Here is a 144,179-nt window from a genome sequence, read left to right as displayed (position 1 = left end):
TTTGTCAGGGTTTCATGTATTTCAGGATGACTTCAAACTTGCTATTTAGCTGAAGATGATGTAGAGTTCTGATACTCCTGCAATCAACCTACCAGTTTTGGGCTAGCAGGCATTTACCACTATGCCTGATTTATGCAGTACTAGGATTCAAACTAAGGGCTTCATGAATGTTAGACAAACACTAAAAATGCAGCTACATTCTCCATCTCATAAGATTTACTGATTGATTGACATATAATTCACACATTAATTTATATAACATGTCTGGCATATCTGGTGCTTTGTTTTACCCAAGGTAGGTAGAGACAAGCAACAAAAGTGTTGGGCTCCTTGGTGACCCAGGCAAACAGGAGATAGATCCAGGACATCTGAAATTGGTTGGCACTTTCAGCTCTGGAAATTCAGAACCTTCAGACCACCTACTGGTGACCCACTGGCAAGGCCTGCCTCACACAGATGTTTTAGTTGTCCTGTGAAATATTTATAACACTCTGATTTGCGATTTCATGCCCATCAGTTTGTTATTATTCTATACCTGGCATTGTTCACTCTCCTACAGTGGTGGTCTAGGGTATTTGCCTTTTCAATTTCTGTTCAAGAAGATGCCTTAGCCACATTGCTAGAGCTTCAGCAGTTATTAAACAGGAGAGCACTTTCTCCCCCAAAGCAAAGAGTCACTTGTTTGTACCACAAAAAAAAAGAAGCTGAATACTTGTTCAGCATACTCAGGAAACATTAAGTCCATTTGATTTGTACCTATTGAGTCAGTACAGAGTGAGACAAGTCTTGTAGGCACAGACAAACCGGTACTTAGCCAACAAAATTATGTTGAGCAAGGCATAGAGAACTCAGAACCAAACATGGCAGGGTAAGGGTGAAGAGTACAGGCAGATCCTGGTTGTCTGAGTTTGCTTTCTGTTGCTGTGAATAAATAAAATGACCAAAAGGTGGTTGGGGAAGAAAGGGTTATCTGGCTTACATTTCTGTGTTATAGTCCAGCCTTGAGGGAAGTCAAAGGAGGATGCAGAAGGCAGGAACTGAACCAGAGACCACAGAAGAACACTGCTTACTGTTCCACACTTCAGCTGAGGTTCAATCACCTTTCTTATACAGTTCCAAGTTTCCTAGCCTGAGGAACATGCCAAAGGCTCACAGTGGACTATGCCATCCTACATCAACTAGAAATCAAGAAAAATGCCCCATAGACATGCCCACAGGCCAACCTGATGACAATTCCTCAGTTGAGATTCCCTCTTCTTAGGTGTGTGAATTTGAGAGCCAAGATGAGCCATCACACATAGTTATGGACTGGGGTCCTTTTTAAATATGGATTTTAAAAGCTGGTTCCCAGATAAAAACGTGAACATATTTAAAAAAGGTTTTCAGCAGGAGGCAGGTATCCCTTTGAAGGTCTTGGTGCTCTGAGCAGTGACCACCTGAGGGCTTCTGGGAGTGCTGGTTGCCAGTGGTTCCTTAGCCACCCATGAAGAATTTTGTTCCACTGTGGGGGTGATATGGCTTGCAGCTAACAAGTAAGTAGTACAGGTTATAAGGGTTTGGGCTCTTACTCAGGGGGAAGGGACAATTATGTGATGTGTATGTGCCTATGATCTCCCTAGGGGAGGCTGGAGGCAGACTTCCCGAGTGTTCATCAAGGCCTAGCAACACTCCTCCCCACACCTCACTCTCTGCTTCCTTTCCCTTCAGATGAATTTGGGAGACCGCCCTCAACCTCGTCTATCAGACACCCTGTGGCAGACTCTGGTGTCCTAGAAAGCTGGCCTGGAACACCTGGGAGCACAAGATGAGATCCTGATGATATTGGGTTTGTAAGTGGGTAGATGTGACAGGAGGCATCTAATGGTTCAGATGTAACAGCATTAGCTTCAGCAGCCACCGTGACCTTCTAATTGCATCTAGAAAGATCATTTATGGCTTTTAGGCTTCTGTTGTTAGGACATCCCAGCTCAAAGCTCAATCCGAAAATTAATGTTGCCACTAACACAGATATTTATATACCTTTGTCTTTACTGAAATGTGGCAGAGCTTAAAGAGAGTGAAGAATGGAGGGAGAGAGAGAGAGAGAAGAAGAAGAAGAAAGAATATGAAGACAAGTAAGAAAACTAGATTTGCCTTATCAAGCTTTAGAATTTATGTAGCACACTGTGCTCCGTGTCTTTAAAAAATACATTTAAATTAAAACCATTACATTACACTTCTTTTCTTTTTTTAAGTTGGGGTTTCTCTGTGTAGCTCTGGCTGTCCTGAAACTCACTCTGTAGACTAGATCCAGATGCCCCTGCCTCCTGAATGCTGGGATTAAAGGTGAGTGCCACCATTGCTGGGCTAAAAGCATTACAATTCTGATATTGAAAATATGCCTACTATTTATCTTTTCCTTTCACAACACATAGTATACTTAATGTTCTCACAACTTTGTGCACCCTCTCCCTGAACCTACACATGTGGTGTACTTGTCTGTATACTGTTTTTTATGCCCGAATTAATAGATTACTGTAATAGAAGCCTTCACTACCATAGTAAAAAAGGCTGAACTTTCAATCAAGATGTCACAGAGTTATACTCACTCCAGCTCCAAAGACAGAAACTATTCTTTGCCTCCTCTGGGTTGGGTGGCTAGAGCATTTATTAGCTATGGTCAGGTCTCTGTCTGCATCACCTTGCTATGACCTTTTTTTTCTCTGTGTAAATCGTGGTTTGAATGAGACTGGCCCCCACAGGCTCATGTATTTGAATGCTTGTTCTGAAATTCGTGGAACTGTTTTGGGAAGTATTAGGAGTTGTGGCCTTGCTGGAGAAGGTGTTTCACTGGCAGGGGTCAGGGAGTTGGGGGGGGGATTTAGGGCTTCAAAAGCTAATGTCATTCTCAGTTAGCCCTCTGTGTTTCCTGATTATGGATTAGATGTAAACCCTCAACTACTGCTTCAGGGTCATGTGTGCCTGCTTGCTGCCATGGTCCCTACCATGATGGTCTAATCCTCTGGAACTGTGAACTCACATTAAATGCTTTCTTTTACAGGTTGCCTGGTCATGGAGTTTTGCTGCAGCAAGAAAACAGTGACTAGGACAACGTATATCTTCTATTTTCTGTCTCAGATTTCCTTCTGCCTCAGTTACAACAACACCTGCCATGGGATTTAGAGTCCCCAGGACAATCCAGTATTATCCTTTTCCTTCCTTCCTTCCTTCCTTCCTTCCTTCCTTCCTTCCTTCCTCCCTCCCTCCCTCCCTCCCTCCCTCCCTCCCTCCCTCCCTCCCTTCCTTCCTTCCTTCCTTCCTTCCTACCTTCCTTCCGTTTTTTCTTGAGACAAAGTTTTTATGTGTAGCCTTGGCTGTCCTGAACTTAATTTGTAGACCAGGCTGGCCTCAAACTCAGAGATCCACCTGCCTCTGCCTTCCCCAGTGATTGTCCTCTTTCAAGATCTGTAACATGAGCACATCCACCAGGCTCTTTGACGTAGGTTCTCAGCATTGGCTATGAACATCTTTTGGGGAGACACTTCAAAGGGTGTGTGTGTGTGTGTGTGTGTGTGTGTGTGTGTGTGTGTGTGTGTATGATGATGACACTAAGAGAAAAAGGGATTTACATAATTGAAGAATAAAATAGAGGTGGGGTGGAGAGGTGACTCAGTATAAGCTTGAAGAACATTGTTTGCATTCCTAGAACCCACATAAAAGCTGGGCAGGCTTGGTGTTGACGTTTAATCCCACTACTCAGGAAGCAGAGGTATGGGATGCGCTGAGCAAGCTTTTTAGTAGACAATTTGGAATAGCTGCTCTTCATGGTCAGTGAGCAACCTTGCCTCAATTAAAGGTGATGAGGCTCACCTTCAGACTGTCACATGCAAGCACATACAGATTCTCACACGTGTATACACACATACTCACATGATCCCATACACACAATTAGAGAAAGAGAGAGATGAGGAAAGTTGCCACTCCTGTAAGTCCAGCACTTGAGAGTTGAAGGCAGGAGGAAACCAAAGTTTCAATCCAGGCTACACCGGAAGGGTGGTTCAAACAAAAGCATATAACACAACATTTTTCCCCTCTTCCGGAAAAAAAAAAAACCCAAACAAACAAAACAAGACAAAAAAGACTAGCCAGGGGGTAGTGGTGCATGCCTTTAATGCCAGCACTCAGAAGGGAGAGGCAGGAGTACACAGAGAAACTCTGTCTAGACAAAGGAAACAAAAAACAAGCCAAAAACTACAAAACCCCAAAATCTGATCAGGGCAGTACTTGCACACATGTACTCATATGATAGGGTGAATACAGGGACTCACACTAGGAACACCTATATTCACACTAACTTCGGGATGTTCTTGACATAATTTTGCCAAGCACTAAGGATCCCATGAGTACAGAGGATGGGACAGTACCTGGAAGCATGTCCTTGGCTGTTGAGGCATCTAGCCAGCCATTTGACACCCAATGCCAGTGTGACTTTGTGCCAGACTGCACCCTTCACATTGAGTGAATGTTGTATGGTGGCATAGGACTCAGTGGGACCTGGGTTTCTCATGAACCTCAAAGCCCTGTGTGGAGCAAATTTACCTATAGTTACTATCACCTATAATTTTACCTAGGTAAAATATATTACCTATAGTGAGTTTCCATTTATACTATGGTAAAGGGTGTATGTGAGGAACTATTGGCAGCCAGTAACAGCAAGTGCTGTGGACCTTTAAATAGTTGATGTCTGTTTCTAAGTTAGATACTTGTAGCTGAAGAAGGAAAATGACTGAAGTTTTTGAAAGAGCTTTATTATTTGAAAGGTACAGATATTTTAACATTTTTGAAATACTAAGGTTTAGCAAGTCCCACAGATTGGTGGACTTACTTCTCCTTGTGGTTTTTTGAAGGTGCTTAAAGGAAACAAACCAAAAATATTGAAAGCTTACCAAGCATAATTAGCCATAATTAAATAAATTATTTCAAAAACAGGATCACTAAATCACTTCAAATAGTGCTACTTCAAGCACAGATTATCCCCCTGGAGTCTATGATTGTAGCCCAGTGGTAGAACATATACCAGGCCATGGGTCCAATTTTTAGTGGACCAATCTGTGTGCAACCTAGCATTGTGTGTTTCATTCAATTGTTTCTGAAGAGTTGATGAGAAACATGCAGGCCACTTTTGGGGCCAATCCACAGTGTGTAGGCAAGTTACAGCCCCATGATATTTGACAGTTAAGAGAGCTATTTATCATTGTCCTAAAGGACTATCATTTTCTCCTCTGTTTCCCTACAGTGTCTATTTTTGGCTCCTATGGTCCCTTTCCTGAGTCATCATTCCTAACTATGCCTTTGGCTCCTTGCACAAGGGAGCATCCACTTAACTATAGCACCTTCAGGTCTGGCAGGTGTCCTTCAATGAGTCTCAGAGATTTTCTGGTTCAGCTTTCCAGAATCTAGAATTTCACCCTGAACTTGACCTTTGATCCAGAAGCACTAAGGGAGAAGATGAGTTTTTCCTGAACATTGTCTGTTGTTGTTCCATTATAATTCATTGTGCATGTCGGCAGCTATCAACAAGATGGACATAGAAATCAGTGTGTAAAAGATCATGATACTTTTGACAATTAAGAGAAAGGCCATATTATTTTGGAAGGAAAAAATATTAATGGGAACTCAGAAGAAAGTTGAGACTGTATTAACTGATCAAATAATTATTAATGAAGACTATCCCATCCAAAATTGTGATTTTTTTTGTCCAAAATCATCAAGAACAGATGAATGAAACATACAGTTTCCTCTTAAATAACTGGTTTTCCACATGGGTTTTGTTTCATGAACACTGCATTGTAATCGTTTCTTAAAAAAAAAAATCATGATATAAAGTACTACGTTTGTATTGTCCCATGTGACTCAGTAGGCCATTTTTCCCTGACTTATAAACTTCAGGAACACTCTAATTTGGTGTGTGGCAATCATCAGCAGTGCCACCTTTGTATTCTGTCCAAGACAACATGCTGATTCAGATGCAGAACCCGTCCTTTTCAGACCTTGGTCTATCTGCCCCTGAAATAGAAGCATGTGTTTCTAAAGAGCAGCAGCGGGCTCCCAGTGCTTCTTTACCACAAACTGCTGCCCTGAGTGACTTCAATATTGCCTGTAATTCCTCTTCCTTCCTTAGTCCCTCAACCAACAGGTTGAAGATTCGCAAGCCAAGAATGAATTTTCCTGATCCATTGCTGATATTTCAGCTGTAATGGTTGATGTTTGACCTGGGATAGTTGACATTTTTTCCTGCAAAGTTTGAAATTACACCTTCCATATTGACTTTCCCTTGAGGGAGCTGAAACTTCACCTGCGGTGGTTGAAGTTTGCATTGTGATAGTAGACGATTCTCCAGCAAATGTTGAAATTTCACCTTGTAGTTTCTGCTGTGATGGCGGAACTTTTCTTTGAGGTGACTATATCTTGCCTGTTATTTTTGCAGTCTCTCTTTCGATGGTTAAAATGTCAACTACAATGGTTGACCTTTTTCCTATGAAGGTTGAAGTTTTGCCTGAGATGGTGGAATTTTCACCTGCAAAGACTGAACTTTCCTGTGCAATCACTAAAATTTCCCATGTAATATATGAAGTTTTACCTAGCATTGTTGACTGTTTTCTCAGAAATTTAAAATATGCACCCTTGATAGTTGAAATTTCTTTGAGGTGGCTGAAATTTTACACTCGGTTGTTGAAGTTTCCATTTTGATGGCTGAAGGTTTTCCTCAAAAGTTTGAAATTTCACCTATGTAGGCTGGATTATCGCCTGGGATGGTTGAACTTTCCTGGGAGTTGCCTGAAATGTTGCTTGAGATATTTGAAATCTCTCTTGTGATGGTTGATATGTCACCTACGATGGTTGACATTTTTTTGTGTAAAGGTTGAAATTTAACCTGAGATTGTTGAATTTTCGCCTGTAAAGACTGAACTTTCCTGAGCCATTGCTGAAATTCTGCTAGTAATGGTTGATGTTTCACCTGTTATGGTTGATTTTTCATCCTCCAAAGTTTAAAATTACACCTTCCATAGTTGTTCTCCTTTTGAGGTGCCTGAAACTTCACCTGCGATGGTTCAAGTTTCCATTGTGATGTTTGAAGTTTTTTCTACAATGTTTGACATGTCACCTGACTTGGGTCGCTTATTACCTGTAATGTTTGGATTTTCCTGTGATGTGACTGAAATGTCGCATGTGATGTTTGAAGTCTCCCTTGCAATGTTCTCATGTCAGTGGCAGTGGTTTCAGGTTTTCCTGTGAAGGTTGAAGTTTCTCCTGAAAGTGGTGAATTTTCACCTGCAAAAACTGAACTTTCCTGGGACATCGCTTTGAAATTTCCCCGGTAATGGTTGAGGTTTCACGTAGGTTTGTTGACGTTTTTCTTGTAATGGTAAAAATTGCACCCTCGATAGTTGAGGTTTCCTTTAGTTGGCTCAAATTGCACTTGGTTGATGGTTGATGTTTCCATTGTGATGGATGCAGTTTTACCAGCAATTGTGGAAACTTCCCTGGGTAGGCTGAATGATCTCCTGGGATGGTTGAACTTTCCTGTGAGGTGGGTGACTAATTGTCACCTGTGATGTTTGAAGTCTCTCTTGCAATGGTGAAAATGTCACCTGCCATGGTTGACCATTTTCCTGTGAAGGTTGAAGATTCGCCGGCCAAGAATGAATTTTCCTGATCCATTGCTGAAATTTCACCTGTAATGGTTGATGTTTGACCTGGGATGGTTGACGTTTTCCTGCAAAGTTCGAAATTACACCTTCCATAGTTGTCCTTCCTTTGAGGTGGCTGAAACTTCACCTGCGGTGGTTGAAGTTTCCATTGTCATGGCTGACGATTCTCCAGCAAATGTTGAAATTTCACCTGATAGTTTCTGCTGTGATGGCGGAACTTTCCTTTGAGGTGACTATATCTTGCCTTTTATTTTTGAAGTCTCTTTCAATGGTTAAAATGTCAACTACAATGGTTGACCTTTTCCCTATGAAGGTTGAAGTTTTGCCTGAGATGGTTGAATTTTCACCTGCAAAGACTGAATTTTCCTGTGCCATCACTGAATTTTCCCATGTAATTTTGAAGTTTTACCTAGCATTGTTGACTGTTTTCTCAGAAATTTAAAATATGCACACTTGATAGTTAAAATTTCTTTGAGGTGGCTGAAATTTCTCACTCGGTGGTTGAAATTTCCATTTTGATGGCTGAAGGTTTTCTGCAAAAGTTTGAAATTTCACCTATGTAGCCTGGATTATCGCCTGGGATGGTTGAACATTCCAGGGAGTTGCCTGAAATGTTGCTTGAGATATTTGAAATCTTTCTTGTGATGGTTGAAATGTCACCACGATGGTTGACTTTTTTTGTGTAAAGGTTGAAATTTAACCTGTGGTTGTTGAATTTTCGCCTGTAAAGACTGAACTTTCCTGAGCCATTGCTGAAATTCTGCCAGTAATGGTTGAAGTTTTACCCCTTATGGTTGATTTTTTTCCTCCAAAGTTTAAAATTACACCTTCCATAGTTGTCCTTCTTTTGAGGTACCTGAAACTTCACCTGCGATGGTTCAAGTTTCCATTGTGATGTTTGAAGTTTTTCCTACAATGTTTGACATGTCACCTGGCTTGGCTCGCTTATTACCTGTGATGTTTGGATTTTCCTGTGATGTGACTGAAATGTCGCATGTGATGTTTGAAGTCACCCTTGCAATGTTCTCATGTCAGAAGCAGTGGTTTCAGGTTTTCCTGTGAAGGTTGAAGTTTCTCCTGAAAGTGGTGAATTTTCACCTGCAAAGACTGAACTTTCCTGTCCCATCGCTGAAACTTCCCTGGTAATGGTTGAGTTTGAATGAAGGATGGTTGGAATATTTCCTCGAAAGTTTAAATATTCACCCTCGATAGTTGAAGTTTCCTTTGAGGTGGATGAAATTTCACATGCAGTGGTTGAAGTTTCCATTGTGATGGTTGAAATTTTTCCTCGAAGATTGAAATTTCATCTATGCAGGCTGAGTTATCGCCTGTGATGTTTGACTTTCTTGCGAGTTGACTGAAATGTAGCCTGAGATGTTTGAAATGTCACATGCGATGGTTGTCCTTTGTTGTGTAAAGGTTGAAATTTGATCTGAGATTGTTGAATTTTCAGCTGCATACACAGAACTTTCCTGTGCCATCGCTCTGAAAATTCCCCGGTAATGGTTGAAGTTTCCCCTAGGTTTGTTGACATTTTTCTTGTAATGGTAAAAATTGCACCCTCGATAGTTGAAGTTTCCTTTGAGGTGGCACAAATTGCACTTGGTTGATGGTGGATGTTTCCATTGTGATGGATGAAGTTTTATCAGCAATTGTGGAAACTTCACCTGGGTAGGCTGAATGATCTCCAGGGATGGTTGAACTTTCCTGTGCGGTGGGTGACTGATTGTCACCTGTGATGTTTGAAGTCTCTGTTGAGATGGTGAAAATGTTACCTGCCATGGTTGACTGTTTTCCTGTGAAGGTTGAAGATTTGCCGGGCAAGAATGAATTTTCCAGATCCATTGCTGAAATTTCCCCTGTAATGGTTGATGATTGACCTGGGACGGTTGACTTTTTTCCTGAAAAGTTTGAAATTAAACCTTCCATAGGTGTCCTTCCTTTGAGGTGGCTGAAACTTCACCTGCAGTGGTTGAAGTTTCCATTGTGATGGCTGACGATTCTCCAGCAAATGTTGAAATTTCACCTGGTAGTTTCTGCTGTGATAGTGGAACTTTCCTTTGAGGTGACTATATCTTGCCTGTTATTTTTGAATTCTCTCTATCGATAGTTAAAATGTCAACTACAATGGTTGACCTTTTCCCTATGAAGGTTGAAGTTTTGCCTGAGATGGTTGAATTTTCACCTGCAAAGACTGAACTTTCCTGTGCCATCACTGAATTTTCCCATGTAATGTTTGAAGTTTTACCTAGCATTGTTGACTGTTTTCTCAGAAATTTAAAATATGCACCCTTGATAGTTGAAATTTCTTTGAGGTGGCTGAAATTTCACACTCGGTGGTTGAAGTTTCCATTTTGATGGCAGAAGGTTTGCAGCAAAAGTTTGAAATTAACCTATGTAGGCTGGATTATCGCCTGGGATGGTTGAACTTTCCTGGGAGTTGCCTGAAATGTCGCCTGAGATATTTGAAATCTCTCTTGTGATGGTTGAAATGTCACATACGATGGTTGACATTTTTTGTGTAAAGGTTGAAATTTAACCTGAGATTGTTGAATTTTCGCCTGTAAAGACTGAACTTTCCTGAGCCATTGCTGAAATTCTGCCAGTAATGGTTGATGTTTCACCTGTTATGGTTGATTTTTCTCCCTCCAAAGTTTAAAATTACACTTTCCATAGTTGTCCTTCTTTTGAGGTGCCTGAAACTTCACCTGCAATGGTTCAAGTTTCCATTGTGATGTTTGAAGTTTTTCCTACAATGTTTGAAATGTCACCTGGCTTGGCTCGCTATTTACCTGTGATGTTTGGATTTTCCTGTGATGTGACTGAAATGTCCCATGTGATGTTTGAAGTCTCCCTTGCAATGTTCTCATGTCAGAAGCAGTGGTTTCAGGTTTTCCTGTGAAGGTTGAAGTTTCTCCTGAAAGTGGTGAATTTAAACCTGCAAAGACTGAACTTTCCTGTGCCATCGCTGAAACTTCCCTGGTAATGATTGAGTTTGAATGAAGGATGGTTGGCGTATTTCCTAGAAAGTTTAAATATTCACGCTCAATAGTTGAAGTTTCCTTTGAGGTGGATGAAATTTCACCTGCAGTGGTTGAACGTTCCATTGTGATGGCTGACGATTCTCCAGCAAATGTTGAAATTTCAACTGGTAGTTTCTGCTGTGATGGCGGAACTTTCCTTTGAGGTGACTATATCTTGCTTGTTATTTTTGCAGTAACAAAATGGATGGATAAAATTTCAACTACAATGGTTGACCTTTTTCCTATAAAGGTTGAAATTTTGCCTGAGATGGTTGAATTTTCACCTGCAAAGACTGAACTTTCCTGTGCCATCACTGAAATTTCCCTTGTAATATTTGAAGTTTTACCTAGCATTGTTAACTGTTTTCACAGAAATTTAAAATTTGCACCCTTGATAGTTGAAATTTCTTTGAGGTGCCTGAAATTTCACACTCGATGGTTGAAGTTTCCATTTTGATGGCTGAAGGTTTTCCTCAAAAGTTTGAAATTTCACCTATGTAGCCTGGATTATCTCCCGGGATGGTTGAACTTTCCTGGGAGTTGCCTGAAATGTTGCTTGAGATATTTGAAATCTCTCTTGTGATGGTTGAAATGTCACCTACGATGGTTGAAATTTTTCTGCAAAGGTTGAAATTTAACCTGAGATTGTTGAATTTTGCCTGTAAAGACTGAACTTTCCTGAGCCATTACTGAAATTCTGCCAGTAATGGTTGATGTTTTACATGTTATGGTTGATTTTTTTCCTCCCAAGTTTAAAATTACACCTTCCATAGTTGTCCTTCTTTTGAGGTGCCTGAAATTTCACCTGCGATGGTTCAAGTTTCCATTGTGATGTTTGAAATTTTTCCTACAATGTTTGAAATGTCACCTGGCTTGGCTCGCTATTTACCTGTGATGTTTGGATTTTCCTGTGATGTGACTGAAATATCCCATGTGATGTTTGAAGTCTCCCTTGCAATGTTCTCATGTCTGAAGCAGTGGTTTCAGGTTTTCCTGTGAAGGCTGAAGTTTCTCCTGAAAGTGGTGAATTTTCACCTGCAAAGACTGAACTTTCCTGTGCCATCGCTGAAACTTCCCTGGTAATGGTTGAGTTTGAATGAAGGATGGTTGGCCTATTTCCTAGAAAGTTTAAATATTCACCCTCAATAGTTGAAGTTTCCTTTGAGGTGGATGAAATTTCACCTGCAGTGGTTGAAGTTTCCATTGTGATGGCTGACGATTCTCCAGCAAATGTTGAAATTTCACCTGGTAGTTTCTGCTGTGATGGCGGAACTTTCCTTTGAGGTGACTATATCTTGCCTGTTATTTTTGCAGTCTCTCTTTCGTTGGTTAAAATGTCAACTACAATGGTTGACCTTTTTCCTATGAAGGTTGAAGTTTTGCCTGAGATGGTTGAATTTTCACCTGCAAAGACTGAACTTTCCTGTGCCATCACTGAAATTTCCCTTGTAATATTTGAAGTTTTACCTAGCATTGTTAACTGTTTTCTCAGAAATTTAAAATTTGCACCCTTGATAGTTGAAATTTTTTGAGGTGGCTGAAATTTCACACTCGGTGGTTGAAGTTTCCATTTTGATGGCTGAAGGTTTTCCTCAAAAGTTTGAAATTTCACCTATGTAGGCTGGATTATCTCCCGGGTTGGTTGAACTTTCCTGGGAGTTGCCTGAAATGTCGCTTGAGATATTTGAAATCTCTCTTGTGATGGTTGAAATGTCACCTACGATGGTTGAAATTTTTCTGTAAAGGTTGAAATTTAACCTGAGATTGATGAATTTTTGCCTGTAAAGACTGAACTTTCCTGAGCCATTGCTGAAATTCTGCCAGTAATGGTTGATGTTTTACCTGTTATGGTTGATTTTTTTTCCTCCAAGGTTTAAAATTACACCTTCCATAGTTGTCCTTCTTTTGAGGTGCCTGAAATTTCACCTGCGATGGTTCAAGTTTCCATTGTCATGTTTGAAATTTTTCCTACAATGTTTGAAATGTCACCTGGCTTGGCTCGCTATTTACCTGTGATGTTTGGATTTTCCTGTGATGTGACTGAAATATCTCATGTGATGTTTGAAGTCTCCCTTGCAATGTTCTCATGTCAGAAGCAGTGGTTTCAGGTTTTCCTGTGAAGGCTGAAGTTTCTCCTGAAAGTGGTGAATTTTCACCTGCAAAGACTGAACTTTCCTGTGCCATCGCTGAAACTTCCCTGGTAATGGTTGAGTTTGAATGAAGGATGGTTGGCGTATTTCCTAGAAAGTTTATATATTCACCCTCAATAGTTGAAGTTTCCTTTGAGGTGGATGAAATTTCACCTGCAGTGGTTGAAGTTTCCATTGTGATGGCTGACGATTCTCCAGCAAATGTTGAAATTTCACCTGGTAGTTTCAGCTGTGATGGCGGAACTTTCCTTTGAGGTGACTGTATCTTGCCTGTTATTTTTGCAGTCTCTCTTTCGATGGTTAAAATGTCAACTACAATGGTTGACCTTTTTCCTATGAAGGTTGAAGTTTTGCCAGAGATGGTTGAATTTTCACCTGCAAAGACTGAACTTTCCTGTGCCATCACTGAAATTTCCCTTGTAATATTTGAAGTTTTACCTAGCATTGTTAACTGTTTTCTCAGAAATTTAAAATTTGAACCCTTGATAGTTGAAATTTCTTTGAGGTGCGTGAAATTTCACACTCAATGGTTGAAGTTTCCATTATGATGGCTGAAGGTTTTCCTCAAAAGTTTGAAATTTCACCTATGTAGGCTGGATTATCTCCTGGGATGGTTGAACTTTCCTGGGAGTTGCCTGAAATGTCGCTTGAGATATTTGAAATCTCTCTTGTGATGGTTGAAATGTCACCTACGATGGTTGAAATTTTTCTGTAAAGGTTGAAATTTAACCTGAGATTGTTGAATTTTGCCTGTAAAGACTGAACTTTCCTGAGCCATTACTGAAATTCTGCCAGTAATGGTTGATGTTTTACCTGTTATGGTTGATTTTTTTTCCTCCAAGGTTTAAAATTACACCTTCCATAGTTGTCCTTCTTTTGAGGTGCCTGAAATTTCACCTGCGATGGTTCAAGTTTCCATTGTGATGTTTGAAATTTTTCCTACAATGTTTGAAATGTCACCTGGCTTGGCTCGCTATTTACCTGTGATGTTTGGATTTTCCTGTGATGTGACTGAAATGTCCCATGTGATGTTTGAAGTCTCCCTTGCAATGTTCTCATGTCTGAAGCAGTGGTTTCAGGTTTTCCTGTGAAGGCTGAAGTTTCTCCTGAAAGTGGTGAATTTTCACCTGCAAAGACTGAACTTTCCTGTGCCATTGCTGAAACTTCCCTGGTAATGGTTGAGTTTGAATGAAGGATGGTTGGCCTATTTCCTAGAAAGTTTAAATATTCACCCTCAATAGTTGAAGTTTCCTTTGAGGTGGATGAAATTTCACCTGCAGTGGTTGAAGTTTCCATTGTGATGGCTGACGATTCTCCAGCAAATGTTGAAATTTCACCTGGTAGTTTCTGCTGTGATGGCAGAACTTTCCTTTGAGGTGACTATATCTTGCCTGTTATTTTTGCAGTCTCTCTTTGGATGGTTAAAATGTGAACTACAATGGTTGACCTTTTTCCTATGAAGGTTGACGTTTTGCCTGAGATGGTTGAATTTTCACCTGCAAAGACTCAACTTTCCTGTGCCATCACTGAAATTTCCCTTGTAATATTTGAAGTTTTACCTAGCATTGTTAACTGTTTTCTCAGAAATTACAATTTGCACCCTTGATAGTTGAAATTTCTTTGAGGTGGCTGAAATTTCACACTCGGTGGTTGAAGTTTCCTTTTTGATGGCTGAAGGTTTTCCTCAAAAGTTTGAAATTTCACCTATGTAGGCTGGATTATCTCCTGGGATGATTGAACTTTCCTGGGAGTTGCCTGAAATGTCGCTTGAGATATATGAAATCTCTCTTGTGATGGTTGAAATGTCACCTACGATGGTTGAATTTTTTTCTTTAAAGGTTGAAATTTAACCTGAGATTGTTGTATTTTTGCCTGTAAAGACGGAACTTTCCTGAGCCATTGCTGAAATTCTGCCAGTAATGGTTGATGTTTTACCTGTTATGTTTGATTTTTTTTCCTCCAAAGTTTAAAATTACACTTTCCATAGTTGTCCTTCTTTTGAGGTGCCTGAAACTTCACCTGCAATGGTTCAAGTTTCCATTGTGATGTTTGAAGTTTTTCCTACAATGTTTGAAATGTCACCTGGCTTGGCTCGCTTTTTACCTGTGATGTTTGGATTTTCCTGTGATGTGACTGAAATGTCCCATGTGATGTTTGAAGTCTCCCTTGCAATGTTCTCATGTCAGAAGCAGTGGTTTCAGGTTTTCCTGTGAAGGTTGAAGTTTCTCCTGAAAGTGGTGAATTTTCACCTGCAAGGTCTGAACTTTCCTGTGCCATCGCTGAAACTTCCCTGGTAATGGTTGTGTTTGAATGAAGGATGGTTGGCGTATTTCCTAGAACGTTTAAATATTCACCCTCAATATTTGAAGTTTCCTTTGAGGTAGATGAAATTTCACCTGCAGTGGTTGAAGTTTCCATTGTGATGGCTGACGATTCTCCAGCAAATGTTGAAATTTCACCTGGTAGTTTCTGCTGTGATGGCGGAACTTTCCTTTGAGGTGACTATATCTTGCCTGTTATTTTTGCAGTCTCTCTTTCCAAGGTTAAAATGTCAAATACAATGGTTGACCTTTTTCCTATGAAGGTTGACGTTTTGCCTGAGATGGTTGAATTTTCACCTGCAAAGACTGAACTTTCCTGTGCCATCACTGAAATTTCCCTTGTAATATTTCAAGTTTTACCTAGCATTGTTAACTGTTTTCTCAGAAATTTAAAATTTGCACCCTTGATAATTGAAATTTCTTTGAGGTGGCTGAAATTTCACACTCGGTGGTTGAAGTTTCCATTTTGATGGCTGAAGGTTTTCCTCAAAAGTTTGAAATTTCACCTATGTAGGCTGGATTATCTCCCGGGATGGTTGAACTTTCCTGGGAGTTGCCTGAAATGTCGCTTGAGATATTTGAAATCTCTCTTGTGATGGTTGAAATGTCACCTACGATGGTTGAATTTTTTTCTGTAAAGGTTGAAATTTAACCTGAGATTGTTGAATTTTTGCCTGTAAAGACTGAACTTTCCTGAGCCATTGCTGAAATTCTGCCAGTAATGCTTGATGTTTTACCTGTTATGGTTGATTTTTTTTCCTCCAAAGTTTAAAATTACACCTTCCATAGTTGTCCTTCTTTTGAGGTGCCTGAAACTTCACCTGCGATGGTTCACGTTTCCATTGTGATGTTTGAAGTTTTTCCTACAATGTTTGAAATGTCATCAGGCTTGGCTCGCTTTTTACCTGTGATGTTTGGATTTTCCTGTGATGTGACTGAAATGTCCCATGTGATGTTTGAAGTCTCCCTTGCAATGTTCTCATGTCAGAAGCAGTGGTTTCAGGTTTTCCTGTGAAGGTTGAAGTTTCTCCTGAAAGTGGTGAATTTTCACCTGCAAAGACTGAACTTTCCTATGCCATCGCTGAAACTTCCCTGGTAATGGTTGAGTTTGAATGAAGGATGGTTGGCCTATTTCCTAGAAAGTTTAAATATTCACCCTCCGTAGTTGAAGTTTCCTTTGAGATGGATGAAATTTCGCCTGCAGTGGTTGAAGTTTCCATTGTGTTGGCTGACGATTCTCCAGCAAATGTTGAAATTTCACCTGGTAGTTTCTGCTGTGATGGCGGAACTTTCCTTTGAGGTGACTATATCTTGCCTGTTATTTTTGCAGTCTCTCTAACGATGGTTAAAATGTCAACTACAATTGTTGACCTTTTTCCTATGAAGGTTGACGTTTTGCCTGAGATGGTTGAATTTTCACCTGCAAAGACTGAACTTTCCTGTGCCATCACTGAAATTTCCCTTGTAATATTTGAAGTTTTACCTAGCATTGTTAACTGTTTTCTCAGAAATTTAAAGTTTTCACCCTTGATAGTTGAAATTTCTTCGAGGTGGCTGAAATTTCACACTCGGTTATTGAAGTTTCCATTTTGATGGCTGAAGATTTTCCTCAAAAGTTTGAAATTTCACCTATGTAGGCTGGATTATCTCCTGGGATGGTTGAACTTTCCTGGGAGTTGCCTGAAATGTCGCTTGAGATATTTGAAATCTCTCTTGTGATGGTTGAAATGTCACCTACAATGGTTGAATTTTTCTCTGTAAAGGTTGAAATTTAACCTGAGATTGTTGAATTTTTGCCTGTAAAGACTGAACTTTCCTGAGCCATTGCTGAAATTCTGCCAGTAATGGTTGATGTTTTACCTGTTATGGTTGATTTTTTTCCTCCCAAGTTTAAAATTACACCTTCCATAGTTGTCCTTCTTTTGAGGTGCCTGAAACTTCACCTGCGATGGTTCAAGTTTCCATTGTGATGTTTGAAGTTTTTCCTACAATGTTTGAAATGTCACCTGGCTTGGCTCGCTATTTACCTGTGATGTTTTTAATTTCCTGTGATTTGACTGAAATGTCCCATGTGATGTTTGAAGTCTCCCTTGCAATGTTCTCATGTCAGAAGCAGTGGTTTCAGGTTTTCCTGTGAAGGTTGAAGTTTCTCCTGAAAGTGGTGAATTTTCACCTGCAAAGACTGAACTTTCCTGTGCCATTGCTGAAACTTCCCTGGTAATGGTTGAGTTTGAATGAAGGATGGTTGGCGTATTTCCTAGAACGTTTAAATATTCACCCTCAAAAGTTGAAGTTTCCTTTGAGGTGGATGAAATTTCACCTGCAGTGGTTGAAGTTTCCATTGTGATGGCTGACGATTCTCCAGCAAATGTTGAAATTTCACCTGGTAGTTTCTGCTGTGATGGCGGAACTTTCCTTTCAGGTGACTATATCTTGCCTGTTATTTTTGCAGTCTCTCTTTCGTTGATTAAAATGTCAACTACAATGGTTGACCTTTTTCCTATGAAGGTTGAAGTTTTGCCTGAGATGGTTGAATTTTCACCTGCAAAGACTGAACTTTCCTGTGCCATCACTGAAATTTCCCATGTAATATTTGAAGTTTTACCTAGCATTGTTAACTGTTTTCTCAGAAATTTAAAATATGCACCCTTGAGAGTTTAAATTTCTTCAAGGTGGCTGAAATTACTTCGAGGTGGCTGAAATTTCACCTCGGTGGTTGAAGTTTCCATTTTGATGGCTGAAGGTTTTCCTCAAAAGTTTGAAATTTCACCTATGTAGGCTGGATTATCTCCTGGGATGGTTGAACTTTTCTGGGAGTTGCCTGAAATGTCGCTTGAGATATTTGAAATCTCTCTTTTGATGGTTAAATGTCACCTACGATGGTTGAATATTTTTCTGTAAAGGTTGAAATTTAACCTGAGATTGTTGAATTTTTGCCTGTAAAGACTGAACTTTCCTGAGCCATTGCTGAAATTCTGCCAGTAATGGTTGATGTTTTACCCGTTATGGTTGATTTTTTTCCTCCAAAGTTTAAAATTACACCTTCCATAGTTGTCCTTCTTTTGAGGTGCCTGAAACTTCACCTGCGATGGTTCAAGTTTCCATTGTGATGTTTGAAGTTTTTCCTACAATGTTTGAAATGTCACCTGGTTTGGCTCGCTATTTACCTGTGATGTTTGGATTTTCCTGTGATGTGACTGAAATGTCCCATGTGATGTTTGAAGTCTCCCTTGCAATGTTCTCATGTCAGAAGCAGTGGTATCAGGTTTTCCTGTGAAGGTGGAAGTTTCTCCTGAACGTGGTGAATTTTCACCTGCAAAGACTGAACTTTCCTGTGCCATCGCTGAAACTTCCCTGGTAATGGTTGAGTTTGAATTAAGGATGGTTGGCCTATTTCCTAGAAAGTTTACATATTCACCCTCAATAGTTGAAGTTTCCTTTGAGGTGGATGAAATTTCACCTGCAGTGGTTGAAGTTTCCATTGTGTTGGCTGACGATTCTCCAGCAAATGTTGAAATTTCACTTGGTAGTTTCTGCTCTTTTCATTGTGATGGTTGAAGGTTTTCCTCGAAGTTTGAAATTTCATCTATGTAGGTTGAATTATCGCCTGTGATGTTTGAACTTTCCTGTGAGGTGACTAAATGTTGCCTGTGATGTTTGAAGTCTCTGTTGTAATTATCGAAATGTCCCCTACAATCGTTGACATTTTCTGTGAAGGTTTAAGTATTGACTGAAATGGTTGAATTTTCACTTTTGAAGACTGAAATTTCTTTAGCCATTGTTGAAATTTTGCCTGTAATTTTGATGTTTCATCTTGGTTAGTTCAATTTTTTACAAAAGAGTATCATACCAACAGGCTAGTGAGTGGTTAATGGTTCTTGATAGGCCTAATGACTGTGCTCAACCCGTAGGTCCTATTGTAAAGGAAGAGAGTCTGCCCCTGTAGGCTGTCTTATGGTCTCTATACATATCAAGTGGTAGATGTGTGCCCACATAGATGAACACACATATATTCCTATAAATAAATTTGATATTTTATAAGATAAAGGTTTTACAGTGAAAAGGGCTGAATGGCCAATTTAAAGTGTGGACTACCAAAGCACTGGCCACAAAACTGACTATATATATTCAATCTCTAGGACCCATGTGATGGAAAGAACAAACTCCCTCAAGATCTAGGACTTCCTCCACACAGAGGACATGGTAAAAATGCACGTGCATGCACACACCCTACAGACTAAATTCAACAAAAAATTTTATTAATTTAAAATAATTTCATATTTTTTCATATATATTTCCCTCCCCAAACTCACCCCAGATTCTTTCCTGTACCCACCCAACTTCATATTCTCTCTCTTTGCCATAAGCCAAAGCCAACTAGTGAAGCCAAAGCCATTTAGTGGAGCCAAAGCCAATTAGTGGAAAGTTACCAACAGCTGCACTATGACATAAGGTCATGGGTGATAGATTTACATGAGAACATCTGCTCATTAGCTTGGAGCATCCTTGAGATATCTTTAGGAAACATACTTACAGTATCTTACAGGTGCAGTATCTCAAACCATAAACTACTTTTGCTATCTTCTGCAGTAATAAACTATCCTTCTCCCTATAAAACTCTGTAAAATTTTCAAATAAATGAGGCCTTGATCAGACAAACTGTCTTGGTCTCCATTCTTCCAGTTTCTTGTTCCCACCCCATTCATTTCACCCTTCATTAGAAACCTGTTTTAACCCCTGCTGGCCGGGGCATCTCTAAAAATAAAACAAAACACCATAGAGTACTTTTCATGCTACCCATGTACACTTAAGGATGCAACCTGCCTTGGAGTGTGACTGATTTAAACTGATTTTCACTCTACTGATGAAAACTGTTTTTCCCCATTTCCCAGGAGGCATCAATTGAAAACATTTTCTTAGTTTGGAGTTGAATTGTGTATCCAAATCTACTTCTGTGGGCTTGAATTTTTCAAACACTAACTTTTGCAGGTTTTGTGCATGCTGTAACAGTCTCTGTGAGTTCATAAATGGAAGAAAAAAATCTTTTTTAAAAACAGGCTGTGAAGTACCCAAAGCCTGTAGCTTACAATTTACTCATCCAAATTCTGTAGTGCTCACAGTTCTAGCAGTAGACTGAAGAAAAGTTTACTCTTGTCAATGTGAGCTCAGGTAATGTATTTGCCAAGGATATTTTTTTATTTTTGTACACACGAGATATATAGTTCACACACACAAATCCTCCCAGGAAGTTTTGCTTCTCTTCAGTCATCTTTCATCATGTCATTTACCCTTTGCAACTTTAGAAAATCCACTTGAAACCTCCCCACACACACCACTTCTTAAACCTTACTAAAACTAACAATACACAAATCTCTCATTTGGCCTGAGTCTTTCATCTTATAGATCTTATTCCTTCCTTGCACAGCCAGAACTCAAACAATCCATTCCTTCACCAGTAATCTCAACTGAGTCTGTTCTTCCAATTTACTGAAATTTCATTCTGTATCAAGCACATAAGACAGCCTTCTCACCTTGCCAACTGAGTGCAGACAAGCACCAAGTATATATAAACTGCTAAAACAACAAATACATGGTTTTACTTTTTTTTGAGGCAGAGTTTTACAATAGTATTCTGGCTAGCTGGCAGTGACACTATGTAGAGGAAGTCTAGCCTTGAACTCCTTCAGTCTCTGCCTCTCTTCAAGGCAAAGGTATCACCACCACACATATTTCAAATTCATGAGTACCTTATCTATAGCTGTGTGTGAATGAGGCTGAAGGACAGGGAAGTCAGAGCCCAATGTTTACCTGTTTCCTATTTTGCACTGTTAAATGTTAGCTATTCTGCCCTGATCACCACAGCCTTCCAACAGATGGTCACCACCTCTTCTTTGCACTTCAGTTTGTTCATTTGCATTACTACTATTTTATACTAGATTATTTATTATATTTATCTCTTCTCTTTCCTATAAGTTTCTAAATAGTAGAGATCCTATTTCAGCAAAGTCTACAGCCTTGTGTTCCTCCTTGTCAAGCCTTAATTCTTCTCTAGTTTGTGATGCATAACAGGCCATCAGCACATGAATACTATCACAATCTTCTCCTAAGCCACACTCTTCTAGTTCCTTGCACAATGCCATTACACACACATGCTACTCTTTCCCTATCACCAGCTGGAATTGCTGAATATGGATGGCCTCTCACTTTCTTTTTAAAAATAACAAGAGTTTGCTGTTTGTTACCTATAGAGTTTACAACTACCATCAAGGTTCTCTCAGATCTAAGTCCACTCTTATTTCTGGCAGTTTCCATGTCAGTCCCCAGTAACACTAAGCCATAATGCCTCTGCCAAAGAGCACAGGGGTTCATTCTCTTCCTGAGAATGTCTTAGTCATTTACCATCTTCTGGAGTATTTTTCTCCAACAAAGTGTCTCAAATTCTTACTAATCTTAAAGGACTAGCACATAGTATTCTGTTGATACATCTGCTTCCTTGAGCCAGAACTACTCTTCAGTACCCCCATATATGATCTCAATACTCATTCAATAAAGATTGTTTTAATTTAGAGTTATTTTTTTGCATAATGAATGGTCTCTGTCCTACCCCACTCCACTTTTTGAATACTAACCTGGATACGTTTCCAGAGTTTCTACTGCTTGTTAGAAAGCCCACTGGGATGTGTAGATAAGACAACCATGAAAAATGTAATGCTGCTTAGACTCACCAAACTTCTAACCCTACAATGTATCCATCAAACACATTAAGTTGATAGCCATGCTATTTAGCTATATTACTATCTTTGCACATATGACCTTCTGTGGGCCTTCATTATTTGATGACAACCAACTGAAACTTGAAGGTGCCCTTCCAATTTTGTTTCTGAAATCAGTGTATATGAATGCTTGAATGTGAGTTTGTTTACTTGAGTCAATGCCTGAGAAGGCCAGAAGAGGGTGCTGAAACCCATGGACTTGGAGTTACAAGGCAGTTGTGAGATGTCTGACATGGGTGCTGGGATTTTAATAGGGTCCTCTACAAGGACAGTATACACTCTTATCTGCTGAGACATCTCTCCAGTCCTTCTATATTTTTGAATCTTCTCAAAGCTAGCTCTAAATTTTATTTTCTACTCTTCATTAAAAAAATTGTTTTTAAAGCCAAGCACATGCCTTTAATCCCAGCATATGAGGCAGATCTCTGAGTTTGAGGCTGACCTGGTCTGCAGAGTGAGTTCCAGGGATACACAGAGAAACCCTGACTTGAAAAAACATCAAATAGAAAAAAAAGGCTTTAAAGTCAATAAGCAAAAAAGGAACACTTTGATGGTATATTAGTACCAACCAGCAGAAAAATTGTAGAATAGAATACAAACAGAAAAATTTGCAAATTTTTCCATAACCACTTCAAACAGTGGTATAAATATTTTCTTTGGAGAGTTAAAAACATCATATGCATAAATTATAACTAAAATTTTTCAAATAAAATGTTATTATCTGTCACATTTTCAATTAACATTTTCTGTACTACCTCTGTATCTCTTAGCATGCATGACTGAAAACTTAAGTGAAATAAGTGTAATGAAATTACATTCATAAGATAAAGTCATGTTCAGAAATTTCTCACCAGTCACTGATCAATCATAAAAACACAAAGACCTACCCCTTAATATATCTCCTAAAAATATAGTCATTACAGAATACAACTTAGTTTTTTGTTAAGCAATGTGTACAACTTATTTTTAAACTAAAAAATGATATCTAACTAGTCCTTACAAATTTTGCTCTTTTATGAATATACATAAAAATTATGCTCAGTTTAAAAGAAAAAGTAACTCAGAAAATTAAACATATTCTTTCATGTAGTAAAACAAATTCCCTTTAAGCCTTATTTTCTACACAGAAAAAAAAATAGCCACCATTAGTCATTTTCCTAATTTTCCTCAGCAGAACTAGAGCATACACAGGGCAGAATAAGGGCAGCATTTTTACATGCAACACTTTTAACACAAGATCCTTCCACTCTTTTTTACTGTCCAAAGAGGTAACCACACTAAACTTTTGTCAGTTTATGTGGAAATTAGGATCCTCAAACCAAATTTTACCTGTCCCATTCTTAAATAAACATTATCTAAAGAAAAGTCTATTTAAAGTGAAATAACAGATGGGCACAGATGGGCACACATCTCTCCATGAAAACTGCAGAGAAGTAACTTAAGTAGTTTGCTCATTCATGCCATCACCAAAAAAGGGATCTGCTCTCCTGTATGCTGCTGCAAGTTTGCATCTAAAATGCATTAAGCTTAGTTGAAAATGCTACAATTAAGAGGCTACTTAGAAGGTAATATAATTCTGTTTATGTCCCATTTTAGAAATGGCAGAAGTAGACACAGAAAACCATTCTTCTCTTCACTCACTTGAATACTAGCTTAGAAATATTCCCTACCTTAAAGTCAGTAGTTTGCAGGCAATTACAACGATATATGCACCAATTACAAGGGTATACGCCTGATCAAAATGTAAAGGAGACATGTTATATTGAGGAAGAGGCAGTGACATAAATATACCCCATATCTAAGACTTAAAATCTGATTAGTTTGACTGACAAAGAGGAAGTGAGGACTGGAAGCTAACTCTAGGGGAAAAGGAAAGAGCAACCATGTACAAAGAACCAGAAACTTAAGCCCACATGTGCAATCGGGGAGAGAAAAAAAATACCTTATAGATGAAGGGAAGATGAGAATTAATAATAAGCCATTTAGAAAACCCAGAAATCATTAAAACAATTAAAAAAATGAAAACAACAAAACAACATGAGAGCAGGAAGAATAAAGACAAAGTAATAATGGTATTATGCATAAAAATATCACAGAAGTTTGTGTATTTCACCAAAATACTTTTTAAGGAGGTGAAAAAAATAGAAATAAAAAAGCAAAAACCCTGACAATGCCACAAAGAGGCAGATCAAGAGGAACAGTAACAAAATATGGGCACAAAGGCAAATCACTCTAGCTGCTTTGCAAAAAACGATCTCACAGTTCCTTTTAGAGTTAAAAGTACTTTTACCTACAATTTGGCAGTCTTGTTCCTTGACATTTACCCAAAGGAAATGAAACCTTACATTTATAAAAAAATGTACTTATAGATGTTGCTAATGATTACATTTGTAATTGTGGAACCCTAATTTTCATTTCAGGAGTGGGCCATCATACCGGTTTGATCATTCATACCCACAGCAATAGAAACGAATCTATTCTCTAAAATATTGAGTCACAAGGACGAATCTTTAATTCATTTTGGATTATGCAGAGCAGATTCTGGCAGAATTATGAGGCTACATATTGTGATTTCATGTATATGCCATTCTACAAAAAGCGAAGTTATAGGCAGATTAACTTACCTGAAGAATGCAATATTTTGGTAGCTGTACATATAATCCTTTGTGTTTTTTTATGACTCTAAAATTCCAATGAAGTATCAGAAAACAATATGACTTTAGAGAATTAATTCTTAACTAGGGATATGCACCAAAATTCTTCATGGGTCTTTCTCAAGATACCTACACTATTACAAAAGCTTTACCACAGAAAATTCTGACTGAGAATATTTTGGTTGAGGTCCTAAACTAACTTTAATAGGCCCATAAGTGATTCTGATGCACATACATATCACAATACATCAATTCTAAGACTAAGTAATAAATGAAATGTGGTTCCACAGTCAACCAGAGTTTTCATTCTGAAGCTTCCGTACCACACACTAACCTCCTAGGAAGCTCTGACTCAAGAACTTAGAAGCAATCCACCTTCCAAGTAATACCTCAGATTGTGAACCCTAAGCCCTTTCAGATACTTATAAGCCACGCACCAGCTTGGCTTGGCAAGTTTTAGAAGATCCAGCTTCTCAGCAGAATTCAGAAAAAAAAAAATGAGCCACTCTATTGCTTAAACCTCAGCTCTCAGTTTTACTAATGACCCTGCCAGAAAGACTATTACAACCATGACTTAACAGAACCAGTCTGTTGTACTGTAATAATTACCTTCGATTTTTACAAAACCAAGATTTCAAGATTACACCTTTCAAATTATATCATACATATTGATGAAACATTTCAAATATAATTATCCAGGAATAAAAAATGGTTATGGCAACCAAAATTTACAATTACCCATTTCTTTCCTTACTGACAATTTCTACTTCAAAATAATAAATCCCACAGGCTACTAGTATTGGATGTGTGGCTCTAACAGATGCTGCATCTAACGGAGTTCTATGATGACCTACATGAGAAACTAGAAAATCATAGGATAGATGAGGTTTTCACTTGAAAGTCTTAAACAATTAAAAAAAATAGGGCACTTAGATGAAATTTAAATTCTGTTCTCATTATTTCAGGTAACTGAAGAAGTAACAAATCATTTACGATTACAATTAATTCAATATGCAAAATATCTGCAGCTAGCCAAAAGACTATTCACACTACTACTTGGTTGTATTAAAAGTTCAGAATCAGGGGCGGGGTGTGTGTGAGGGGGAGGCAAGATGGCAGCGCCGGGAGAGCACTGTGTCTGAGAAGCAGGACAGCACTCTCCGTGCAGCGACCAGGAGACTGAACTCTGGGCCCTAAAACTAAAGTTTCCCAGGTGAGGGGAGGCTCCCAGGGCGTGGGAATCAGTTGGGTCCACTCTCAGGCCTCCCAGCCAGAATCCTGAATAGATCCCTGGGACCTCGGGCATTGGGTCTCTGGGCGGGTGCCACAGGCCTGCATGTCCTGATCACTTTCCCAGGCTGATCGGTGAGCACAAGGTTGCCAGAGACTGGAAGTCCCAGTCAAAAGAAAATGCCCATGGGGAAGGAAAGTTGTGAGACTGATCACAGATCACCCAGTCTTTCCCTGGAAGGAGTCTTGCAGACCACAGGTACCCGCCCTGATCATAACTGAGCTCCTGCCACTGCTTGGAGAGTGGCTGTGCACCTAGCTCACCAGGACAGATGAGCTGCACACCCCAGTGATAAAACTTAAACCACACATAGATCCCCACACACTAATAGTGGGAGATTTCAACACCCCACTCTCAACAAAGGACAGGACAACTAAACAGAAATTAAACAAAGAAACAATATCTCTAACAAAGGTCATGAATCAAATGGACCTAATAGACATTTACAGAACCTTACACCCAAACATACCCTCATGGAACCTTCTCCAAAATAGACCATATAGTGGGTCACAAAGCAAACCTCAACAGATACAAGAAGATTGAAATAATCCCTTGTATCCTCTCTGATCAACATGGAAAAAAGCTGGACCTCAACAACAACAGAAATAACAGAAAGCCTACACACACATGGAAACTGAACAATTTGCTACTAAATGACAGCTGTGTCAGGGACGAAATAAAGAAATAAATTAAAGTCATCCTAGAACTCAATGTAAACAAAGACACAACATACCTAAACCTGTGGGACACAATGAAAGCACTGCTAAGAGGAAAGTTCATAGCACTAAGTGCCTTCAAGAAGAAATTCGAGACAGCTCATTGAAACAACTTAGTGACTCACTTAAAAACCCTAGAAAAAGAAGAAGCAGACACACCAAAAAGGAGTACATGGCTAGGAATAATCAAACTCAGGGCTGAAATAAATCAATTAGAAACAAATAAAACAATTCAAAAAATCAATGAAACCAAATGCTGGTTCTTTGAGAAGATCAACAAGATAGACAATCCCTTAGCCAAGCTAACTAAAAGGCAGAGAGACACCACCCAAATAAACAAAATCAGAAATGAAACTGGGGACATAACCACAGACAATGAGGAAATCCAAACAATCATTATGACTTATTTCAAAAGTCTATATGCCACAAAATTTGAAAATCTAAATGAAATGGACAATTTTCTTGATCGATTCCACTTACCCAAGCTGAATCAGGACCAGGTTAATCAATTAAATAGTCCTATATACCCCAAGGAAATAGAAGCAGTCATTGAATGTCTCCCATCCAAAAAAAGCCCAGGAACAGATGGTTTCGGTGAAGAATTCTACCAAAGCTTCAAAGAAGAGCTAACTCCAGTTCTCTTCAAACTATTCCACAAAATAGAAAGAGAAGGAACATTACCAAACTCATTTAATGAAGCCACAGTCACCTTGGTACCTAAACCTCACGAAGACCCAACAAAAAAGGAGAATTTCAGGCCAATCTCCCTTATGAACATTGACACAAACACACTCAACAAAATACTCGCAAACCAAATACGAGTAGAAATGCAAGATATCATCCAACGTGACCAAGTAGGCTTCACCCCAGGTATGCAGGGGTGGTTCAATATACGGAAATCCATCAATGTGATACACCATATTAACGAACAGAAAGAAAAAAACCACATGATAATCTCCCTAGATGCTGAAAAAGCCTTTGACAAAATCCGACATCCATTCATGTTTAAAGTATTGGAGAGATCAGGGATACAAGGCACATATCTAAACATAGTAAAGGCAATATACAGCAAGCCTATAGCCAACATCAAACTGAACGGAGAGAAACTTAAATCAATCCCACTGAAATCAGGGACAAGACAAGGCTGCCCACTCTCTCCATATCTCTTCAACATAGTTCTGGAAGTCCTTGCTAGAGCAATAAGACAGTTGAAGGAGATCAAGGGGATACAAATTGGAAAGGAAGAAGTCAAATTATCACTATTTTTAGATGATATGACAGTAGACGTGAGTGACCCCAAAAACTCTACCAGGGAACTACTACATGTGATAAACACCTTCAGCAAAGTGGTTGGATACAAAATCAACTCAACAAAAAATCAGTAGTCCTCCTGTATACAAAAGACAAAAGGGCTGAGATAGAAATTAGGGAAACAATACCCTTCACAATAGCCACAAATGACATAAAGTACCTTGGAGTAACCCTAATCAAGGAAGTCAAAGACTTGTATGAAAAAAAATTTCAACTCTCTGAAGAAAGAAATAAAAGAAGATATCAGAAGATAGAAAGATCTCCTATGCTCATGGCTTGGTAGGATTAGCAAAGTAAAAATGGCCATCTTACCAAAAGCAATCTACAGATTCAATGCAATTCCCATCAAATTATGAACACAATTTGTTACAGACCTGGAAAGAAAAATTCTCAACTTCATATGGAATAACAAGAAACCCAGAATTGCTAAAACAATCCTCTACAATAAAAGATCTTCTGGAAGTATCGCCATCCCTGATCTTAAGTTGTACTATAGAGCAACAGTTTTAAAAACTTCATGGTACTGGCATAGAAATAGAATGGTGGATCAATGAAACCAAACAGAGGGCCCAGAATTAAACCGACACACTTATGGACACCTGATCTTTGACTTAGACGCCAAAACCATACAATGCAAAAAAGATAGCATCTTCAACAAATGGTACTGGTCCAAATGGATGTGTACATGTAGAACAGTGAAAATAGATCCATACTTATCACCCTGCACAAAACTGAAGTCCAAGTGGATCAAAGACCTCAACATAAAACCAGACGCATTTAATCGGGTAGAAAAAAAAAGTGGGGAATATCCTAGAACACCTTGGTACAGGAGAAAACTTCCTGAACAGAACACCAACAGCACAGGCTCTAAGAGCAACAACCAATAAGTGGGACCTCATGAAACTGAAAACCTTCTGTAAAGCAAAGGACACCGTCATCAAAACAAAGCGACTGCCTACAGAATGGGAAAGAATCTTCACCAACTCTTTATCTGACAGAGGTCTCATATCCAGTATATATAAAGAACTAAAGAGGCTGAAAAGCAGCAAACCAAGTAATCCACTTAAAGAATGGAGAACAGAGCTAAACAGAGAACTCACTGTAGAGGAATATCTAATGGCAGAGAAGCACTCAAAGAAATGCTCAACCTCATTAGGCATTAGGGAAATGCAAATCAAAACAACCCTGAGATTTCACCTTACACCCATCAGAATGGCCAAGATCAAAAACTCAAGAGACAACACACGCTGAAGAGGTTGTGGAGAAAGGGAAACCCTCCTCCACTGCTGGTGGGAATGTAAACTTGTACAACCACTCTGGAAATCAATCTGGCGCTTTCTCAGACAACTAGGATTAGCGCTTCCTCAAGATCCATCCATACCACTCCTAGGCATATATCTAAAAGAGGCTTAAGTACACAAAAAAGACATTTGTTCAACCATGTTTATAGCAGCTTTATTTGTAATAGCCAGAAGCTGGAAACAGCCCAGATGCCCCTCAACTGAAGAATGGATGCAGAAATTGTGGTACATCTATACAATGGAGTATTACTCAGCAATGAAAAATAAGGAAATCATGAAATTTGCAGGTAAATGGTGGGACCTGGAAAGGATCATCCTGAGTGAGCTGTCCTAGAAGCAAAGGACATACACAGTATATACTCACTCATATAGATATGCAACATAGGACAAACCCACTAAAATTTGTACATCTAAAGAAACTAAGCAAAAGAGAGGACCCAAACTCAAACGCTAAATCCCCATCCTGAAAGGCAAAGAGGATGGACATCAGAAGAAGAAGAAAACAGGAAACAACCTAGTAACCTGCTACAGAGGGCTTCTGAAATCCAGAAGAATAAAACAGGAAACAACCCAGGAACCTGCCACAGAGGGCCTCTGAAAGCCTCTGCCATGCAGACTGTGAAAGCAGTTGCTGAGCCTGATGGCCAACACTCAGGCAGAGTAAATGGAATTTTATGTAAGAAGTGGGAAATATTAAGAGCTGGAGAGGACAGAACTCCAAAAGGAGAGCAACAGAACAAGAAAATTTGAACACAGAGAACTTCCCAGAGACTCATACTTCAACCAAGGACTATTCATGGAGATAACCTAGAACCCCTGCACAGATGTAGCCTGTGGCAGTTCAGTGTCCAAGTGGGTTACATAATATTGGAAAAAGGGACTTCCTCTGACATGAACTGACTGGCCTGCTCTTTGATCACCTCCCCCTGAGGGAGGAGCAGTCTTACCAGGCCACAAAAGATGACAATGCAGGCACTTCCGATGAGAACTGATAGACTAAGATCAGAGAGAAGAAGAGGAGGACCTCCCCTATCAGTGGACTTGGGAAGGGGCATGCATGCAGAAAGGGGAGAGAGGATGGGGTCGGAATGGGAGGAGGGAGGGGCTTATGGGGGATAAAAAATGAATAAAGTGTAATTAATAAAAGTTAAATAAAAAAATTAAAAAAATAAGAGTTCAGAATCTAGCCAGGCAGTGGTGGCACAAGCTTTTATTACCAGCACTGGGGAGGCAGAGGCAGGCAGATCTCTGTGAGTTAGAGGACAACTGTTCTACAGAGTAAGTTTCAGAAAAACCAGGGCTACACAGAAATTTCTTGTCTAAAAAAACCCCAAAAGTTTTCAAGAAAAAAAAGAATTAAAAATCTGAGCAATCTGAGTATGGACAATGGCCCTGTTTTTTCTTTCAAGATTTTATAAAGATTTTCTTTGTATGTGAGTGAATGAGTGTCAGTGTGTATGTATAACACCTGTGTACCTGCTGCCCAAAGGGCAGAAGAACTTGTTGGATCCCTTGGAATTGCAGTTATTATAGGCTATGTAAGGTTGCCCTGTGGATGCTGAAAATCAAATCCAAATCCTCTGCAAGAACTACTGCCTCATCTCTCTGGTTCCCAAACTAGAGAAACTTAAGGCCATAGTTTTCAGTTCCTCTGGATTTGAAGCACATGAGAAAAATGATCATAATTTTATCAGATCTAAATCTGCATTTAATTTTTAACATTTCTTGTTGGAATAATCTTCTTTTGGAATGTATACAAGTTCCCCTTGTTTATTCAAATGCTGGTTTCTCTACCCCAGTATCTGATTTCAATCCAGACAATGTATAGTGATACTTAGCATCACCTGTCTCAAGTTTGTGTAAACATGCCACCATTTCTTCTCTATGTTGTCAATAAAACAACGAGCTATTGCTGCGCAAGGGTAGAATAGGGTGGAACATCCTGATCCAGAGGGGAGAGGAAAGAAGACAAAGTTTAGGAGCAGTGGTCAGTAGGAGAGAACTTGGAACCACATGGAGAGATGAACAGAACTTAACATATGACTAAAAGAAAGTATAATGAGTAAAATCTGAATGGTAGGAAACTATGTGGGTTTGGAGGTTTAGAATGGAGTAATCATTGCCTAGCATTGTGCTCTAGGTTAATTAAATAAATCCTAGACTCTGTGTGGTGATATGTTTTGGTGTTCCTGATTTAGGAATAACCACTGGCTAACTAAAACATAAATCAATAATAAATATTAATATTCAACAATTCCTATACATACTTTTGCAAAATGGACTTTTTAAACTGAAGATATTTGTATGATGGCAAAATTTAAAATAAACTACATTAATAGGCAAAGCTCACTAAGAATTTATGAATCTGTTATTTGATATATTCTTATCATTTCTGAATTAAGGCTACTCCACAGTTGTTTTTGTTTGATTGATCTTGTTTTTGTATTGTTTTGTTTTGATTTGATTTTTTTTGAGGCAGGGTTTCATTGTATGTCCTTGGATACTCTTCAGTGTGGGTTACACAAGAAATGGCATCTCAAAGAACCATTAGTGCTGAAGTTTACAAATGAATTATACAAAGAAAAGACAAAAGACCTACTGTTTTAATAATGCTCTTTGTGATGTAGCAATTAAAATACCCAGCAAAACTGAAGTAACTATTGAATCAAGCATCATACCCTATTCATAAATATTCATGAGCTAGCAAAAGCATTAAACATGGATAATGAATTTCTCTTGCTTTCAGAATTTCCTGGGACAGCTGTCCTAACATAGGGTTAGATCAAGGAGAGACTCCCTAAGATTGTATGTGTTAGTCAATGCTGACATTTTGATTAATCTATATCACTAACAGATTCAATACCCAAAATGAGGTGAGAGTACTTACTTTAGCAGATACAGCAAAATCTGAAGCCAGTGGATGATTTAATTTCCAAACAAGAAAAGAAGAAAAGCAATGGGAACTTGACCTAGAACAATTTTGAGACACTAATCTATTATTATCTCGTCCTTTAAAAACTCCCAAAAAACTTTATTTCATCAAGGCTAAAATTGTCTTCATCATTAAAAAAAATTGGCCCTATGGAAAGGCAATGAAAAAATAACACTACTACTCAATTTCTCTCTCCTCACAAGTGTAGTACTGGCAAAGAGCAACAACCTGCTGCCCCCTCGGACTTCATTCAGCCCCAGCTTCTCAAAGGTATCTGTCTCCAGAGCAGGGTGTGAGTTTCCCTCAAAATTAAACATTCACAGGCAACAGGATCCTAACAGAAATGAAGAGTACTGCCTTGGTCGACCTCCTTAATCTCTCTTGCAGGTTTCATATGGCAACCGAAAACAAGACACCTGTGGGGAGAAGCTAAGGGCCCCTGGGGAAAACTATGGTTTAGAGCAGCCAGGACCCTTTCTGGAGCTGCATCCTGTTTGGGGGATTTCCAGCCCCACCTGCAACATAAGAAACAGGGCTGACAGGTTGTTTTCTCCAAGAAGCAACAGCTGTTAGCACCGCTTTTCTTTCAAGACAGGGTCTTGCTGGGTAGCTCTGGCTGGACTGGCAACCCATGGCAATCCTCCTGCCTCAGTAGAGTGCATGAGCTCCCATACCCAGGTGCAGTTCTGATAAAATTTAATGGGATAGTTCAATACTATTCACAATAAAAAGGGTTTTTTAATAGTCCTAACATACTCCTGCATCTATCTCTTAACAGACTGTCGCATTAGGGGACAAAATTAATCATCAGCACCCTTATCCTCCTAAACCACACTCTCCAGAAGAAGTCGTGGTCGAACACCAAAGAACTTACACCCCCCCCCCAAAAAAAAAAAAGACTGAAAAAAAAGAAAAGAAAAAAAAAACACTATAACAATAAACAAAACAGCAGCCATAGTGGACATTTGACAAGGTTTTACGAGAAGCAGTAAACAGAGAGTCCATAAGAGCAAAGAAGGATCAGAGGGGTCTCCGTGGAAAGAGACGGGAGGAGCATCATAGCTCTATCAAGAACACAGGGTCCTGAATACCACCTTGCTTGGCTCAGAAAGCACTGTAGGCCTGTTTTGTCAAACCTTAGTCTCAGGCTTCCAGCAAAAATGACTCACAACGCTGTGGTGTGTGAGAGCGACTTAGGCCTATGACTGATTTGGAGGAAGGTTTGAGCTGGGAGAACAAGCAGGTGGTGAGCACAACTCAGCACTCTGCATCTGAGGCACCCAGGGATATGCACTGAAATGCCGGTTCACCTCTATCCCACTGGCCAGTCCCAGGGCACAGGGCTCTCGGAGGTCCACCCGAGATGGATGCTCAGCCAGAGTCCTGACCCTGCCCTATGGAAACCTGCTACAACCCTGCTCCTGCAGCCCCACCCAACCCCCCACCATGGGTGTCGGGCAGGTCTCTCTGCCTGAATCTTGTCACTAACTGGCCCGCCCCATGCAGTGGATTCCCAAGGCCCCCCACCAAGGGAACTGGGGCCCCCGACCCTCCAGGTTTCAGCCCACCACCCTGGCAGGCAGCACAGGTGGCTGAACCCCACAGCAGTAGCAGCCCTACACTGACTTCTTGGTCCAGGTCCTGGCGCTTCCCACTGGGTATGGATCAAAAGAGGGCTGCCATCTGAGAGAGCAGTTGCCTGGCACCATCATAGAAAGCACCGAGCAGAATGCCTGGGACACGTGATTGTGATGAAAGAATTGACGCATGCGCACCATTCTCAGGTTTCGCTGTGGTGGAGCTTCTGCTCCCAGCAACGTGGCAGGCAAGGGCGCCCGACGACCTCAGTTTCCTCACCTGAGCAACCCTTTCTGTTGAGCTGGCAGCACTTATCCCTTCACACACACTTAGGGAAGGTCAAAGGCATGGTATTTGTTTCCTTGCCTGCCTCTTTGCTTCAAGTCTCAGCACATAGTGGCCCATTTTTGCCCCAGAGCCCCCGAGCATCCCTTAAATTTCTAAGACAGTATCTTTTGCCCTAAGCTATCATGACTTGTCTCCAAGGCAAACTAGAGTTCCCTGAATATGGCCATCCCTTGTTCTCCATAGCAGGCGCCTAACCTTGGTCTTGGCCTCAAGATTAGGATACCAAGGGCACCATAGCACCTGGTCCAACAACAAAATATCCCGACTAGCTCTGAGAACTTTTAGCTTTAGCTTCTCAGAGATTTGGTTGCTCTGTCTATAAGATGAAGATGAACAAGAGGCAGATTTAAGAAGTTCTTGGAGTAAGCAGAGTTGGAAAAAAATCATCCATTAACCACTCTCAGGCTGCTGAGTCTGAAGCTTCTAACACTCTTGTTTTGAATGGAAAGCCCATTAATAGAGAAAATTCAGTGATGAGAAATACTTGCTGTTCTTGCAGACAACTTGAGGTCTGTTCTCAGCCACAGCTGAGCAGCTCACAGCAACCTGAAACTCCAGTTTCATGGGATTCAACACCATTTTCTGGCCACCATATACACCAGTACACACATGACATATATGCACACAGGCACACACGTACATGTAAGCATACCTTTTTATGGTGTTCTTCCTAGAAAGGGCATAGTGGTACACACCTAGAGTCTTTTGAGGGGCAGAGGATAGCCAATCTCTAACTCTGAGGTATACACCATGAATTCTGAGTTGGCGAGGACTGCATAATGTGAACTCATCTCTAAAATAATAAAGACCAGGGGGGCATTTTTTTTTATAGAGGACATTCATATTCTTCCTAGGCCTGGGTCCTCTTACTGGCTCCACAATGAGGATTGTCCAATTCTCTGATAGGGTTCAAGCCCACCGATTTGACATAGGGGGAAGATTAAAATAACTTGAAACTGCCAGGCATAGTGGTGCATGCCTCGAATCCCAGCACTGTGGCAGGCAGTGACAGGTGGATCTCTGTTTGGTCAAGGCCAGCATGGTCTACAAATAGAGCCCAGAATCACCAGGGCTACATGGAGAAACAGTCTCTAAAAACAAACAAACAAACAAAATAACACAAAAGCCAATATTGGCCTGGAGAGTGCTCCATGCTTAATGCTTTTCCAGAGGACCCAGGTTTAATTCCCAGCATTCAGTGGCTTAAAATTCTATCTACAGTCCCAGAGAAGCTAAGACCCTTTCCTACCTCTGTGGTTGCCAGACTTGCATGTGGTGGACAGACCTACCTTAAGGCAAAATATCCATATATATTGCACTGAATATATAAATAGATAAATAAGGCAAATATCATACTGAATGTGACTGTCAACATTTATAATCCTAGCACTGAAGTGAAAGAAGGAAAGAAGATCAAAAGTTTGATGTCAACCTGGATTACAAAACAAGTTAGTGACTTTCCTAGTCTACACGGTAATACTGTCAAAAAAAAAAAAAAAAAAAGAAAAAGAAAAAAAGAAAAAAAACGGGGCAGACAAAATGGCTCAGGGGACAACAGTGCCTGCCACATTAACATGACTACAAAGATGGATCCCTGAAATGGATGATAGAGGGGCTGCAGACAGAACTCAGAGGTTAAATTCCTGAGTTCAAATCCCAGCACCCACATGGGGGCTCAGGACCATCTAGAATGAGATCTTAAGGTGTGCAGGTGCCCTCTACTGGTGTACAGGTGTACATGCAGATAGAATATTGTATACGTCATAAATAAATAAATAAATAAATCTTTAAAAATAAAAAGTACATGGAAGGAGAAGAAGTTGTCCTCTGACTCCAGCACTCTCTCTGATATGTGTTTATACGTGCATGTATGCAAGTATATGTACACACACACACGAAAAAAAAAAATAAAACAGAGCAAATCTTCTCCTGTTGCTTAAGAGCTATAATACTTCTGTAGTTCAAAGAGACTGAAATATTCTCCAGGAACCTACATGTTTGAAATATGTCTTATAAAGCTGGGGAGAACTTTGACTGGACTCTGGAGATAAGCAATGAAGGTAAAGAGACAGAATCTTAAACAGGGGAAAAGTCCATGGGATTCAGCTAGTGAGAAGAACCAGGGAACAAAATGCATATGGAATGCTGAGCAAGCTATTCTGTTACTGAGTTCTAAGAATAAAACCTGAAGAGGTGGATTGAGGCTAGCAACAACATTTTGGGTGCCACAGTAGGACATCGGATCTCATTCTATGATTATGTGGGCTATTTTCTTTTTCCTTGAGGCAGGGTTTCTCTTAGAATGTATGGTAGCCCTGTCTGTACTGGAATTCATTTTGTAGACCAGGGTGGTCTCAAATTCAGAGATCTGCCTGCCTCTGTCTGTGTAAATTTCTGACTAGTGTAAATTATCTACCATCTGATATCTCAATTTGTTATTAACAGTTTACAGGTGCTAGGAGAGCCCATGACTTTAATCCCAGCACTTGGGAGGCAAAGACAGGAAGATCTCTGATTTTTTTTTATTTTATAATGTTTATTTTTATATTAATTACGGGTCATTTACTTTGTATCGCATCTGTAGCCCCTTCCCTTATTTCCTCACAATCTCATTCTCCCTCCCTCATCTCCATAACATGCTCCTCTCTAAGTCCACTGATAGGGAAGGTCCTCCCACCCTTCCATCTGATCCTACTTTATCAGGTCTCATCAGGACTGGTTGCATTGCCCTCCTCTGTGGCCTAGCAAGGCTGCTCCTACCTCAAAGGGGGTGGGTCAAAGAGCCTATAACTGAGTTCACGTCAGAGACAATCCCTGTTCCCCTTACTAGGGTAACCTACTTGGATGCTGATCTGCCATGGGCTAAGTCTGATCAGGGGTTCTAGGTTACATCCATGCATGGTCCTTGTTTGGAGAATCAGTCTCAGAAAGGGCCCTGTGCCCAGATATATTTGGTCCGTGTGGCGATCCCATCCTCTACATGTCTTACTAACTCCCGCTTTGTTCATGATTCCCTGCACTCTTCCTGAGGTTTGGTTTTGAGTCTCAGCATCTGCTTTGATACACTGCTAGGTAGAGTCTTTCAGAGGGCCTCTATGGTAGGCTGGTGTCCTGTTTCTTGTTTTATCCTACTTCCCATGTCCATCCTATTTGTCTTTCTAAGTGAGGATAGATCATCTTATCCCAGAACCTCTTCTTCTTTAGGTGTGCAGATTTTAGTATGTTTGTCCTATCTTATAAGTCTAGTATCCACCTCTAAGTGGGTATATACTGTGTGTGTCTTTCTGCTTCTGGGATACCTCACTCAGGAAGAAGATCTCTGATTTTGAATCTAGCATGGTCTACGGAGGGAATTCAGGGAGAGCCAGGGGGCTGTGGAGAGTCTGAGAGAGAGAGAGAGAGAGAGAGAGAGAGAGAGAGAGAGAGATCAAGCTGAGCCAGCTGAATACTTAAATTCAAGGACTCTGAGGATACAAGCAACTCTTGAGCCTGGGATACACAAGGAATGGCATCTCACAAAAACCTAGAGTGCTGAATAAGTGCTGAAGCTTACAAATGAACTGTGTAAAGATAAAGACTGAAGACCTTCTACTATAATAATGCTCTTTATGTTGTAGAAATTAAAATACGCAGCACAAAAGTGATGTTATTGTATTCAGGTATCTATTGAATCTAGCATCATACCCTATTCATAAATATTCATGAGCTAGCAAAAGCATTAAACATGGATAATGAATTTCTCTTGCTTTCAGATTTTCCTGGGACAGCTGTCCTAACATAGGGTTAGATCAAGGAGAGACTCCCTAAGATTGTATGTGTTAGTCAATGCTGACATTTTGATTAATCTATATCACTAAAAGATTCAATACCCAAAATGAGGTGAGAGTACTTACTTTAGCAGATAGAGCAAAATCTGAAGCCAGTGGATGACTTAATTTCCAAACCAGAAAAAAAGAAAAGCAATGGGAGCTTGACCTTGAACAATTTTGAGACAGTAATCTATTATTATCTCTTCCTTTAAAAACTCCCCCCAAAACTTTATTTCATCAAGGCTAAAATTGTCTTCATCGTTTTAAAAAATGGCCCCATGGAAAAGCAATGAAAAAATAACACTACTACTCAATTTCCCTCTCCTCACAAGTGTAGCACTGGCAAAGAGCAACAACCTGCTGCCCCCTCAGATTGCATTCAGCCCCAGCTTTTCAAAGAGCAGGGTGCGTGTTTCCCTCAAAATTAAACATTCACAGGCTACATGATCCTAAAGGAAATGAAGAGTACTGCCTAGCTTGATCTACTTAATCTCTCTTGCAGGTTTCATATTATGGCAGAATACAAGACACCTGTGGGGAGAAGCTAAGGGCCTGTGGGAAAAAATAAGGTTTAGAGCAGCCAGGACCCTTTCTGGAGCAGCATCCTGTTTGGGGGATTTCCAGCCCCACCTGCAAGGGAAGAAACAGGACTGACAGGCCGTTTCCTCTAAGCATCAATGGCTTTTAGCCCTGCTTTGGTTTCAAGACAGGGTTTGCAATGCATCTCTCGCTGGACTGGCAACCCATGGCAATGCTCCTGCCTCAGTAGAGTGCATGAGGTTTGATTCCCTCTTACAGTTCTGTTAAAAGTTAATGGGATAGTTCCAGAATATTCACAACAAAAATGTTTTTCAATTGTTCACACATACTCCTACATCTATGTATTTCCTAATTGACTGCCTCTTTAAGGGACAAAATTATACATCACCACGCTTATCCTCCCAAAGTGCACAATCCCGAAGTAGTGGGGGTCGAACACCACAGAATTTCTACATCCAAAAAAAAAAATTTTTGAAAAAACAAAACAACAACGACAACAAAACCCTCAGTCATTTTGGACATTTAGCTAGGTTTTCCAAGAAGCAGTGAACAATGAGACCTGAAGAGCATGGAAGGCTCTGAGGGGTCTCCATGTAAAGAGACAGGTGGAGGAGCAATATTTTCCCAAAAACCATGGGCCCTTGATATCTCCCTGCTTGTCTCATAAGGCATTTTGGGCCTTTTTCATCTAATCTTAGTCTCAAGTAGCCTGAAAAAATTACTCACAAGATTGTGGTATCTAAGAGCAACCCCTGATTTGGAGGAATGTTTTGACTGGGAGAACAAGCAGGCAGTGACCACATCTCAGCACTCTGGGTATGAGGCACCCAGGGATTCTGGCTGAAATGCAGGTTCACCATTTCCCAGCCATCATCATCATATGCTTTTGCTGAGAAAGAATGGCAACTCCATGGCAGTGGGATCATGAGGTAGCTACATGTTTACCTCTCAGTAGACAAGGAAACATAGATTATGCATCTCAACTGCACCCCACCCTATAGATTCATCTCCTCCAGGAAGGGCCTACTCTCCAAAGGTTTCACAGCCTCCCATTATAGTGACACCAAATGGGGACCTAGTGTTCAAACGTGAGCATGTGAAGGACACTTTACCTCTAAACATTCACTCTCCATTCTGAACTCCTCTCAGTCAGGTGTTGTGGCCCTGTGTCTGGATCCCTTATTGATTCAAGGACTCACACAGTGATAAGCAAAAGTTTTCTAAGACTATATTTGGCCCTCCCCTCAGCCACCTTGTGCCAACCTCACATCCCATTAAATGTACCAAGATACATGCATGTTCCAACATAAACATTAATTAGTGGTGGAAATAGTTCTGAATGGACTTCCTGGTGTTGTTTAGAAATGAAATAGGATGCCTGTCTTCATCTACAGTTATTCAGTCCTCAGGCCTTGTGTATACCTTAGGGCTATGAGGAAAAGATCCTTAAAAATTGTTTGCAAATGTGACAACTGTTACAATGTCACTTCAATTTGTATATGGTTGACAATGCATTTTTTTCTGCCTACACTTAAACACTTATTTGATTTCGTCATTATTTTTAATATTTGGGCATGATTCTCTCTGGAGTAGAAAAGGTTGAGGGTCTTCAGTTCTTTCTTATGGTGCATAAAAAATCATTCACACACTTATACACCTACATTCAGGCACAAATATGCATACACACAATACACACATACACACATACACATACTTATTTACATACATACTCACACATGCATACATATATATACACACACATACACAAATATATACACAAGTCCCCTGAGTTTTTTTAGATTTAGTTTTGTTCTATTTTCTGTCTGGGAGTGAACTTGTATAGTAAAAACATATAATGAGAAAAAGATTTTCCAGTTTTGCTCCTCCCAAGAGACAGGCACAAATGCAAATTATTGTGAATGGTAATGATTACAAAATGACCAGTTTGTCTGGGTTCCCATCTCCCTTGGTCTTTCCTCTAGCCTTTGTCTCAGGATAGCCAAGTCTCAGAATAGGTCAAGTTAAGAATTTAGAATAAATAGTGTGAATTAAGTCTATGGCAGAGATAACCTTTGACAGACAGAATGGCAACTGGGTGAGGGTCCTCCAGAAGGACGCAGACCCACAGGAAAGGGGAGAGGGAGAGCAGTGTTTGGTTTTCTGTGTGGTGAAACAGTGGTAATAGGATCAAGAAGCAGCACCCATCTTGTGAGCAGAACTGCACAGTGCCAGCAGTGAGGCTTGAGCTTTGTGAGCCTTTCCTCCTTCTGCCCTCACTACAGCTGGGTGTTGTCACCACACAGGTAAACTTCTGTAGCCAGAGCCTAATCTTGCCTCACTTCCCTGCCTGTCTAGGGAGTCACATTTCTTTTTCTAGCATTAAGCTGGATTACCTCTGTCTTTGTATTAGTCTCCTTTGTAGCTTTTCTAAAGGAAGAATGTGATTATAATCATTATTTACCAAATCCATTCATTCTCATGGGAAATGGGGCACTTCTATCATACTCTTCAAATTCATTTTCCTTGTTTACATGGAATCTTATTATGGAGGCCAGGCTCTTCTTTAATTTGTAATCCTCCTGTCTTAGCCTTCTACGTGCTGGGACTACAAATAGACACCAACATGCTAGGCTCAATTTCATTCATCTTGTCATTTATTGTAAAATTTATGTGAGGACAGTACTCCCTCAGGTCAAGACCTTATCCATTAAAGTTATTAAACATATCAACAGTACTTCTTCTGTTCCAGGCATGTGTTCGCCTGACCTGCTCATGACAGCTCATTTAATTAGGGCCAAAACTCTCTGTGCAGAAGAGGAGCCTACTGACAACATTTGTGGATGGTGTCCTCAAATGCACAGAGTTCTTTTGTTTGGGTGTGGGTGTGGGAGGTATATGTGTGGGGGTGGTAGCAGTACACAAAATTTGGAGGTCAGAGTTGATCCTCACCATCTTTGATGCTTACCCAGCCTGGAACCTTCCAGGTAGGAGCCCAAAGGTTACAGGTGAGTGAGTCAGAACTAAACTCAGGCCCTCATATTACACAACAAGTATGAGATATCTCCCCAGTCCTAGATGTGTAAGATTTCTAACCGTAAGTGTTGATGCTATCTGTACCTGCTTAACATACCCATTATACAGATGGAGTGACTGAGGCAGAAAAGGAGTCAGAGAAACTCTCTTAGTTAAGGGTTTAACTAACATTTTAATAACTATATAGTAGGATCTAATGTTTGATTTTAAAACATGAAACTTAATTAATTCAGCTCAGGAGTGGGCTAGAATGTATAACACTTTGAAAAGCATATGAAATATAGAATTATTTCTACGAAATTCATTCCAGCACACTAAACTAGATTCCAATTAGTTAAGTACTTCCAGATTGACTCTGAAGAGGCACTGTCAGGTTCTTAATAAATGTTGGTGTCTCGCTTAGAATAGGGAACAAACATGTATTAAAATCCTTAGAATGAAAAAAGATCTGGTTTTGTTTAGGTTGTCAAGTGTCTGACTATTTTTTTAACATGTTGTCTTAGTCAGGGTTTCTATTGCTAGGTGGAGGGACACCATGACCACTGCAACTCTCATAAAGGAGAGTGCTTAATTGGGGCTGGTTTACAATTCAGAGGTTTATTCCATTATCATCATGGTGGGAGACATGAGAGCATGCATGGAGACAAGGTGTTGGAGAAGGAGCTGAGAGATCTACATCTGAATCCAAACACAGCATGAAGAAAAACACTGGGCATAGCTTGAGCATCTGAGACCTCAAAGCTCACCCCCAGGGACACACTCCCTCCAACAAGGCCACACCTCCTAATAGTCTAATAGTACCACTCCCTAGGCATTCAAATATATGATTCTCTGGGGACCAACAATGAAGCTGTGGACTATGGGGTAGCTTGGAAATTTGTTTGCTAAATAGTTTCTTCTCAGATGCCACCACATTCCAAATGAGTGTAAGACAATTTAGAGTGGAATTCAACTCACTAAGGTTTGATTGTCCTAAAGAAGGCAATATCAAGTAAGTTTTTGGTGGGAGCTACAAAATAAAAATTTTGATAGAATTCAAATTCAGGATAACACAGACTATGAACCTAATTTTGGCCTAATATGCCTGGACTTTAAGGCCAATTCCCAAATATAACAAAAATGAATGAAAAGGTTAATAGAAAATCTGGTCTACATCTAATTTAATAACAGATCTTCTTGGGTCTGATTTCTATAATTTATTGTTGTTTTTTTTTTTTACAATAATCTTCTATTTTTATTGAAAGTTTAACAAATTGAAATTTCTTATTTTATTTTATTTTACTTTATTAATTACACTTTACTCACTTTGTATCACCTCCCCCACGTGATTCCCTCCCTCTTCCCATCCCAATCCCTCACTTCCTCCACCCTCTGCATGCATGCCCCTCCCCAAGTCCACTGATAGGGGAGGACTTCTTTTCTTTCCTTCTGATCCTAGTGAATTAGGTCTCATCAAGAGTGGCTGCCTTGTCCTCTTCTGTGGCCTGGTAATGCTGCTTCCCCCTCAGGGGGAGGTAATTAAAGAGCAGGCCAATCAGTTCATATCAGAGACAGTCCCCGTTCCTATCACAATGGAACCCACTTGGATACTGAACTGCCATGGGCTGCATCTGTGCAGGGGTCTTAGGTTATCTCCATGCATAGTCCTTGGTTGGAATAGCAGTCTCAGGAAACACCCCTGTGCTCAGATGGTTCTGTTGCTCTCCTTATGAAGTTCCTGTTCTCTCCAGATCTTACTGTTTCCCACTTCTTTCCTAAGATTCCCTGCACTCTGCCCAAAGGTTGCCCATAGTCTCAGTATCTACATTGATAATCTGCAGGGCAGAGCTTTTCAGAGGTCCTCTGTGTCAGGCTCCTGACTTGTTCCCTCTTTTCTCCTTCTTCTGGTGTCCAGCCTCTTTGACTTCCTGGATAGGAATTGAGCATTTTAGCAAGAGTCCTTCCTCTTGACTAGTTTCTTTAGGTGTACAGATTTTAGTAGGTTTATCCTATATAATATATCTATATGAGTGAGTATATACCGTGTGCATCCGCATCCCTGTGCTTCTGGGATAGCTCACCCAGGATGATCTTTTCCAGATCCCACCATTTACTGCAAACTTCATGATTTCCTTGTTTTTTATTGCTGTGTAATATTCCATTGTGTAGATATACCACAATTTGTGCATCCATTCCTCCACAGAGGGGCATCTGGGCTGTTTCCAGCTTCTGGCTATTACAAATAAGGCTGCTACAAACATGGTTGAGCAAATGTCCTTATTGTGTACTTGAGAATCTTTTGGATATATGCCTAGGAGTGGTATAGCTGGATCTTGAGGAAGCACAATTCCTAGTTGTCTGAGAAATCGCCAGATTGATTTCCGGAGTGGTTGTACAAGTTTACATTCCCACCAGCAGTGGAGGAGGGTTCCCCTTTCTCCACAAACTCTCCAGTATGTGTTGTCTCTTGAGTTTTTGATCTTAGCCAAGATGGGTGTAAGGTGAAATCTTAGGGTCGTTTTGATTTGCATTTCCCTGATGGCCAATGAGCTTGAGCATTTCTTTAAGTGTTTCTCTGTCATTCGATATTCCTCTGCAGAGAATTCTCTGTTTAGCTCTGTGCCCCATTTTATAATTGGATTACTTGATTTTTTTAATGATTAACTTCTTTAGTTCTTCATATATACTGGATATTAGCCCTCTGGCAGATATAGGGTTGGTGAAGATCTTTTCCCGATCTGTAGACTGTCGTTTTGTTCTGAGGACATTTATCCTTTGCTTTACAGAAGCCTTTCAATTTCATGAGGTCTCATTTATTGATTGTTGCTCTTAGAACCTGTGCTGTTGGTGTTCTGTTCAGGAAGTTGTCTCCTGTGCCAATGAGTTCAAGGATATTCCACACTTTTTCTTCTAAGTGGTTTAGTGTGTCTAGTTTTATGTTGAGGTCTTAGATTCACTTGGACTTTAGTTTTGTGCAGGGTGATTAGTATGGATCTATTTGCATTTTTCTACATGTAGGCTTCCACTTAGACCAGCACCATTTGCTGAAGATGCTGTGTTTTTTTCCATTGAATGGATTTAGCATCTTTGTCAAAAATCAGGTGTCCATAAGTGTGTGGATTTATGTCAGGGTCTTCTATTCGATTCTATTGATACACCAGTCTGTTTGTATGCCAGTACCATGCAGTTTTTAGTATTTTTGCTCTATAGTACAGCTTGAGATCAGGGATGGAGATATCTCCTGAAGATCTTTTACTGTAGAGAATTGTTTTAGCAATTCTGGGTTTCTTGTTGATCCATATGAAGGTGAGAATTTTCTTTCAAGGTCTGTAAAGAATTGTGTTCGTAATTTGATGGGAATTGCATTGAATCTGTAGATTGCTTTTGGTAAGATGGCCATTTTTACTATGTTAATCCTGCTAAGCCATGAGCATGGGAGATCTTTCCATCTTCTGATTCTTTCTTCAGAGACTGGAAATTTTTTTTCATACATGTCTTTGACTTGCTTGGTTAGATTCACAGCAAAGTACTTTATGTCCTTTGTGGCTATTGTGAAGGGTGTTGTTTCCCTAATTTCTTTCTCAACCCTTTTTTCCTTTGTATACAGGAAGGCTACAGATTTTTTTGAGTTAATTTTGTATCCAGCCCCTTGGCTGAAGGTGTTAATCAGCTGTAAGTGTTCCCTGGTAGAGTTTTGGGGGTCATTCACGTATACTATCATATCATCTGCAAATAGTGATACTTTGACTTCTTCCTTTCCAATTTGTATCCCCTTGATCTCCTTGTCTTATTGCTCTATCTAGGACTTAAAGAATGATGTTGAAAACATATGGAGAGAAAGGACAGCCTTGCCTTGTCCCTGATATCAGTGGGAATGATTTAAGTTTCTCTCCATTGAGTTTGATGTTGGCTATAGGCTTGCTGTATATTGCCTTTACTATGTTCAGGTATGTGCCTTGTATCCCTGATCTCTCCAATACTTTAAACATGAATGGATGAATGGATGATTGGATTTTGTCAAATGCCTTTTCAGCATCTAAGGAGATGATCATGTGGTTTTTTTTCTTCGGTTTGTTTATGTGGTGTATCACATTGATGGATTTCCGTATATTGAACCACCCCTGCATGCCTGTGATGAAGTCTACTTGGTCGTAGTGGATGATGTCTTTGATATGTTCTTGGATTCCGTTTGCAAGTATTTTGTTGAGTATTTTTGCATCAATGTTCATGAGGGAGATTGGCCTGAAATTATCTTTCTTTGTTGGGTCTTTGTGAGGTTTAGGTACCAAGGTGACCGTGGTTTCTTAGAATGAGTTTGGTAGTGTTCCTTCTGTTTCTATCTTGTGGAATAGTTTGACGAGTATTGGTGTTAGCTCTTCTTTGAAGATCTGATAGAATTTGGTGCTGAAACCATCTGGCTCTGGGCCAGACAGTGAAACTCAGTCTCTGGTGCCCTGGGACCCACAGTTCTATCTGAGGCAGCAAATCAGGTGCACAGGCAGAGCTCTGTGCTGGTGCCTGAGTTCGCTGCTCCGACTCTGGGATGGCTCCTGGGGTGCCCTCAGAACCCAAGTCTTTTCCAGAGGATGTCTGGGTGACCTAAGGTCAGTCCCAATCGTTTCCTGCACTGTGGAGTTATCTCTCGACTGGAAATTCCAGTCTTTGATGTTGTGGTGCCCACAGTTCAGTCTGGAACAGTGACCAGAGAACGCTGGTGTGTGGCTTTCGACTGGAGACCAAGCACCTGGTGGAACCGGGATATTTTCCGCAGTTTAGAAGGATGAGTTAAAGCTGAATGAATCCCCCACGGTGAGGTATCCTCTCACCTGGAAAATACAATCACTTGTGTTTTATGGCCACGAGTTCTGATTGCTGGTCACTGTGCTGATCCTTCTGTGCTGCTGGTCAGAATGAGAGTCGTCCCGATGCTGTCATCTTGCCCCGCCTTCTACTACTGTTTTTTTTTTTTTTTTTTTTTCAATCTGGTTGTCTTCTGACCTCCATACACGCAAAGGTAGCAAGTGCATGTACACATACACAGAGACACACTCATTTCTTACTCAGTTTGCAGACAAAAAAAAAAAAATTAACCAAATGTGCATTTGACTGATCCTGCCTGCGGTTGTCCAATCTCTTTTTCTGCAGTGCTGGGGTTGAACCCAGGGTCTCGCATAAACATGTATGTGAGCAAGTGCACCACCACCCTGAGCTACAGTCGCAGCCCTCCAGCCTTGTTGACCACGGTGGGCCACCTCATCCCTGGGTTTTATACTTTTCATAGGGTGGTGGCAAGCAAACAATAGACCAGGAGAACCTGCACAAACAGTTCTCTCTATAGGCCTACCCTGTGCTGGCACCAGAGTACTTTCCTTTGAGTACTTCAAGGGAACAAGAGAACTCAGGACCAAGCACAGCAAAGCCTCAACCCAAAAAATGAAAGTAAGGATAGAGGTTTGCCATTCCCTGGGAAACTAACCAGACAAGTGCCTGGATATGTACACACCTGTGTTCAATTGTTTATAGAACAGGACTCAGATGATCTATTTAAGAAACAACAACAACAACCTTTATATTTGATAGGGTAAAATTCCCTAAAAATGGCTTCAAAGATAGGATTTAAAAATTCCCTTCCCCTCTTCTCTATATGAGGTATCTTTTGTCTCCTCTTGTTTTTTGCTAGAAGGAAAGAGCACTGTGTACATTTTCTCATCACCCCACTGTGCATGCGAGAGCTCAGGATCATGTTCACAGCTCGCATGTTGTGCTGTCGACCTGCATGCGTTCCTCCCTGCTTCCATCCTTAAAGGAACAGAGCTCAGCTGAGTGGAGCCACAACTGTTATGCTGGCAGCAGGTTATGGATGCAATGAGGGTGGGGATTGACTGTGTGATGTTGTTAGGCTATGGATCTATTTGGAGGATGTCAGGGCGATTTTAAAGCACCTGAATATAGGGTGCAACTCAAAGCTACTATCTTATTTGTGATTGTGAACACCAAAGAGAGGGAAAAATAGATGATATCTATAGGACTGTAAGAAAACACACTGGTCTGACAGTCAAGATTCCCCACATTTGATACTTTCTGTGACTTGGGTCTACCTATTAAGGGTCACTCTTTGCCCACCCTGCTTACTATATGGTATCTCAGGTGGCATGGTGGCTCACACCTGTAATCCCAGCATTGATGAGGTAAGAGGATCAGTTTAAGGCCAGCTTCAACTACATGCATGAGGTCCTGTCTCAAAATAAATAACAGCAAGATCAAGAACAACTGAAAGCAACCTGTAAAAATATCCAACCTCTGTTACTTAGAGATTATGTTATTTGACACAGTTCTTATTAGTTATTATAAGGAGCTCAAACACTCAAAGCACATGCTACTGCACATACTGAATAACTCAAAGCTGCATTCTTTGAAGAGCAGCATTCTTAAACAGCATCACTGTGGTACAATAAGGCTTACACGAGGAAGCTAGTCTTCCTCTACCTTTGCAGCAAGTGGCATGCCTTTGTCAAACTGCAATCCTGTAACAAAAGACCATCTAAATCTCTATGGTTCACTCTAAGATTTATTTATTTCAAAAGATATATCTTATTGTTAATTATGTGTATGTGTGTATGTGTGCATAAGCATTTGTACACCTGTTAGAGAATGTACCTGTGGAGTTCAGCAGGGAGCATCAGATACCCTGGAGCTGGTGTTATTGACAGTGTGAACATCCTGGTATTTGTGGTGAGAACTGAACTTGAGAGCCCCACAGAGTGATACATGTTTTTAACCACTGAGTTATCTCTCCAGCTTCTGTTTAGTTGTTTTTCTTCTTTGAGATGTGGTCTAATGTCTCTCAGAGAGAAATTGAAGTTGCTATGAAGCACAGGCTGGCCTTGAACTCCTGATCCTCTTGACTCTATATCTGAAGTCCTGGGATTGCTGATGTGCATCATCATACTTGGTATCTTTCTGTAGTTTATAAATGTAATTGCACATACATGTTCAGTGAAACTCTCTAATTTAGGGTTAGTAGTTAGTATGATGTACAGGAGACAGAAACACAGGAGTCTAAATGAAGCTATCCATATAAGCTTGCACACATTCCAATGTAATGGGTGTCATGTATCACTCATGTATCTGTGGTCTGTTGTTCTGTGGAGATCATAGTTGATATTCACAGCAGTTTGACTTCAATTGCACAGTTACTGAACGTTTTTTCTCTATGTTTACCCTCAACATAGTGAGCTCAAGAAAAGAAAAAAAAAACATTAACTGTCTAGTGGACACACTTCTGGAAGTATGCTCACTTCCTATTCAAGAGAATGGCTGGTGTCTGTTGCTCAACAGATCTTGGAAATCACTGGGAAGCATATCTTCAAGGAACTTCTATTTCAGAAGGTAAAATTTGTACACATGAGAAAGTTAGTGATCAATGCTGTCTCAGTTTGGGTTTTATGGCTGTGAAGAGATACCATGTGCATGGCAACTCCTATAAAGGAGAATATTTGATTGGGGCTGGCTTACAATTTCAGAGGTTTAGCCCTTTATCTTAATGGTGGGAAGCATGGCAGTGAGCAGGCAGACATGGTGCTGAAGAAGTTGCTGAGCATTCTTCATTTTGATCCACAAGCAGGAAGGAGGAATCTGGACTCCACAATTGGTTTGAGCTTGAGCACAGGAGACCTCAAAGCCCACCCACACAGTGACACACTTTCTCCAACAAAACCACACTTACTCTAACAGGACCACACCTCTTAATAGTGCCACTCCCCTTAGGCTAAGCATCCAAAATTCCTCACACAGGATTCTATGTGAGCCATACCTATTCAAACCATGACAATATACCAAGTCATATGGAATCAAGATCTACAAGGTAGATGTAAAGGTGTTTGGATTGTAAAAGAGGAGCCTGGAGCTGGCTGGGCAGTGAAGAGACTTCCAAAGAAGGAGACTCAGAACATGGATGAAGTGCATCTCTGAAGAAATTTAGTGCAAATAAAGAGAAAATTGGGCTTATGACACTAAATATGGAAAAGCCTGATCAATGTATGAAGAAAGAAAGCAAGGACTGGGGATACCCAATCCCTTCCTTTTACTTCATATATTAGACTTAGTCCTTCAAGTTTAGACAGTTAGCTATAAATTCATAGAGTAGCCATTCACACCCAACACCATTTGTTGAGGGATTTTTTAAAAATTTTTTATCAGTTACACTTTATACATTTTGTATCCCCCCATAAGCCCCTCCCTCCCATCCCACCCTCCCTCCTTTTTCTGTATGCATGCCACTCCCCAAGTCCACTGATAGGGGAAGTTCTCCTCTCCTTTCTGATCTTAGTCTATCAGTTCTCATCAAAAGTGGCTGCATTGTCCTCTACAGTGGCCTGGTAAGGCTGCTCCCCTCTCAGGGTGAGGTAATCAAAGAGCAGGCCAATCAGATTATGTCAGAGGCAGTCCCTCTTGAGGGAATGTTTTATACTCTCTGTCATGTCTAGGGGAAGAGAAGGGAATTGTAGTACTTACTGAAGAGAAATGAAAACATTGAAAAGAAATGTGTTACTTTTCTTTCTCCCCCTTCACTTTCTTACTGAATTACTTGGCTGGAAAATGTTAGAAGGGGTGAGAACTCGTGAGGGTGCAAGGAAAATGTCTTCTGTGCAGGGCCAGAGAGTGCGATTTAGTGTACAACAGCCAAAAGGTTTGATGGGGCCTGCACCTCAAGCAAGGTCTGATATGTGGGACCAGTCCCCACAAGGTGGGAGGCATATATGGACATACAGGTCCAAAAAATGTGTGTCAGTGCCCAGATCAGATGACAGAGACATTTATATATGGGATGTATTTGTCCATTTTGCTCTAAGACAATGAGGCAATAAGGTAATGAGGCTGGAAAAATTTAAAGAACATACATTTACTTAGCTCATGGTCCTGGAAGTCCAAGTGCATGGTCTTGGATTTTCTGTTCAATTCTAGGGTAGCTTTCTGGCTATACTTGGAAATGATAGACAGTATAGTAGGAGCACATAAAGAAAGCCAGTTTTTCTCTTTGGACTAGTGCCCATTCTCAAGGGGATGTACCGGGATTCCATGATAAAGTCTTTAATCCCACCTAAGTGCATAAAACAATGACATATTGACCTTTTACAAGACTCTCTTAAACATTCCACCTCTCTTTAATACTACCACAATGAGACCAGACTTCCAACATGTGGTCTTTTGGGATAATACTTGTGCCATACCCAAACCAAGGCAAGGAGAAGGCATCAGAGCCCAGGAAGTGTTTCTTAAATTTGTGACTCCCACTACTGAACAAAAATTTTTTAAATTCCTACCTCTGTTTCAAACTTTCAAAAGTTGATAAAATCTTGTACAACCACACTGGAAATCAATCTTGCACTTTCTCAGACAACTAGGAATAGTGCTTCCTCAAGATCCAGCCATAGCACTCCTAGGCACATCCAAAAGAGGCTCAAGTACACAATAAGGACATTTGTTCAACCATGTTTGTAGCAGCTTTATTTGTAATCGTCAGACGCTGGAAACAACCCAGATGTCCCTCAACTGAAGAATGGACACAGAAATTGTCATACATATACACAATGGAATATTACTCAGCAAGAAAAAATAAGAAAATCATGAAATTTGCAGGTAAATGGTGGGACCTGGAAAGGATCATCCTGAGTGAGCTGTCCCAGAAGCAGAAAGACCCACACGGTATATACTCACTCATATAGATATGTAATATAGGACAAACCTACTGAAATCTGTACATCTAAAGAAACTAATGAAGAGAGAGGACCCTGACTAAAATGCTCAATCCCTATCCCGAAAGGCGAAGAGGAAGGACATCAGAAAAAGAACAAAGCAGGAAACAAGCTAGAAACCCAACACAGAGGGCCTGTGAAAGGCTCTGCCCTGCACACTATCAAAGCAGATGCTGAGACTTATGGCCCAATGTTGGGCAATGTGCATGGAATCTTATGTAAGAAGTGGGAAACAGTAAGATCTGGAGAGAACAGGAACTCCATAAGGAGAGCAACAGAACCAGAAATTTGAACACAAGGGTCTTCCCAGAGACTCATACTCCAAACAAGTACCATGGATGGAGAAAACCTAGAAACCCTGCACAGATGTAGCCCATGGCAGTTTAGTGTCCAAGTGGGTTACATAGTAATGAGAAGAGGGATTGCCTCTGACATAATCTGATTGGCCTGCTCTTTGATCACCTCCCCCTGAGGGGGGAGCAGCCTTACAAGGCCACAGAATATGACAATGCAGCCACTCCTGATGAGAACTGATAGACTAAGATCAGAAGGAAGGAGAGGAGGACCTCCCCCATCAGTGGACTTGGGGAGGAGCATGCCTGAAGAAAGGGGTTGGGAGGGTAGGATCGTGTGGGGAGGAGGGAGGGGCTTATGGGGGTATACAAAGTGAACAAAGTGTAATTAATAAAAATAAAGAAGTTGATACAATCTCTCTCTCTCTCTCTCTCTCTCTCTCTCTATATATATATATATATATATATATATATATATATATACGTACATATATATACTGGTTATTTAAAACAGGATTTCTCAGGGGAGCCAAGATGGCAGCGCCGGGAGAACAGCATGTCTGAGAAGCAGGACAGCACTCTCTGTGCAGATACCAGGAGACTGAACTCAGGGCCCTGAAACTACATCGATCCTGTTTCCCAGGTGAGGGGAGGCTCCCACGGTGTAGGAATTGGTCCGGTCCACTCCCGGCTACCCAGCCAGAACCCGGAAGAAATCCCGGGTAAAGCAGGCTTTGGGTCTCCGGGCTGGAGCCGCACGTGGGCGTGTCCCAGTCACTTTCCCAGGCTGATCCATGGGCACAAGGATACCTGAGACTGGGAGTCCCAGTCACGGGGGGACCCCAAGGGGAAGCAGGGTTGCGGGTCTGATCCAGGTCACCAAGTCTTTCCCTAGAAGGTCTCTGCCACCATCGCAGCCGAGCTCCTGCCATGCTCGGAGAGGTTTGCGCTCAGCTCAGCGGTACCGACAAGCTGCGCACCCCAGTACAACAGGGACTGGGAACCCCTGTCCAGAGAGGACCCCACAAAGAAGAAAGAAACTGTGCTGCTGGGGTCACCTAGGGAAAGTCTAGCAGACTGCAGATCACAAACAGGTGAGTACGGCCAGCCATCACAGATCTGGGCCCAAACAGGGAGCAAAGAGTGTTTGGAAACTCAGCTCCCGCAGACTAGCAGGTGAGCCCACGCTCCACCAGCTCAGAGGCCTGCTTCGTACCAACTACTCCTTACAGACAGAACTGAGTGCCCCAAGACACCAGAGCAGTACTCACCTGCCACAGATTACCTCTTGGGTTCTGGGGCACAGAACCACAACCTCAGACCTACAAAAGACCGGGAACCCTGAGATCAACCCCCAGATACTGCTCCAAGGGGCAACCAGTTATCCCTAACAAACCCGACCAAACCACAGGACACACAGGTTACAGCAGCTGATCACTAAATTTACAGCAAGAAACACAGAAGGAGGGCAGCTGTCTCCAGGACTTCTCCCATTGAGAGGAGAGCCCTCTTGACTAATCAGGACCATAGTTACCACCCAGGTCTCTATGCCTGAGGTGAGCTGTAGCAACTCCTGAAAAACACCTGACATCCAGGGACTATACCCAAAAAGCTGGGAAGGCTTCCTAGAGGAAAAACCATCTTCCTTCCAAAGGGATTCCCTCCACTACAACAGTCCAGGAACAACCAGAAACTAAATTCAAACAACTAAGATAGCCCAATGGGTAGAGGACAGCGTAAAAGTTCAACCAACAAAAGCCAGAGCATTATGGCATCTCCAGAACCCAGTTATCCAGGGGCAAATAGCCCTAGACACCCCAGCATAAATGAAATTCAAGGAAACGACCTAACATCTATGCTCAAGAAGATGATAACAGAGGAAACAAATAAAATACGAAAAGAATTAGAAGGAGCTGCATCCAAACGGTATGTGGCCTTTAAAGAGGAAATGCTTAAATCACTGAATGAAATAAAAGAAACAGTCGATTGTTCAAACAAACAGCTGAAGGAATTGACGGAAAAACATGAAAATACAGTCAGACAGGGGAAGGAAACCAACAAAATAGCTCAAGACCCGAAGATAGAATTGGAAAAATTAATAAAAAACACAAATGGAAGAAATTGTGGAGAGAAAGAACTTAGGGAAGAAAGCAGGAACTACAGAGGTTAGCATAACCAATAGGCTACAAGAAATGGAAGAAAGAATCTCAGGGGTGGAAGATACAATGGAAGAAATAGATGTATCTGTCAAAGAAAATGTTAAATCTAAAAAATTCCTGACACAGACCATCCAAGAAATTCAAGACAACATAAAAAGACAAAACCTAAGAATAATAGGAATAGAGGAAAAAGAAGATTCCCTGCACCAAGGCCCAGAAAATATTTTCAACAAAATCATTGAAGAAAATTTCCCCAACTTAAAGGAGAGGCCAATAAGAATACAACAGGCCTATAGAACACCCAATAAATTAGACCAGAAAAGAAAATCCCCCCGCCACATAATAATCAAAACTGTAAGTATACAGAACAAAGAAAAAATACTAAAAGCTGCGAGAGAAAAAGGCCAAGTAACATATAATGGCAAACCCATTAGAATCACACCTGACTTTTCAACAGAGACTATGAAAGCCAGAAGGGCCTGGACTGATATCATGCAGACCCTAAGAGAACACAGATGTCAGCCCAGGCTACTATACCCTGCAAAACTCTCAGTCCTCATAGACGGAGAAAGCAAGATATTCAATGACAAAACCAAATTTCAACAATACCTACAAACAAATCCAGCATTACAGAAGACACTTGAAGGGAAAATACAACCCAAGAAAGCTAGCTACATTTAAGAAAACACAGGAAATAAATAGCCCCACTACAGTAAAACAAAAAGCAACCAAGCACACAAGCATATGACAACAGCCAACATCAAATTCAAAGGATCTAACAGCCACTGGTCATTACTCTCTCTCAATATCAATGGACTTAATTCTCCAAAAAAAAAAAAAAAAGACACAAACTAACAGTATGGATGCATAAACAAAACCCAGCAATCTGTTGTATACAAGAAACACACCTAAGTCACAAAGATAGATATTACCTGAGGGTAAAGGGATGGAAGACAGCTTTTCAAGCAAATGGACGCAAGAAGCAAGCAGGAGTAGCCATTCTAATATCTGATAAAATAGTCTTTCAACCAAAATTAATCAAAAGAGATGGGGAAGGACACTTCATACTCATCAAGGGAAAATTCCACCAAGAAGACATCACAATGCTGAACATCTATGCCTGAAATACAAGGGCACCCACATTTGTGAAAGAAACATTGATAAAACTTAAACCACATATAGATCCCCACACACTAATAGTGGGAGACTTCAACACCCCACTCTCAACAAAGGACAGGTCAACAAAACAGAAATTAAACAAAGAAACAATATCTCTAACAGAGGTCATGAATCAAATGGACCTAAAAGATATTTACAGAACCTTACACCCAAACACAAAAGAATTTACCTCCTTCTCAGCACCTCATGGAACCTACTCCAAAACAGACCACATAGTTGGTCACAAAGCAAGCCTCAACAAATATAGGAAGATTGAAATAACCCCTTGTATCATGTCTGATCACCATGGAATAAAGCTGGACCTCAGTAACAACAGAAATAGGAAAAAGCCTACACATACATGGAAACTGAGCAACTTGCTACTAATAGACAGCTGGGTCAGGGAAGAAATAAAGAAAAAAAATTAAAATCTTCCTAGAACTTAATGAAAATGAAGACACAACATACCCAAACTTGTGGGACACAATGAAAGCAGTGCTAAGAGGAAAGTTCCTAGCACTAAGTGCCTTCAAGAAGAAATTTGAGACAGCGCATTCAAGCAACTTAATGGCTCACTTAAAAACCCTAGAAAAAGAAGAAGCAGACACACCAAGAAGGAGCAGACGGCTGGAAATAATCAAACTCAGGGCTGAAATCAATCAATTAGAAACAAATAAAATAATTAAAAGAATCAATGAAACCAAATGCTGGTTCTTTGAGAAAATCAACAAGATAGACAAACCCTTAGCCAAGCTAACTAAAAGGCAGCGAGACACCATCCAAATCAACAAAATCAGAAATGAAACTGGGGACATAACTACAGACACTGAGGAAATCCAAGCAATCATTAGGACTTACTTCAAAAGTCTATATGGAACAAAATTTTAATAATTTAAATGAAATGGACAATTTTCTTGATCAATTCCACTTACCAAAGCTAAATCAGGACCAGGTAAATCAATTAAATAGTCCTATATCCCCCAAGGAAATAGAAGCAGTCATCGAAAGTCTCCCATCCAAAAAAAGCCCAGGACCTGATGGTTTGAGCACAGAATTCTACCAGAAATTCAAAAAAGAGCTAACTCCAATTCTCTTCAAACTATTCCACAAAATCAAAACAGAAGCAACATTACCAAACTCATTCAATGAAGCCACAGTCACTTTGGTACCTAAACCTCACAAAGACCCAACCAAAAAAGAGAACTTCAGGCCAATCTCCCGTATGAACATTGATGCAAAAATACTCAACAAAATACTCGCAAACCGAATACAAGAACACATCAAAGATATCATCCACCATGACCAAGTAGGCTTCATCCCAGGTATGCAGCGGTGGTTCAATATACGGAAATCCATCAATATGATACACCATATTAACAAATTGAAAGAAAAAAAGAAACACATGATAATCTCCCTAGATGCTGAAAAAGCCTTTGACAAAATCCAACATCCATTCATGTTTAAAGTATTGGAGAGATCAGGGATACAAGGCACATATCTAAACATAGTAAAGGAAATATACAGCAAACCTATAGCCAACATCAAACTGAACAGAGAGAAACTTAAATCAATCCCACTGAAATCAGGGACAAGACAAGGCTGCCCACTCTCTCCATATCTCTTCAACATAGTTCTGGAAGTCCTTGCTAGAGCAATAAGACAGTTGAAGGAGATCATGGGGATACAAATTGGAAAGGAAGAAGTCAAATTATCACTATTTGCAGATTATATGATAGTATACATGAGTGACCCCAAAAACTCTACCAGGGAACTCCTACAGCTAATAAACACCTTCAGCAAAGTGGCCGGATACAAAATTAACTCAAAAAAATCAGTAGTCCTCCTGTATACAAAAGACAAAAGGGCTGAGAAAGAAATTAGGGAAACAACACCCTTCACAATAGCCACAAATGATATAAGGTACCTCGGATTAACCCTAACCAAGGAAGTCAAAGACTTGTATGAAAAAAATTTCAAATCTCTGAAGAAAGATCTAGAAGAAGATATGAGAAGATGGAAAGATCTCCCATGTTCTTGGCTTGGCAGGATTAACATAGCAAAAATGGCCATCTTACCAAAAGCAATCTACAGATTCAATGCAATGCCCATCAAATTACCAACAAAATTCTTTACAGTCCTGGAAAGAAAAATTCTCAACTTCATATGGAATAACAAGAAACCCAGAATTGCTAAAACAATCCTCTACAATAAAAGATCTTCTGGAGGTATCTCCATCCCTGATCTTAAGTTGTACTATAGAGCAACAGTTTTAAAAACTTCATGGTACTGGCATAGAAACAGAATGTTGGATCAATGGAACCCATCAGAGGACCCAGAAATAAACCCACACACTTATGGACACCTGATATTTGACAAGACGCCAAAACCATGCAATGGAAAAAAAGATAGCATCTTCAACAAATGGTGCTGGTCCAACTGGATGTCTACCTGTATAAAAATGAAAATAGATCAATACTTATCACCCTGCACAAAACTGAAGTCCAAGGGATCAAAGATCTCAACATAAAACCAGACACATTAAATCGGCTTGAAAAAAAAGTGGGGAATACCCTAGAACTCATTGGTACAGGGGAAAACTTCCTGAACAGAACACCAACAGCACAGGCTCTAAGAGCAACAGTCAATAAATGGGACCTCATGAAACTGAAAAGCTTCTGCAAAGCAAAGGACTTCGTCATCAAAAAAAAAAAAAAAGCGACTGCCTACAGATTGGGAAAGAATCTTCACCAACCCTTTATCTGACAGAGGACTCATATCCAGTATATATAAAGAACTAAAGAAGCTGAAAAGCAGCAAACCAAGTAACCCACTTACAAAATGGAGAACAGTGCTAAACAGAGAATTCTCTGTAGAGGAATACCGAATGGCAGAGAAGCACTTAAAGAAATGTTCAACCTCACTAGCCATTAGGGAAATGCAAATCAAAACAACCCTGAGATTTCACCTTACACCCATGAAAATGGCCAAGATCCAAAACTCAAGTGATAACACATGTTGGTGAGGTTGTGGAGAAAAAGGAACCCTTCTCCACTACTGGTGGGAATGTAAACTTGTACAACCACTCTGGAAATCAATCTGGCGTTTTCTCAGACAACTAGGAGTAGTGCTTCCCCAAGATCCAGCCATACCACTCCTAGGCATATATCCAAAAGAGGCTCAAGCACACAAAAAGGAAATTTGCTCAACCATGTTTGTAGCAGCTTTATTTGTAATAGCCAGAAGCTGGAAACAGCCCAGATGCCCCTCAACTGAAGAATGGATGCAGAAATTGTGGTACATCTACACAATGGAATATTACTCAGCAATGTAAAATAAAGAAATCATGAAATTTGCAGGTAAATGGTGGGATCTGGAAAAGATCATCCTGAATGAGTTGTCCCAGAAGAAAAAAGACACACATGGTATATACTCACTAATATAGACATACAACATAGGACAAACCCACCAAAACCTGTGCATCTAAAGAAACTAATCAAGAGAGAGGACCCTAACTAAAATGTACAATCCCCATCCGGAAAGGCAAAGAGGATGGACATCAGAAGAAGAAGAAAACAGGAAACAACCTAGGAACCTACCACAGAGGGTCTCTGAAACCCTCTGCCCTACAGACTATCAAAGCAGATGCTGAGCCTGATGGGCAACTGTTGGGCAGAGTGAATGGAATTTTAGGTAAGAACTGGGAAATAGTAAGAGCTGGAGAGGACAGGGTCTCCATAAGGAGAGCAACAGAACAAGAAAATTTGAACACAGGGAACTTCCCAGAGACTCATACTCCAACCAAGGACTATTCATAGAGATAACCCAGAACCCCTGCACAGATGTAGCCCAGGACAGTTCAGAGTCCAATTGGGTTACATAGTAATGTGAAGAGGGACTGCCTCTGACAGGAACTGACTGGCCTGCTCTTTAGTCACCTCCTCCTGAGGGGGAGCAGCCTTACCAGGCCATAGTAGAGGACAATGCAGTCACTTTTGATGTGAACTGATGGACTAAGATCAGAAACGAGAGAAGAACCTCCCCTATCAGTGGACTTGGGGAGTGTCATGCATGAAGAGGGAGGAGGGAGGGTGAGATTGGGAGGGGAGGAGGGAGGGGCTTATGGGGGGATGCAGAATGAATAAAGTATAATTGATGAAAAATTTTTAAAAAAAGGGAAAAAACAATTTAAGAACCTTAAATGACTTTCAAAAGTGGAGGAAAATATGGAGTTAGTCAATTTACATAGAGCACGTCTCACCCCTGGGGGCAATGGTCTCCTGAACCTACTCAGACCTTGGACACCACCACTGCTAGTTCTACAACTGATGCAGGATGTTCCAACGAGGGGGTTAAGGCTTCTCATAATATATCCTATAAGCCCATACCTGTTTCTTGTATCCCCCATTTTTATTCATTATTAGCCAGATAGAGCCAAGTAATTGTGGTAATGATACTTGCTTTTTTGTCCAATGCTGGAATGCTAGTAAATTTACTAGCTGGTTACTCACATGCCTCGCTGGGTGCCTGTGCCCGTTGATGCCCTTCACGCTATGACTCTCTTCAGACAGAAAAGAGATCTTGGAATTACAGCCACCATTGTTACTGCCATCTCATTGGCGGCTGTTGGAGCTACCACTGCGGCATTAGCCAGTAGTCATACTGTGCCGACTGCTCAGACCCTGAAAAACCTTTTAGCCAATGTAGCTCATGCCTTAGATGTACAAAAAGGTGATAGTGGTACATGCCTTTAATGTCAGCACTCAGGAGGGAGAGGCAGATGGTTCTCTGAGTTTGAGACCAGCCTGGTCTACATAGTAAGTTCCTGGAGAGCCAGGAGTACACAGAGAAACTCTGTCTAGACAAAGGAAACAAAAAAAGAAACGAAAAACTACAAAACCCCCAAATCTGATTAGGGCAGTACTTGCACACATGTAATCACATGTTAGGGTGAATACAGAGGCTCACACTAGGAACACCTATATTCACACTAACTTTAGCATGTTCTTGACATAATTTTGCCAAGCACTAAGGGTCCCATGAGCACAGAGGATGGGACAGTACATGGAAGCATGTCCTTGGCTGTTGAGTCAACTAGCCAGCCATTTGACACCCAATGCCAGTGTAACTTTGTGTCAGACTGCAACCTTCACATTGAGTGAATGTTGTATGGTGGCATAGGACTCAGTGAGACCTGGGTTTCTCATGAACCTCAAAGCCTGTGTGGAGCAAATTTACCTATAGTTACTATCACCTATAATTTTACCTATAGGGAAAATATATTACCTATAGTGAGTTTCCATTTGTACTATGGTAAAGGGAGTGCCTGATGGACTATTGGCAGCCAGTAACAGCAAGTGCTGTGTATCTTTAAATAGTTGATGTCTGTTTCTAAGTTAGATACTTGTAGATGAAGAAGGAAAATGACTGAAGTTTTTGAAAGAGCTTTATCATTTGAAAGGTACAGATATTTTAACATCTTTGAAATACTAAGGTTTAGAAAGTCCCACAGATTGGTGGACATACTTCTCCTTGTGGATGTTTGAAGGTGCTTAAAGGAAGCAAACCAAAAATATTAAAACGTTACCAAGCATTATTAGCCATAATTAAATAAGTGATTTCTAAAGCAGGTTCACTAAATCACTCCAAATAGTGCTACTTCAAGCACAGATTTTCCCCCTGGGGTCTATGATTGTAGCCCAGGGGTAGAACATGTACCAGGCCTTGGGTCCAATTTTTAGTGGACCAATCTGTGTGTAACCTAGCAACGTGTGTTTCATCCAATTGTTTCTGAAGAGTTGATGAAAAACATGCAGGCCACTTTTGGGGCCAATCCACAGTGCATAGGCAAGTTGCAGCCCCATGATATTTGACACTTTAGAGAGCTATTTATCATCATCCTAAAGGACTATCATTTTCTCCTCTGTTTCCATAAACTGTCTAATTTTCGATCCTATTGTCCCTTTCTTGAGTCATCATTCCTAACTATGCCTTTGGCTGCTTGCACAAGGGAGCATCCACTTAACTATAGCACCTTCAGTTCTCCATGTGTCCTTCAATGAGTCAGAGATTTTCTGGTTCAGCCTACCTTATCTAGAATTTCATCCTGAACTTGACCTTTGATCCAGAAACACTAAGGGAAAAGATGAGTTTTTCCTGAACGTTTTCTGTTGTTGTGCCATTATAATTCATTCTGCATGTCAGCAGCTATCAACAAGAGGGACATAGAAATCAGTGTGGAAAAGAGGATGTTACTTTTGCCAATTAAAAGAAAGGCCACAGGAGTTTGGAAGGAAAAAAACAAATGTTAAAAGGGAACTCAGAAGAAAGTTGACACTGTATTAACTTGTCAAATCATTAATGAAGACTATCCCATCCAAAATTGTGATTTTTTTGTCCAAAATCATCAAGAACAAATGAAGGAAACATACAGTTTCCTCTTAAATAACTGGTTTTCTACCTGGGTTTTGTTTCATGAACACTGCATTGTAATCATTTCTAAAAAAAATAAAAAAAAAAAAACATGATATAAAGTAGTATGTTTGTTTGTATTGTCCCATGTGATTCAGTAGGTCATTTCTGCCCCGAACCCTGGACTTCAGGAACACTCTACTTTTGTGTGTGGCAATCACCAGCAGTGCAACATTAATGTTCTGTCCAAGACAACATGTTGATTCAGATGCAGAACCCTTCCTTTTCAGACCTTGGTCTATCTGCCCCTGAACTAGAAGCATGTGTTTCTAAAGAGCAGCAGCTGGCTCTCAGTCCTTCTTTCTCACAACCTGGTGCCCTGACTGACTTCAATGTTGCCTGTAATTCCCCTTCCTTTCTTATTCCCGCACCCAACAGAGCATTCGATATGTATAAAGGTTGATTAATTAAAAACAAACTGAAAACTAACCCCAGCTTGGACCTCTTCTTGCTGGAGTTCACTACACTGGGATAACTATGGGCATTTATTTTTATTTGTCACAGGCTACCTGCAGAAGCATCCAAAACCTCTTTAGGTGTGGCACAGGTCATCCAGGTTAGGGGTGCCATATATATTGTGGGTAACAAACTGAACTTCTTGACATCTGGGAATGTACTCCCAGTGGTCTGGTCTTATATAGAGCAGGTATCACTAACCACATCTTGTAGTGTCCAGCTTATTGTATATTTTTGGAAAAAAAAAGTATTGGTGACATAAAATCATATCCATTTGTTTACATGTTGTCAGTGACTAACTTCATCCACAATGGTGAAGATGAGTAGTTTCAATGGATACATATGGCCCACATGACCTAACATACCAAGTACATAGTTTATTGCAGAAGAGGTTTGTCAGCCTCTGGTTTAGAAATGTGATGTGATAAGGTTGGAGCAAGCGCAGTCTCCTGGAGTCAAAGGAACCAGAGCTTTTCACAGATGTCAAATGCAGTTGTAAATGGCCTTGTCAAAGTCTCTCTGCATGAAAGTGAGCTGGATTAGCAGATTATTTTAATAGACATTATGGCAAAAGTGACAACGTGTCACCTCATCCTGGGTTTTCTTCTGGTGCTGTTGTCTTCTTGATTTGTACATTTTGGTAAAATCTGCTGCCATTTTGAAGAGGTCCACTCTGAGGGCCACTTCTGGCCAATAGCTAGTAATGATGTGGTGTCCTTATTATTCCTGGGGAAAGGAATCCCGCCAGTGACCATATCTGTGAGCTTGTCATCAGATCTTTCCTAAGTCAAGTGGTAAGGTGACTCACAGCCACAGCCAATACACTTTGAATGCCCGAGAGAAGGTCATTCAAGCAGAAGACACAGGGAAGGTGTGGTGGTTTGAATGAGAATGGCTCCCATAGGCTCGTATCTTTGAATACTTAACTGGTCTCCAGTTAGTGGAATTGTTTGAAAAGGATTAGGAGGTTCCATATTGGAGGAAGCATATCTCTGGTGTTGGGCTTTGAGGTGTCAAAAACTCACACCAGCCCTGTCTGTGTCTCTTTTTCTCTTTCTCTCTTTTGCTCTCTAGGTCTCTGGCTCTCTGCCTGCAACTTTCAGATCAATTTGTGAGCTCCTCTGCTACTTCTCCATCACAAGGTCTAACTGTCTGCTGTCATGCTTCCTGTCCTGGTGATCATGGACTAACTCTTTACAACTATAAGTAAGCCTCTAAGTAAATGCGTTCTTTTACACGAGTCACCTTAATCATGTTTTTTTTGCTTTGTTTTGTTTTTCTAGCAATAGAAGTTACAAAGTCAGAAAAATCCTGCTCCACAGATATGTTTAATTATAAATCTTATGTCACTGAGTTTGGGGGAGTTTGCTATGAAGCAAGTAAAGATTCCCATGTTAAAAAATGGGCATAATTTTTTCTAAATAATAAAGAGGCCTATGATGAGAATTAATGCGCTCCTAAAATGTTTAGACATCTCCAGAAGCCCTTCTTGAATGCACAAGCATTTCCTGTTCCTGCCCTTTGACCATCTGCCTGTCTTGGTTGGTATTCCTAAAGTGGCTCCTTTTCCCTCCATGAAGTTCACAGGGACTCCTCATTCATTAATTAAATAACGAAAGAGTAACTGTTTTAAGAGAGAGACTTCTTCAGAAATGGTTTCCTGCAGTCCTTTATCGACTCACTGGGGAACCACTCGCTCAGCTCCCTGTGGCCCAGCAGGGCTCAATATTTCTCCCTGGGTGCAAAGCAGGCTCGCTGAGTCTGAGGGAATGGCTCTAGGAGAAGCAGGGCTGAGCCTGCACCTGAGAAGCTGCCAAACAGCCAGCAGGCAGGCGCACCTGTAGCCACCCCCTCAGCTGGCGCCCCCCCCCCTCCCGCGCAGCGTCTCCACAGCTTGTCTGCCCGCCGGAAACAGACGGGAGAGGAGCGCCCCTCGTAGGCTCTCTGCTTCTTTTCCCCCACCTCACCCAGGCCCGCCCGCCAGCGCCCCTTGCCTTCCCACCACCCGGGGTCACCTGGCCGCCACTGACTGGCGGAGGGTTCCTCGCGCAGCCTGGCCCACCCAAAGCAGGTCTCCTCAACCTCTGCGCCCCGACTTCCGGGGCGCGCAGACTAGGCGTCACAGTGACAGCGCCTCTGGGCGTCACAGTGACAGCGCCCAGGGAAGCACAGAAGGAAGTGGTGACTAATGGAGGAGTCGCTCTCTGAGTCGCTGCAGGGATGTCTGAGCAGCCCCTGCCACCAGCTGACAATGGGGCCTCTGGCTCCTGAGACGCCCTGCCCGCGCCCATGGCCTCCAGCATCGACTCCTCCCAGGCTGGTAAACCCTGTGGAGGCTTAGGGACTGAGGTGGCCTCCATCCTGCCCCATCTGCCGCCACCCATGCCGCCCCTGTGCACCGCCTCAGCGGCCAACCCCGCCAGAGCTCCACCTGGCCTGGCCATGTCCCTGGCTGGGCCGCAGGCATTCCGGGATCAGCTGCAGGTGTTCAGGTCCCAGCCTTGGAGACCTCGAGGAGTTTGGAGACCTCTTTATGAGCAGGAGCCATAAAGCGTTTGAAGAGCCTATACCTGGCCATGGATGAGCAGAAGACTTCACTGCCCAGGTCCTGGAGCCTGAAGGACAAGTTCAGCTACATTGGCATCTCACAGAACAACCTGAGGGTGCACTACAGAGGTATGGGATTCCAGGTCTCACTTAGAGATCAGACAGTGCTGGGTGAGGCTCTGGGCTAGGGAAGGAGCTTGGCTTCTTAGGCCCAGAGTGGGATGGTTTGAGGGAATCCAGGATGACGGGATACACTGCCCCTTCCTATTTCCCTGAGATAAATCTACTGGCCAGAGTTGGGTTACATTGTTCTCCAGGTAGCGAAGGTGAGGTTATCTCCTCTTATGCAGTGGTGGGTGCGAGACAGGATTCCGAGGTACAGTTTCTAATTAATCGAGACCCAAGATACACAGGAGGGACAGAGAGGCCTAATCAGTGTGTTATTTGTCCCAAATTATGCCTGAGATTGTGTAGGAGTAGAAAATGAGAAGGGACCCAAGCTGGCCATCATTGTATCTTACTGAATGCAACTGGGAGAGTGAGAGGGGAACCTCTGTATTCCCTGTTTTCTTCAGGGAGCAGAACTGCCCCCTCCTCTATCCCAAATTGGAAATGTCCTGTGTTTCCAGGTGGTGTTACATGAAGTTTTGTTGAAAACAAGGGTTTTCAAAGATACCAATTAGCCTTTTGAAGAAAATTGGCTTATATTTTGCCCCTCAGCTAACATACTTAGCCACCTTAGGCTTCTGCTCCTTCCCATCCTCACTTTTCCGAGGTTATAACAAAGCTTTAAACAATTCAGTTGTATAGAAAATTATAAATGACAGGGGCAGGGTTGAATTGTACCTAAGATTAAATGCCTTCATCATGTTTACTTTTGTGGAACAGTCAAAAAACAATGCAGTGCTATCATTTTTGATACACATCCCTGTGGCTCTGAATCTAAAGCAGAGGAGTGTTTACATTCTAAGCAGGCTCTTTTTGATTGGCTATAAAGGAAGGGGGGGGTCTTCAGATCCTAGCGATATGTAAGTAGAGTATACAAACCTGTGGCAAGATTCAGAAAGAATGAACAACTGGGGTTTGAGAAGAACCTTGAAAAATCAGCTACTGTTTAAATGAGTATGGCAACAGAAATCTGCTGAATGATTTGGTTGTAAAGAATCTACCCAAAGATGGGCCTTCTTACATTTCTTCTTGTTGTCATAGATCCAAAGAAGTACTTACTATTTCGAACATTATATTCCTTTATATTCCATTATATTCCTCTATATAAGTGTCTGAAATTTTCAAAATACCAAAGGGTTTTTTCCCCTTTAGTTAGGACATTTTGTTGATTTCCTTGTGGATTATTACTTAATTTTGGTTTTAAATTGGTGTGAACAGTAAGTGCTATGGTATGTTCATTTCTGTTTTGGCTGCCAGAATGCTTTTGTTAGATTTGACAGAACTTCATTTTACATTTAAAGGCAGAGATTGTGTAGGGGAGGTTAGTGAGCAAAGAATCCCAGCTTTTGTGAATCCCAGCAGTCACTGGTGGTATTAGCTCTGTTAGGAGAGTGGGCATCAGAGTCTTCTGAGTGCTGTGGTATTTGACCTGGATGGTCAGTAAGAAAATTTCTGTGGGAGCTTAGCTCTCATGATTGTGGCTAATGTGGCATTGTAACATTCCTTGATTGGTTGTATTTACTTCTTTTATGTAAAATTAATCATCTAGGCCAGAGACAAATGCATGCTTACGTGGTTGGGCTTTGAATGTCACAGTTTTCCTGTGGCCTTTTTCTTACTTTCTGTTGTGTAACACTGATATTCACTTTCTGGAAACATTCTTGTTTGATAAACATGAACCATTAGTTTTGGAAGAACAGAGTGGTTGTCATTCTTTTCTCCAGTTTTTATTTCCTTTGTCTCTCCTTTCCCCATGTTAAAAAGACAGTGTCTCTCTTCTAAACCTTCATGGAGTCTTGCTATTTTAAAGTCTGTGTCTTTTCTGGTGTTGCTCTTTTTTTTTTTTTTTTTTGGTTATTTGTTTGTCTTTTGAAGGACACCAAATGCACTGGACAACTTTAACTCAAGAGCAAAAAGGAAATGTAGATTAATAAATAAAAGGTAAATTTCACAAGCAAGAGTACATGTTTTATGTGATGTATCCTTGTGCTGCATTGCTTTTTTAACGTGAAATATTACTCTTTGCATTTTTCTGTATTACAAAACTGTAAAAGATTGATCAAACTTGTTTTCCAAAAATGATGATATTGATTTTGGTCTGCACACATTCTGTGTTTAAAATTTTCTTCTAAACTGGAAATGCTGATCCAATTTAGAATTGGAATTGGAAGCAGTATCTTCAGAGATGGGAAGGTTCCATGTTAAAAATGACAAATACCTAGATAAAAATGGATTGAATTGCAGGAGAGTTATGGTATATGTGGAATAGTGTATGTTATTTTTTTTTCTTTTAACTGTGTACATGTGTGTGGGTATTTGCTCCTGTCAGTTTGACATGGTACAGTTGTGGAGCTCAGATGACAACTTGTGGGAGTGGATTCCCTCTTTCCTCCATGTGAATTATAGGGATCTAATTCAGGTCATCAGACTTGTTGGCAGGTGTCCTTACCCATTGAGCCACCTTGCTGGTCTTACGATAAATTTTTGAGGCATTTTATGTAACAAGCTATTATTGAAACACTCAAGACTAGCCCTCTTAAAAAATTGTCAGTTGATTAATTTCTAAAGTGACATGTTTAGAATTTATTATAATAACTTTATTTTATTTTTGATGAATATTAAAGAATCATTTAATGAATATGACATTGGGTTCAGTTAGCATAAATGCTTCAATTACAGATCCACTCTCTCTTTCTTTCGAGTCCAAGCATGCACACACACACTATCAGGACTCTTTAAAGAGACACAAACAGATCTGATACAAGTAGATTTGGCAAGTGGGAGCACCTGAAGTTTAGATTTTCACAGTCTTGTGTAAGTCAGCCAGGGCTGACAATTTTGTGGGGTTAAAGAGATGGTTCAGCTGTAAGGGCACTTATTGAGCTTGTAGAAGACATGGATTTAATTTCTAGCACCCACGTGCATGCAGGCAAAACACTTCTATACATAAATAAATTTAAAAAAATCAAAAATAAAACTAATTTTTCTGTCTCCAAATTTTGTGATTTCTGCTTTATTTGTAATAACTCATTTCATTTGTGTTGATTTATTTTCACTTTCGTGAAAGACAGTTGCCATCAAAGGTATTTCTCATTAGGGGAAGAGGTAACTGAAATTCAGTAATGCTTCAGAAAATTTGGGACACTTTGGTAGTCCTGCCTTGCAGTGCTTTGAACAGATGACAGAGAATTGGAACGTGGGAGCCTGAAGAAGTGATGAAATGGTGAAGTACACCTTTTAATTGTAGCATCTTTATTCTTTTTATGTGTGGGTGTCGGGTATGCATGCCTGAGTGCATGTGCCCTGGTGTCCAGAAGAGGGCATTGGATCCCCTGGAGCTGGAGTTACTAGCAATTGTGACCCACCTGGTGTTGGTGCCAAAAACCAAACTCAAGTCCTGGGAGAGAGTCAAGTTGTGTTTTTGCAGAGCAATCTCCCCAAGTCGCAGCAGTTACTAGTCTTTAACCCTTACTAAATATAATTCCCGGAAAATGTTGTACTGTTTCCTTATTATATTTTTAATGTAATTAGGAATGTACATGCAGGCTTATGTGCTATTGTGTGTTATAAGCACGTACATGTGGAGGTCAGAGAACAACTTAAAATGCTTATTTTCTCTCCATCTTGTGGGTCCTATGGCCTGGAGTTTAGGTCATTGTGGTACTCCTATTCACTGAGCCATCTCAGTGACTTAAAAATATGTCTGTTAAGTCTGATCAAATATCTTAAGAAATATTTGCTTACAAAGACAAAGGAGGATTATAGGGGTGATAAGAAGGTGGCTTAGTGGGTAAAGTGTTTTCTCTACAAGCATGAGGACAAGAGTTCAGATCACCACCACTCACATGAAAGCAGTTTGTGTCAGTGTGCACCTGAAACTCTTGGTGTGTGTGTGTGGGGGGGTGATTGGTTGTCCAGTTGAGCCCAGGTATGGCTTAGGGACATTTTAGCCAGAGAACAGCCAGTTCCAGGTTCAAGGAGAGATCATAAAACAAGACTAATAGTGATTGAGGAAGATAACTCATTTACTGTGCACACACTTACACACACACACACTATATAAGGGTAATTTAAGAGATCTTTAAAATAAGAAATTTATAATGGGCATGGAGGTGAGTTCCTGTAATCTCAGGATGTGTGGGAGGTTGAAGACACAGAGTTTCATTTTACCAGCCTGTCTTTCATACTAAGATCTTGTATCAAAGCAAAAAATCAAATGAGTTGGAAGTGAACTGAGTTTTACCTTGGATCTCTTTGCTAAAATGAGATAAATTTGCTTTGATGGAACTTAATAATTATACTCAGAAAAAAACTAGCTAGTTATGGGGCAGAAAATTCTGTTAAGTTTGTCGCCTTGTCTACTCAACTCATTCATTCTTTCCTGTAAACTCCATGTTTACTTGGTGCTAGTTTCTGGGCGTAAAGAAAATTAAAATACCATCTTTGACTGCACAGAGTTCAAAGAAAATAAAATGAAGTAGTGGGGGAAATTTTAGAATGATATTGTGGAAGATAGGAGCCACTAACTGAGGCTGAACCTCATACTTCCTAATGCTGTGACCTCATGTTTTGGTGACTCCAACCATAAAATTATTTTTGTTGCTACTTCATGACTGTAATTTTACTACTGTTATGAATTGCAGTGTAAGCATTTGTTTTTCTGATGGTCTTAGGCAACTCCTGTGAAAGAGTCATTTGACCCCGCCCCCAATGGACCTCAACCTACAGTTGAGAACCACTGCTGTTTCTTGGAAAAGTTAAGCTCGGTAGCCAAGCTTAAACGATGAGAGAAAGGTCTAGGGCAGAGTGTATGAAAGTCAAAAGCATGGAGTAAACAGTTATTCTAAGTTGGATCTGTAAGCTTAGACTTTATTCTGTAGGATGTAGAGAATCATCAAGAGATTTCAAAAGGAAGTGCCTGACTCATTTTAATTTAAGACCACACATTGATTGAAAGATAGATTCAAGTGTACAAGGAAAAAATGCCAATTGTTTTAGGAATCTGTTGCTTTACAGAATGTAACATGGAGAGTGGGAAGGGACAGAGAAATGCATATATATTTCTGAGATTTTTTTAAGGTAACACAAATATGAGGAATAATGTGAGAAATAAAGAAGTATTACATACCTAGCTCTATAGATTTCTTTTTTTTTATGGTCAATCTAAGTTTTCCTTTTTTTTTAATTTTTTTTATCAGTTACATTTTATTAACTCTGTATCCCAGCCGTGTCCCGATCCCTCATTCCCTCCCAGTCCCTCCCTCCCTCCCTCATCTCCACAAAGTAAACCTTGAATCAAATAGGTTTGGAAGATGTCAGCACTGCATTATAATATCCTTGAGGATAATTGAAAATGAGAATCTTTTGTTTGTTTCTGAAACAGGATCTCACAGTGTAGCCTTGGCTGGCCTGGAAGTTGTTATATAGACGACGCTGGCTTTGATATCAGAGATCCAACTACCTCTCAACTTTCTGAATGGTGGGATTAAGGATGTGTGCCACCATGCCAAGCCCTAGAAATTGGAATCTTAATAAGAGATTTTCATGGAAATCAGGAGATGCTGAAAGAAAAAAAAAAAAAAAAAAGCCTCACAAAGGAGCTGAGTAACTGTACTGGAATCAAGGGTTTTTAAGTGAACTCACCCATGGAAATTCACAAAGCTGTACCAATTCTGGAGCTGAGACTCAGCTACAGCTGCAGATTTTAGATCTTTGCTCCATGACTGGCTTATCTTTCCTTCTCATTTGAAGCTCTGTGGAAGTATGATGCCTGCTGAGCTACTACACAGTTTATTGTCTAGAGCTTTCACGGGTATTACTATATGAGTTAGTAATCTTCACACAGGTTGCTAACATGTTGGATTAGTTATTTTTCTCAACGCTGTAAGAAAATGAGTTGCAGAAACATCATAGGAGGATTGGTTTATTTCTGTTCATCCTTTTGAAGGTTACACAGTCCTCCATAGTAGGGGAAGGCATGTTGGGGTTCTTGGATGCAACAGGACTCTGAGGCTGCTTCCTTTGTCCTATGGATCAGGAAATAATACCTCTAATCCACCCTCAACAACTCATTTATTGCAACTCAATGGATACCACCTCTTAAAGGTTCCAACATACTTCCCTGATTGATCTAACGGCCAGGGACCAATTTTAAACATGTGCTTGTGAAGGATAGTTCACAAGTAAAATCATAACACATGTGTTGGCTTAGATTAGAATGGGAGTAGTAATAAAATGCAGAGTATTTGTGGTAACACACAGTCTGAGCCCTGCTTTCTTCATTAGGGACAATGTGAGGACCTTCCTCCTGGGAAGGGTTTTAAGTCATCTGAAGCCTGCGAAGAGGGATTACTGTTAGCACTGTTTTGGGACTTATCCTGAGGAGGTAGGTGAACTGACAGTGTTTTACTGTATGGAGGGAGAGAGCTATGGCAGAGGCAGAACATTAATGGGTCATTAACAGGCAGATGCAGGCACAAGAAGAAACTGTTTTGAGGTACCTGGGTGGAAAGGAGAGCAGTGTCATGGGACCTGAGCTGTGGAAATTAGAAAGGAGGAAGAGGTCCCGTATACAGTGGATAGTGTAGTGTGTAGTGGATAGACCTGGAAAATTGATCACTGGTTTTGTAATAAGACCATTGTAGCCTTAGGGATAGCAGTCTGTATTTCATGATGGAAATAAAACCCAGCTGTCAGGAGTTGAAAGGATAAGTGGAGGTTCCAAGTAGAGATGATGTGACAGAGAGGGCACTCTTGAGGAACATAGCAAGATTATCTTTATAAGGTAAGGGAAAAACATCTCTGTTTTTAATGGCCAATATTTGGTTACATTTTAGCTGAGGGCTAGATTCTGATATCATCAGGGTAGATAGAAATCCCACGATCAAGACTTTTGAAAGTAATGTGACAGCAGTTGTATTAGTTCTGCATCAGTCTTCATTCAGTTTGTAAGTAAAACTGAAGTGATGTTCAAATTGGTATGAGACTATGATTTTAGGTAAAGGTAAATTTGTTACTCAATACCAACCTGAATACAATACTAACAGGGACAATTGTTTATCACACAGAGGAACAGAACTAGTGATAAAAGTGAATAAATTGTGGGGACTTTGTGTTCTCAAAGGGTGAGGTAAAATTGAAGAAGATTTTGCTAAAGATATTTTGTTTGAGCGCTGATGAGGTAAAGACCAGTAGCAGTCTTTGCAGAACACAGGTAGTAGGTCCTGGAGAGGAGAAATAGACCATGGGAGGCAGGCTGGTGTGGACATGGATCACATTGGAATAGCAGAGTGGAGAACTGACTTTGACTACATCTAATGGCCTCTCATTTTCTTCATTAAATAAACTCAGCAAGCTTCAAAAGCTTAACATGAATGAATATGATGTGGATGATCCTTTTAGAATAACTGAAACAGGTTGACTGAAGATTTCTGAACATAAAGTAGGTGACACTGAGAAAGACCAGGTGATGAATTTGTGGCAGTGATCTTTTACCACATTGACTGCTAGGGTAGTAGAATTGTAAGTGGTTTGTGATACTGATGAAAGGCCATGGATACGGCTTTGCTGGTAAGGGTGGTGGAAGTATAGGCTTATGAAGGAAATCAAGGGCATTTGAGGCCTTTTAAGAGATTCTCCGTTAAGCTTGTCCTCGAAGAAGAAAAAAAAAATCCCAAGGAAAGTTTCAGAAAATTAGATAACCTGTAAAAGTGAAGTCTTCAGATAGTGTGTTCTATAAGAAGACAACAGGCATTTCTGCAATGCCACAAATGCATTGTGGAGAAAACCTTGTTTTCCATACAACTGTGCATTAGAAATAACAGGACCCTGGGAGGGTGAGGCTGGGATAATTACTTAGGAGTGTGGAACTTTGTAACAACACAGCAGTCACAGTTCTAATGAGATGCAAGCCTTGGTGAGTCCCCACTGGTATTTGTACTAGCATTGCACATGTCTGACACTTCAGCCTTAGATTCTTCTTGAAGGTGTTCTTGACACCTAATTAACTGAAATGAAAAGCCTCTTTAAAAAACATAACAATCCCAAAACTCCAAACAAGAAATACACATGTTAGAATGGCTAAATTTTAACCATAACCTGAGAGTTTGCCAGGTGTTGGTGTGGCTACCTAACAACAAAACCTCAAATTATTGTTAGTGGGGATGCACAATGGTATAGCCACTTTGGATATGGTTGGCTGTACTAATACAACAAACGATGTGTTCATCCTACTTCCCATTAGCAGTATACCCAAATATTTACCTAGCTCATCTGAATACCTAAACCTTCTCTGCTGGTCAATATTTGTACCAAATTTACTGATGATCTTTAAAGTGGTAGCAACCAAGATATCTTTCAGTAATTGGTGACAGATGGGATCAAGAGACCCAAGAAGTTTGATGTAATGGGATGTTATCAAGGAACAATGTAGTGCGCCATCAGGTCATCATGCAGACATGTCGAATTTGAACTCCGTATTCCTAAGTGAAGGCAACCTGTCTAAAAGGACTAAGTAGAAAGGGTAAAAGAGTAGAGGCAGGGAAAAAGTGTGATTGTCCAAGGAATGGGATCAAATAGACTAAGCATAGAGGGTATTTTCAGACAGTAAAAATATCTTGTGTGCTTGTGGTACTGTAGTGTGGATACATGGCATTGTGTCTTAGGCAAACTATAGAACTTTATAATACCAAGAACTGTAACGAACACAGATTTAAAAAATCATTTAGGAGAGAGGCAAAAACTCCAGGGTAGAATGCAGAATGTGATTTTTATTTTTTAAGTAGCATTTCAATGCATTCTGGCTAAATGGCTTAATGCTGTGCTACATTCCTAGCCTGTTTTAATATTTTTAGACAGGGTCTATATAAGTTGCCCATGTAGTCATTCATTTTGCAAGCTGCCTCCTTCAGTACACTGTGTGTACTGAGTAACAGGTCAACACTACCAGGCCCACCTTGACAAAATAATCTAGGCACTTTCCACCCTTTTTCATTTTCTTTGTGCTCTCTAATCACCTTTCTCCTTTGTTCTTTTTGATAAGGAAGCAGCTCTCAAACTGTGAGTCACAACCCCTTTGGGGGTCAAATGAAACTTTCACAGGAGTCACATATTACATAACATGTATATTTACATTATGATTCATAAATGTAACAAAAATATGGTTACAAAGCAGCAATGAAATAATTTTATGGTTGGGGTTCACCACAACATGAAGAACTCTGTTAAAATGTCTCCAAAGTAGGAAGGTTGAGAACCACTGTGATAGGGTCTCCTGTAGCCCAGGCTGTCCTTGAAGTCACTATGTTTAGCTGAAAGCAACTTTGAATTCCTAATTTTCTGCTTCTAACTCCCAAGTGCTGAGATTATAGATGTAAACCACCCTACCCAACTTGATAAAACAATCTTCATTGCATAACATTTGAAATAGCCTCAGGGAAAGGGAGAAAGTATTGATCTCAGTAACTTTTGAATTAATGAATTCTAAGTAAAGGCAAAGAAAACTACATTTTGAACTCTAGTTGATAAACGTCATATCCTATGGGATTGTGGGTAATTTTCTAATGCCAATTCTGATTCTGTTAACTTCCCATACTGCTGGACGTATGTGGTGGAAGTGAATGGGTGAATCTCTACTCATATAGGAAAACTTCTTAAAACCTCTAACCTCTGTCCCTTGCCTTGTTGCCCTGATGGCTTAACATAGTGGCATACTGTGTCCTTTGAGATATGCTTCTGTTAAAATATCAGATCTTTCTGTTTAAGGGCTTTCCATATTGCTAACCTTTTAACATTTATCAGAGTATTGAGAAAAGCTGTGTTATAGACCAAGTGACATCTTGATTCTGTTACCACCATTCTCATATTCAAATGTAAGTGAACTAAGTCATATTTAAGTAATATATTCTGTTGGAATATATTCTGGTGGAATAGTTGCAGGTAGTTACCAAATATAGACTGTGGGCCTAGGAAGGAGTGCTTTAAGTGGGAATAAAAAGCCCATGGTTGGGGTGTCACCACAACATAAGGAACTGTATTAAAGGGTCATAGCTATGTAAAGGTTGAACTGGCCTAGTGCATTGTATATGTTAGGCAAATATTCTACCACTAAGCTACACCTCCATTCCCTCTGTGATTTTTAAATTTAATAATGAATCAACTTGTTTACATTTTCACATTTACAAAATTTTCTAAAATGTTTTACAAGAGCATAATAAACAAAGGCTCTTAATAGATTTAAAATTGTGAAGAACTTTTGGATATTTTATGTGATGAAAACATGTATAGGATTTTAATTTGCATGGATTTAGCATGAGTCTACCAATTTGGAACAAATGATACCATCTCTGTAAAAGTTTGACTTTTAAAAATGGTGGTATATAACCAATGTTACAAATGTTGAATGAGAAAATTCCATGCAAGACCTCATGGTACTTTTAGAAGTTGTGCACCTTACATGATTCATTCTCTTTTTCTTCTGCCTTAAAGCAGATAAAAAATAGATGAGGATAGATATGGCATGACTCCCAGAATTCTCAATGTCCCTAAATCTTTCATGTGGGGCCAGGACTCTTGCTGGAGCAGGCTTCTTGAATTTAATTTGCAACACTTATGCTGGCTTGGAATTTTCAATCAGTAGGTTTCTAAAATTGACATGGTTTATTTCACTTTATCCTCAGTTATGAAATGAGGATACATAGTACTTTTAATCATTGGGTTGTTTTGAATATTAACGGATTTACTAAATACAGTTCACTTAAAATGTGGCTTTTCCTATAGTACTAGATATGTTAGATATTACTTCTCATTTATAGCTTGAGATCAATCATAGAAGTTGTGGTTAGTACCAGAAACTTTATCATTTGTTGTTAGGATAAAAATTTTGGTAAATTAAAATAAGTTTTGGTTACTGCCAAAATTTACTGTTTATTATTTTAAAAAAGCCCAATAATAAAATAATTGATTTAGAATTCCAATTAAAATGTCCAGTCAATAATTTCTTCTTTCCTGTCTTATTCCTACTGATTCAATTTCTTTTACAACTAATCTCTTTCTTTTACCCTCTCCCCATGTGTGTGTATGTGTGTGTGTGTTTAACCCATTGAGTTTCATTAGGGTTGCTTACAAATCATGGGTGATGATTGATACATGAGCAAGAACATCTTATCAGTGCCTACATCACTGAAGAAAATGTATCTCCCTGACCTAATAACCATTAACTTCTTACTTGTAGATCCTTTACATGAAGCACAATGTTGACAGACCTAAGCTTGTGCAGATAATCCTATCTGGTTAGAGTTCAAGAGTACATTTGCTCAGCCATGCTTGGAAGACAGCATTTCATAGTACTCCACTCCTTCCTCTAGCTCTCAACATTCTCTCTACATCTCCTCTGTGATGTTCCCTGAGCCTTGGAGAAGGTACTATAGATTTCTATTTTGGGTTGAACATTCAGAGATCACTTATTCTCCACACTTGACTACTAGCTGCCACCCACTGTAGAAAGAAACTCTTTTGACCAAAGCTAATAACAGCATTAACCTATGGGCATAAACATAAACACTTAGAAGCCACTTTACAAGCTCATCAGGGTATATGGGTCTATTTGGCAAAACAACAGAAGTAGATTCCCCATTAGTACCTCCGCAGATACGAGCTCTAGCCAGGTCTATAGAATGAGAGGTGAGTGGACCTTAAATACAATCAAAGTGCTGTTGGTCATGCCACTATTTAATTTACCTGTAGGTACAACTTGCTTGGTGGGTCAGTAGTATAGTAACACACAGTGTCTACAGTTGAGGAAGACTCTTGATGACTGCTCTTCCTTAGTGGCCTGCAAAGCACCTATTGGCGCTATGAACAATAGCTATCAGTGAAGAAGTTTCCAGTTCAGCTCCTGCTTGTTTTATCTATGTACTATGATTAAAGTGTGTCTGTCATTAGGGTCTTAACCATCTCATTCTGGTGAGCAACCAAAAGCAATGGCAAATAGCATGTATTGTTTTGGGAACCAACAGCTCACACGGAGTAGGCCCAACTATGACAGTCTAATTTTTAATGCATCAATTTTGCATGGTCAATTAACCTAATTATTTGAATACAGTTTACTGAAAATCTATTTCACTGTTACTACAATTCAATAAATGTCTACTTATTAAGTGGTTATTATGCATAAAAGGATTGGGGCCACAGATAGCTCAGCTGCTGGTAATGTGCTTACTACACAAGCATGAGGACTTAAGTTTGAGCCTCAGGGTATACATTTCAAAAGCAATTTCATGGATGGTGGCATGAACATGTAATTCCTGTCCTGAGAAAACAGAGATTGGCACATCCCTGGTAACCAGTGTATCCTACTCTGTTGAATTCCAGGCTTGTAAGAGTCTTCCCTCTTCCTTCTCAGCAAAGTTGGTGATATCTTCTGAACAATATCTGTGGTGATCTCTGGTCTCCACACATATGCATACATCTTCTCACATGCATCCCACAAACACACACATATACACGTGACTGTTTGGCATATTTGTGCAGTTATTTTTTTTTCTTTTTTCTCAACTCATCATAATTCTTTTACCTACATATGTTAAAATTATTGGGATGTGGTGGCGCAGGCTGCATTTTTCTGCTTACAGTTTTGTCTTACTAGCTGACTTCATTGGCTCTCTGTGGTCTTAGGGCTGAGTCTTGCTTTTGCCTTTATAAAAATGTTTTCATGGTGAACTTGTGAAATGGCTCATTGCAAGTCAAAGAAATTGAGTTCAGTCCTTAAAACCCACAGTGGAAGGGAAGAACTGAGTACTGGGTGTTGTCCTCTGATACATATTCGCCTTTTCGTTCTTCTTCTTCCTTTATGTGCATTGGTGTTTTGCCTGCATATATGTCTGTGTGATGTTGACAGATCTTGGATTTGCAGACAGTTGTGAGCTGCCATGTGGTTGATGGCAATTGAAAACTGGTCCTCTGGAAGAACAGTTATTGGGAGGGAGGATAGGATTGGGAGGGAATGAGGGAAGGGGCTACAGCTGGGATATAAAGTGAAAAAAACTGTAATTAATGTAAAAATAATTTTTTAAAACAAAGAAATTTTAAAAACCTTACTCATCAGGTGCTCTATAATATTACAGGTATTGTGTTATGTCAATTCTTAAGAGAAAAATATGGATCTGTACTTCTCAATAGACTGTAATTGACTCAGGAATTGTGGATCAAGCCAGGCACAGTGCCACATGCCTGTAATCCCAGCACTAGAGGTGGAAGAGACAGGTGGATCTCTGTGTTCGAGGCCAGCCTGGTCTACAAAGTGAATCCAGGAGAGCCAAATCTACAAAGAGAAACCCTGTCTTAAAAAACAAACAAACAAACAAACAAACAAACAAAAATAATTGTGGCTTAGTCTTTCTTCACAAATAATCAGAATATATCAAATAACAGAATTATAAATTCTTGATGAGATTTGCCTATTAATGTAGTTTATTTTATAGTATGCCATCATACAAATATCCCCAGTTTAAAAGGTGGTCTGTTTTAGAAAAGAATGTATAAGAATGTTACAAATTAAATGCAGATTTATATCCGATAAAATTAAGATCATTATCTCATGTGCTTCCAATCCAGAATAAGTGAAAATTATAGCCTTAAATTTCTCTAGTTTATGAAATGGAGAGATGATTCAGTAGTTCTTGCAGAAGATTTGGGTTTGATACCCAGTTCCCACAAGACAACCTCACAATAGCCTATAATAACTGCAGTTCCAAGGAATCAAACATGTTCTTCTGGCCTTTAGGCACCAGGCACAGGGGTGGGATACATATATGCAGACATTCATTCACTCACACATGAAAAAAATCTTTTTAAAATATCTTAAAAAAATTAACAGCCACTGCCCATACTCATTGTGTTCAGAGTCTGAATTTTTATTATTAATTACAGTTTATTCATTTGTATCCCAGTTGTAGCCTCCTCCCTCATCCCCTACCAATCCCACTCTCTCTCCCTCATCTCCTCTCATATCCCTCCCCATGTGTACTGATAGAAGATGTCCTCCTCCCCTTCCATCTGACTGTAGCCTATCAGGTTTCATTAGGAGTGGCTGCAATGTATTCCTCTGTGGCCTGGTAAGGAGACTCCAGAGCCAGCCACTGAGTTAATATCAGAGACATTTCCTGTTCCCATTATTAGGGAACCCACTTGGAGACTGAGTTGCCATGGGCTAAATCTGTGCAGAGGTACTAGGTTATCTCCATGCCTGGTCCTTAGTTGGAGTATAAGTCTCAGAAATTACTCCTTTGCCAATATTTTTTGGTTATGTTGTTCTCCTTGTGCAGCTCCTGTCCTCTCCAGGTCTTTCTCCCCTTCCTTCATTAGATTCCCTGCATTCTGCCCAAAGTTTGGCTATGAGTCTCAGCATCTACCTCGATGCCCTGCAGGGTAAAGGCAGAGGTCCTCTGTGGTAGGCTCTTGTCCTGTTCCCTGTTTTCTTCCTTTTCGATTTCTATCCTGTTGGCCTTTCTGAGAAAGGGTTGATCATCTTAACCAGGGACCTCCTTGATTAGCCTCTGACCTTTTTTTCTTGAAAACTTTTTTAGACAAGAGTTTTCTGTGTAGCCCTGGCTTTCCTGGAACTTACTCTGTAGACCAAGTTAGCCTCTAACACACAGAGATCTGCCTGCATCTGCCTCCCCAGTGCTAGGATTAAATGTTTGTGCCATCACGCCTGGCTAGATTCTGAACTCTTTTTTTGGCTAGCTGAAGTTATTTTGCACATTCAATTCAATTCATTGCAATAGTAAATGTTTTGTCACTTCCTCAGTTACTTGAAATGATGAGAACAGAAATTAAATTTCATCTAAGTGCCTTAATGTCTTGAATTGTTTAAGATTTTTCACTTGAAAATCGCATCTGTCCTATGTCTTTCTCGTTTCACATGTAGATTGTTGTAGAACTCCCAATGTTGAAGCATCTGTTCAAGCCACGCACCCGATACCAGCAACCTGTGGGTTTTAATATTTTGAAGTAAATATTGTCAGGAAGGGAAGAGACAGGTAATTGTAAATTTTGGTTGCCCTAACCATTTTTTCTTCCTGGATAATTATATTTGAAATGATTCATATATGTATATGATATAATTAGAAAGTTGTAATCTTAAAAATGTTGGTTTTGGAAAAAGAGGCCCTAATTGTTACCATACAAAAACTGGTTCTTTTAAGTACTAGTTTAATTAAAGCTTGAGCTCATGGTTGTAACAGTCTTTCTGGCAGGGTCATTATTAAAACTGAGAGTTGGGAGTTAAGCAATGGAGTGGCTCATGTTTTCTGAATTCTGTGGAGAAGCTGGATCTTCTAAACTTTGCTTACCCAAAGCCAGTACGTGGCTTGTGTGTATTTTAAAGGGCTTGGGGTTCAGGATCTGAGGTATTACTTGGAACGTGGACTGCTTCAAAGTTCTTGATTCAGAGCTTCCTAGGAGGTTTGTATGTGGTATGGAAGCTTCAGAGTACAAACTCTTATGGATTGTAGAATCAACTTTGTTTTTTACTTAGTCTAAGAATTGACAGTGAAAGGGAAGAATTGAGTCCTGGGTGTTGTCGTCTGATACATATTCACCTTTTTGTTGTTGTTTTTCCTCTATGTGCATTGGTGTTTGCCTGCATGTGTGTTTGTGTGATGTTGACAGATCTTGGATTTGCAGACAGTTGTGAGCTGCCATGTGGTTGATGGCAATTGAAAACTGGTCCTCTGGAAGAACAGTCAATGGGAGGGAGGATAGGCTTGGGAGGGAACGAGGGAAGGGGCTGCAGCTGGGATATAAAGTGAAAAAAACCTAATTAATCTAAAAGTATGTTTTCAAAACAAAGAAAGGTTAAAAGCCTTACTCATCAGGTGCTCTATAATATTACCAGTAGCATTGTGTTATCTCATTTCTTAAGAGAAAAATATGGAGCTGTAATTCTCTCTTTTTTTTAAATTTTTATTTTTTCTTATCAGTTACTTTTTATTAACTCTGTATCCCAGCTGTATCCTGCTCCCTCATTCCCTCCCACTCCCACTCCTACCTTCCCTCCCTCCTCTCCACCCTGCCCCTTTCCAAGTCCACTGATAGGGTGTGACCTCCTCCCCATTCATCTGATCCTGTTTTATCAGGTATCTTCAGGATTGGCTACAATGTCCTCCTCTGTGGCCTAACAGGACTGCTCCTCCCTTGCAGGGTGGGGAGGTCAAAGAGCCAGCCATTGAGTTCCTGTTAGAAATAGTCCTTGTTCCCCTTACTATGGGAAACCAATTGGTTACTGAGCTACCACGGGCTACATCCGAGCAGAGATTCTAGGTTATATCCATACATGGTCCTTGGTTGAATGTCAGTCTCAGAAAAGACCCTGTGCCCATGTATATCTGGTCCTTGTGGAGCTCCTATCCTTTCCCCATCATACTAACTCCCCTTCTTTCATATGATTCCCTGTACTCTGCCAAAGGTTTTGTTATGAGTCTTTGTATCTGCTTTGAAAACACTGCTAGTTAGAGTCTCTCAGATGCCTTCAGTAGACTCCTGTCATACGTTCACTGCCCATCCCATCTGTCTTTCTAAATGAGAATTGATCATCTTACCCCATGTCCTCTCTCTTGATTATCTTTTTTATGTGTATAGATTTCATAATGTTTATCATATCGTATAGGTCTATATAAGCGAGTATATACCGTGTTTGTCTTTCTCCTTCTGGGATATTTCAATCAGAATGATCTTTTCTAGATCCCACCATTTGCCTGCAAATTTCATGATTTCTTCCTTTTTGATTGCTGAGTAGTATTCCATTAGGTAAAAATACCACAATTTCTGTATCCATTCCTCCCTTGATGGACATCTGGGTTGTTTTCAAGTTCCGGCTATTACAAATAGAGCTGCTATAAACATGGTTGAGCAAGTATCCCTTTTGTGTACTTGAGCAAAGTTTGGGTATATACCTAGCAGTGGTATAGCTGGGTCTTGAGGAAGCACTATTCCTAATTGTCTGAGAAAGCTCCAGATAGATTTCCAATGTGGTTGTACCAGTTTACATTCCCACCAGCAGTGGAGGAGGGTTCCTCTTTCTCCACAACCTCTCCAGCATGTGTTGTCACTTGAGTTTTTCATCTAGGCCATTCTGATGGGTGTGAAATTAAATCTCAGGGTCGTTTTGATTTGCATTTCCCTGATGGCTAATGAGGTTGAGCTAATGAGTTTTTCTCTGCCATTCGATATTCCTCTACAGAGAATTCTCTGTTTAGCTCTTTCCCCATTTTTTAATTGGATTGCTTGGTTTGCTGCTTTTCAGCTTCTTTAGTTCTTTGTATATACTGGATATTAATCCTCTGTCAGATAAAGGGTTAGTGAAGATTCTTTCCCAATCTGTAGGCAGTCGTTTTGTTTTGATGACGGTGTCCTTTGCTTTACAGAAGCTTTTCAGTTTCATGAAGTCTCACTTATTGGTTGTTGCTCTTAGAGCCTGTGCTATTAGTGTTTTGTTCAGGAAGCTGTCTCCTGTGCCAATGAGTTCTAGGCTGTTCCCCACTTTTTCTTCTAACAGATTTAGAGTATCTGGTTTTATGTTGAGGTCTTTGATCCACTTGGACTTTAGTTTTGTGCAGGGTGATAAATATGGATCTATTTTCATTTTTCTGCATGTAGACATCCAGTTGGTCCAGTACCATTTGTTGAAGATGCTGTCTTTTTTCCATTGAATGGTTCTGGCTTCTTTGTCAAAAATCGAGTATTCATAGGTGTGTGGGTTTATTTCTGTGTCTTCTGTTCGGTTCCACTGATCCTCCTTTCTGTTTTTATGCCAATACCATGCAGTTTTTATTACTATTGCCCTGTAGTACAGCTTGAGATCAGGGATGGAGATACCTCCAGATGATCTGTTGTTGTACAGGATTGTTTTGGAGATTCTGGGTTTTTGTTTCTCCATATGAAGCTGGGAATCTTTTTTTCAACGTCTGTAAAGAATTCAGTTGGAATTTTGATAGGAATTGCTTTGAATCTGTAGATTGCTTTTGGCATGATGGCCATTTTCACAATGTTAATCCTACCAATCCATGAGCACGGGAGATCTTTCCATCTGATATCTTCTTCAATTTCTTTCTTCAGAGACTTGAAGTTTTTCTCAAACAGGTGTTTCAATTGCTTCATTAGTGTCACCCCAAGGTACTTTATGTTATTAGTGGCTATTATGAAGGGTGTTGTTTCCCTAATTTCTTTCTTGTCCCTTTTGTCTTTGGTATACAAGAGGGCTTCTGATCTTTTGAGTTGATTTTGTATCCGGCCACTTTGCTGAAGGTGTTTATCAGCTGGAGGAGTTCTCTGGTTGAATATTTGGGGTCGCTCATATATACTATCATATCATCTGCGAATAGTGACACTTTGACCTCTTCCTTTCCGATTTGTATCCCCTTGATCTCCTTTAGTTGTCTTATTGCTCTGGCTAGGACTTCAAGTGCTATGTTGAAGAGGAATGGAGAGAGTGGGCAGCCTTGTCTTGTCCCTGATTTCAGTGGGATTGATTTAAGTTTCTCTCCATTGAGTTTGATGTTGGCTATAGGTTTGCTGTATATTGCCTTTGCTATGGTTAGATATGTGCCTTGTATCCCTGATCTCTCCAATACTGTAAACATGAATGGATGTTGAACTTTGTCAAATGCTTTTTCGGCATCTAAGGAGATGATCATGTGGTTTTTCTCCTTCAGTTTGTTTATGTGGTGGATCACATTGATGGATTTCCATATGTTGAACCACCCTTGCATGCCTGGGATGAAGCCTACTTGGTCATGGTGGATGATACATTTGATGTGTTCTTGGATTCGGTTTGCAAGTATTTTATTGAGTATTTTTGCATCAATGTTCATAAGAGAGATAGGTCTGAAGTTCTCTTTTTTTTGTTGAGTCTTTGTGTGGTTTAGGTATCAGGGTGACTGTTGCTTCATAGAATGAGTTTGGTAATGTTCCTTCTGTTTCTATTTTGGGGAATAGTTTGAGGAGAATTGGTGTTAGCACTTCTTTGAAGTTCCGGTAGAATTCCGCGCTGAAGCCATCTGGCCCAGGGCTTTTTTTGGAAGGGAGACTGTGAATGACTGCTTCAATTTCCTTGGGGGATATAGGGCTATTCAGTCTTTCTACCTGATCTTGACTTAATGTTGGAAGATGGAATCTATCAAGAAAATTGTCCATTTCATTTAGGGTTTCAAATTTTGTGGCATATAAGCTTTTGCAGTATGACCTAATGATTGTTTGAATTTCCTCATTGTCTGTAGTTATGTCACCCTTTTCATTTCTGTTTTTGCTGATTTGGATAGATTCTCTCTGCTTTTTAGTTAGTTTTGCTAAGGGTTTGTCTCATCTTGTTGATTTTCTCAAAGAACCAGCTTTTTGTTTCATTGATTCTTTGAATAGTTTTATTTGTTTCTACTTGATTGATTTCAGCCCTGAGTTTGATTATTTCCAGCCGTCTGCTCCTCTTGGGTGTATCTGCTTCTTTTTTTCCTAGGGTTTTCAGTTGGGCCATTAAGGTGCTTGTATGTGATGTTACAAATTTCTTCTTGAAGTCAATTAGTGCTATAAATTTTCCTCTGAGCACTGCTTTTAATGTGTCCCATAAATTTGGGTATGTTGTGCCTTCATTTTCATTGAATTCTAGAAAGTCTTTAATTTCTTTCTTTATTTCTTCCTTAACCCAGCTGTCATTGAGTAACAAGTTGTTCAATTTCCATGTGCGTGTCCGCTTTTTGTTATTTCTGTTGTTGTTGAGGTCCAGCTTTAATCCATGGTGGTCAGATAGAATACAAGGGATTATTTCAATCTTTTTGTATCTGTTGAGGCTTGCTTTATGACCAACTATATGGTCTATTTTGGAGAAGGTTCCATGTGGTGCTGAAAAGAAGGTATACTCTTTTGAGTTTGGATGAAAAGATCTGTAGACGTCTATTAGATCCATTTGTTTTAGGGAGTCTGTAAGTATTTTTATTTCCCTATTTGGTGTCTGTGTAGTTGATCTGTCCCTTGGTTAGAGTGGATTGTTGAAGTCTCCCACTATTAAGGTATTAGGATCAATGTATGATTTAATTTTAATATTGTTTCATTTAGGAATGTAGGTGCTCTTGTATTTGGGGCATAGATATTCAAGATTGTGATGTCCTCTTGGTTGATTTTTCCTTTGATGAGGATATAGTGGCCCTCCTTATCTTTTTTTATTAACTTGGGTTGAAAGTCTATTTTATTAGATATTAGGATGGCTACTCCAGCTTGTTTTCTGGAACCATTTGCTTGAAAAAACAGTTTTCCAGCCCTTTACTCTGAGGTAGTGTTTATCTTTGTTGCATAGGTGTGTTTCTTGGATGCAACAGAATGTTGGATCCTGTTTATGCAACCATTCTATTAGTCTGTGTCTTTTTATTGGGGAGTTGAGTCTGTTGATGTTGATAGATACTAGTGACCAACAATTGTTACTTACTGTTGATGTGGGGTTGGTGGTGTCACTGAGTTTCAGTGCTTTTATTCTTTTGGTTTTTGTGTTGTGTAGTTATCTATTTCCTCTGTTTCCTTAGATGTAGTTGTTTTCTTTGGTTTGGAGTTTCCCTTCTAGTAACTTCTGTAGAGCTGGGTTACTATGTAGATATTGTTTAAATTTGGTTTTGTCATGGAATATTTTGAATTCTCTATCTATGTTGATTGAAAGTTTTCCTGGGGATAGTAGTCTGGGTTGGAATCTGTGGTCCCATAAGGACTCTATGATTTTTCTCCAGGCCCTTCTGGCTTTCATAGTTTCTGTTGAGAAATCTGGTGTGATTCTGATAGGTCTACCCTCACATGTTACTTGGCCTTTTTCCCTTGCTGCTTTTAGAATTTTTCTTTGTTCTGTAGGTTCAGTGTTTTGACTATGATGTGACGTGAAGAATTTCTTTTCTGGTCTAGTCTACTTGGTGTTCTGTAGGCCTCTTGTATGTTTATTGAGATCTCTTTCTTTAAGTTGGGAAAATTTTCTTCTATAATTTTCTTGAAAATATTTTCCGGACCTTTGAGCCTAATGTCTTCTTTTTTTCTACTCCTATTATCCTTAGGTTTTTTCTTTTCATGGTGTCCTTGATTTCTTGGATGTTTTGTGTTTGGAACTTTTCTGATTTTATTTTTTCTTTGAGAGACGTATCAATTTCCACAAGTGTATCTTCGGCTCCTGAGAATCTTTCTTCCATCTTTTCTATTCTGTTGGTGATGCTTACCTTTATAGTTCCTGATCTTTTCTCTATGTTCTCCAGCCCCAGGTTTTTCTCTATTTGTGTTTTCTTTATTGATTCTAATTCTGTTTTCATGTCTGGCACCATTTCCTTCATCTGTTTCAATGTGGAGTCCTGCTTTTCAATGTCAGCTTCTATATTTTTGTCCGTTTCCTCTCTCTATATCACTAATTGTGCCTCTACTTCTTTGGCTGTAATTGCCTTTATTTCTATGAGAGCTCTGTTTGTTTCTTCTTTATTTGCCTTCATTTGTGTGGACATTCCTTTGAGAGCTTTGTTCATTTCTTCTTTGTTTGCCTCAATTTTCATGGTCATTTCTCTGAAAGCTCGATTTGTTTCCTCTTGGTTCGACTCGATTTCTTTGGCTATTTCTCTGAGGGCTTTGTTCATTTCATCTTTATGGGCCTCTAATAGCTGGAGAAACATAGTTTTGAGGTCATTTTCTTGTATATCTAGTGAATTGAAGTGTCCATTGGTTTGTGGGGTTGCTGGTGAGGTCATTATGTCCTGGTTTTTGTTGGGTGTGTTCTTACGTCTGCCTCTAGCCATCTGGTTATGTATAACCCTCACTGTTTGTTCCTTGAGTTTGTAGTTCGGGCTAAGATCATCGTCTCTTTATGTTTTCTGGACTGTTTTTTCAGGAAGATGAGAGAGGTTCACTGGTTTGGGAGTGTGCATTGTGGTTTCAGTTTTGCCTAAGTAAGGATTGTGATGCTGGTGCTATTCGCATGCACTTTTAGTGGGCGCAGTGTGCATGTGTGGATTCTCTGACTATTGCAGTGGCCTGCAGGCCACTATTATGTATTTCTGTCTGAGATCCAGGGATTGTTTGCCTGGATTACACTGGTGGACCCACAAGGAAGAGGCTTCAACGTTGTGGTCGCTATCCCAAGAATCCCTATGATGCCCACACTAGGGGTGTGGGTGGCAGGGATCTCTGGTTGCTTCTGTGGAGAGGCCCTGGGTCTGGGGAAAACTCTCCCTAGAAGGCTCACTCACTCTCTTGCAGGACCAGTTGGAATGCACAGGGGTTCCTCTTGATCTCTACTCTCTGATTTGGTCCTGCTGCGGTAAATGCGCGGGGAGACTAACAGCTCTGTGACACTGTGGCCGCAGGACTTGGTGTCCACCTTTCCTGTGTGCTGCCTCTCTGTCCTTTCCCTCTGCCAGGAGGGGTTATGTTGACTGGTCCCAGGGTAGTACGGGAAAGATTTGGGTTGAGCGTTCTCAATACCAGATCCCAGGCCCAGATCTCTCTGCCAGAAGCAGCCTGGCAGTAGACCCTATGTTTGCTGATTCCGAGAGAGTACTAGGTATTGTTGAGTGTCCTCAGATCCTGAGCCGGGGTTTCTCTGCCAGGGGGCGCTGGGTGAGCTGGAGAGGGGGTGCTCTGTCCTGTGGCAGGTTGCCTCTCTGTCCTTCCCCTCTGACCTTCTCCTACGCTAGGCAAGCTTATGGTGGAGCTCTCAGGGGAGTGCCAAAAGGGGTTGAGACTTCTCAGTCCGATCCTGAGCCAGGGTTTCTCTGCCAGGGTTCGGGGGGCCACCAGTGCTAGGATTTGGTGCTAGACCTTATTGCACTGGACCCAGGAGAGTCTCAGGACATGTGGAATGACCACAGTCCCAGATCCCGAGCTGAAGTTTGTTCGCTAGGAGCAGCCGGCAGCACTGGGGTCCCGGCGCTGTGAAGCCACTGTGCGCCTCTCTAAACCTCAGCTCCGCCGAGGCAGGGTTATGGTGGTATTCTGGTTCTTATTGTGCTGGACCCGGGAGAATCTCAGGACATGTGGAATGACCACAGTCCCTGATCCCGAGCTTAAGTTTGTTTGCTAGGAGCAGCCAGCAGCACTGGGGTCAGGGCACTGCGAAACCGATGTGCACCTCTCTATCCCTCCGCTCCGCCATGACAGGGTTATGGTGGTGTTCGGGGAGTGCCCGAAAGGATTGGGATTTCTCAGCCCCAATCTCGGGTTATTTATTTATTTATTTATTTATTTATTTATTTATTTATTTATTTATTTATTTTTGGTGGGAGCTGCAGCTCTCGTTGGGCCTGGGGTACAGACAGTGTGGTCCGTGGCTGATTCTGCTGGATGCCTCCTGCCTCCTCTGAAGAGGGAGTAGGGTTTTGGGTGTGGGGAAGTGCCCAGGGATCACCTCTCAGGGTGTCTCCTCCCCGAGGAGTCTGCCGTGACCTGATTCTAGAAGGACTCAGATCAAGGTTAGTCTCTTTCTTCTTGGAAGTCTAGATAACTCTGTTCTGGGTTGATCAGCCCCTACACTCACCAATTTCTGCATTGTGTGCCCTCTCCCCTTCAGCTAAGCTGGTCACTAGCCACCATCTTGGAAGTCGGTCGGACCTGTACTTCTCAATAGACTGTTATTGACTAAAGATTTGTGGATCAAGCCAGGCATAGTAGCACATGCCTGTAATCCCAGCACTGGAGGTGACAGAAGCAAGTAGATCTCTGAGTTCGAGGCCAGCCTTGTCTACAAAGTGAATCCAGGACAGTCAAGGCTCCAAAGAGAAACCCTCTCTTAAAAAAAAAAAAAAACAACAAAAAAACAAGAAAACAACTAAACCAAAATAATTGTAGATTAGTCTTTATTCACAAAAGATAAGAATATATCAAATAACAGTATTATAATTTATTTATGAGATTTGCCTATTAATGTAGTTTATTTAATAGTATGCCATCATACAAATATCCCCAGTTTAAAAAGTGGTCTGTTTTGCAAAAGAATGTATAAGAATGTTACAAATTAAATGCAGATTTAGATACGATAATATTAAGATCATTTTCTCATGTGCTTCCAAAGCAGAATAACTGAAAATTATAGCAGTCCACTCCCTAACTGGCATTGATGCTCACTTTTCGATTGCAGAATATACTGCCATCTGGCTGTGACATGCAGCATTTTTTTTCCAGAAGACCTACTGTGTTCTTAGACATTCTTTTGGTAGACAGCCATTGTTGGAAATGCTGAGCTACAAACTGTAAGTCACTCTAATAAATTGCCTTCATAGACAGATAGATAGATAGATAGATAGATAGATAGATAGATAGATAGATTAGATATAGATAGATGAGACATAGATAGATGATAGATAATAGATATATAATAGATAGATGATAGGGATAGATTATAGGTAGATGAATGATAGATGATAGATAGAGAGAGATGACAGATAGAACATGATAGTTGAAGGATATATGATACTTGTAGATATTTGTAGATACTTGTAGATAGTTGTAGATATATAAAGACTGATAGATTGGACATGCATGCATACACACATACCTACACAGACACACGATAAAGATCTAAATACTGACCCTATAAAGATCCCTATCAAATAAACATGTGTTGATAGAAGCTACTCTAGAGTAAAAGTGAAATATTTTTGAACATCTAGCATAGGTTTTCCAGTTTTCCAGAGCTGTCACTTCTGCACACTTCTGTCACTGAAGCCACTCAGGGAAGTGCAAAGCAAACTATAGGCCTTCAGTGTAGGCTGTTCTACAAACATAAACAGACAAACGCATTTGGTCATCCTGATTCACCAATGGTGAGGGACAAGGGATGCACGTAAAACAGAAAATGAAGGTGCTGGGGGATGGCTTTTTCCTCCTCAGAGGAGGAACATCGGGGAGAAAAGTTTCCCAAATCCATCTGAACTGAACTCTGAGTAAGTGTCAGTGTGGTGACAACATTATTGTTTAACCCCATCTCACTGGTGTGCAGGGCACCAACACTGGCTTTAGAGAGCTGATCCTCCTTCCCATGGAATAAAAGTGTCCCAGAAACTGGCCACAGGGTTCCAGAGAAGCATTAATCCAGACTGCGCTGTTCCAGTGTGTGTGGGTGCAAGCTGCTGTACAAGCCTGGGGTTCATTTTTCCACCATCGAAGCCGCTCTTGTGAGGCCAGGGACATGGCGGGGGAGGGTGGGCAACCAATGACAGACCAGAGGAAGAGCCTCAGTCCCTGGGAGCATGGAGAGCACAGCGGATGGACGGACCACTGTGTGAGCAGCCACCCCTGCCACTAAAGAGCTAGAGACAGGGTATGTGTGTGTACCTAAAGACACGGGGCTGCCAGTCATACACACATCAAGCTCACCTCATCATTCTTATTGTTGGGGCTTCATGCTGATCCATGGCAGACGGGCTTTGGGGAATCACACATCCTCATGTTCAGGGTAGAAGCCACAATGATGGCAACTGCAGGGCTGTCCTCACCACCACCCAGAAATTGTTGTGTTGTATTGCATTGTATTGTACTGTATTGTGTCGTGTTGTAATGTATTTTACTTTACTTCATTTTATTTAATTTTACTTTTTATTTTATTTTACTTTATTTATTATTTTATTTTTTATTCAATTTATTGTTCAGTGGTATAGCCCCACCCCTCCCTTCCATTCCCCCTTGCCTGTCCCTCACAGAAGGACTCACTCCAGCTCATTAGGTTGCAGCAGGACTGAGCCAGGTGTGCCCACTATGGGAAGTTATCAAGAGGCTGCCAGTGAGTCCATGTGCCATGCTGCCTCCTCGTCCACAAGCACAGTGAGCACAGAAGGCTGGGGTTGCGACATCACATTAAGGGGCCTGGGTGGGGTCCTTGCCTGGTCTCTGGATGAGGCCACCAGCCCGGCCCCCATCTTTACCCTGGTTAGGGGGCTCTCTTGACCTTCGTGATGAGCTCCTGTCATCTTTGTGTCCTTTTCCCTTTCCTCTCACTGTCCCCAGGGCTCCCTGCACCCACGCCCACTAAGTGTCTCTGCCCTGAGGTGCTAGGTGCAGAGTGTCTCAGAGTATGACTGACAGACCCCTGATTGCACACAGCAGGGAGATGTTGGTTTAAAGACTGTGTGGGTGAATGGCTGTTGCCTCCAGATGCAAGGAAACTGATCTAATTAGGGGTTTCCTCCTCAGTCTGTCCCATTTGCTGCCAGTGCGCTCTAATCATGGCCCCCTCACATCCTCCCAGGGGCCAGCCATGACCGGGGTGGTCTCCAGCCTGTCAAAGGGACTACCCAAACCCAGGTTCTAATTTTTTCAAAAGAATCTGTCTTCTCTACCTCTCTGCCCTTGATCTCCTTCTCTCTCCCTCTCCCCTCTCTTTTCCTGTCTCCTCTCTATCTCCCTTCCCTTTCTCACTTCCTCTCTTCCTTTGTCTCTCCTTCTATCCCTCTCTTCCTCTCTCATTCTCTCCCTCTCTTCCTCTCTCCCTCTCTCTCCGTGTGTCTCTCTCCCTGTGACTCTCCCTCTCCATCCCTCTCTCTCTACTTCTATTTCTCTCTCATGTTCTTCAACTCTCTCCCTCTCTGTTCCTCCTCCCTCTCACTCCCTCTTTCATCCTCTCTCCTCTCTCTCCCTCCCTAGCTCATCTTTTCCTCAGACTCTCCCTCTCCCTCTCTCTTCTTTTCTCACTCTCTCTCTCTCCCCCTCTCTTTCCCTCTCTCCTGCACTCTCCTTTTCTCTCTCCAGCTATCACTATCTCTCTTCCTCTCTCTTCTCTCTCTCCATCTGTCCCTTTCTCTGTCCCACTCTCCTTCTCTTGCTCCCTATCTCTCCCTCACTTCCCCTTTCTCCCCCTCTCTCCTTCTTTCTCCCTCTCACTCCATCTCTCTCTCTCTTTCCTTCTCAGTCCCTACCACTCTCTCTCCCTCTGTTCCTCTCTTCCTCTCTCTCTCCCTCTCTTCCTCTAGCTCCTTTCTCTCCTTCTCTCTTCCTTCCTCTCTAGCTTTCTCTACCTCTCTCCCTCTCTCCCTTTCTCTCTTTACCTTGATTCCGCTCTCTCTCGCTCTCTCCCCCTCCCTCTCTTTCCATCTTTCCCTCTCTCACCCTCTTGCTCACTCAGTCTCTCCCTTTCTCCATCTCTACCTCTCTCTCTCTCCCATTCTGCAACTCTCTCCCTCTCTGTTTCTCTTCCCCTCCCTCTCACTCCCTCTTCTCTCCTTCTCTCTCTCTTGCTTTCTCCCTCTCTCACCCTCTCTCCCATTCTCCCTCCCTTTCACCTTCTGTCTCTCCCTCTGTCTCCCTCTGTTTATCCCTCTCCCCCTCTCTCTCTATGTCTCCTTCTCTCTCTCCCTCAAACTCTCTCACTGTGTCTCTTTCCCTGTGAATTTCTCCCTATCTTCTACTCTTTCCTTGTTCATTTCTCTCTCTCTATTCCTCCCTCTGTCCTCTTCCTGTCTCTCTCCCTCTGTTCCTCCTTCTCCCTCTCTCGTTCCCTTTTACAACCTTTCGCCCCCTCCCTCTCCCTCCCTTTCTTTCCCCTTCTATCTCCCTCACATTCTCTCCCTCTCTTCCTCTTTCTTCCTCCCTCTCTCTTTCCCTCTCTACATATCTGCATATCTCTCCCTCTCCTTTCTCTCTTCATCTTTGTTCCTCTCACCCTCTCTCTCCCTCTATCTTCCCTCTCTCTTCCTCTTTCTCTCCCACTGTCTCACTCCCTCCCTCTTCTTCTTTCTCCCTCCCATTCTCCCTCTCTTTTACTCTCCCTATCACCCTATTTCTCTCCATTTCCCTCCTCTATCCCTCTTGATATACCTCTCTTCTCTCTCCCTCACTCTCTCTCTCCCTCTCTCTCCGACTGTCTCCCTCCCTCTCTTTCCTTCTTTCTCTCCCATTCTCCTGTTCTTTCACTCTGTCACTCTCTCTCTCCCACATTCTCCTACTCCCTCTCTCTCTCCCTCTGTCTCCCTCTATCTCCCTCTATCTCACTCCCTCTCTCTATTCCTCCCTATACCTCACTCTCCCTTTCTCTACCTATCTCCCTCTCCCTCGTTTTCCTCTCTTTTTCTCTCTCCCTCCCTCTTTCCCTGCCTCATGCTTTTTCCCTCTATCTCTACTTCTATCTCTCCCTCTCTCTCTCCCTCTCCCCATCTCTCTCCTTGTCTCCCTCTTTCTGTCACTCTCTTTCTCTCTCTCAGTGTGACTCTCTCTTCCTCTCCCTTTCTCTCCCTGTGTTTCTCTTCCTGTGACCCTCTCTCTTTCACTCTCTCCTTGTCCATCCCTCCATCCCTCTCTCCCTCTCTCCCTCTGTCCTCCTCTTCCTCTCACTCCCCCACTTGGTTAATCTTTCCCCCCTCTCTCCCTCTCTGCATCTCACTCCCATTCTCCCTCATTCTATCCCTCCCTCTCTCTCTCCATCTCTCTTCCTCTCTTTCCCTCTTTATCTCTCCCTCTCTCTTCCTCTCTCCCTATCTCTCCATTTTTCTCCTCTCTTCCTCTCTTCTTCTCTTGTTCCCTCTCTTCTCTCTCCCTCACTTTCCCTCTCTCTCCAACCATCTCCCTCCCTCTCTCCCTCTGTCTTTCTCTCCCTCTCAGTCCCTCTGTCCTTCTCTCCCCCTCTCTCCTTCTCTCTTTCTCTCTCTCTCTCTTTCTCCTGCTATTCCTCTCTCCTTGGCTCACTCTATTCCTCTCTCCCTGGCTCACTCTGTTCCTCTGTCTCTCTTCATGTATGTCTCCCTCCTGCTTTCTCCTTCTATGGCTCTGTCTCCCTATATCTCCCTCTATCTCCCTCTATTTGCCTCTGTCTCTCCCTCTCTCTTCCTCTCCCTCTATGTCTCCATCTCTCAATTTCTCTCCTCTCTCCCTCTCACCTTCTGTCTCTCCCTCTGTCTCCCTCTCTGTCTTTCTCCCTCTCCCCTCTCTCTTTCTCTCTCTCTCTCCTGTGTCTCTATCCCTGTGAGTCTCTCCCTCTCTCTCTTCCACTCTCTCCTTCTGTCTCCCACTCTGTCTCCCTCTCTCTTTCCATGTTCTCCCTCTCTCTCTTTCTCTCACCCTCTCCTTGTGTCTCTCTCCCTGTGAGTCTCTCTCCCTCTCTCTCTTCCACTCTCTCCTTGTCCATCCCTTCCCCTCTCTTTCCATCTGTCCTTCTCTTCCTGTCTTTCTCCCTCTCTGTTCCTCCTTCTCCCTCTCTCCTACTCTCTCTTTCTTCCTTTCTTTCTCCCTCCCTCTCTCTATTCCCCAGTTCCTCTCTCCCTATCTCTCTCTTTCTCCCTTCTCTCCATCTCTCCTCCTCTCTCTCCCTCACTCTCTCTCTTTCTCCCTCCTATTGTCCCTCTCTCCTTTTCTCCCCCTCTCTCCTCCCTCCCTCTCTCCCTCTTTTGTCTCTCCCTAGCTCCCTCTCTTCCTGGCTCTGCCTGTGTGTCTTCTGTCCATTTTCTCCTTTATGGCTCTCAGTTCCTCTCTCCCTCTCTCTTTCTCCTTTCTCTCCTCCTCTCTTTCCCTCACTCTCCCTCTTTCTCCCTCCTATTGTCCCTCTCTTTCCCTCTGTCCCTCTCTCCTTTTCTCCCCCTCTCTCCTCCCTCCCTCCCTCTCTCCCTCTTTCTTCTCTTCCTAGCTCCCTCTCTTCCTGTCTCTACCTGTGTGTCTTCTGCCCACTTTCTCCTTTATGGCTCTCTTTTCCTCTCTCTCTTTCTCCCTTTCTCCCTTCCCTCTCTTTCCCCCTGTCTCCCTCTGTCCTACCCTCACCCTCTCTTTCTCAACCCCTTTCCCTCTCTCCTACCCACAACCTCTCTCTCACTCCCTCTCTACCTCTCTCTACCTCTCTCCCTCTCTTCCTCTCTCTTCCTCGACCCCCTCTCTCCAACTCTCTCCCTCTCCCTCTGTCCCCCTTTCTCTTCCTCTCTGTTCTTCCCTATCCCTCACTCTCCCTCTCTATCCCTCTCCCTTCCTCTCCTTCTCTCCCTTTGTATCCCTCCCTCTCTCACTCTTTCTCTCCATCTCTCTCTCCCTCTCTCTCCTTCTCCCTCTCTCTCCCTCCCTCTCTCCAAATCTCTCCCTCCCTATTCCTCTCTCTCTTTCTCTTCCTCTCACTCACTCTCACCCTGTGTCTCCCTCTGTCTCCCTCTCTCTTTCCCACTCTCCCTCTGTTACTGCCTGCAGCAACACCTGAATACTGCCTGAGTGAGAGCTGTGGGGGTGGGGGGGGTAGAGACAGACAACACAAGGAAGACACCAAGTCAAGGTTTCTGATTAAGGTGCCTTTTACTAAACATACAAGCAGCACTTATAAAGCAAAGGATCACAAGCAATTTTCTCATGGTAACAGCTCATCTTGGCAAAGCATCCGAGGATTCACTCAAGGTTACACAAAGTTTACTGTCTGGTACCAAGGGTTGCACGGAGTTTGTTATCTAGTTGTCATGAACAGAACACCCGCTAGAAAAGTTGCCAAGGTCAGTCTCTGAGAAACTGAACTTTAAGTGAGAAACATGTCTGCCAAGGCCAGGAGGCAAAACTCCATTCACCAGACTCCTTCATCCCTCTCTCCATATCTCTCCCCTCATGCCCTCTTTGTACATCTATCCTCTCTCTCTCTTCCTCTCTCCCTATCTCTCTCCTACTATCCACATCTCTTCACTCTCCCTTTCTCTCTCCCTCTGGCCTCCTTTCTCTCTCCAACCATCTCCCACCCTCTCCCTCTTTCTCCCTCCCTCTCTCGCTCCCTCTATTCCTCTCTCCCTGGATTCCTCTATTCCTGTGTCTCTGTTCCTGTATGTCTCTCACCCACTTTCTCCTTTATGGCTCTCTCTACCTCTCTCTTTCTCCCTCTGTCTCCCTCTATCTCCTTCTCTCTCCCTCTGTCTGCATCTTTCTCTCTCCCTCTCTTTCTCCATCTCTCGATCCCTCTCACTCTTTCTCTACTTAATCTATTCCCCCCTCTCTCTCTCCCTCTCACCCTCACTCTTCCTTTCCATCTCTCTCTGCCTCTCTTTCCCTCCCTGCTGCTCTCTCACACTCCCTAGCCTCCTCTCTCCCTCTACCTCATCTACTCTCTCCTTCATTCCCTCTCTTTCCCTCTCTCCATTTCCCTCTCTCTCCCTCATTCTCTCTGTCCCCTTCTCTCTTCTCTACTACTCTCTCCTTCTCTCCCTCTCTCCCTCACTATTCCTCTCTTCATCTCCCTCTGACTCTGTCCCCCTCTCTCCCTCTTTCCTGTGCTCCAGCTCTCTCTCTCTCTAGATCCCTCACTACCTCTCTCCCCTATCTCAACCACCCTCTCCCCCTCTTTCCCTCTCTCCCTCTCTCTAGCTCCCTCTCTACCTCTGTCTCTCTATTTCTCCTCTATCCTTCTCTTTCCCTCTCCTCAACACTCTCCCTCTTCCTCCCTATTCCCCTCTCTCTCCTCTCTTTCTCTCTCTCTCACTCTTCCTCTCTCTCTCTCCTTCTGTCTCTCCCTCTGTCTCCCTGTCTCTGTCTTTTTCCCCTCCCCCCTCTCTATCTCTCTTCTACTCTCTTCCTGTCTCCCCCTCTCGCCCTCTCCCTTTCTCTCCCTCTTTCTCAGTGTGTCTTTCTCCCACTCCTTCTCTCCCTGTGCATCTCCCCCTCTGAATAGGTCCCCCTCCCTCTCTTCCACCCTGTCCATTTCCATTCCTCCCTCTCTCTCCTCCTCTATTCCTCTCTCACTCTGTCCTTCTCTTCATGTGTCTCTCCCTCTATTTTCCTACTTCTTCCTCTCTCTCCCTCTCTCTCCTACTCTTTCCCTCTCACTCCATTTATTTCTCCCTCCCTCTCTCCGTCCCTCTCTTCCTCTTGCCCTATCTCTCTCTGTCTCTCTATTCCTCCCTTCTCTCTCCCACTCTCTCTCTCCCTCCCTCTTTCTTGCTCCTATCCTGCCTCTTTCCCTCTGTTCTTTTCCCCTTATCTCTACCCCTCTCCTCTCCCTCCCTCCATCCCTCTCTCCCTCTATTCCTCTCTCCCTAGCTCCCTCTATTCCTGTGTCTCTCATCCTGTGTGTCTTCTGCACACTTTCTCCTTTATGGCTTTCTCTTACTCTAACTCTCCCTCTTTCTTCCTCTATCTACTTCTCTCTCTCTCCATCTGTCTGCCTCTGTCTCTCCCTTTCTCTCTCCCTCTCTCTCCCTCCCTCTCTCACTCTCTATCCCCATCTCTCCCTCTCTTTCCTTCCCTCCTGCTTTCTCCCTTTCTCTAGCTCCCTCTATCACTCCGTCTCCCCCACTCTCTTCCTCTCTCTCCCTCTATCTCCAACTCTCTCTCCCTCTCTCTAGCTGCTGCTCTCTTTCCCTCTCCCTCTGCCCCTCTCTTCCTCTCTGTTCCTCCCTCTCCCTCTCTCTTCCTTACTTTCTCCCTCTTTCTCTATCTCTCTCCCTCTCTCAGCCTCTCTCCCTCTTTCTCTATTTCTCTCTCTCTCTTACCCTCTCTTCCTCTTTACTGCTTTCTGTCCCCCTCTCCCTCTGTCACTCTCTTCCTCACTCATCCTCTGTTCCTCCCTTTCCCTCTCTAGCTCTCTCCCTCTTCCTCCCTCTCTTTCCATTCCTCTATCACTCTTTCTCTATCTTTCTCCCTCTCTGTCTTTCTCCCTCTATCTCAGTCTCTCTTTCCTTCTTTCTCCCTCTCTCCCCCTCTCTTCCTCTCACTCCCTCTCACTCCATTTCTTTCTTCCTCAATCTGTCTACATCTCATCCTCTCTCTCTCCCTCCCTCTCACTCTCTTTTTATCCATCCCTATGTGTCTCTCACTGTGTGTCTCCCTTCCTCTCTATCTCTCTCCCTGTCTCTCTCTCTCGACCCACTCTCCCTCTCATCCTCTCTCCTTCACTCTCCCTCTCACCCTCACTCTTTCTCTCCCTCTCTCTCCACCTCTTTCCCTCCCTAACACTCTCTCCATCTCTGTCTCTGTCTCTGTGTCTGTCTCTCTCTCTCCCTCCCTCCCACTCTCCATCTCAACCACTATCTCTCCCTCATTCCCTCTCCTTCCCTTTCTTCCTCTCCCTCTATCTCTATCACTCTGTCTGCCTCTCTCTCTTCCTCTCTCCTCTCTCCTTCTCTCTTCCTCTATCCCTCACTCTTCCTCTCTCCATCTCTCTCTATCTCTCTCTCCCTCTCTTTCCTGCCCTCCAGCTCTCTCCCTTTCTCTCACTCCCTTACTACCTCTCTGCCTCTATCTGAAAATCTCTCCTTCTTTTCTTTCTCCCCTCCATTTCTCTCTTGCTCTGTCTCCCTCTCTCAGTCTCTCTCCTTATCTCTCTCCATTTCTTTCTCCCTCAACCTCTCTCCTTCTCCCTCCCTCTCTCCTTCTATCTCTCCCTATTTGTTCCTCTCTTCCTCACTCTGTATCTCTTCTTCCCTATCCCTCCCTCTCCCTCCCTCTCTCCCACTTTCTCTACCTATATCTCTCCCTCTCTCTTTCTCCTTCTCGCTCCCTCGTGCTTCCTCTCTTCCTCTCTGTATCTTTCCCTCCCTAGCACTCTCTCCCTCTCTCTAGCTCCCTCTCTATTTCTCTCCCTCTCCCTATCTCTCCCTCTATCCCTCTTTCCCTCTCCTCAACACTCTCACTCTCCCTCCCTATGCCTCTTTCTCCTTCCCTCTCTCTCTCTCACACTCTTCCTCTGTCTCACCCTCTTTCTCCCTCTCTCTCCATCTGTCTTCTGCTCTCTTCATGTCTCCCTCTCTCTCTCCCTCTCCCTTTTTTCCCTCTGTTTCAGTGTGTCTTTCTCCCACTCTCTGTGCCTCTCTCCCTCTAACTAGCTCTCACTCCCTCTCTTCTCCTTTCTCCTTTTCCATCCATCCCTCTCTCTCCCTCTATATTCATCCTTCCCTCTTTCTTTCACTCTATTCCTTTCTTTCTCCCTCCCTCTCTCTATAGCTCACTTTCTCTCTCTCTGTCTCTTTATTTCTCCTTCCTCTCCTGCTTTCCTCCTCTCCCTCACTCTCCCTCTCTCTCTCCCTCCTATTATCCCTCTCTTTCCCTCTCTCCTTCTCTCTCTCCCTCTATTCCTCTCTCCATAGCTCCCTCTATTCCTGTGTCTCTCTTCCTGTGTGTCTTCTGCCCACTTTCTCTTTTATGGTTCTCTCTTCCTCTCTCTTTCTCTCCCTCCCTCTCTCTCACTGCCTCTAGCTCCCTCTGGCCCACCCTCACCCTTTCTCTCTCCCCCTCTGTCCCAACCTCACCCTCCCTCTTACTCCCTCTCTACCTCTATCTCTACCTCTCTCTCACTCTCCCTCTCTCTTCCTCACACCCCCTCTTTCCCTCCCTCCAAATCTCTCCCTCTCCCTCCCTCTGTCACTCTCTCTTCTCCTATATTGCTCACTCTCCATCTCCCTTCATCTCCTTCTCTCCCTCTGTCTCCTTCCTTCTCTCACTATTTCTCTACCTATCTCCCTGCCTCTCTCTCCCTCTCCCTTCCTTTCTCCTCCTCTCTCTCCCTCTCTTTCCCTTTCTCTAACCTTCTCCCTCCCTATTCTTCTCTCCTCTCTGTACTTCTCTCTTTCCCTCTCCCTTTCTCTCCCTCTCTCAGTGTGTCTCTCTGCCACTGCCTCTCCCCCTGGCTCCCTCCCTTTGACTATCTCTCCCTCTCTCTTCCACTCTCTCCTTTTCCATCCTTCCTTCTCTCTCTCCTTCTATTCTTTTCATCCTCTGTTTGCCTCTTCCTGTGTCTCTCCCTCTTTGTTCCTCCTTCTGCCTTTCTCTCCCTCTCTTCCTCTATCTTCACTCTCCCTCTCACTCCACTTCTTTCTCCCACACTCTCTCTTCTCTCTCGTTCTCTGCATTTCTCTCGCATTCTCCTTCTACCTCTCCCTCTCTTCTTCCCTATCCCTCACTTGTTGTGAGCGGGGTAAACATCTCGCCAGCAAGAATGCAGGCGGACAACAGGATCCTTCTGCTGCAAGCTTTATTGCAGTCAAACCATGAAAGGAGGAAGACCCCAAGCCCCGAAGTGGCGCTGTTTATATATGCCCTGCTCACACCAGAGTGGTGTGAGATGACGTATCATTCCCTGATTGGCTGCTCACCCATGGTGTGAGATGACGTATCATCCCCTGATTGGCTGCTCACCCATCACCCCATATGACGCCCCGGGCTGGGCTCGTGACAACAGTTGCCCAACGGTCATAATGGTTTACCAGTTTTGAGGGCAGAAGCCAGCGCCATGGCAACCAAACCCCAGCTCTCTACACTCACTCTCCTTCATATACTCCCTCTTTTCCTAGTTCCTCCTTTCTCCCTCTCTCTACCTCTCTCTCTCACTCTTTCTCTACTTATCTCTCCCCCTCTCCCTCTCTCTTTCTATCTCTTTCTCTCTCCCTCACTCTTCCTCTCTGTGTTTCTCTGCCTCTCTTTCCCTCCCTGCTGCTCTCTTGCTGTCTCTCCACCTCTTGTTTCTCTCTCCCTCTATCTCAACCACACTCTCCTGCATTCCCTGTTTCCCTCTCCCCCTCACTTTCCCTCCCTCCTACTCTCTCTCTTTCTCTGACTCCCTCTCTCCCTCTCTTTATCTCTCCCTCTATCCCTCTTTTCATCTCCTCAACTCTTTTACTCTCCCTCTCTCTCCCTGTCTCCCCCTCTGTCTCCCTCTCTCTGCCTTTCTCCATCTCCCCCTCTCTCTCACTTCTCTTCCACTCTCTCCTTTTCCATCCCTCCCTCTCTCTCTCACTATCACTCTCTCCCTCTGTCCTTCTCTTCCTGTCTCTCTCCCTCTCTGTTCCTCTTTCTTCCTCTCTTCCTCTTTCTCCCTCTCTCTCCTACTCTCTCCCTTCCTATCTCCCTCTCATGCCCTTTCTTTCTCCCTCCCTCTCTCTGTCCCTCTCTTCCTCTTTCCCTATATCTCTGTGTATATCTATTTCTTTCTTCTCTCCAACTCTCCTCCTCTCTCTCCCTCACTCTCCCTCTCTCTCTCCCTCTTTCTCCCTCCTATTGTCCCTCTCTTTCCCTCTGCCCCCTCTCCTCTCCCCACTCTCTCCTCCCTCCCTCCCTCTCTCCCTCTCTTCCTCTATTCCTCTCTCCCTAGTACCCTCTATTCCTGAGTCTATCTTCCTGTGTGTCTTCTGCCCACTTTCTCCTTTATGGTTCTCTCTTCCTCTCTCTCTTTCCCCCTTTCTCCCCTTATCTGCCTCCTCTCTCTCTCCCCCCTGTCTCCCTCTGTCCCAACCTCAAGCTCTTGCTCTCCCCCTCTCTTTCCCTCTGTCCCACTGTCACCCTGTCTCTCAATCCCTCTCTACTTCTCTGTACCTCTCTCCCACTCTTCCTCTCTCTTCCTTGAAGCACCCCCTCTCTAACCCTCTCTCCAACTCTCTCCCTCACCCTCTGTCCCTCTCTTCCTTTCTGTTCTTCCCTATCCATTACTCTCCCTCTCTCTATCCCTCTCCCTTCCTGTCCTTCTCTCCCTCTGTCTCCCTCACTCACTCACTCTTTCTCTATCTGTCTCTCTCCCTCTCCCCTCTCTCTTCCTCTCTACCCCTCTCTCTCTCCCTCTTTCCAACCCTCTCTCTCCTTATTCATCTCTCTTTCTGTTTCTCTCCCTCTCTCTTGCTCACTCTCACCCTGTCTCCCTCTCCCTCTCCCTTTCTCTCCCTCTGTCTCAGTGTGTCTCTCCCACTCCCTCTCTCTCTGACTAGTTCTCCCTCCCTCTCTTCCACTTTCTCCTTTTCTATCCCCACTCTCTCCCTATATTCCTCTCTTCATCTGTCCTTCTCTTTCTGTGCCTTTTCCTCTATGTTCCTCCTTCACCCTCTCTCTCCCTCTCTCCTGCACTATCCCTCTATCTCTCCCTCACTCCCTTTCTGTCCCCCTTCTTCTCTGTCCCTCTTTTCCTCTCTTCTTATCTCTCTCTCTCTATTTCTCCCTTCTCTCCCTCTCTCCACCTCTCTCTTTCTATCTCTTTCTCTCTCCCTCACTCTTCCTCTCTGTGTCTCTCTGCCTCTCTTTCCCTCCCTGCTGCTCTCTTGCTGTCTCTCCACCACTTTCTCTCTCTCCCCATCTTTCTCCCTCCTATCATCCCTCTCTTTCCCTCTGTCCATCCCTCCTTCTCTCTACCCCTCTCTCCCTCTATTCCTCCTACCCTAGCTCTCTGTATTCCTGAGTCTCTCTTCCTGTGTGTCTTCTGCCCACTTTCTCCTTTATGGCTCTCTCTTCCTCTCTTTCTCCCTTTCTCTCCCTCCCACTCTCTCTCCCCTTTATCTCCCTTTGTCCAACAATCACCCTCTCTTACCCCTGTCTTTCCTTCTGTCCCACCCTCACCCTCTCTCTCACACCCTCTCTACCTCTATCTCTACCTTTCTCCCACTCTCCCTCTCTCTTCCTCCAACCCCTTCTATCCCTCTCTCCAAACCTCTCCCTGTCTCTCAGTCTGTCCCTCTCTTTTCCTCCATATCACTCACTCTCCCTCTCTCTCTATCCCTCTTTCTCCATCCCTCTCACTATTTCTCTACTTATCTCTCTGCCTCTCTCTCCCATTACTCTCTCTCTCGCTTCCTCTCTCCACCTCTCTCTTCCTCTCTCCTCCTCTCTCTACCTCTCTTTAACCTTCTCCCTCCCTATTCCTCTCTCCTCTCTCTACTTCTCTCTCTCCCTCTCTGTGTGTCTCTCTGCCACTGCCTCTCCCCTGTCTCACTCCCTGTGTCTCTCTCTTCCATTCTCTCCTTTTCCATCCCTCCTTCCCTCTCTCCCTCTATCCTTCTCTTCCTTTGTCCACCTCTTCCTGTGTCTCCCCCTCTCTGTTCCTCCTTCTGTCTCTCTATCCCTCTCTCCTTCACTCTCTGTCTCAATCCATTTCTTTCTCTCACACTTTCTTCTCCCTCTTTCTCTCCATTTCTCTCCCTTTCTCCTTCTGTCTCTCCCTCTTTGTTCCTCTCTCTCTTCTTATCTATCCCTCACTCTCCCTCATACATTCCCTCTCTACCTCTCTTTCCCTCTCTCCTGCTGTCTCCCTCTCTTTAGCTCCCTCTCTCCCCTTCTCTCTCCATCTCTCACTCTTTACTTATCTCCCCCCCTCTCTTCATCTCTCTTCTTTCCATCTCCTCCCCTCTCATTCTCTACCTGCTGTTCTCTCCATCTCTCTGGACCCTTGCTCCCTCTCCCTCTATCTCAGCCACTCTCTCTCCCTCATTCCCTCTCTTTCTCTTCTCTCCCTCTCTCTCCCTCTCTTCCTCTCTCCCTCACAATCCAATTCTTTCTCCCACACTCTATCTCTTCTCCCTCCCTCTCTCCATTTCTCTACCTCTCTTCTTCTATCTCTTTCTCTTTGTTCCTCTCTCTACCTTTCTTCTTACTATTCCTCACACTCCCTCATACACTCTGTCTCTCTACATCTCTTTCCCTCCCTCCCGCTTCCTCCCTCTCCCTTGCTATATCATAATAGTAGCATGGTGATGTCACAATATCTTTGTGATATCCCACTAGTACCTTTCTCATATCAGAATGCCATTGTGACTAGAGAATGGTACCATTGTGATGTCATAGTACAATTGTGATGTCACAAAATGATTGTGATGTCCTACTAGTATCATTGTGATTTCACAATACCCTCATGATGTCACAATAGTAACTTTGTGAAGTCAAAATGTCTTGTGATATCCGAATTGTACCATTATGAAGTCATAATGCCATTGTGTTTACAGCATAGTACCATTGTCAGGTTTTAGTACCTTTGTCATATCACAATACTACCATTGTGATGTCACAATTAAAATATAATGTCATAATTCTCTAGTGAAGTCAAATTCGAATGATTTTCATGTCACGATGGGCTTGTGATGTCATACTAGTACCATTGTTATTTCATAACACCCTTCTGATCTCACAATAGTAGCATTGTGATGTACTAATAGTACCATTGTGATGTCTCAAGTCAATGGTAATGTCATAATTCTCTAGTATTGTCACAAACACAAAATCATGCTGTCACAATTGATCGTGATGTCCTACTTGTACCATTGTCATGTCATAATACACTTGTGATGTCCCAATAATAGCACTGTGATGTCCCAATACCTTTGTGATATCCTGATAGTGCTATTGTGATGTCCTAATGCCATTATGATTAGAAAAGAGTACCATTGTGATGTTATAATCCTACTCGGACTAGAGAATAGCAACATTGTGCTTTCGTAGTACAATGATGTCCTACTATGGTGCCTGAACTGTTGTTGCTAGCCTCAACCCACCTCTTCAGGCTTTATTTTTAGAACTCAGTAACAGAATAGCTTGCTCAGCATTTCATGTGCATTTTCTCCCTGGTTCTTCTCACTAGCTGAATCCCATGGCCTTTTCCCCTGTTTAAGATTCTGTCCCTCTACCTTCATTGCTTATCTCCAGAGTCCAGTCAAAGTTCTCCTCAGCTTTATAAGACATATTTCAAACATGTAGGTTCCTGGAGAATATGTCAGTCTCTTTGAACTACAAAAGTATTATAGCCCTTAAACAACAGCAGAAGATTTGCTCTGTTTTCTATTTTTTTTTTTTTATTTTGTGTGTACAAATACTTGCATACCTGCACATATAAACACATATCAGAGAGAGTGCTAGAGTCAGGGGACAACTTCTTCTCCCTCCATGTATTTTTTCTTTTTTTTTTTTCAATGCAGTTTATTCAGGAACCTTGAACAATCATCGGACCCTGGGGAAATCCAGCCCACAGCTTAAATAGCCTCTGGGTAGCCAACCCCAGCGTGCCACGTGGGCAATGCAGATAGGTCCACATACATGGAAGCAAGCCAGATCCTCAGCCTTAGCCAAATGTGGAGTTGTTTGTGACAAAGAGCACTCACCATCAGGAAGGTGGAAGGCGGAAACCAGCTCCATCTTTAAGGCGCGGCATTACGCAGCTCTCTACACTTCCCCCTTTTTGTTTTAGACACATCAGGCAAGAGTAGAGGTCTTATCTCTGATATTAGAAATAAATTGGGACTTTGTACCGATGTTCATTTAGGTATCATCCACCCAAAGAGCATCAGACCCGTCCGATACCTTTTTCTCAGAGGCGGGACCTGGGGCATCAACCCACATGCAATCAGACTTGCTCTTCTCTGGGTCGAAAGCGGCTGACCCTGAGTGCAGTGCTTAGCCTCGCATCCTGAGCATAACATTTTAGCTTTTTATGGTAGCCAACCATGCTTGGGGAGAATGTCCTGCTTCAATGGCTGTAAAGGCCTGAATGATCATGGCTGCATTACGCTGTTGTGAGACTCTAATCTTGCATATACAACACAGGCAAACCAAGGAGACCAACAACAGAAGGCATCAACGGGCACAGGCACCCAGCGAGGCATGCGAGTAACCTGGGCATATCTAAATTCACTAGCATTCCAGCATTGGGCAAAAAAGCAAGTATCATCACCGCAATTACTTGGCTCTATCTGGCTAATAATGATTAAAAGTGGGGGATACAACAAACAGGTGTGGGCTTATAGGAAATTTTATGAGAAGCCTTAACCCCCTCGTTGGAACATCTTGCATCAGTTCTGGAACTGGCAGTGGTGGTGTCCGAGGACTGAGTAGGTTCAGGAGACCATTGCCCCCGGGGGCGAGACGTGCTCCATGTAAATTGACTAACTCCATGTTTTCCTCCACTTTTGAAAGTCATTTAAGGTTCTTGAATTATTTTTTTTCCTTTTTCCTCAATTACACTTTATTCTTTCTGCATCCCCCTATAAGCCCCTCCCTCCTCCCCTCCCAGTTCCACCCTCCCTCCTCCCTCTGCATGCATGACACTCCCCAAGTCCACTGATAGGGGAGGTTCTTCTCTCGTTTCTGATCTTAGTCCATCAGTTCACATCAAAAGTGACTGCATTGTCCTCTACTATGGCCTGGTAAGGCTGCTCCCCCTCAGGAGGAGGTGACTAAAGAGCAGGGCAGTCAGTTCATGTCAGAGGCAGTCCCTCTTCACATTACTATGTAACCCAATTGGACTCTGAACTGCCTGTGCTACATCTGTGCAGGGGTTCTGTGTTATCTCCATGAATAGTCCTTGGTTGGAGTATGAGTCTCTGGGAAGTTCCCTGTGCTCAAATTTTCTTGTTCTGTTGCTCTCCTTGTGGAGACCCTGTCCTCTCCAGCTCTTACTATTTCCCAGTTCTTACATAAAATTCCATTCACTCTGCCCAACAGTTGCCCATCAGGCTCAGCATCTGCTTTGATAGTCTGTAGGGCAGAGGGTTTCAGAGGCCCTCTGTGGTAGGTTCCTAGGTTGTTTCCTGTTTTCTTCTTCTTCTGATGTCCATCCTCTTTGCCTTTCTGGATGGGGATTGGACATTTTAGTTACGGTCCTCTCTCTTGCTTAGTTTCTTTAGATGCACAGGTTATAGTGGGTTTCTCCTTTGTTGTATGTCTATATGAGTGAGTATATACCATGTGTTTTCTTTTTGCTTCTGGGACAACTCACTCAAGATGATCCTTTCCAGGTCCCACCATTTACCTGCAAATTTCATGATTTCCTTATTTTTCATTGCTGAGTAATATTCCATTGTGTAGAGGTACGACATTTTCTGCATCCATTCTTCAGTTGAGGGGCATCTGGGTTGTTTCCAGCTTCTGGCTATTACAAATAAAGCTGCTACAGACATGGTTGAGCAAAAGTCCTTTTTGTGTACTTGAGCCTCTTTTGGATGTATGCCTAGGAGTGGTATGGCTGGATCTTGGGGAAGCACTATTCCTAGTTGTCTGAGAAAGTGACAGATTGATTTCCAGAGTGGTTGTAAAAGTTTACATTCCCACCAGCAGTGGAGAAGGGTTCCCCTTTCTGCACAACTGCTCCAGCATGTGTTGTCATTTGAGTTATTGATCTTGGCCATTCTCATGGGTGTAAGGTGAAATCTCAGGGTTCTTTTGATTTGCATTTCCCTGATGGCTAGTGAGGTTGAACATTTCTTTAAGTGCTTCTCTGCCATTCGGTATTCCTCTACAGAGAATTCTCTGTTTAGCTCTGTTCCCCATTTTTTAAGTGGATTACTTGGTTTGCTGCTTTTCAGCTTCTTTAGTTCTATATATATACTTGATATGAATCCTCTGTCAGATAAAGGGTTGGTGAAGATTCTTTCCCAATCCGTAGGCAGTTGCTTTATTTTGGTGATGGTCTCCTTTGCTTTGCAGAAGCTTTTCAGCTTCATGAGGTCCCATTTATTGATTGTTGTTCTTAGAGCCTGTGCTGTTGGTGTTCTGTTCAGGAAGTTTTCTCCTGTACCAATGAATTCTAGGGTATTATGTGTCAGGTTTTATGTTGAGGTCTTTGATCCACTTGGACTTCAATTTTGTGCAGGGTGATAAATATGGATCTATTTTCATTTGTCTACATGGAGACATCCAGTTGGACCAGCACCATTTGTTGAAGATGCTATCGTTTTTCCATTGCATGGTTTTGGCGCCTTTGTCAAAGATCAGGTGTCCATAAGTGTGTGGGTTTATTTCTGGGTCCTCTGATGGGTTCCATTGATCCAACATTCTGTTTCTATGCCAGTACCATGCAGTTTTTAAAATTGTTGCTCTATAGTACAACTTAAGATCAGGGATGGAGATACCTCCAGAAGATCTTTTATTGTAGAGAATTGTTTTAGCAATTATGGGTTTCTTGTTATTCCATATGAAGTTGAGAATTTTTCTTTCCAGGTCTGTAAAGAATTGTGTTGGTAATTTGATGGGCATTGCATTGAATCTGTAGATTGCTTTTGGTAAAATGGCCATTTTTACTATGTTAATCCTGCCAAGCCATGAACATGGGAGATCTTTCTATCTTCTCATATCTTCTTCTAGATCTTTCTTCAGAGATTTGAAATTTTTTTCATACAAGTCTTTGACTTCCTTGGTTAGGGTTACTCCGAGGTACCTTATGTCATTTGTGGCTATTGTGAAGGGTGTTGTTTCCCTAATTTCTTACTCAGCCCTTTTGTCTTTTGTATACAGGAGGGCTACTGATTTTTTTGAGTTGATTTTGTATCCGGCCACTTTGCTGAAGGTGTTTATCAGCTGTAGGAGTTCCCTGGTAGAGTTTTTGGGGTCACTCATGTATACTATCATATCATCTGGAAATAGTGATAATTTGACTTCTTCCTTTCCAATTTGTATCCCCTTGATCTTCAACTGTCTTATTGCTCTAGCAAGGACTTCCAGCACTATGTTGAAGAGATATGGAGAGAGTGGGCAGCCTTGTCTTGTCCCTGATTTCACTGAGATTGATTTAAGTTTCTCTCTGTTCAGTTTGATGTTGGCTATAGGTTTGCCGTATATTACCTTTACTATGTTTAGATATGTGCCTTGTATCCCTGATCTTTCCAATACTTTAAACATGAATGGATGTTGGATTTTGTCAAAGGCTTTTTCAGCATCTAGGGAGATTATCATGTGGTTTTTTTTTCTTTCAATTTGTTAATATGCTGTATCACATTGATGTTTTTCCGCATATTGAACCACCCCTGCATACCTGGGATGAAGCCTACTTGGTCATGGTGGATGTTATCTTTGATGTGTTCTTGTATTCGGTTTGCGAGTATTTTGTTGAGTATCTTTGCATCAATGTTCATAAGGGAGATTGGCCTGAAGTTCTCTTTTTTTGGTTGGGTCTTTGTGAGGTTTAGGTACCCAGGTGACTGTGGCTTGATAAAATGAGTTTGGTCATGTTGCTTCTGTTTCGATTTTGTGGAATAGTTTGAAGAGAACTGGAGTTAGCTCTTTTTTGAATGTTTGGTAGAATTCTGTGCTGAATCCATCAGGTCCTGGGCTTTTTTTTGGATGGGAGACTTTCAATGAGGGATATAGGACTATTTAATTGATTCACTTAGTCCCGATTTAGCTTTGGTAAGTGGAATCGATCAAGAAAATTGTCCATTTCATTTAAATTTTCAAATTTTGTTGCATATAGACTTTTGAAGTAAGTCCTAATGATTGCTTGGATTTCCTCAGTGTCTGTAGTTATGTCCCCCTTTTCATTTCTGATTTTGTTGATTTGGATGGTGTCTCGCTGCCTTTTAGTTAGCTTGGCTAAGGGTTTGTCGATCTTGTTGATTTTCTCAAAGAACCAGCTCTTGGTTTCATTGATTCTTTGAATTATTTTATTTGTTTCTAATTGATTGATTTCAGCCCTGAGTTTTATTATTTCCACCCATCTGCTCCTTCTTGGTGTGTCTGCTTCTTCTTTTTCTAGGGTTTTTAAGTGAGCCATTAAGGTGCTTGAATGCGCTGTCTCAAATTTCTTCTTGAAGGCACTTAGTGCTAGGAACTTCCGTCTTAGCACTGCTTTCATTGTGTCCCACAAGTTTGGGTATGTTGTGTCTTCATTTTCATTGAGTTCTAGGAAGGTTTTAATTTCTTTCTTCATTTCTTCCCTGACCCAGCTGTCTTTTAGTAGCAAGTTGTTCAGTTTCCACGTATGTGTAGGCTTTTTGCTATTTTTGTTGTTACTGAGGTCCAGCTTTATTCCATGGTGATCAGACAAGATACAAGGGATCATTTCAATCTTCTTGTATCTGTTGAGGCTTGCTTTGTGACCAACTATGTGGTCTATTTTGGAGAAGGTTCCATGAGGTGCTGAGAAGAAGGTAAATTCTTTTGTGTTTGGGCGTAAAGTTCTGTAAATGTCTGTTAGGTCCATTTGATTCATGACCTCTGTTAGAGATATTGTTTCTTTGTTTAATTTCTGTTTTGTTGACCTGTCCTTTGTTGAGAGTGGGGTGTTGAAGTCTCCCACTATTAGTGTGTGGGGATCTATGTGTGGTTTAGATTTTATCAATGTTTCTTTCACAAATGTGGGTGCCCTTGTATTTTGGGGCATAGATGTTCAGGATTGTGATGTCTTCTTGGTGGAATTTTCCCTTGATGAGTATGAAGTGTCCTTCCCCATCTCTTTTGATTAATTTTGGTTGAAAGACTATTTTATCACATATTAGAATCGCTACTCCTGCTTGCTTCTTGCGTCCATTTGCTTGAAAAGCCGTCTTCCATCCCTTTACCCTCAGGTAATGTCTATCTTTGTGACTTAGGTGTGTTTCTTGTATACAACAGAATGCTGGGTTTTGTTTACGCATCCATTCTGTTAGTCTGTGTCTTTTTATTTGAGATTTATGTCCATTGATATTGAGAGAGATTAATGACCAGTGGCTGTTAGGTCCTTTGAATATGATGTTGGCTGTGGTCATACGGTTGTGTGCTTGGTTGCTTTTTGTTTTACTGTAGTGGGGTTATTTATTTCCTGTGTTTTCTTGAATGTAGCTAGCTGTCTTGGGTTGTATTTCCCCTTCCAGTGTCTTCTGTAATCCTGGATTTGTTTGTAGGTATTGTTGAAATTTGTTTTTGTCATTGAATATCTTGTTTTCTCTGTCTATGAGGACTGAGAGTTTTGCAGGGTATAGTAGCCTGGGCTGACATCTGTGTTCTCTTAGGGTCTGCATGATATCTGTACAGGCCCTTCTGGCTTTCATAGTCTCTGTGGAAAAGTCAGGTGTGATTCTAATGGGTTTGCCATTATATGTTACTTGGCCTTTTTCTCTTGCAGCTTTTAGTATTTTTTCTTTGTTCTGTATACTTACGGTTTTGATTATTATGTGGCGGGAGGATTTTCTTTTCTGGTCTAATTTATTGGGTGTTCTATAGGCCTCTTGTATTCTTATTGTAGACAAATTGAGGGAGAAAGAAATGAAGTGAGAAAGAGTGAGAGGAAGAGAGGGGGAGAGATGGAGAGGGAGGGGAAGAGAGGGAGGAAGAGGGAGAGAGAGAGAGGGAAAGTGAGGAACAGAGAGGAAGAGAGTGACAGAGGGAGAGGGGGAGGGAAATAGGTAAAGAGGAAGAGAGGGTGAGGGGAGAGAAATAGAGAAAAAGGGAGAGAGAGGCTGAGAGATTGAAAGGGAGAGAGATAGAGAAAGCGAAAGAAAATGAGGGAGAGAGGGAGAGGGAGAAAGAAATGGAGTGAGAGAGAGTGAGAGGAAGAGAGGGAGAGAGAGGGAGAGAGAGGGGAAGAGAGAGTGAGATAGAGGGAGAAAGACAGAGAGGGAGAGAGATAGAGAGAGTGATAGAGGAGGAAAAGAGAGGGAGGGAGAGGGATAGAGAGAGTGGGAAGGGAGAAACAGAGAGGAAGAGAGTGACAGATGGAGAGGGGGAGAGAAATTGGTAAAGAGGAAGAGAGGGAGAGGGTAGAGAAATAGAGCAAAAGGGAGAGGCTGAGAGAGAGAAATGGAGAGAGATAGAGAAAGAGGGAGAAAGTAAGGGAGAGAGGGAGAGGGAGGAACAGAGAGGAATAGAAGGACATAGGGTGAGAGAGAAGGAGAACAGCAGCTAGAGAGAGGGAGAGAGAGTGGGAGAGAGAGTGAGGGAGAGAGGGAGTAAGAGAGGGAGATAGAGAAAGGGAGAAAGCAGGAGGGATGGAAAGAGAGGGAGAGAGAAAGGGAGGGACAGAGGCAGACAGATGGAGAGAGAGATAGAGAAGTAGATAAAGGGAGAAAGACGGAGAGTTAGAGTAAGAGAGAGCCATAAAGGAGAAAGTGTGCAGAAGTCACAAAGGATATGAGACACAGGAATAGAGGGAGCTAGGGAGAGAGGAATAAAGGGAGAGAGGGAGGGGGAGGAGTGAGGGGGAGAGAGAAGGAGAGAGGGACAGAGGGAAAGAGCAGCAGGATAGGAGCAAGAAAGAGGGAGGGAGAGAGAGGGAGAGAGAGAGGAAGCGAGGAGGGGGGATGGACAAGGAGAGAGTGGAAGAGAGAGAGGGAGAGAGAGACTCACAGGGAGAGAGACACAGGAGAGGGAGAGAGAAAGAAAGATGGAGAGAGATGGGAGAGGAAGAAAGACAAAGACAGAGAAAGAGGGAGACACAGAAGGTGAGAGGGAGAGAGGAGAGAAATTGAGAGATGGAGAGGTAGAAGGAGAGGAAGAGAGAGAGGCAAATAGAGGGAGATAGAGGGAGATATAGGGAGACAGAGCCATAGAAGGAGAAAGCAGGAGGGAGACATACATGAAGAGAGACAGAGGAACAGAGTGAGCCAGGAAGAGAGGAATAGAGTGAGCCAAGTAGAGAGGGATAGCAGGAGAGAGAGAGAGAGAGAGAGAGAGAGAGAGAAGGAGAGAGGGGGAGAGAGGGACAGAGGGATTGAGAGGGAGAATGAGAAAGACAGAGGGAGAGAGGGAAGGAGATGGTGGGAGAAACAGAAGGAGAGTGAGGGAAAGAGAAGAGAGGCTAAGAGAGAGGAAGAGAGGAGATAATGGAGAGATGGGGAGAGAGGAAAAGAGAGGGAGAGATGGGGGAGAGAGAAAGAGAGAGGAAGACAGAGGGAGGGAGAGAGGGAGGGAGAAGGGGAGTGAGATGCAGAGAGGGAGAGAGGGGGGAAAGATTAACCAAGAGACAGAGTGAGAGGAAGTAAAGGACAGAGGGAGAGTGGAATAGAGGGAGAGAGGGTTGGACAAAGAGAGAGTGGGAGAGGCTCACAGGGAGAGAAACACAGGGAGAGAAAGGGAGAAGAAGAGAGAATCACTGAGAGAGAGAGAGGGAGAGACGAAGAGAAAAAGAGGGATGGGAAGAGAGTGAGAGAGAGAGAAAGAGAGAGATGAGGGAGGAGAGATGAGCTAGGAGGTATGATGGGTAAGGGAGTATGGATGAAAGATGATGAAGGAGTGATGAGGGAGGAGGGAGGAGGGAAGAGTTATAATAGAGGAGAGATAAGGGAGGAGGGAAGAGATAAGAAGGATGAGGTTGAATATATGATGAAGGAGGGAGGAGGGAGGAAAAAACAGGCAGGAGGGATGAAGCAAGAGGTATAGGGAGGTTGTATGTGGGTGAGGGTGTTGAGAGAAGGGAGAAGAGTGAAGGAACAAAAAAGGAAGTTGAAGTGAAGAGAAGAGAGATGATGGAGGTTGGATGTGGGAGGAGAGTTGAGGGAGGAAGAAAAAGAGACAAGGGAGGAGGGAGATGAGAGAAGGGAGGAGAGAAGAGGAGGGATGATGGATGAGGGGAGTGGAGGACTGATGAGGAGGCGGGATGAATGAGGAGAGATGAGGGAGAAGGGATAATTGATGACAGAGGAGTGATGAGAGAGAAGGGAGCATGGACAAGGTTTAAGGCAGATGGGAGGAGATATGAGGGAGGAGGTGTGAGAAAGCATTGATGAGGGAGGAGGAATGAGGGAGGTGAAACAGAAGAGGGATGAGGGAAGTAAGATAAGAGAGGAGGGATAAGGGAGGAAGGGAAGGATGAGGGAGGAGAGAAGAGGGTGGAGGAATGAGGGAGGAGAGAAGATGGAGGAAGGAGGAGAGAGGAGTGAGGATGGATCAGGGAGGAGGTATGGGGGAGTGGGATCATAAAGGAGGGATGAAGTTGGAAGGAGATTTAATAGGGATGAGGGAGGAGAGATGAGGGAGGTGGATGAGTTTATAGGGATGAGAGAGGTAAGATGATGGAGGAGGGTTGAGGGAGGAGGGAGGAGGAAGGAGAGATAACGTAGGCATTGTGTGGGTGGAGGGTTAATGGATGAGGGATGATAGAGGAGAGAGGAGGGAGGATGTAATAGGGAGGAGGGATGAGGTAGAACGGAGGAGGTAGAAAGGAGGAGAGATGAGGGAAGAAGGAGGAGGAATGAGAAAGGAGGGATGAAGGAGGAGAGATGAGGGAAGAGGAATGAGGGGGTAGGGATGAGACAGGAGGGAGGAGAGATGGGGCAGAAGAGATGAGGGAGGAAAGAAGAGGATGGATGAATGAGGGAAGATAGATGAGGCTGGAGAGATAAGGGAGGAGGGAGTATGGATGAGAAAGGAGGGATGATGTAAGTGAGATGATAGATGAGGCAGTAGAGAGGATAGATGTGGGAGCAGGGATGAAGGAAAAGTGATGAGGGTTGAGGAATGGAGGAGTGATGAGGGAAGGGTGATGAGAGAGGAGGGATGAGGGAGGTTGAATGAGGGAGGAGGAATGATGGAGTAGGGATGAGAGAGGAGAGATGAGGGAGGAGTGATGAGGGAGTAGAAATGTGGGTGGAGGCAAGAGGGATGAGGCGTGATAGAGGAGAGATGATGGAGGAAGGAGGATGAAAAATTGATAAGGGTGGAGGAATGAGGGATGAGGCAGGAGAAATGAGGGAGGAGAGAGGAGGTAAGGTGGAGGAGAGATGAGGGAGTGATGAGATAGGAGGGATGAGGTTGGAGGAATAATGAAGTTGGGATGAGGGAGGAGGGAAAATGCAGAAGGGATGAGGGAGTATGGTTGTATGAGGAGTATGGTTGAGAGATGAGGGAGGGTGGAGAAGTAATTAAGTAGAAGAGTGAAGGAAGGAGAGATCACAGAGGAGGGATATGGGAGGACTGTTGTGAGAGGAGGAAAAAGAGAATGGATGAGGGAGGAGGGAGAATGGAGGAGAGATCAGGGAGAAGGGATGAGGGAGAAGGGGGAGGAATGAGGAAGGAGAGGACGGAAGAGAGAAGAGGTAGGACTGGTGAGGGTGGATGGATGAGGGATGAGGGTGTAGGGATGAGGTAGAAAGTATGATGGAGAAGGGATGAAATAGGCAAATTGGAGTAAGAGGGATTACAGAGAATGGATGACGTAGGAGGGAACATTCTGAGGAATGGGGAGGAAGAAGGAAGAAAGATAAGAGAGGAGGGATGAAGAATGACGAATGAGGAAGGACCATCAAGGAGCAGAGAGGAGGGAGGATGGTGGGGAGAGTAGGGAAAAGAGGGGAGGGAAGTGGGAGGATGGATGAGGGAGGAGGGAAAAGAGACCAGAGAGGATAGAGGAGGGAGGACAAAAGAGGGTGTATGGAGGAGTGATGAGGGTGGGCTGCTAAGGGAGGTGAAATGAAGGAGGATGGTGGAGGGATTAGGTAGAATGAATGACTGAAGGAGGATGAGAGAAAAGTGATGAGATAGGAAGGATGAGGTTGGAGGAATAATGAAGTTGGGATGAGGGAGGAGAGAAAATGCAGAAGGGATGAGGGAAGAAGAGTGAGGGAGCATAGTTAGGGTCAGGGATGAGGGAGGAGTGAGGAAGGAGAAGGGGTAAAGTAGGAGAATGAAGCGTGGAGAGATGATGAAGGAGGGCTCTGGGAGGAGGGCTGTGTGAGGAAGGAAAGGAGAGAAGGGGTGGGAAAGGAGGGTGAAAGGATGAGGGATGAGAGAGGAAGGATGAGGGAGGAGGGAAGAGGAATGAGGAAGAAGAGAGGAGGGAGGAGATAAAAGGAAGAGTGAGGGGGGATGGATGATGGATAAAGGATGAGGGAAGAGGGATTTAGGAGGAAGCATGAGGGAGGTGATATGAGTGAGGACTGATGAAGGAGAGAGATGTGGAGTGATGAGGGTGGAGGTATGATGGAAGACAGATGATGGAGGAGAGATGAGGGAAGAGGAATGAGAGAGAAGGGAAGACAGAGGAGGGAAGAGGGATAAGGAAATATGGAGGAGGGAGAAGGAAGGAGAGAGGAGGGAAGAGGGATGGGGAAGTAGGAAAGAGGGAGGAGAGATAAAGGATGTGGCATAAGGGAGGATGGAAGAGGGATAATGGATGAATGAGGAGGGATGAGGAGGATGGAAGAGGAAGAAGGAATGAAGGGGGATGAGGGAGGAAGAATAAGGAAGGTCTGATGAGGGAGGAGGGAAGAGGAGGAATGAGGTTGGAAGCATGATGGAGGATGGATGAGGGAGGAACAATGAGGGAGCAGAAAGTAGGGAGCAGAAAGTAGGGAAGATGGCAATAGGTGGAGGGAGGAGGGAAGCAGGGGGATGCATGAGAAAGGAGGAAGTTGGGAGAAGGAAGGAGGGAAGAGGCATCAGGGATGATGGAGGAGGGGGGAGGAAAGAGGGAGTATGGAAGAGTGATTGGTGTGGGCAGATAATGGAGGAGGAATTAGTGAGGAGTGATGAAGGAGGAGGGATTATGGGGAATGGATGATGTAGGTGGGAACATTCTGGTAGGATGGGGAAGAAGGAGGAGGGTGGAGAGATGAGGGAGGAGGGAGAATTGATGAGAGGAGTGAGGATGGAAGAGGGAGGAGAGAAAAGGGAGGACAGATGATGGAATACTGATGAAGGAGGAGAAATGAGGGAGGATGGTTGAGTGAGGAGGAATGAGGTGGGAGAGATGAAGGAATAGGGACAAGGGAGAAGGGATAATGGAGGGAGGATGTAGTTGGAAGAATGATAGAGATGAGTTAAAGGAGAAGGTATGTGGGAAGGAGGGAAGAGGGAGTATGGAGTATGGAGGAAAGAAGAGGGATAAGGGTGGAGAGATGATGGAAGAAGGATGAGGGAGGAGAGGTGAGGGAGGAGAGGTGAGGGAGGAGGGAAATTGATGAGGGAAGATGGTTGGGTAGTAGGTATGAGGGAGGATGGAGGTGGGAAGAGAGAAGAGAAAGGAGGAAGAGAGAAATGAGATGGAGGAGTAAGGATGATGGAATTGAGATGAGGAAGGAGAAATCAGGGAGGATGGATGAGTGAGTAAGGTTCAGGGAGTAGAGATGAAGGAGTAGGGATGATGGAGTAGGGATGAGGGAGGAGAGATGAGGGAGGAGGGTAATGGATGAGGGAGTGTGGATGAGGAATGAGGAGGGAGGAATGAGGGAGGTGGGATGATTGAGCAGGTATGATGGAGGAGAGATGAGGGAGGAGGGATGAGATAGGAGCGATCAGGTTGTAGGGATGATGAAGGGATGAGGGAAGAAGGAAAAGGCAGGAGGTATGAGGCAAAAGGTTTGAGTGAACCTGGAGGAGGGTGACAGATGATGGTCAAGGGAAGAAGGTGAAGGGATAAAGCAGGAAGGTGAAGGGGGCGAGTTGAGGGAGAGTGAGGAGGAATGAGGGAGGAGGATTGTTGAAGGTTGGAAGTGGGATGAGGGACAATGAACGTGGGAGGAGGGTCATGGGAGAAAAGATGAGGGAGGAGGGATGAAGGATGAGGGAGGAGGGAAGAGGAAGGGGAGAGGAGGGAGGAGAGATGAGGTAGGGATGTGTGTGGATGGAAGAGGGAGGAGGGAGGAGGGAAGAGGGAGGAGGTATTCATGAGGAAGGAGGAGGGGTGAGGGAGGAGGGGTAGGGAGGAGGTATGATGGGCACAGATGAGGGAGTACGGATGAGATAGGAGGGATGAGGTTGAAGGATGATGAGGAAGACATGAGGGAGGAAGGAAAGGAATGAGGCAAGAGTCAAGAGTGAGCATGGAGGAGGTTGAGTGATGATGAAGGAGGGAGAAGGGTGAAAGTATAAAGGAAGAAGGTGAAGGGAGAAGAGATAAAGGAGAAGGGGTGTGGGAGGAGGAATGAGAGAGGATTAAAAAGAGAGAAGGGATGAGGGAGGAAAGGGATGAGGGAGGAAGAATGAGGGAGGAGGATTGTGGGAGGTTGGAGGTAGAATGAGGGAGAATGAATGGGGAGGAGGAATGAGCGAGCAGAGATGAGGGAGGAAGGGGGATGGAGGAGGAATGAAGGAGGAAGGATGAGGAAGGAGAGAAGAGGGAGGAGAGATGAGGTAGGAGGAGTGAGTGTGGATAGATGATGGATGAGGGATGAGGGAAGAGGTAGTAGGAAGAAGGAATTAGGGAGAAAAGAGGAGGGAAGAATGAGAGAAGAGGGATTAGGGAGGAGGTATGAGGGAGAAAAGCTGAGGGAGAATGGATAAGGAGGGGTGAGGGTGGAGGGATGAGGGAGGTAGGATGAAGGAGCAGAGTGATGATGATGGAGGGAGGAAGGAGGAGGGAAGAAGAAAACAGGAGGAGGAATGAGAGATGAAGGATGATGGAATAGTGGAGACAGAAGAGGGATGATGTAATAGAGATGAGATGAAATAGGAGAGGTGAGGGAGTAGGGATAATGGAGGAAGAATGAGGTTGTAAGAATGAGGGAGGAAAGTTGAGGGAAGAGGTATGAGTAAGGAGGGAAGAGAGAGGATGAAGGAGAGAGGAGGAAGGAGGGAGTTGGGTTGAAGGAGGAGAGATGAGGGAGGGGATGATGGATGAGGGAGTATGGGTGAGGGATCAGGAAGGAAGGATGAGGGAAGAAGGATGTGGTAGGAGGTATGACGGAAGAGAGATAAGGTAGGAAGGAGGATGGATGAGGTCTGAAGGATGAGGGAGGAGAAATGAGGGAGGAGGAAGAAGTGATGAGGGAAGAAGGATGAAAGAGAAAGGAGGAGGGAGGAGGGATAAGGGAGGAGGGATGTGGGAGGAAAGATTTGGGAGGAGGAATAAGGGTGGAGGAATGATGGAGTAATGATTATAAAGGATGGTTAAGGTAGAAGGGAATAAGGTGGAAAAATGATGGCTGTGTGAGAAGAGATGAGGGAGGAGCGATTTGGGTGGAGGGATAAGGCTGGAATAATGAGGGAGGAGGGTTGAGGGAGAAGGGAGAAGGGAGATGAGATGAGGGAGAAAGGATGTGGGAGGTGAGATGAAGGAGGAGGGATGAGGTCAGATGGTGAGGGAGGAGAGAAGGTGGAGGGATGCTGGAGAAGGGAAGAGGGAGGAGGGAGAAAGGTGGAGGAAGGAGGGAGAAGGGAGGAGGGAAGTGGGAGGATGGAAGATGAAGGAAGGAAGAGGGAAAGGGAGAAGGGAAGAGAAAGTAGGGAGGAGGGAGGAGAGATTAGAGAGTAGGGATGATGGATGAGGAAGTATGGATGAGATGAGGAAGGAGGGATGAGGGAGAAGGGAGGAGGCAGGAGGTATGAGAGAAGATAAAAGAGTACGGATGAGATAGGAAGAATGAGGTAGAAGGGATGATGAAGGAGGAAGGAGGAAAGAGGGAAAACTACCAAGATAGCACAATGATATTGTGACATTACAACATTACACTTAGGATATGATAATCATATTGTGACATCACAATGTTACTATTAGGACACCACAATCATATTGTGACAGCACAATATTTCTATTGGGCCACAACTAGTGAATTAAGACATTACTATTGAATTGTGACATCTCAACAGTACTAATCGGGCATCAAAATAGTATTGTGACATCACAATGGTGTGATTGTGATATTACTAGAGAATTATGATGTTACAATTGACTTGTGCCATCACAATTATACTGTTGTGACATGACAATTGTACTATGACATCACAATGGTACTTTTCTCAAATTATAATGGCATTATGACTTCACTATAAGGATATCACAAAGTCATTGTGATATCAAAATGCTACTATTGTGACATCACAAGTGTTTTGTGACATCATGATCGTACTAGTGGGATATCACAATCATACTATGAAATTACAATTGTTCAACTGTTTCATCACTAGTCAATTATGACATTACAATTGAATATTGACATCACAATGGTACTATTGTGACATCAGAAGGGAATTATGAAAACACAATGGTAGTATTGTGACATCACAATGGTACTATTCTTTTGTCACAATTCCATTATGAGATCAGAATGGTACTATTAGGATATCAAAAGGATATTGTGACATCACAATGCTACTATTATGACATCACAAGGAATTATGACATCACAATGGTTCTAGTAGGAAATCACAATTGTATTGTGACATCACAATGGTATCACTGTGATATTAGTAGAGAATTATGAGATTACAATTGAATTGTGACATTACAATGGGACTATTGAGAAATCACCATTGTACTATGACATCACAATGATGCTATTCTCTAGTAACAATGGCATTATGACATTACAATGGTAATATTAGGATATCACAAAGACATTGTGACATCACAATGCTACTATTGCAACGGTATTATGACACCACAATGATACAAGTAGGATAACACAATCGTACTGTGCCATCACAATGGTTCGATTGTGAACAAGAGAATTATGACAATACAGTTGAATTGTGACATCACAATGGTACTATTGTGATATCACAATTGTACTATAACATCACAATTGTACTAGTCTCTAGTCACAATTGCATTCTGATATCACAATGATATTATTAGGATATCACAGAGACACTGCGACCTTACAATGCTACTATTGTGACATCACAAGGGAATTATGAAATCACAATGGTAGTAGTAGTATGTGACATCACTAGAGAATTATGATATGACAATTTGAGTTGTGACATCACAATGGTACTATGACATCACAATGGTACTGTACTCTAGTCAAAATGGCAATATAACATCACGATGGTACTATTAGGATATAACAAAGACATTGTGATATCACAATGCTACTAATGTGACATCACAAGGGAATGTCATTATGACATCACAATCGTACTAGTAGGACACCAAAATCGTATTGTGAAATCACAATATTTCTATTGGGACAACACTAGGGAATTATGAATTTACTATTGAATTGTGACATCACAATGGTACTATTGTGACATGACAATTGTACTATGACATCACAGTGGTACTATTCTCTAGTCCCAATGGCAATATGATATCACAATGGTACACTTACGATATCGCAAAGATTTTGTGACGTCAAAAAAGCTACTATTGTGAAATTGATAGGGTATTATGTCATCACAATGGTACTAGTAGGCTATCACAATCATAATGTGACATCACAATGGTATGGTTGTGACACTACTAGGGAATTATGACATTACAATTGACTTGTGAAATCACAATGGTACTATTTTGACATCACAATTGCTCTATGATATCACAATCGTAACATTCTGTACTCACAATGGCATTATGACATCACAATGGTACTATGAGGAAATCACAAAGACATTGTGATATCATAATGCTACTACTGTGGTATCACAAGTGTATTATGACATCCCAATGGTTCTAGTAGGACACCACAATCCCATTGTGACATCACAACGGTACTAGTAGAGTATCACAATCGTATTGTGACATCACAACATTACAAGTAGGACACCACAATCGATTTGTGACATCACAATATTTCTCTTGGGCCACCACTCAGGAATTGTGACATTAGTATTGACTTGTTACATCTCAACGGTACTTGTAGGACAACAAAATCTTATTGTGATATAACAATGGTGTGATTGTATCATTATTAGGGAATAATGGCATTACAATTGACTTGTGACATCACAATGGTAGTATTGTGACATCCTAATTGTACTATGACATCACAATGGTACTATTCTGTAGTCACAGTGGCATTATGACATCACAATGATACTATTAGGATATCACAAAGACAATATGACATCACAATGCTACTATTGTGACATCGCAAGGGTATTATGGCATCACAATGGTACTAGTAGAACATCACAATCAGATTGTGACATCACTAGAGAATTATGACATTACAATTGAATTGTGCCATTACAATGATACTATTGTGACAAAACAATCGTATTCTTCTCTAGTCACAATGGCATTTTTACATCACAATGGTACTATTAGGATATCACAAATACATTGTGACATCACAATGCTACTATTGTTCCATCACAAAGAAATTAAGATATCATAACTACCAGCATGTTGATATAATCCTATTGTGACATCACAACTCTACTAGTAGAGTATCACAATAGTATTGTGACATCACAATGTTACTCGTAGGATACCACAGTCATATTGTGACATCACAATATTTCTATTTGGCCACCACTAGGGAATTATGACAACAGTATTGAATTTTGACGTATCATCGGTACTGGTTGGGCATCAAAATCATATTGTGACATCACAGTGGAGTGATTGTGACTTTAATTCCTGACATTGCAATTGACTTCTGACATGACAATGGTAGTAACTGTCACATCACAATTATACTATGACATCACAATGGTAATATTCGCTACTCACAATGGCATTATTGCATCAAAATGGTATAATTAGGATATCAGAAAGACATTGAGGCATCACAATGCTACTATTGTGACATCGCAAGTGTATTAGGACATCACAATGGTATTAGTGGGACATCACAATCATATTGTGACATCACAATAGTTCGATTGTGAAATGACTAGAGAATTAGGACATTACAATTGAATTGTTACATCACAGTAGTAGCATTGTGACATCTGAATTGTACTATGACATCACAATATTACTATGCTCCAGTCACAATGGCATTATGATATTAAAATGGTACTATTAAGATATCAAAAAATACATTGTGACATCACAAGGGTATTATGACATCACAATGGTACTAGAAAGACATCACAATTATAATATTGTGACATCACAATGGTTCAATTATGACATCACTAGAGAATTATGACATTACAATTGACTTGTGCCTTCATAGCGGTACTATTATGACATCACAATTGTACGATGACATTACAATGGTACTATTCCCTCGTCACAATGGCATCGTGACTTCACAATGGTACTATTAGGATATCACAAAGACATTGTGACATTGCAATGATAGTATTGTGACATTGTAAGGGAATTATGACATCACAATCATATTAGTAGGACATCACAGTGTGATTGTGACATTACGAGAAAATTGTGACATAATTGAATTGTGACATCACAATGGTACTATTGTGCCATCACAGTTGTCCTATGACATGATAATGTTACTATTCTCTAGTGACAATGGCATAATGACATTATAGTGGTACTACTATACCACGGACAGACCCAGTTGGATCCCACAACCGTGGGAAAATCAGGGATTTGGAAAATCAGGGATTTGGATATTCAGGAAAGCACGGGTTCAGCGATGACAGACAGACACAACATCAAGAAGGCTTTGAATCTGCTACAATTTACTGAAGTCAAGCTTACACTTTTATAGTGATTATAGAAAGAAACACCTTGAAGTTAGCAAGTTACTTCCTGGAGCAAGTTACTTCCTGGATCATTTAGACTTTTACCAACAATATAAAGTTTACATTTTAACTCAAAAGTGTAACCAGTGCCCACAAGAAATCTTGGCCTAAAAGCTTTTAATTAAAGCAAACAAAGGACTAAAGCAAACAAAGGACATAAAACCTCAAAGTCGTGGTTATTTATGCAGTTTTATTGTTACTAACTAAGCCAGGGGCTGTTATGGTTCTCCAAGCCAAGTCGGCTAAAGATTTACGATCCTCCTTAGAGATAAGGCACGAAGGGGGTCTCCTCCCATTTGTCTTGCTAAAGATTTATTATCCTCCTTAGAGATAAGGCACCAAGGGGGATGAGCTCGAGCCAGTCTGTCCATAAAACTTAGTATAATATAAAACCTTCTGACCTCCTATGTTTACCCTTCTGACCTCCTATGTTTACCCATCTTCTTCCTGCTTCATCATAAACACCTGTGTATGGTAATGGTTTTGCAGTAGTTTTGTACTTTCCCATGCTATCTCTCCCTAAAGGAGGAGCCTGCTATTTTCCCCTAATCTTGTAATGCTTCCTGCCATGATTGACTGCAGTGAGAATACCCCAAGCATTTATCTTGACAGATCCTGATGAAATATTTTCCTTAGAAAGACCTAAAGCTCTTGCTCTTTCGTTACCTATAATGTCTGGATTTTCCACAAGCAATTCCTGATACTGAATCTGATTCATTATTTCTCCTAAGATTTTATTTTTCTTCCACTCTATTCTTGCTAAAGCTTTTAATAATCTATCAGAAATGTGTTTCCTTGAATAGTTAATTGTGCTATTCCAAGAATCATAGAGAAACAACAAAACCTCATTAATCCAACCCCGCAACCAAGGAAGCATAGGAATCTTGGAGTACATCTTTTCAGCTGAGGTGGCCGGGGCAACAGTTGCCAGAGCCCTCAAGGGAGCCTATTTCTGAGGGAAACATATCTCCCATCTAGCAGTATGACCACTATCATGCTATACAGACAACAGTGGAGTTGATGGTAATATTAGGATATCACAATAACACAATAACATTGTGACATCACAAATGCTACTATTGTGACAATGGTATTATGACATCACAAAGACATTGTGACATTGCAATGTTACTATTGTGATATTGCAAGTGTATTATGACACAACAATGGTACTAGTAGGACAGCATGATCGTATTGTGACATCACAATGATTCGATTGTGACAACAAGTGAGAATTATGACACTATAATTGACTGGTGACATCACAATCGTATTATTGTGACATGACAATTGTTCTATGACATCACAATGGTAATATTCTCTAGTCATAATGGCATGATGACATCACAATGGTATCATTGGGATATCAGAAGCACATTGTGAGAATACAATACTACTTTTGAGATATTGCAAAGATATTATGACATCACAATAGTTCTAGTAGGACATCACAATCTCATTGTGATATCACACTGGTTTCATTGTGACATCCCTGGAGAATTAGGACATTACAATTGAGTGGTTACATCACAATAATACTGTTGTGACATCACAATTGTATAATGATATCACAATGTACAATGCTCTAGTCATAATGGCATTATGATATCACAATGATACCATTAGGATGTCACAACGATATTTTGACATCACAATGCTAACATTGTGAAATCACAAGGGAATTATAAGACCACAATTGTTCCACCAGTATGTCACAATCTTATTGTGACATCACAATGGTACTATCGTGACATCAAAACTTTAGTATGATGTCACAATGGAACTCTTCTGTAGTTTCAATGGCATTATACATCACAATGTTCCTATTAGGATATCACAAGGATATTGTGATCTCACAATTCTACAGTTGTGACATCGCTAGTGTATCATAACATAACAATGGTACTAGTGGGACATCACATTCGTATTGTGACATCATAATGGTACTATTATGTCACTATTGTGACATTCCTAGAGAATTATGACATTACAATCTTATTGTGACATCCCAATGGTACTATTGTGACTTCCAAATTTTACTGTGACATATCAATTGTACTATTCTCTCGTCACAATGGTATTATGACATCACAATGGTACTATTAGTATAAAACAAAGACATTGTGACATTTCAGTGTTACTATTGTGATATTGCAAATGTATTACGACATAACAATGTTACAAGTAGGACATCACAATCATATTGTGACATCACGATGGTTCCATTGTGACAACAATTATTACACTATAATTGACTGTTGACATCACAATGGTATTATCGTGACATGACAATTGTACATGACAATGGTACTATGATGTAATCACAATGGCATTATGCCTTCACAATGGTACAATTCGGACATCACAAAGACATTCTGACTTCACAAAGCTACCATGGTGACATCGCAAGTGTATTATGACATCACAATGATACTAGTAGGACATCACAATCATGTTGTGACCTCACAATGGTACTAAGAATTATAACATCATAACAGAATAACATCATCACAATGGAAGTATGACATTACAATGGAATTTTGACATCACAAAGTTACTATGCATTCATTGTGGAATTATGACACTATAATGGTAGTATGATATCATAAGGGAATTACGACATCATAATGGTATTATGACATCCGAATGGAATTTTAACATCATAATGGAATGTCTTCATAATAAAATTATGACGTTATCATTTCATTATAATGATATTATGATATCTTTATTCTCTCATGATAACCTTATGGATTCTGTGATATCACAAGTCTATTTGACTTCACAAATACATTATTTCCTTAATTATGACAGCATCATGGGAATATGACATAATGCAATGATGTCATCTCAATGGAATTTTGGCATCAGAAAGGAATTATGATATCATTATGGAATTATGACATCATTATGGAATTATGAAATTACATAACAGGATTAGGACTTCACTATGGAATTATGTTATGACATCATAATGGAATAATGATATCAGAGTGGAATTATGACATCATAATAGAATATGAAATCATAAAGGGATTATGACATTTCCATGGAATTATGACATCACTATCATATTATGATATCATAATGGTATTATGACATCAGGATGGAATTAGGACATGACTTTCTCCTGAGTTCCTAAATACATAGGGACTGGACATTACATATGTAGATTTTACCTAAGAGTTTTCATAATTTCATAATTATTATTGTATTGAAAGAGAAGGAGGCTTTTATTGGACTTAAAGTGGAAAATGTTGGTATAATGCTCTTTTGGAATGTATACACCTTACCCTGGTTCATTCAAATGCTGATTTCTCTCCCCCAACTATCTGTGTTCAAACCCAACATTTCCTTGTGATGTTTATTCTAAGTATCACCTGTATCAAGTTTGTGTAAACATGCCACCATTTGTTCTCCAACTTGTCAATTAAAAACCAGCCACAATGCTGGGCAATGTAGAGGATAGGGTGGACATCCTGGTTCAGAGTGGGAAAAGAGGAAACAGTAGGAGGGAGAAGGGAGGAGCCAAAGGAGAGGAGGAGGAAAAGTGGCAGGAGCAGAAGCTGGGACAGAGAGGTCTTGGAAACCATGTGCAGAAATGAACTGGACCTAAGATATCACTAAAAGCAAGTACAAAAGGGTAAAATCTGAATGGTAGGAACTACGCGGGCTGGGAGGTTTAAGATGGAGTAACTATTGCCCAGCATTGTGTTCTAGGTTAACAAAATAAATCCTAGTCTCTGTGTGGTGATTTTGGCTAAACAGCTGTTTAGGACTAAAAGCAGCTTTACTAAAGGATAAATAAATAGTAAATATTAATAACCTGATACAACAAATGTGCTATACAACTGAACAGAGTTCTAAAATAATACAAAAGTCCAATAAATACTTTTAGAAAGTGTTCAAAATTCCTAGTCATAACTCTGGTTTTATGTTTGGTTTGATCACCTTGGCAAAACAGGCAGTTAAGAAGTGTTGGGAGTAGCCCAAGCTTTCCCCCTTCTATTTTTGGTCCTATTGGAAGAGTATAAATCTAGCAAAGAGAAGAATAATATAGTGGACACTTACTTTTGTTGATTAAACACAGAAAGATCAACAAGAGGCATTCAAATGCAGGTTAATTTACCTGAAGTGTGCAATAATCTTGATGGCTGGACAAATGATCCTATGTTTTTTTTAAAATGAGTCTTATATCCCAATGAAGGATCAGAAAATACTGACTTTATTTTAAATAGGGATATGCACCAAAATTCCTCATGGACCTTTCTCAAAATGCCTACACCATTACCAAAGCTTTCCTACTGAATATTTTGGTTAAGGCCAAGGACATACTTTAATAGTCGCATAAGTGATTCTGATGTACAGACATATCACAGCACATCAATTCTTAGACTAAGCAAAAACCAAAGTTGGTTCTATAGTCAACAAGAGTTTGTACTCTGAAGCTTTCATACCACATACATAACTTCTTGGAAGCTCTCAATCAAGAACGTAGAAGCAATCCACGTTCCAAGTAATACCTCAGACCCTGAACCCCAAGCACTTTAAAATACACACAAGCCACGTACTGGCTTTGGGTAAGCAAGTTTTAGAAGATCCAGCTTCTCTGCAGAATTCAGAAAACATGAGCCACTCCATTGCTTAACTCTCAACTCTCAGTTTTAATAATGACCCTGCCAGAAAGACTGTTACAACCATGAGCTCAAGCTTTAATTAAACTAGTACTTAAAATCACCAATCTTTTGTACGATAACAGTTAGGGCCTACTTTTCCAAAAGCAACATTTTTTAGATTAAAACTTTCTAATTATATCATATACATTTATGAATCATTTCAAATATAATTATTCAGGAAGAAAAAATGGTTAGGGCAACCAAAATTTACACTTACCTGTCTCTTCCTTTCCTGACAATATTTACTTCAAAATAATAAATCCCACAGGCTGCTGGTATCTGATGCCTGGCTTGAACAGATGCTTCAACATTGGGAGTTTTACAACCATCTACATGTGAAACGAGAAAAACAAAGGACAGATGTGATTTTCAAGTGAAAATTCTTAAACAGTTCAAGACAATAAGGCCCTTAGATGAAATTTAATTTCTGTCCTCATCATTTCAATTAACTGAGGAAGTGACAAAACATTTAATATTGCAATGAATTGAATGTGCAAAATAACTTCAGCTAACCAAAAAACTCTTTGCACTATCTCTTGGTTGTAGTAAGAGTTCAGAATCTAGCCAGGCGTTGGTGGCACAAACATTTAATCCCAGCACTGGGGAGGCAGAGGCAGGAAAATCTCTGTGAGTTGGAGGCTAACCTGGTCTACAGAGTAAGTTCCAGGAAAGCCAGGGCTACACAGAAAACTCTTGTCTAAAAAAAGTTTTCAAGAAAAAAATGGTCAGAAGCTAAGCAAGGAGGTCCCTGGATAAGATGATCAACCCTTTCTCAGAAAAGCCAACAGGATAGAAATCGAAAAGGGAGAAAACAGGGAACAGGATAAGAGCCTACCACAGACGACCTCTGACTTTACCCTGCAGGGCATCGAGGTAGATGCTGAGACTCATAGCCAAACTTTGGGCAGAATGCAGGGAATCTAATGAAGGAAGGGGGAGAGAGAAAGACCTGGAGAGGACAGGAGCTCCACAAGGAAAGCAACATAACCAAAAAATATGGGCAAAGGAGTAATTTCTGAGACTTATACTCCAACTAAGGACCAGGCATGGAGATAACCTAGTACCTCTGGCAAAGATTTAGCCAATGGCAACTCAGTCTCCAAGTGGATTCCCTAATAATGGGAATAGGAAATGTCTCTGACATGAACTCAGTGGCTAGCTCTGGAGTCTCCTTACCAGGCCACAGAGGAAGACATTGCAGCCACTCCTGATGAAACCTGATAGACTACAGTTAAATGGAAGGAGAGGAGGACCTCTTCTATCAGTGGAAATGGGGAGCAATATGAGAGGAGATGAGGGAGAGAGAGTGGGATTGGTAGGGGATGAGGGAGGAGGCTACAGCTGGGATACAAATGAATAAACTGTAATTAATAATAAAAAAAGATCAGACTCTGAACACAATGAGTATGGGCAGTGGCTGTTAATTTTTTTTAAGATATTTTAAAAAGATTTTTTTCATGTGTGAGTGAATGAATGTCTGCATATATGTATCCCACCTCTGTGACTGCTGCCTAAAGGCCAGAAGAACATGTTTGATCCCTTGGAACTTCAGTTATTATAGGCTATTGTGAGGTTGTCTTGTGGGTGCTGGGAATGGAACCCACATCCTCTGCAAGAACTATTGAATCATCTCTCCGTTTCATAAACTAGAGAAATTTAAGGCTATAATTTTCAGTTATTCTGCTTTGGAAGCACATGAGAAAATGATCTTAATATTATCGTATCTAAATCTGCATTTAATTTGTAACATTCTTATACATTCTTTTGCAAAACAGACCACTTTTTAAACTGGGGATATTTGTATGATGGCATACTATTAAATAAACTACATTAATAGGCAAATCTCATAAATAAATTATAATACTGTTATTTGATATATTCTTATCTTTTGTGAATAAAGACTAATCTACAATTATTTTGGTTTAGTTGTTTTTTTTTGTTGTTTTTTTTTTTTTTTTAAGAGAGGGTTTCTCTTTGGAGCCTTGACTGTCCTGGATTCACTTTGTAGACAAGGCTGGCCTCGAACTCAGAGATCTACTTGCTTCTGTCACCTCCAGTGCTGGGATTACAGGCATGTGCTACTATGCCTGGCTTGATCCACAAATCTTGATTCAATAACAGTCTATTGAGAAGTACAGGTCCGGCCGACTTCCAAGATGGCGGCTAGTGACCAGCTTAGCTGAAGGGGAGAGGGCACGCAATGCAGAAATTGGTGAGTGAAGGGGCTGATCAACCCAGAACAGAGTTATCTAGACTTCCAAGAAGAAAGAGACTAACCTTGATCTGAGTCCTTCTAGAATCAGGTCACGGCAGACTCCTCTGGGAGGAGACACCCCGAGAGGTGATCCCTGGGCACTTCCCCACACCCAAAACCCTACTCCCTCTTCAGAGGAGGCAGGAGGCATCCAGCAGAATCAGCCACGGACCACACTGTCTGTACCCCAGGCCCAACGAGAGCTGCAGCTCCCACCAAAAATAAATAAATAAATAAATAAATAAATAAATAAATAAATAACCCGAGATTGGGGCTGAGAAATCCCAATCCTTTCGGGCACACCCCGAACACCACCATAACCCTGTCATGGCGGAGCGGAGGGATAGAGAGGTGCACATCGGATTCGCAGTGCCCTGACCCCAGTGCTGCTGGCTGCTCCTAGCAAACAAACTTCAGCTTGGGATCTGGGACTGTGGTCATTCCACATGTCCTGAGACTCTCCTGGGTCCAGTGCAATAAGGTCTAGCACCAAATCCTAGCACTGGTGGCCCCCCGAACCCTGGCAGAGAAACCCTGGCTCAGGATCGGACTGAGAAGTCTCAACCCCTTTTGGCACTCCCCTGAGAGCTCCGCCATAAGCTTGCCTAGCGTAGGAGAAGGTCAGAGGGGAAGGACAGAGAGGCAACCTGCCACAGGACAGAGCACCCCCTCTCCAGCTCACCCAGCGCCCCCTGGCAGAGAAACCCCGGCTCAGGATCTGAGGACACTCAACAATACCTAGTACTCTCTCGGAATCAGCGAACATAGGGTCTATTGCCAGGCTGCTTCTGGCAGAGATCTGGGCCTGGGATCTGGTATTGAGAACATTCAACCCAAATCTTTCCCGCACTACCCTGGGACCAGTCAACATAACCCCTCCTGGCAGAGGGAAAGGACAGAGAGGCAGCACACAGGAAATGTGGACACCAAGTCCTGCGGCCACAGTGTCACAGAGCTGTTAGTCTCCCCGCGCATTTACCGCAGCAGGACCAAATCAGAGAGTAGAGATCAAGAGGAACCCCTGTGCATTCCAACTGGTCCTGCAAGAGAGTGAGTGAGCCTTCTAGGGAGAGTTTTCCCCAGACCCAGGGCCTCTCCACAGAAGCAACCAGAGATCCCTGCCACCCACACCCCTAGTGTGGGCATCATAGGGATTCTTGGGATAGCGACCACAACGTTGAAGCCTCTTCCTTGTGGGTCCACCAGTGTAATCCAGGCAAACAATCCCTGGATCTCAGACAGAAATACATAATAGTGGCCTGCAGGCCACTGCAATAGTCAGAGAATCCACGCATGCACACTGCGCCCACTAAAAGTGCATGCGAATAGCACCAGCATCACAATCCTTACTTAGGCAAAACTGAAACCACAATGCACACTCCCAAACCAGTGAACCTCTCTCATCTTCCTGAAAAAACAGTCCAGAAAACATAAAGAGACGATGATCTTAGCCCGAACTACAAACTCAAGGAACAAACAGTGAGGGTTATACATAACCAGATGGCTAGAGGCAGACGTAAGAACACACCCAACAAAAACCAGGACATAATGACCTCACCAGCAACCCCACAAACCAATGGACACTTCAATTCACTAGATATACAAGAAAATGACCTCAAAACTATGTTTCTCCAGCTATTAGAGGCCCATAAAGATGAAATGAACAAAGCCCTCAGAGAAATAGCCAAAGAAATCGAGTCGAACCAAGAGGAAACAAATCGAGCTTTCAGAGAAATGACCATGAAAATTGAGGCAAACAAAGAAGAAATGAACAAAGCTCTCAAAGGAATGTCCACACAAATGAAGGCAAATAAAGAAGAAACAAACAGAGCTCTCATAGAAATAAAGGCAATTACAGCCAAAGAAGTAGAGGCACAATTAGTGATATAGAGAGAGGAAACGGACAAAAATATAGAAGCTGACATTGAAAAGCAGGACTCCACATTGAAACAGATGAAGGAAATGGTGCCAGACATGAAAACAGAATTAGAATCAATAAAGAAAACACAAATAGAGAAAAACCTGGGGCTGGAGAACATAGAGAAAAGATCAGGAACTACAAAGGTAAGCATCACCAACAGAATAGAAAAGATGGAAGAAAGATTCTCAGGAGCCGAAGATACACTTGTGGAAATTGATACGTCTCTCAAAGAAAAAATAAAATCAGAAAAGTTCCAAACACAAAACATCCAAGAAATCAAGGACACCATGAAAAGAAAAAACCTAAGGATAATAGGAGTAGAAAAAAAGAAGACATTAGGCTCAAAGGTCCGGAAAATATTTTCAAGAAAATTATAGAAGAAAATTTTCCCAACTTAAAGAAAGAGATCTCAATAAACATACAAGAGGCCTACAGAACACCAAGTAGACTAGACCAGAAAAGAAATTCTTCACGTCACATCATAGTCAAAACACTGAACCTACAGAACAAAGAAAAATTCTAAAAGCAGCAAGGGAAAAAGGCCAAGTAACATGTGAGGGTAGACCTATCAGAATCACACCAGATTTCTCAACAGAAACTATGAAAGCCAGAAGGGCCTGGAGAAAAATCATAGAGTCCTTATGGGACCACAGATTCCAACCCAGACTACTATCCCCAGGAAAACTTTCAATCAACATAGATAGAGAATTCAAAATATTCCATGACAAAACCAAATTTAAACAATATCTACATAGTAACCCAGCTCTACAGAAGTTACTAGAAGGGAAACTCCAAACCAAAGAAAACAACTACATCTAAGGAAACAGAGGAAATAGATAACTACACAACACAAAAACCAAAAGAATAAAAGCACTGAAACTCAGTGACACCACCAACCCCACATCAACAGTAAGTAACAATTGTTGGTCACTAGTATCTATCAACATCAACAGACTCAACTCCCCAATAAAAAGACACAGACTAACAGAATGGTTGCATAAACAGGATCCAACATTCTGTTGCATCCAAGAAACACACCTATGCAACAAAGATAAACACTACCTCAGAGTAAAGGGCTGGAAAACTGTTTTTTCAAGCAAATGGTTCCAGAAAACAAGCTGGAGTAGCCATCCTAATATCTAATAAAATAGACTTTCAACCCAAGTTAATAAAAAAAGATAAGGAGGGCCACTATATCCTCATCAAAGGAAAAATCAACCAAGAGGACATCACAATCTTGAATATCTATGCCCCAAATACAAGAGCACCTACATTCCTAAATGAAACAATATTAAAATTAAATCATACATTGATCCTAATACCTTAATAGTGGGAGACTTCAACAATCCACTCTAACCAAGGGACAGATCAACTACACAGACACCAAATAGGGAAATAAAAATACTTACAGACTCCCTAAAACAAATGGATCTAATAGACGTCTACAGATCTTTTCATCCAAACTCAAAAGAGTATACCTTCTTTTCAGCACCACATGGAACCTTCTCCAAAATAGACCATATAGTTGGTCATAAAGCAAGCCTCAACAGATACAAAAAGATTGAAATAATCCCTTGTATTCTATCTGACCACCATGGATTAAAGCTGGACCTCAACAACAACAGAAATAACAAAAAGCGGACACGCACATGGAAATTGAACAACTTGTTACTCAATGACAGCTGGGTTAAGGAAGAAATAAAGAAAGAAATTAAAGACTTTCTAGAATTCAATGAAAATGAAGGCACAACATACCCAAATTTATGGGACACATTAAAAGCAGTGCTCAGAGGAAAATTTATAGCACTAATTGACTTCAAGAAGAAATTTGTAACATCACATACAAGCACCTTAATGGCCCAACTGAAAACCCTAGGAAAAAAAGAAGCAGATACACCCAAGAGGAGCAGACGGCTGGAAATAATCAAACTCAGGGCTGAAATCAATCAAGTAGAAACAAATAAAACTATTCAAAGAATCAATGAAACAAAAAGCTGGTTCTTTGAGAAAATCAACAAGATGAGACAAACCCTTAGCAAAACTAACTAAAAAGCAAAGAGAATCTATCCAAATCAGCAAAAACAGAAATGAAAAGGGTGACATAACTACAGACAATGAGGAAATTCAAACAATCATTAGGTCATACTGCAAAAGCTTATATGCCACAAAATTCGAAACCCTAAATGAAATGGACAATTTTCTTGATAGATTCCATCTTCCAACATTAAGTCAAGATCAGGTAGAAAGACTGAATAGCCCTATATCCCCAAAGGAAATTGAAGCAGTCATTCACAGTCTCCCTTCCAAAAAAAGCCCTGGGCCAGATGGCTTCAGCGCGGAATTCTACCGGAACTTCAAAGAAGTGCTAACACCAATTCTCCTCAAACTATTCCCCAAAATAGAAACAGAAGGAACATTACCAAACTCATTCTATGAAGCAACAGTCACCCTGATACCTAAACCACACAAAGACTCAACAAAAAAAGAGAACTTCAGACCTATCTCTCTTATGAACATTGATGCAAAAATACTCAATAAAATACTTGCAAACAGAATCCAAGAACACATCAAATATATCATCCACCATGACCAAGTAGGCTTCATCCCAGGCATGCAAGGGTGGTTCAACATATGGAAATCCATCAATGTGATCCACCACATAAACAAACTGAAGGAGAAAAACCACATGATCATCTCCTTAGATGCCGAAAAAGCATTTGACAAAGTTCAACATCCATTCATGTTTACAGTATTGGAGAGATCAGGGATACAAGGCACATATCTAAACATAGCAAAGGCAATATACAGCAAACCTATAGCCAACATCAAACTCAATGGAGAGAAACTTAAATCAATCCCACTGAAATCAGGGACAAGACAAGGCTGCCCACTCTCTCCATTCCTCTTCAACATAGCACTTGAAGTCCTAGCCAGAGCAATAAGACAACTAAAGGAGATCAAGGGGCTACAAATCGGAAAGGAAGAGGTCAAAGTGTCACTATTCGCAGATGATATGATAGTATATATGAGCGACCCCAAATATTCAACCAGAGAACTCCTCCAGCTGATAAACACCTTCAGCAAAGTGGCCGGATACAAAATCAACTCAAAAGATCAGAAGCCCTCTTGTATACCAAAGACAAAAGGGACAAGAAAGAAATTAGGGAAACAACACCCTTCATAATAGCCACTAATAACATAAAGTACCTTGGGGTGACACTAATGAAGCAATTGAAACACCTGTTTGAGAAAAACTTCAAGTCTCTGAAGAAAGAAATTGAAGAAGATATCAGATGGAAAGATCTCCCGTGCTCATGGATTGGTAGGATTAACATTGTGAAAATGGCCATCATGCCAAAAGCAATCTACAGATTCAAAGCAATTCCTATCAAAATTCCAACTGAATTCTTTACAGACCTTGAAAAAAAGATTCCCAGCTTCATATGGAGAAACAAAAACCCAGAATCTCCAAAACAATCCTGTACAACAACAGATCATCTGGAGGTATCTCCATCCCTGATCTCAAGCTGTACTACAGGGCAACAGTAATAAAAACTGCATGGTATTGGCATAAAAACAGAAAGGAGGATCAGTGGAACCGAACAGAAGACACAGAAATAAACCCACACACCTATGAATACTCGATTTTTGACAAAGAAGCCAGAACCATTCAATGGAAAAAAAGACAGCATCTTCAACAAATGGTACTGGACCAACTGGATGTCTACATGCAGAAAAATGAAAATAGATCCATATTTATCACCCTGCACAAAACTAAAGTCCAAGTGGATCAAAGACCTCAACATAAAACCAGATACTCTAAATCTGTTAGAAGAAAAAGTGGGGAACAGCCTAGAACTCATTGGCACAGGAGACAGCTTCCTGAACAAAACACTAATAGCACAGGCTCTAAGAGCAACAACCAATAAGTGAGACTTCATGAAACTGAAAAGCTTCTGTAAAGCAAAGGACACCGTCATCAAAACAAAACGACTGCCTACAGATTGGGAAAGAATCTTCACTAACCCTTTATCTGACAGAGGATTAATATCCAGTATATACAAAGAACTAAAGAAGCTGAAAAGCAGCAAACCAAGCAATCCAATTAAAAAATGGGGAAAGAGCTAAACAGAGAATTCTCTGTAGAGGAATATCGAATGGCAGAGAAAAACTCATTAGCTCAACCTCATTAGCCATCAGGGAAATGCAAATCAAAATGACCCTGAGATTTAATTTCACAACCATCAGAATGGCCTAGATGAAAAACTCAAGTGACAACACATGCTGGAGAGGTTGTGGAGAAAGAGGAACCCTCCTCCACTGCTGGTGGGAATGTAAACTGGTACAACCACTCTGGAAATCAATCTGGCGCTTTCTCAGACAACTAGGAATAGCGCTTCCTCAAGACCCAGCTATACCACTGCTAGGTATATACCCAAACTTTGCTCAAGTACACAAAAGGGATACTTGCTCAACCATGTTTATAGCAGCTCTATTTGTAATAGCCGGAACTTGAAAACAACCCAGATGTCCATCAAGGGAGGAATGGATACAGAAATTGTGGTATTTTTACCTAATGGAATACTACTCAGCAATCAAAAAGGAGGAAATCATGAAATTTTCAGGCAAATGGTGGGATCTAGAAAAGATCATTCTGATTGAAATATCCCAGAAGGAGAAAGACAAACACGGTATATACTCGCTTATATAGACCTATACGATATGATAAACATTATGAAATCTATACACATAAAAAAGATAATCAAGAGAGAGGACATGGGGTAAGATGATCAATTCTCATTTAGAAAGACAGATGGGATGGGCAGTGAACGTATGACAGGAGTCTACTGAAGGCATCTGAGAGACTCTAACTAGCAGTGTTTTCAAAGCAGATACAAAGACTCATAACAAAATCTTTGGCAGAGTACAGGGAATCATATGAAAGAAGGGTAGTTAGTATGATGGGGAAAGGATAGGAGCTCCACAAGGACCAGATATACATGGGCACAGGGTCTTTTCTGAGACTGACATTCAACCAAGGACCATGTATGGATATAACCTAGAACCTCTGCTCGGATGTAGCCCGTGGTAGCTCAGTAACCAATTGGTTTCCCATAGTAAGGGGAACAAGGACTATTTCTAACAGGAACTCAATGGCTGGCTCTTTGACCTCCCCACCCTGCAAGGGAGGAGCAGTCCTGTTAGGCCACAGAGGAGGACATTGTAGCCAATCCTGAAGATACCTGATAAAACAGGATCAGATGAATGGGGAGGAGGTCACACCCTATCAGTGGACTTGGAAAGGGGCAGGGTGGAGAGGAGGGAGGGAAGGTAGGAGTGGGAGTGGGAGGGAATGAGGGAGCAGGATACAGCTGGGATACAGAGTTAATAAAAAGTAACTGATAAGAAAAAATAAAAATTTAAAAAAAAGAGAGAATTACAGCTCCATATTTTTCTCTTAAGAAATGAGATAACACAATGCTACTGGTAATATTATAGAGCACCTGATGAGTAAGGCTTTTAACCTTTCTTTGTTTTGAAAACATATTTTTAGATTAATTAGGTTTTTTTCACTTTATATCCCAGCTGCAGCCCCTTCCCTCGTTCCCACCCAAGCCTATCCTCCTACCCATTGACTGTTCTTCCAGAGGACCAGTTTTCAATTGCCATCAACCACATGGCAGCTCACAACTGTCTGCAAATCCAAGATCTGTCAACATCACACAAACACACATGCAGGCAAACACCAATGCACATAGAGGAAAAACAACAACAAAAAGGTGAATATGTATCAGACGACAACACCCAGGACTCAATTCTTCCCTTTCACTGTCAATTCTTAGACTAAGTAAAAAACAAAGTTGGTTCTACAATCCATAAGAGTTTGTACTCTGAAGCTTCCATACCACATACAAACCTCCTAGGAAGCTCTGAATCAAGAACTTTGAAGCAGTCCACGTTCCAAGTAATACCTCAGATCCTGAACCCCAAGCCCTTTAAAATACACACAAGCCACGTACTGGCTTTGGGTAAGCAAAGTTTAGAAGATCCAGCTTCTCCACAGAATTCAGAAAACATGAGCCACTCCATTGCTTAACTCCCAACTCTCAGTTTTAATAATGACCCTGCCAGAAAGACTGTTACAACCATGAGCTCAAGCTTTAATTAAACTAGTACTTAAAAGAACCAGTTTTTGTATGGTAACAATTAGGGCCTCTTTTTCCAAAACCAACATTTTTAAGATTACAACTTTCTAATTATATCATATACATATATGAATCATTTCAAATATAATTATCCAGGAAGAAAAAATGGTTAGGGCAACCAAAATTTACAATTACCTGTCTCTTCCCTTCCTGACAATATTTACTTCAAAATAATAAAACCCACAGGTTGCTGGTATCGGGTGCGTGGCTTGAACAGATGCTTCAACATTGGGAGTTCTACAACAATCTACATGTGAAACGAGAAAGACATGGGACAGATGCGATTTTCAAGTGAAAAATCTTAAACAATTCAAGACATTAAGGCACTTAGATGAAATTTAATTTCTGTTCTCATCATTTCAAGTAACTGAGGAAGTGACAAAACATTTACTATTGCAATGAATTGAATTGAATGTGCAAAATAACTTCAGCTAGCCAAAAAAAGAGTTCAGAATCTAGCCAGGCGTGATGGCACAAACATTTAATCCTAGCACTGGGGAGGCAGATGCAGGCAGATCTCTGTGTGTTAGAGGCTAACTTGGTCTACAGAGTAAGTTCCAGGAAAGCCAGGGCTACACAGAAAACTCTTGTCCAAAAAAGTTTTCAAGGAAAAAAGGTCTCAGGCTAATCAAGGAGGTCCCTGGTTAAGATGATCAACCCTTTCTCAGAAAGGCCAACAGGATAGAAATCGAAAAGGAAGAAAACAGGGAACAGGACAAGAGCCTACCACAGAGGACCTCTGCCTTTACCCTGCAGGGCATCGAGGTAGATGCTGAGACTCATAGCCAAACTTTGTGCAGAATGCAGGGAATCTAATGAAGGAAGGGGAGAAAGACCTGGAGAGGACAGGAGCTCCACAAGGAGAACAACATAACCAAAAAATATTGGCAAAGGAGTAATTTCTGAGACTTATACTCCAACTAAGGACCAGGCATGGAGATAACCTAGTACCTCTGCACAGATTTAGCCCATGGCAACTCAGTCTCCAAGTGGGTTCCCTAATAATGGGAACAGGAAATGTCTCTGATATTAACTCAGTGGCTGGCTCTGGAGTCTCCTTATCAGGCCACAGAGGAATACATTGCAGCCACTCCTAATGAAACCTGATAGGCTACAGTCAGATGGAAGGGGAGGAGGACATCTTCTATCAGTACACATGGGGAGGGATATGAGAGGAGATGAGGGAGAGAGAGAGGGATTGGTAGGGGATGAGGGAGGAGGCTACAGCTGGGATACAAATGAATAAACTGTAATTAATAATAAAAAAAATTCAGACTCTGAACACAATGAGTATGGGCAGTGGCTGTTAATTTTTTTAAGATATTTTAAAAAGATTTTTTTCATGTGTGAGTGAATGAATGTCTGCATATATGTATCCCACCCCTGTGCCTGCTGCCTAAAGGCCAGAAGAACATGTTTGATTCCTTGGAACTGCAGTTATTATAGGCTATTGTGAGGTTGTCTTGTGGGTACTGGGTATCAAACCCAAATCTTCTGCAAGAACTACTGAATCATCTCTCCATTTCATAAACTAGAGAAATTTAAGGCTATAATTTTCACTTATTCTGGATTGGAAGCACATGAGATAATGATCTTAATTTTATCGGATATAAATCTGCATTTAATTTGTAACATTCTTATACATTCTTTTCTAAAACAGACCACCTTTTAAACTGGGGATATTTGTATGATGGCATACTATAAAATAAACTACATTAATAGGCAAATATCATCAAGAATTTATAATTCTGTTATTTGATATATTCTGATTATTTGTGAAGAAAGACTAAGCCACAATTATTTTTGTTTGTTTGTTTGTTTGTTTGTTTGTTTGTTTTTTAAGACAGGGTTTCTCTTTGTAGATTTGGCTCTCCTGGATTCACTTTGTAGACCAGGCTGGCCTCGAACACAGAGATCCACTTGTCTCTTCCACCTCTAGTGCTGGGATTACAGGCATGTGGCACTGTGCCTGGCTTGATCCACAATTCCTGAGTCAATTACAGTCTATTGAGAAGTACAGCTCCATATTTTTCTCTTAAGAATTGACATAACACAATACCTGTAATATTATAGAGCACCTGATGAGTAAGGTTTTTAAAATTTCTTTGTTTTAAAAAATTATTTTTACATTAATTACAGTTTTTTTTCACTTTATATCCCAGCTGCAGCCCCTTCCCTCATTTCCTCCCAATCCTATCCTCCCTCCCAATAACTGTTCTTCCAGAGGACCAGTTTTCAATTGCCATCAACCACATGGCAGCTCACAACTGTCTGCAAATCCAAGATCTGTCAACATCACACAGACATACATGCAGGCAAAACACCAATGCACATAAAGGAAGAAGAAGAACGAAAAGGCGAATATGTATCAGAGGACAACACCCAGTACTCAGTTCTTCCATTCCACTGTGGGTTCTAAGGACTGAACTCAATTTCTTTGACTTGCAATGAGCCATTTCACAAGTTCACCATGAAAACATTTTTATAAAGGCAAAAGCAAGACTCAGCCCTAAGACCACAGAGAGCCAATGAAGTCAGCTAGTAAGACAAAACTGTAAGCAGAAAAATGCAGCCTGCCCCACCACATCCCAATAAATTTAACATATGTAGGTAAAAGAATTATGATGAGTTGAGAAAAAAGAAAAAAAAAATAACTGCACAAATATGCCAAACAGTCACGTGTATATGTGTGTGTTTGTGGGATGTATGTGAGAAGATGTATGCATATGTGTGGAGACCAGAGATCACCACAGATATTGTTCAGAAGATATCACCAACTTTGCTGAGAAGGAAGAGGGAAGACTCTTACAAGCCTGGAATTCAACAGAGTAGGATACACTGGTTACCAGGGATGTGCCAATCTCTGTTTTCTCAGGACAGGAATTACATGTTCATGCCACCATCCATGAAATTGTTTTTGAAATGTATGCCCTGAGGCTCAAACTTAAGTCCTCATGCTTGTGTAGTAAGCACATTACCAGCAGCTGAGCTATCTGTGGCCCCAATCCTTTTATGCATAATAACCACTTAATAAGTAGACATTTATTGAATTGTAGTAACAGTGAAATAGATTTTCAGTAAACTGTATTCAAATAATTAGGTTAATTGACCATGCAAAATTGATGCATTAAAAATTAGACTGTCATAGTTGGGCCTACTCCGTGTGAGCTGTTGGTTCCCAAAACAATACATGCTATTTGCCATTGCTTTTGGTTGCTCACCAGAATGAGATGGTTAAGACCCTAATGACAGACACACTTTAATCATAGTACATAGAGAAAACAAGCAGGAGCTGAACTGGAAACTTCTTCACTGATAGCTATTGTTCATAGCGCCAATAGGTGCTTTGCAGGCCACTAGGGAAGAGCAGTCATCAAGAGTCTTCTTCAACTGTGGACACTGTGTGTTACTATACTACTGACCCACCAAGCAAGTTGTACCTACAGGTAAATTAAATAGTGGCATGACCAACAGCACTTTGATTGTATTTAAGGTCCATTCACCTCTCATTCTATAGACTTGGCTAGAGCTCGTATCTGCGGAGGTACTAATGGGGAATCTACTTCTGTTGTTTTGCCAAATAGACCCATATACCCTGATGAGCTTGTAAAGTGGCTTCTAAGTGTTTATGTTTATGCCCATAGGTTAATGCTGTTATTAGCTTTGGTCAAAAGAGTTTCTTTCTACAGTGGGTGGCAGCTAGTAGTCAAGTGTGGAGAATAAGTGATCTCTGAATGTTCAACCCAAAATAGAAATCTATAGTACCTTCTCCAAGGCTCAGGGAACATCACAGAGGAGATGTAGAGAGAATGTTGAGAGCTAGAGGAAGGAGTGGAGTACTATGAAATGCTGTCTTCCAAGCATGGCAGAGCAAATGTACTCTTGAACTCTAACCAGATAGGATTATCTGCACAAGCTTAGGTCTGTCAACATTGTGTTTCATGTAAAGGATCTACAAGTAAGAAGTTAATGGTTATTAGGTCAGGGAGATACATTTTCTTCAGTGATGTAGGCACTGATAAGATGTTCTTGCTCCTGTATCAATCATCACCCATGATTTGTAAGCAACCCTAATGAAACTCAATGGGTTAAACACACACACACATACACACACATGGGGAGAGGGTAAAAGAAAGAGATTAGTTGTAAAGGAAATTGAATCAGTAGGAATAAGACAGGAAAGAAGAAATTATTGACTGGACATTTTAATTGGAATTCTAAATCAATTATTTTATTATTGGGCTTTTTTAAAATAATAAACGGTAAATTTTGGCAGTAACCAAAACTTATTTTAATTTACCAAAATTTTTATCCTAACAACAAATGATAAAGTTTCTGGTACTAACCACAACTTCTATGATTGATCTCAAGCTATAAATGAGAAGTAATATCTAACATATCTAGTACTATAGGAAAAGCCACATTTTAAGTGAACTGTATTTAGTAAATCCGTTAATATTCAAAACAACCCAATGATTAAAAGTACTATGTAGCCTCATTTCATAACTGAGGATAAAGTGAAATAAACCATGTCAATTTTAGAAACCTACTGATTGAAAATTCCAAGCCAGCATAAGTGCTGCAAATTAAATTCAAGAAGCCTGCTCCAGCAAGAGTCCTGGCCCCACATGAAAGATTTAGGGACATTGAGAATTCTGGGAGTCATGCCATATCTATCCTCATCTATTTTTTATCTGCTTTAAGGCAGAAGAAAAAGAGAATGAATCTTGTAAGGTGCACAACTTCTAAAAGTACCATGAGGTCTTGTATGGAATTTTCTCATTCAACATTTGTAACATTGGTTATATACCACCATTTTTAAAAGGCAAACTTTTACAGAGATGGTATCATTTGTTCCAAATTGGTAGACTCATGCTAAATCCATGCAAATTAAAATCCTATACATGTTTTCATCACATAAAATATCCGAAAGTTCTTCACAATTTTAAATCTATTAAGAGCCTTTGTTTATTATGCTCTTGTAAAACATTTTAGAAAATTTTGTAAATGTGAAAATGTAAACAAGTTGATTCATTATTAAATTTAAAAATCACAGAGGGAATGGAGGTGTAGCTTAGTGGTAGAATATTTGCCTAACATATACAATGCACTAGGCCAGTTCAACCTTTACATAGCTATGACCCTTTAATACAGTTCCTTATGTTGTGGTGACACCCCAACCATGGGCTTTTTATTCCCACTTAAAGCACTCCTTCCTAGGCCCACAGTCTATATTTGGTAACTACCTGCAACTATTCCACCTCAGAAATACTAAATTCTAACCAGGCCTGTCCTACAACAGAATATATTACTTAAATATGACTTAGTTCACTTACATTTGAATATGGGAATGGTGGTAACAGAATCAAGATGTCACTTGGTCTATAACACAGCTTTTCTCAATACTATGATAAATGTTAAAAGGTTAGCAATATGGAAAGCCCTTAAACAGAAAGATCTGATATTTTAACAGAAGCATATCTCAAAGGACACAGCATGCCACTATGTTAAGCCATCAGGGCAACAAGGCAAGGGACAGAGGTTAAAGGTGTCAAGATTGTTTCCTATATGAGTAGAGATTCACCCATTCACTTCCACTACATATGTCCAGCAGTATGGGAAGTTAACAATCAGAATTGGCATTAGAAAATTAGCTCACACTCCTATAGGATATGACTTTTATCAACTAGAGTTCAAAATGTAGTTTTCTTTGCCTTTACTTAGAATTCATTAATTCAAAAGTTACTGAGATCAATACTTTCTCCCTTTCCCTGAGGCTATTTCAAATGTTATGCAATGAAGATTGTTTAATCAAGTTGGGTAGGGTGGTTTACATCTACAATCTCAGCACTTGGGAGTTAGAAGCAGAAAATTAGGAATTCAAAGTTGCTTTCAGCTAAACATAGTGACTTCAAGGACAGCCTGGGCTACAGGAGACCCTATCACAGTGGTTCTCAACCTTCCTACTTCGGAGATATTTTAACAGAGTTCTTCATGTTGTGGTGAACCCCAACCATAAAATTATTTCATTGCTGCTTTGTAACCATATTTTTGTTACATTTATGAATCATAATGTAAATATACATATTATGAAATATGTGATTCCTGTGAAAGTTTCATTTGACCCCAAAAAGGTTGTGACTCACAGTTTGAGAGCTGCTGCCTTATCAAAAAGAACAAAGGAGAAAGGTGATTAGAGAGCGCAAAGAAAATGAAAAAGGGTGGAAAGTGCCTAGATTATTTTGTCAAGGTGGGCCTGGTAGTGTTGACCTGTTACTCAGTACACACAGTGTACTGAAGGAGGCAGCTTGCAAAATGAATGACTACATGGGCAACTTATATAGACCCTGTCTAAAAATATTAAAACAGGCTAGGGATGTAGCACAGCATTAAGCCATTTAGCCAGAATGCATTGAAATGCTACTTAAAAAATAAAAATCACATTCTGCATTCTACCCTGGAGTTTTTGCCTCTCTCCTAAATGATTTTTTAAATCTGTGTTCGTTACAGTTCTTGGTATTATAAAGTTCTATAGTTTGCCTAAGACACAATGCCATGTATCCACACTACAGTACCACAAGCACACAAGATATTTTTACTGTCTGAAAATACCCTCTATGCTTAGTCTATTTGATCCCATTCCTTGGACAATCACACTTTTTCACTGCCTCTACTCTTTTACCCTTTCTACTTAGTCCTTTTAGACAGGTTGCCTTCACTTAGGAATACGGAGTTCAAATTCGACATGTCTGCATGATGACCTGATGGCGCACTACATTGTTCCTTGATAACATCCCATTACATCAAACTTCTTGGGTCTCTTGATCCCATCTGTCACCAATTACTGAAAGATATCTTGGTTGCTACCACTTTAAGATCATCAGTAAATTTGGTACAAATATTGACCAGCAGAGGAGGTTTAGGTATTCAGATGAGCTAGGTAAATATTTGGGTATACTGCTAATGGGAAGTAGGATGAACATATAG

This window comes from Meriones unguiculatus, chromosome X (genome assembly GCF_030254825.1).
Source record: "Meriones unguiculatus strain TT.TT164.6M chromosome X, Bangor_MerUng_6.1, whole genome shotgun sequence".
NCBI lineage: Eukaryota > Metazoa > Chordata > Mammalia > Rodentia > Muridae > Meriones > Meriones unguiculatus.
The sequence above is the reverse complement of the archived record's forward strand: the minus strand, read 5'-3'. Positions refer to the sequence as shown.